The following is a 142,932-nucleotide window of genomic DNA, read 5'->3' as shown; positions in this document are numbered from 1 at the left end:
TTATTCCTTTTTTCGCTTTCTGGTATATTGTAGTGGACAGAGGGAACTACCTGAAATCTCCGAATTGTCATCCAGCTGCCTTGCTCTCTGATAATGTTTGTAAAACCTTTATCTCGACTTTCACAATGTAACTGCGTGATTGTGAAAATCTTGTGTCTGATGCTTCTTTTATCTACCTTGTCAACAGATGAGTAGAATATATGGAATAAAAATAAATAATAGGGGGAACAAATGTTAAAATAAATTTAGTTTGAAATGCTAGTGATCAGTGAAAGTGAGGGGTAAGGGGTATGGTAGGTATAATCTTTTTTTTTCTGTTTTCGTTTTATTTCTTTTTCTATTGTCTTTTTATTTCTTTTTCTGAATGGATGCAAATGTTCTAAGAAATGATGAATATGCAACGAAGTGATGATATTGTGAATTACTGATTATCTATGTTAATTTTTATTTCATTTGTTAATTTTTTAATTAATAAATAAATGTTTAAAATATCCTAAAAAAAAAAAACCTTTAGCTCGTGCCCCTGTGATTGTAAAAACCTTGTGTCTAACCTTCACGTATCCATTCATCAGTTGTTCAAGTTTAGAGTCTTATGATCACTAAAGGCAGCCCCTAATGTTTATTAATGAAGGGTCCTAGGTCAGCCGAGAACTAACCCACCCCAAATCCAAGGTCATCTTGATTACGGAGACTGGGTCTACCCAAGGTACATGCACAGTAGCTTAGACTTGAACCTTAAGTCACCTGTTCCTCATTATAATACTAAAAATCACGCCTCTCATCATATGAAGGTCGCCATGTTCTTACACACGTTCTGTGATAAGCGTGTCATCCATCTGTCCATGATCAATAATTAGATCACCTCTGATCACATCATCTGGGGCCACTGTACCTGTTATCCTAAAGCCAGCTGAGCTTTCAGAACCCCCCAAGGAAGCCATCCAGGCCTGGAGTTTACTTTTGGAGAAGGATTTTTTTTTCCTTTAGTATTTTATTTTTTAATTATTTTAAACCATGACAACACACAAACACGAACATTCTTATCATATGATCATACTATTCTTGGTATACAATCAATAATTCACAATATCATCACCTAGTTGTATATTCATCATCATGATCATTTCTTAGAACATTTGCATCAATTCAGAAAAAGAAATAGAAAGAAGAAACTCACACGTACCATACCCCTTACCCCTCCTTCTCATTGATTGCTACTGTTTCCATCTAGCCAACATATTTTAGCCTTTTTCCCCCTATTTTTTTCTATACCCCTTATCACTCCTTTCATTGATCACCAGCATTTCAAAAAATCTACTAAATTTATTTTAACATTTGTTCCCCCATTATTTATTTATTTTAATCCACATGTTTTACTCATCTATCCATACCATAGACAAAAGAAGCATCAGACACAAGGTTTTCACAATCACACAGTCACATTGCGAAAGTTTTATCATTATACAATCAACTTCAAGAGACATGGTTGCTGGAACACAGCTCTACAGTTTCAGGCACTTCTCTCCAGCTTCTATTTTTGGAGAAGGATTTTAAACTAAAAATTAAATTTCTTTCACTGATATAGGGCTATTCAGGTTATCTATTTCTTCTTGGGTGAGTCTTGTAGTTTGTGTCTTTCAAGATTTGTTCATTTCACCAGGATTGTCAAATTTGCTGACACAGAGTTCATAATATTCCATTATCTCTGTAGTATCTATAGTTTATCTATAATATCTGTAATATATTATCCGCATATACAGATATCTCTGTAATATCTATAGTGATGGCACCTTTCTCATTCCTGATATTGGTCATTTGTATCTTCTTTTTTTTTGCCTTGTTAGTTTGGGTAGAGGTTTATCAATGCTATCAGTCTTCTCAAAAAAAAAAGTGTTTTGGATTTCATTGATTTGCTAAGTTATTTTCCTGTTTTCTATTTCACTGATTCCAGCTCGGATCATTGTTATCTCCAGTCTTCTTACTTTGGGTTTCATTCACTCTTCTGTATCTATTCTCTTGAGGTGGTAGCTGAGGCCACTGCTGTGAGACCTTTCTTCTTTACTGCACAGGTGTTAATGCTGTAAGTTTCCCTCAGAATATTGTGTTAGCCACATGACTTTGACATGTTGTGTTTTAATTTCATCCAGTTTGAAATACTTTCTAACTTATCTTTTGATTTTCAATAATTGTTTAGAATTATTTGCACCATAAGTACATGGAATCTTGAGTAGGGCATGAGATTTCGTTGGTTTGTCCAGGTTAGCATGATGCCAGGATATATTCCAGAGTAATTTGGCAGTGAATAAAGAAGTATTTGTAAAGTCCCCTTGGGGGACTGGGGAGAAAGGAGGATATATGCTCAACTTCCCCATTTGGAGAATTTCTGATATTCTCCCAAGCAGTGGGGACAACCAAATCAATAGGACGAGCCCTCAATCTTGGGAGTCTCCCCTGTGATACTTATCCCTGCAAAGGATAGGCTGAGACTACTTAAAACTAGGCTTAAGAGTCACCCCCAGAGAACCTCTTTTGTTGCTCAGATGTGGCCTCTCTCTCTAAACCAACTCAGCAGGTGAAATCACTGCCCTCCCCACTACATGGGACATGACTCTCAGGGATGTAAATCTCCCTGGCAATGTGGGACAGAACTCTCAGGATAAGCTGGGACTTGGCATCAAAGGATTGAGAAAGCCTTCTTGACCAAAAGAGGGAAGAGAGAAATGAGACAAAATAAAGTGTCAGTGGCTGAGAGATTTCAAACAGATCGAGATGTTATCCTTATGCATTTTATATATATATATATATATAATGCATTATATATATAAGGTTATTCTTATACATTATATAGATATCCCTTTTTAGTTTATGGTGTATTGGAGTGGCTGGAGGGATGTACCTAAAACTGTTGAGCTGTGTTCCAGTAGCCTTGATTCTTAAAGATGATTGTATAAAGACATAACTTTTACAATATGACTGTGTAATTGTGAAAACCTTGTGTCTGATGATTTTATCTCGGGTATGGACAGGTGAGTAAAAAAATACATGGATAAAAATAAATAAATAAATAAATAATAGGGAAAATAAGGGGTAAAATGAATTGGGTAGATGAAAATACTAGTGGTCAATGAGAGGAAGGAGTAAGGGGTATGGGATGTATGAGCTTTTTCATTTGATTTCTTTTTTCTAGAGTGATGCAAATGTTCAAAAAAATGATCATGGTGATGAATATACAACTATATGATGATATTGTGAGCCACTGATTGTACGACATGTATGGAACATATGTGTGTGAAGATTTGTCAATAAAAATATTTAAAAAAAAGAAGCATGTTGGGTGATGCAGTGGTGGCTCAGTGGCAAGAATTCTTGTCTGCTGAGCCAGAGACCGAGGTTTGATTCTCAGAGACTGCTCATGTCAAAATAAATAAATAAAGGATAGTAAAAAAAAAAATGAAAAATAAAAAAAGAAGTATGTCATTTGGTTTCAAATATTTGGTGATTTTTCAGATGTCTTTCTGTTAGTGATTTCTAATTTAATTCCACTGGCTAGCCAAGGCATTGTTTATGATCTGAATGCTTTTAAAGTTATTAAGACTTATTTATGGTCCAGAAAAATGGTCTAGGTTAGTAAATGCTCTGTGTGCACTTGAAAAGAATGCATTCTGCTGCTGTTGATTGGAGTATCCTATAAATGTCAGTGAGCTCAAGCTGGTTGCAATGCTGTTCAATCTTCTATATCTTTATTGATTTATGTCCATTCGTCCTATCAATTATTGAGAGAAAAATATTGTAATATTTGAGTATAATTGTGGATTTGTCTATTTCCCATCACAGTTCTTTACTTTTGGCTTTGTGGGTTTTGAAGCTTTGTTATTAGGAGCATAAACATTTAAGGTTGCTATAGTTACGTTTGTGCAAGTCTTGGAGGCAAACTGACCACAGGCTAAGGAATTTATTCAGGCACTAGCATGGTGGGGGTCTGAAGTCAGACTTCAGCCCATTTGGGAGGACAAAGGAAGATCCTTTATAGCGGAGGGGCTGGGGGTTTGGGGCAGGTGCAGGAAATTGGGGGATTTTCACTGGTTGGGTCAGAAATGGAGGGTCAGGTGGGAAGTTGTGAGCCCTTCATTGGTCGGGATTAAAATTTAAAGGTTGCTCTAGTATGGCAGTTTTGTAACTGCTGGAGTTTTGGTGGCCACTGAAGGAGGGGGTTTATCACAGGAATGCAATTGCCAGAGGGTGGGTTAAAAGTTTATCGCAGGAATGCGGTCTGCAGCTGCTGTGTAGAGAAAGGTGATGTGCTAGCTACATCATGGGAGTGGGGTGGGGTGGGGTCCTGGGGAATTCTCACCGTTATGGCCTCTTGTTGAACTGATCCCTTCGTGATTATGAAATAACCTTCTTTATCCCTTTATTTAAAATCTACTTTGTCTGCTCCTAATACTCCATCTTCCTTACGATTAGAATCAGTCTATTATCTCTCTTTCTACCCCTTTACTTTTAACTTATCTGGGCCTTTATATTTAAAGAGTGTTTCTTTTAGGGAGTGTATAGCTGTGTTTCACTTTTTCATAGCATCTGAAAATCTTTGCCTTTTAATAGAGGCATTTAGAACATTTCCATTTAATATGACTGTTGATATGTTTGAATATAAATCTGCCATCCTGCTATTTGTTTTGTTTGTCCCACCTGTTCTTTGTTCCTCTTTTTCCTCCATCTTTAGTATTGAGATTCCTTTTTTTTTTTTTTGGCTTATTAGCTATAACTCTTGGTTATGTTATTTTGGTGGTTGCTTTACTGTTTGTAGTATACATCTTAAATTTATCACAGACCACCTTCAAATGATAGGATACGCCCTCACATATAAGAACCTTACAATAATATACTTCCATTTCTCTCTTCCTGGCCTTTGTGCTGTTGCTGATGTAGATTTTCCTTAATATTTGTTATGGCACACACATTACATTATTTTTATTTTTGCTTTAAACAGTTGATTATCTTTTGAAGAAATTTAAATAATAATTTAAATTCTTTGTATTTACCCCTTCGTTACCATTCCCAACGTAGACCCAGATTTCCATATGGTGTCGTTTTCCTTCTGCTTGAAGAACTTCTCCATTTCTCATAGTGCAAATCTACTGGTAATTAATCCTTTTCAACGTTTGTGTGTCTGAAAGTTTTTATTTCACCTTTACTTTTTTTAATTGTATAATATGACACATATACAAAGCAAAGAAAGAAAAAAGCAATAGTTCTCAAAGCACTCTTCAACAAGTAGTTCCAGGACAGATTCCAGAGTTTGTTATGGGCTGCCATACCATTCTTCCAGATTTTTCCTTTTTGTTCCTCCAGAATTTAGGTGGCTAGAAGGAATAAATACATATACTTTTTATCATCACAATTGACTTTTTAATTCTTTTTTGTGAAAAATAAACTATATATAAGAAAGCAATAAATTTCAAAGCACAGCACGACGATTAGTTGTCGAACAGATTTCAGAGTTTGGAATGGGTTATAATTCTACAATTTTAAGCTTTTACTTCTAACTGCTCTAAGATACTGGAGATTAAAAGAAATATCAATTTAATAATTCAGCAATCATATTCGTATGTCAAACCCGACCTTCTCTGTATAACTCCACCATCACCTTTGATCTTTCTATCCTTCTCTTTAGGGGTATTTGGGCTATGGCCAATTTAACTTTTTCATGTTTGAAGGGGCTGTCAATAATATGGGGTAGGAGGGATGGGACTATCTGATGTTCTGGAGAGGCTGGGCCCTTTAGGTTTCAGGACTTATCTGTCCAGGGACCCATCTGGAGGTTGCAGGTTTCTGGAAAGTTACTCTAGAGCATGGAATCTTTGTATCACTTTTACTTTTGATATAGTTTCAATGGTGTTCTAGTTTGCTAGCTGCTGGAATGCAATATACCAGAAACAGAATGGCTTTTAACAAGGGGAATTTAATGAGTTACTAATTTACAGTTCAAAGGCCCAGAAAATGTCCCAATTAAAACAAGTCTATAGGCGTGTCCAATCCAAGGCATCTAGGAAATGATACTTTGGTTCAGGAAGGCCAAAGACATACAACGTTTCTCTCTCAGCTGAAGGGCACACGGGGAACATGGCGGTGTCTGCTGGCTTTCATGTGGCTCCACCAAAAATAAAGAACTCTCTCCAAAATGTCTCCTGTTTTAAAGGACTCCAGCAAGCAACTCCACCTTCAGTGGGTGGAGACACATCTCCACGGAAATCATCCAACCAAAAGTTACCACCCACAATTGGGTGGGTCACATCTTCATGGAAACAATCAAAAATGCTCCCACCCAGCAATACTGAATGAGGATCAAAGGGCATGGCTTTTCTGGGGTCCACCACGGATTCAGACCGGCACAAATGGGTAGAGAATGTTAGGTTGGCAGAAGTCTTTTTTTTTATTATTCTTGTGGTCTAATAGCAATCTTTTAGCTTGCACTGTTTCTGATAAGAATCTGCTGTTATCTTTATTTTTGTTCCTCTGCGCGTAAAGCATATTTTTTATCTACTTACTTTTTTTTTTTGCACGGTCAGTCTCCGGAAATTGAACCTGGATCTCAGGCATGGCAGGCGAGAGCCCTGCCACTGAGCCACCATGGCCCACCCTATTTAATTACTTTTAATATTTTCTCTTCATCACTGGTTTTCAGCAATGTGACTATGATGTGCCTTATTGTGGTTTTTTCATGTTTCTTGTGTTTGGAGTTTGTTGAGAGTTTTGGATAGGTGGATTTATAGTGTTCATCAAATTTGGAAAGTTTTAAGTCAATATTTATTTAAAATTTTTTTAAAATAAACATTGAAATAACCCCCCATTTTGGGGGAATCAAATCACATGCACATTAGCTGCTTGAAGTTGTCCACACTTCACTGATGTTTTTTCATTAGCTTTTTTTTCAATCTTTCTCTCTGTTTCATTTGAGATAATTTCCACTGCAATATCTTTAAATGCACTACTTTTTTGCTCTGCAATGCCTAATCTACTGTTACTCCACCCAATGTATTTTTCATCTCATATATTACACTTTTCACCTCTTGAAGTTCCATTTGGTTCTTTTAAAATATATTTTCCAGGTCTCTACTTGGTCAATCTTTCTTCAAGTTTCATGAACCTATGGAATGCAGATGTAATAATTCTTTTAATATCCTTGCCTACTAATTCTATCATCTGTGTTGTTTTGACTGATTGACTGCTTTTTCTGTCCATTATGGGTTATATATTCTTCCTTCTTTTCATGCCTGGTCATTTTTTATTGGATACCAGACACTGAGTGTTTTGCTATGTTAGGTGTTGGATATTTTTGTCTTTCTATACATATTTTTGAGCTTTGTCTTGGGATGAAGTTACTTGGTGAAAGTGCAATTCTTTCTGATCTTGCTTTTAAGCTTTGTTAGGCAAGACCAGAGAAGTTTTAGTATATAATTAACTTTTTCCCCACTGCTATACCAAGACCCTCTGGGGACTCTCTCAGATGCTTTTTATGAATGATAAGGCTTCCCACTCTGTCTGGTGTGTGACCTCCTGGGATTGCCTCCTCAAATCCTTTCAGCTGTTCTTTCTCCTGCATCTGACACATGCCTTGTACCCATGCACTGATCAGTCCTCAGCTGAAAACTCCAGTGGGACTCCATGTATGGTCTGCTACGTCCCAGTCCCCTCCTGTGCCAGTTTGAATCTATTGTGCACCCTAGAAAAGCCATGCTTTCATCCTGATTCCATCTAGTGGAGGCAGCAGTTTCTCCTAATCCTTATTGAGTACTGTGATCACAGACTTGAGATCTCTGAAAACCAGACACAGCTTCATTGTACAAGTAGCAGATTTATAATGTAAACTAAAATCTCCTGAAATTTGGGATGGGGACATATGGCTTATGTTCTGGTTTGCTAGCTGCTGGAATGCAATATACCAGAAGCAGAGTGGCTTTTAACAAGGGGAATTTAATAAGTTGCAAGTTTACAGTTCTAAAGCCAAGAAAATGTCCCAATTAAAACATGTCTAAAGAAATGTCCAATCAAAGGCATCTAGGGAAAGATACCTTGGTTCAAGAAGGCCGATGAAGTTCAGGGTTTCTCTTTCAAGTGAGAAGGCACATGGCGAACACAGTCAGGGCTTCTCTCTCAGCTGGAAGGGCACATGGCGAACACGGCGTCATCTGCTAGATTTCTCTCCTGGCTTCCTGTTTCATGAAGCTCCCCGGGAGGCATCTTTCTTTTTCATCTCCAAAGATCGCTGGCTGAAGGACTCTCTGCTTTGTAGTGTCACTCTCTCTGAATCTCTCTGAATCTCTCATTCTCCTCTTTTATAGGACTCCAGTAAACCAATCAATACCCACCCAAATGGGTGGAGACATGTTGTCCCTTAATCCAATTTAACAACCACTCTTGACTAAACCACATCAACCAGGGAGATGATCTCATTACAGTTTCAAATATACAGTATTGAATAGGGATGATTCTACCTTTTAGAAATGGGATTTATATCAAAACATGGCTTTTCTTAGGGGGCATACTTCCTTTCAAACCAGCACAGCTTAACAATGGCAATGGGGACGTGGAAACCCTAGATTCTGCTGAGCCTTTGCTAGATGGACCTATGATGGTCTATCCTGAAGAAACAGCTGACCCACCACAAGCCTGTCCTTGAGGAAACACTTTCCAGGTCTTTAGTCTGCCCTTAGGAATATGCTATTCAACCTCCACCTGAAGAGATGAACCCTTCAGTGCCTGCTAAACCTGTAGCCACCTGCACTGGGGAAATAGCCCTCACTCCCATGTCTGGAGCAATTAATCCTGTTTCACCGGATGAAATTGCAACAGAATGCCCTAGCTAATTGGTTTGAAAGACATATCTAATTCTCTTCACGTCCCAACTCCACCACCCCTCTTTACTTAAGACCTATAACTCGACTAAAGCCCCTAAAGGTCCCGAAAAGTAAAGTACAATATGTGACCCATGAGGAAGTATGCTATACTCCAAAAGAACTGCCTAAGTTTTCCAATCTATACAGACAGAAATCAGGGGACTATATGTGGGAATGGACATTAAGGCTGTGGGATAATGAGGGAAGGAATACAACATTGCATCAGGCTGAAGTTATTGATATGGGCCCACCAGCAGAGATTCTGCATGCAATATTGTAGCTGGAGGGGTTAGAGGGAGCATTAGCAGTTTTTTTTTGGGGGGGGAGGGGGGTGGAACTGCTTTGGTATAATGTAGATGAGGGGATCCAGAAGCTTAGAGAGATTGGAATGTTAGGGTGGGTTTATCACAGAAGACCTGATCACACACCCCAGAAATATCCAGAGGACACATCTTTCACCAGGACTTTGAGGAATAAATTTGTGAAATGAGCTCCCTTACCCCTGAAGAGCTCTGTAGTTGCACTTCTCTGTAGGTCAGCTATTACTGTGGAAATTGCTGTCACTAAGCTGGAATTCTTAAACACAATGGGGATGAGTGGATCCAGAGTTGGAAGAAGCCAGGTGGCAGCAGTTAATGACCACAGACAAGATGGGTGTGGCCACCATATTGGACAGCAGACTCAAAACAGCACTCAAAATAATCTGACTCGTAGAGACTTGTGGCATTGGCTAGGAGATCATGGGGCATCTAGAAGTAAAACAAATTCTTGTTTGAGCTATATAAGCAGAAGAATTCTAGGTCAAGTGAGCATATGTCCATCTTGAATTACAAAAACAGAGAGTCATGGCCCCTGTGCTGATTTGAAATGATGTCTGTACCCTAGAAAAGCCATGTTTTAATCCTAATCCCATTTTGTAAAGGCAGCCATTTCTTCTAATCCCTATTCAGTATTGAATGTTTGAAACTGTAATTAGATCATCTCCCTGGAGATGTGGTTTAATCAAGAGTGGTTGTTAAACTGGATTAGCTGAAGGCATGCCTCCACCCATTTGGGTGGGTTTTGATTGTTTTTCTGGAGTCCTATCAAAGAGGAAACATTTTGGAGAAAGAGAGATCTCTAGAGAGCAGAACGACATAGCCACAAGAAGCAAAGTCCACCAGCCAGTGACCTTTGGAGATGAAGAAGGAAAGGGTCTCCTGGGGAGCTTCATGAAACAGGAAGCCAGGAGAAGAAGCCAGCCGATGATGCTGTGTTCACCATGTGTCCTTCCAGAGTAGAGAGGAACCCTGACCATGTTTACCATGTGCCTTTCCAGATAAGAGAGAAACTCTGACTGTTCGCCATGTGCCTTCTCACTTGAGACAGAAACCCTGACCTTCATTGGCCTTCTTGAACCAAGATGTCTTTCTTTGGATGCCTTAGATTGGACATTTCTATAGACTTGTTTTAATTGGGACATTTTTTCAACCTTGGAACTGTAAATTAGCAACTGATTAAATTCTCCTTTTTAAAAGCCATTCGTTTCTGGTATATTGCATTCTGGCAGCTAGCAAACTAGAACAGCCCCTTAGTCAATTTCCAGACTTGAGACAATTTCCAGATCCAGAGACCCTTAACTGAGGGGAAGGCAGGCCACCCTTGGGGAAGGACTCACAGCCTTCCCCAAGGAGACATACAGCCTTTACCAGGGTAACTGTACATTGGGGAAAAGGAAATGATCAGATATTTCATGTATTACTAGACACTGGCTCAGAAGTGACACTAATTCCAGTAGACCCAAATGTCACTCTGGACCACCAGTCAGAGTAGGGGCTTATGGAGGTCAGGTGATTGATGGAGTTTTAGCTCAGCTCTATCTCACAGTGGGTCCAGTGGGCCCCTGGACCCATTCTGTGCTTATTTCCCCACTCCTAAATGCTGAATTGGAATCAAGATGCTCAGCAACTGGCAGAATTTCCACTTGATTCTCTGACTCATGGAGTGAGGGCTATTATGGTAGGAAAGGCCAAGTGGAAACCACTAGAACTGCCCCTACCTAGTAAAATAGTAAATCAGAAGCAATACCACATTCCTGGAGGGATTGCAGAGATTACTGCCACTTGTAAGGACATGAAGGATATAGAGGTGGAGATTCCCACCACATCCCCATTCAACACTTCCATTTGGCCTGTGCAGAAACAGACGGGTCTTGGAGGATGGCAGTGGGTTATCATAAACTTAGCCAGGTGGTGACTCCAAATGTAACTGTGTTCCTAGGTGTGGTATCATTACTTGAGCAAATCAACACATCGCCTGGTACTTTGTATGCACTACCAATCAAGCAAATGCTTTTCTCTCAACAGCTGTTAGTAGAGACCATGAGAAACAGTGTGCATTCAGCTGGCCAGGCCAGCAGTATACCTTCACTGTCCCACCTCAGGACTATACTTTCCAACACTATGTCATAATCTTGACTGGAATTTGATTGTTTCTCCCTCCTACAAGACATCACAATGATCCATTATATTGATGATATGTTGATTGGACCTAGTGAGCAAGAAGTAGCAACTACTCTAGACTTATTGGTAAGGCATTTGTGTGCCAGGGGATGGGAGATAAATCCACCAAAAATTCCAGGGGCCTTCTACTTCAGTGAAATTTCTAAGTGTCTAGTGGTATGGAGTATTTCAAGATATCCCATCTAAGATGAAAGATAAGCTGTTACACTGGGTCTCTCCTATGACTAAAAGAGAGGCACCAGCCTATTTGGCCTCTTTGAATTTTGGAGACAACATATTCCTCATTTGGTTGTGATGCTGCAGCCCATTTACCGAGTGACTAGAAAAGCTGTTAGTTTTGAATGGTGACCAGAAAAACAAGAGGCTCTGTGACAGGTCCAGGCTGCTGTGCAAGCCACTCTGCCATTTGGGCAATATGATCCAGCAGATCCAATGGTGCTGAAAGTGTCTGTGGCAAATAGAGATGCTGTCTGGAGTTTTTGGCAGATCCCTGGAGGAGAATCACAACACAGACCCTTTGGATTTTGGAGTAAAGCCCTGCCATCTTCTGCAGATAACTACTCTCCTTTTGAGAAACAGCTTTTGGCCTGCTATTGGACTTAAGTAGAGATTGAACACTTAAACTATGGGCCACCAAGTTACGATGAGACTTGTGTTCCCTATCATGAGCTGCGTGTTGTCTGCCCCACCAAGCCATAAAATTGGGCGTGCACAGCAGCACTCCATCATAACATGCAAATATCATACATGAGATAGGGCTTGAGCAGGTCCTGAAGGCACAAGTAAGTTACATGAGGAAGTGGCACATATGCCTATGGCCCCCACTCCTGTCACATTACCTTCTCTTTCCAAAACCAGAGCTATGGCCTCTTGGGGAGTTCCTTACAATCAGTTGACTGAGGAAGAGAAAACTCAGGCCTGGTTACAGATGGTCTGTCTACACGATATGCAGGTACCACCCGAAAGTGGAGAGCTGCAGCACTAAAGCCCCTTTCTGGGATATCCCTGAAGGACAGTGGTGAGGGGAAATCTTCCCAGTGGGCAGAACTTTGAGCAGTGCACCTGGTTGTTCATTTTAATTAGAATGAGATCTGGCCAGAGGTGCATTTGTGTACTGACTCATGGGCTTTGGCTAATGGTTTGCCGGTTGCTCAGGGACTTGGAAGGAGCATGACCGGAAATTTGGCAGCAAAGAGGTCAGAGGAAGAGGTATGTAGATAGACATTTGTGAATGGGCAAAAAACATGAAGATATTTGTGTCTCATGTTAATGTTCACCAGAGGGTGTCTTCAGCCTTGAAAGGTTTTAATAATCAAGTGGATAAGATGACCCTTTCTAAGGATTCAAGTCATCCTCTTTGCCCAGCCACTCCTGCCTTTGCCCGTGGGCTCATGAACAAAGTGAGCATGGTTCAGGGATCGAGGTTATGCATGAGCTCAGCCACATGGACGTCCACTCACCAAGGCTGACTGTGGACATAATACATGATGCCAAATGAATGCAGGTGACTGAAGGATGCACTGACTGAGAAGTAGATTGGCAAATGGCGGTATATACATATGATCGAATATTGTGCTGTACAAATAGAAATGAAGTTGTGAGGCATGCAACATTGTGAATGAAACTGGGCCATTTGGTAAGGTAAAATAAGCCAGAAACAAAAGACCAATTATTGTATGGGCTCATTTAGAAAATGCTTATAAGAAAACAGGGATAGGGGCCTAGATTCTAAGCTCTTGTAGCAGTTACATTTTGTCCAGAGTGGTAATTATTATTTCTGGATTTTAAGAGGCTGTTTTATATATGCATCCTGATATTCAGAGATAAGATCGGAGATGCTCAGGTTGGGGTTAAGATAATTCAGAACACAGGGGTAATGAAGACATTGTCTATATTTTAGAACCTCACCTACTCTTTGAGAACAAAGGAAGAAAGGTTTATTTTGTCCAGAACCTAAATTTTCTGCAGCACATAATCTAACTCAACCTGTCTAGATAGTTCATTTAAACAATGGAAACACAGGTTACGCAGAAAAGAATGAGGGCCTTTAATCTTGCATAGCTTAATGTAATGCCTGGATACATCCCAGAATATAGTAAGCAGATAATCAAAAAGTATTATGCCAGAGATTCAGGTTCGATTCCCAGTGCCTGCCCATGCCCAAAAAAAAAAAAAAAAAAAGTATTGGCAAAGTTCCTTGAGGGATAGGAGAAAAAATATGGAACTGTTAAACTTCATCACCAGGAAGACCCCTGATACTGTGTCAAACATTAGGGACACCCAAATCACGAGGCCAAGCTCTTGATCTTGAGGCTTGCTCTTGTGAAGCTTATGTATGTAGTGGAGAAGCTTAAGCTGCCTATAGGCATGCCTAAGAGTTACTGCTGGAGGACCTCTGTTGTTGCTCAGATGTGGCCTCATTCTCTCTAAGCCCAACTCTGCAAGTGAAATCATTGCCATGCCCCCTATGTGGGACACGACATCCAGAGGTGAAAGTCTCCCTGGTGGCGTGTCCCTGGTGGCATGGGAGATGATTCCCAGGGAGAAGTCTGGCCCTGGCACCGTGGGATCAACAATGCCCTCCTGACCAAAAAAAAGGGGGAAACAAGTGTAACAAATAAGATATGCAGGTCTTAGAGAGATCAAATAGAGTCAAGAGGTTACTCTGGAGGTCACTCTTATGCAAACTTCAGTTAGACATTGCTACCTACCATAACTTGCCAAATCCCAACCAAAACCATTCCAGCAATATAAGATTCCACAAGGGTTCCATGTACTAGAGTAACTTTCCAGAAACCTACAACCTCTGAATGATCCAGATAAGTCCTGAAACCTAGAGGGCTCAGTCTTTCCAGAATATCAGAGAGTTCCATCTCCCTACCTCATATTAGTGACAGATGTTTCACCTAACAATACTCAACTCTCTTGCATACAACCAGAAATGCACTTCATCTCTCCAGGACAGGGTGTAAGTCCTTAGTGACATTCACTCTTAAACTTGATATCCTATAACTTAAATACTGTAACATGAACAATACAACTTATGTCATATGATAAGAAGAAAACAAAATATTTGCTTAATGTAAAAATACAAACATATTCATAACAAAACAAGGAGGAAATATCCATACCATCACAGTCTTTGTTTCTGCAACTGGTCACATGGTCATGGTTCATAGTTATCACTACCTAAGTCCACTATCCATTCCATGTTTCTTTTATCTCCAGCAAGCACTTCAGCTGGCCATAGTTCTTTGCCTTCTGGGGTGACCCAGACCTTCATGCTTGAAGTTTCTGGGCCATTGATAGTCCTTCCTGGATTGTGTTGTTGCTGTTTTCCGCTGACATTTATCACAGGGCATAGTAGTACTAAGAAACACCCTGGGGGATCTCCTGTGTTCTAGAAGCGCTCTTCTTGACCTCCATTGTGTAGATGCAGTTCTATTTCCCCTTGATAGTCAGGATCAGTCACCCCAGTCAGTACAGTAATCCCCATTTTGGCTTGTTGATTCAGAAGGCATGAGAAGGCCAAAGTGGCCAGATGGAATTACTTAACCTCCAGGTCAATGGAATCATTGTTGTCTCTCCTGGCAGGAGCACTCCATCTTTTGGAACTAAGACCTGTTGACCAGCAGAGATGGAGGTTGCATGGACAGGAAGCAAACTTTTCTAGTGGATCACTAGAGTTGAGAGGTGCCACTCCCCTTTCCTCTCCTTGATTCCTCAACGAATGAATCCTACCGAAGAGAGAAAGCACCATAGGGTGAACGCTGATTCAGAGCAGACACAGCCTCCCGGAGAACACTGCCCCAGCCCTGCCAGGAGTTGCCACCTGGTTGGCACCATAATTGGGTCTTCGAAAGACCATTCCAGAAGCGCAGCAGTTCTCCCGGGGACAGGGTTGAGAGCCAGACTGGGGCAGCCAGCTGGGCTCGGAGTTGAATGGGTCAGGATGGATGAGGATGTGCTGACCATATTAAAGATACTCACCATCAGTGAAAGTGGGGTACACAAGTCCAGCCTGCTCTTGAGGTTCACAGATGATACTTTTTATCCAGAACCTGCAGCAACAACAGGAGACGGCCAGTCAAGAGCGGTTCAGAACATTAACTCTCAGCTATTGTACAGGAGCACAGGGTGTTATATGAGTTTATGATGTCACAGCAAGAGACACCTTTCTTAAGCTGGATAATTGGTTAGATGAATTGGAAACATATTGCACAAGAAATGACATCATAAACTTGCTAGTTGCAAATAAAATTGATAAGAGGCAAGTGCAAAAACCTGTGATGGTGTCCTATGCGCCTTTACCCCTGGACTGTGGAAAAGTGAGAACCAGAATAAAGCAGTGAAACTGTCACACAGGAAAGAAGGCCAAGGAGGAGATGACTGTGGTGGTTATTGATCCACGTTATAAACTCTGGGAAATTCTCTCTTTCATATTTGATCAGATAGTGACATCTTTCTGTATATAAACTCTAACTGCTCTTTTAGGGACCTTGCAGTTTGCACATACTTGTTTTGTATCATAGCAGTAAATATTTGCAAGAAATCCCACTCACCAGCTTTCCCAGGTAAAACATTATAGTAAGCATGCATAAATTTGCAGTCCACAGTTTTTTATGTAACATGAAAATCAAATTGAGTATATTTGATTTTATGAATTATATTTATCATGGAATTTAAAAAAATCTATCCATCCAGTATATGTTGATACAAGTCTGATTTTGATCTCCTCATTACTTATATCCTCCTATAATTTACTGAATTACTTGGTCCATAGAGTTCCTGGAAACACTGGAAGTTGTACATGTAGTGTCAAACTGAGGTATTCCTTCAGGAATACTAAAGAGCATGATTCAACAGCTTTTCTAGGATGTGATTGGGCAGATTCTCTTTTAATACTATGCAAAATTCTTATTAAACAATGTAGCCCAGGCCACTTATAGTCAAATCTTTTTGTTTTGATGATACTTCTAAACTAGCATTGATACATGTGGTAGTTAGATTCAGTTGTCAACTTGGCCAGGTGAACGCACCTAGTTTTGTTGCTGCGGACATGAGCCAATGGTACATGAACCTCATCTGTTGCTCATTACATCTGCAGTTGGCTAGGAGGCGTGCCTGCTGCAATGAATGATGTTTGACTTAACTGGCTGGTGCTTATATGAGAGAGCGCAACATAGCACAGCCCAAGCAGCTCAGCATACCTCATCTCAGCGCTCGCAGCTCCCAGGCCTTTGGAGATGCAGAAAGAAATTACCCCACGGAAAGTTGTTGGAACTCAGAGGCCTGGAGAGAAGGCCAGCAGAGATCACTCTGTGACATCCCACATAAGAGAGAACCCCAGTGGAAAGTTAGCTGCCTTTCCTCTGAAGAACTAACAAAATAAATCCCCTTTTATTAAAAGCCAATCTGTCTATGGTGTGTTGTATTCCGGCAGCTAGCAGACTAGAACAATACATTAAAGCAGTGAGTAACTTGGTTGCTTACCCAGAGATTTTAATTTGTGGTACGTTCATTGGATGAGTGAACCCTTTGCACAGCCTGTTGGGTTTTGCTGTGTTTGACAGGATGGCGAGATGATTTCCCCCCACCTTTGGTTTCACAAGAACATGAGCAGCATGTTTATTGTAATTCATATATACTTACCACTTTGCAATCCAATACTTTTTTTTTTTCATGAATGTTGGTAGTGTTTGTCCAAGTACCTCAATTATAGCTTGTTTAATGTTTATGAAGACCTGTATCTTATGACTTTCTAAATGGCTAGCATTATTAAAAACCTATTTCTGTGTTTTGAGGGGTGGGATAGAGACCCTAAATGACAATTTGAGAAAGGCGTATTGCTTCTAAATTCTGATATGTGTGAGAGAATACTGTTGCAATGCTAATCTTGATCATTTACTATAACAAGTAACGAATAGTTTATCAAAACCACTTGTACAGACTAATAAATCTTTTCCACAGTATTTAGTTTTCTAACCTTTTGCTCTTGCGAATTGTATGTTTTTTCACTCATGCTATTTAATTTACAGTGATCTCTGATATTGTAACTCCCCACATAAGTAGTTTTCCTTCAATATGGACATTATGAAAATCCCCAGTAAGAATTCTATATGTAAAGTTGCAACAGATAAGCATTTTTGTGGGTCACTTTGTAATAGCGTGTTAATGCATTTCAGGTTGGATTCTTTCTGAAATGTACATTTTCACAGATTTCTCACATTCCCCTTGGCTTACACTTGTTAAGACTATATTACACGAATTAAAGATTTCATACATTCTGTATATTTGTAGTATAAAACACTAATGTTGGAAAAACATAGCTAACAGGTTTACTTAAAGTTTGTTCATGTAGCATTAAAACTTTAGATTTGTATGTTTATGTGACACCCTTATTGGCAAGTCTTTTCTGTTCATTATTTCTTGCTCTTTGAGTTGCAATAGCCTTTCTATGCATTGTATTTTTATCTTAATTTGGTCAGAATTTGGATACACATGAGTTTCTGGAATATAACTTTTAAAAACTAATTTTGTTTTATTTATATTGCAACCTTTTATAGTGTTTGAATAAATATAACAGCCTGCTTTCCCTAAAGAAAAGAAAAGGCCATTCTACCCTCTTATGCACCCAGGTGCCTCTGGAAAATGGGAACATGGTAAGACAGGAGAATTCCATGAGCATCTGCCTATTCCCACACTTCATTTGCTGTGAAGTGGGTTCCTTGATTAGAAGCAATGCTGTGTGGAATACCATGAGGGTGGATAAGACATTCCATAAGTCCATGGATGATAGCTTTAGGAGAAACATTGGGTTCAGGGAAGGCAAACCCATCTCCAGAGAGTGTGTCTATTCTAGTTAGAACAAATCACTCACCCTTTCATGATGAAAGACGTCCAATGTAATCAAACTGCCACCACATAGCAGGCTGATCACCTCAGGGAACACTGCCATATCTGAGACTAGATGTGGGTCTCTGCTACTGGCAGATTGGGCACTCAGCAGTGGCCATAGCCTTGGTGAGTGGAAGTCCATGTGGCTGAGCCCATGCATAACCTCCATCCCTACCACCATAACCACTTCGTTCATGAATCCATGGGCAAAGGCAGGAGTGGCTGGGGAAAGAGGCTGACTTGAATCCTTAGAAAGGGTCATCTTATCCACTTGATTATTAAAACCTTCTGCTGAAGTCACCCTCCGGTGAGCATTCACATGGGAAACAAATATCTTCATGTTTTTTGCCCATTCAAAAAGTCTATCTACATGCCTTTTCCTCAGACCTCTTTGTTGCCAAGTTTCCAATCACGCTCCTTCCAAGTCCCTGAGCAATGGTCAAACCGTTAGCCACAGCCCATGAGTCAGTATACAAATCCATCTCTGGCCAGATCTAATTCTAAGTAAAATGAACAACCAGGTGCACTGCTCAAAGTTCTACTCACTGGGAAGATTTCCGCTCACTACTGTCCTTCAAGGATATCCCAGAAAGGGGCTTTAGTGCTGCAGCTCTCCACTTTTGGGTGGTACCTGCATATCGTGTAGACAGACCATCTGTAACCAGGCCTGAGTTTTCTCTTCCTCAGTCAACTGATTGTAAGGAACTCCCCAAGAGGCCATAGCTCTGGTTTTGGAAAGGGAAGGTAATGTGGCAGAAGTGGGGGCCATAGACATATGTGCCACTTCCTCATGTAACTTACTTGTGCCTTCAGGACCTGCTCAAGCCCTATCTCGTGTATAATATTTGCATGTTATGATGGACTGCTGCTGTGCACACCCAACTTTATGACTTGGTGGTTCAGACAACACCTAGCTCATGATAGGCAACTCAGGTCTCATGGTAACTTGGTGGCCCACAGTTCAGTCTCTAACAAGGCACAGTAGCAGGTCAAAAGATGTTTTTCAAAAGGAGAATAGTTATCTGCAGAAGATGGCAAGGCTTTGCTCCAAAATCCTAAGGATCAGCCTTGTGAGTCTCCTCTGGGGCCTTGCCGAAGTCTCCAGACAGCATCTTTATTTGCCACAGACACTTTGGGCACCACTGGATCTGCTGGATCATATGGTCTAAGTGGCAAAACAGCTTGCACAGCAGCCTCAACTTGTTACAGAGCCTCCTCTTATTTAGGTCCTCACTCAAAACTAGTAGTTTTCTGGTCACTTGGTAAATGGGCCAGAGTAGCACACCCAAATGGGGAATATGTTGTCTCCAAAATCCAAAGAGGCCAAATAGGCATTATGCCTCTTTTTTGGTCATAGGAGGGGCCCGATACAACAGTTTATCTTACATTGTAGAAGGGATAACTCAACATGTCACACACCACTGGAATCTAGAAACTTCACTGAAGTGGAAGGCCCCTGTAATTTTGTTGAATTTATCTCCCATTCCCTGACAAGCAAATGCATTACCAATAAGTTTAGAGCAGTTGCTACTTCTTGCTCCCTAGGTCCACTCAACATGATATCATCAATATAATGGACCAGTGTGGTATCTTGTGGGAGGGAGAAACAGTCGAGTTCCCTATGGACAAGATTATTTAGGGATGGAAAGTAGATATAATCTTGATGTGGGACAGTGAAGATATATTGCTGGCCTGGCCAGCTGAATGCAAACTGTTTCTAATTGTCTTTACTAACAGCTCTTGAGAGAAAAGCATTTGCCAGATCAATAGCTGCATACCAGGTACCAGGGGATGTATTGATTTGCTCAAGCAATGATACCGTATCTGGAACAGCAGCTGCAACTGTAGTTACCACCTGGCTAAGTTTATGATAATCCACCGTCACCCCAGGGCCCATATGTTTTCCACACAGGCCAAATAGGAAAGTTGAATGGCGATGTGGTGGGAATCACCACCTCTGCGTCCTTTAAGTCCTTAAGGGTGGCACTAATCTCTGCATTCCCCTCCAAGAAACTGGTATTGCTTTTGATTTACTATTTTGCTAGGTGAAGGCAGTTCTAGTGGCTTCTACTTGGCCTTTCCTACTTTAATAGCCCTCAGTCTGTGAGTCAGGGAACCAATGTGGGGATTCTGCCAGTTGCTGAGTATGTCAATTCCAATTATGCATTCCTGAACTGGTGAAATAACTACAGAGTGGGTCCAGGGACCTGCTGGACCCACTGTGAGATGGACCTGAGCTAAAATTCCACTGAGCACCTGACTTCCATAAGCTCCCACTCTGACTAGTGAACCAGAGTTATGTTTTGGGTCTTCTGGAATTAGTGCCATTTCTGAGGCAGTGTCTAGTAATACATGAAATATCTGATCGTTTCCTTTTCCCCAATGCAATTACCCTAGTAAAATGCCTTAGGTCTCTTTGGAGAAGGCGGGAAGGAAATTTAACAGTATAAATTTTGGGCAGTGTACAGGGTCCTTCCCCAAGGGTACCTGGTCTTTCCTCATTCAAGGGGCTCTGGGTCTGTAAAGTGTCTTAAGTCTGAGAATCGATTAAGATGCCGTGATTCTCTATTTTTGCAATTTAATTTAGCCTCCTGTTCACATGACCTAGAACTCTTCTGCTTATACTCAAATAAGAATTTAGCAGACTGCCCATCTACTCATCTAGGTAAATTTCACTAGAAGTAAAATATCTACTAGCCAATGCCACAAGTCTCTGTGAGTCAGATTATTTTGACTCCTGCTTTGAGTCTGCTATTATGGTGGCCACACCCACCTTGTCTATGGTGATTAATTGTTGCCACCTGGCTTCTGCCAACTCAGGATCCACTCATCCCCATTGTGTTTAAGAACTCCAGCTTAGTGACAACAGTTCCCACGGTAATATCTGGCCTACAGGGTAAGGTAACTACAGCGCTTTTCAGGAACAATGGAGCTCATCTCAAACTTATTCTTCAATTTTCACCTTCCTAGTGAAAGGTGTGTCCTCTTAAAATGTCTGGGGTGTGTGAGCAGGTTTCCATGATAAATCCACTCTAACCTTCCAATCTCTCTAAGCCTTTGGATCCCCTCATTTACATTATACCAGGGTAGTTCTGGAATTCTGCCCTCCATTCTGTCAGCCCCCTTTAAATCCATGTTTCAACCAACCCCACGCAAACAAGATGTCATTGCCCTTTCTAACCCCTCGAGCTATAGCACGGACTGAATGCAGACTCTGCTTAATGGGCCCATATCAATAAATTCAGCTTGATCCAACTTTATATTCCTTCCATTTTTATCTCACATCCTTAATATCCATTCCCACACATATTCCCCTGATTTCTGTCTATATAAATTGGAAAACTCAGGCAGTTCTTTTGGAGTATAGCTTATGTCCTCCCGGGTCAAACTTTGTACCTCACCTTTCCAGGTCTGTTGGGACTTCAGTCTAGTTCTAAGTCTTGAAGAAATGACAGTGAGGGTGCAACATGAAAAGAATTAAGTGTGTCTTTCAAGCCGGTTACCCCTCAGGGCATATCATTGCAGTTTCTTCTGGTGAAACAGAATTAATCGTTCCAGAGAGAGGAGTGAAAGCTGTTTCCCCGAGGAAGTGGATGCAGGTTTAGCAGGCACTAAGGTTAATCTCTTTAGGTGGAGATTGGATGGCAGATACCTCAGTGGAATGGAGGCCAGAAAGCTGTTTGGTCAAGGCAGGGTGGAGGTTGGGTAGCCACCGCCTCAGGGCAGACCATTACAGGTGTATCTAGCAGAATCTAGGGTCTCCATGTCTCATTGCCACCGTTATCAACCCACATGTCCCCATTCCAAGTTTTAGGATCCAATTCTTCTCTTTCTTTTTAAGATATTTTTTGTAAAACCTTGATAAACAAACATACAAACATTCTTGACCTACAAACATGGTATACAATCAATGGCTCCAATTCTTTTCTTATCAAAGCCCTTCCTTTAACAGCAGACACCCTGCAAGGCTGAGATTTTAGTTTATGTTTGAATTTGCTACTCCCACAATGAGAGTCTTGGTCTGGTTTTCAGAGATCTCACGTCTGTGACCACAAGAAATAAAGTTTTTTCTCAGGGCACACATGGAAACTTTTACACCCTTTATACCACCTTTAAGTTGCAAATGTGAAGCCTTCAGCTCATTTCTTTCTCTTACAACTATATCCAGTGGATCTAAGAAGAACCAGCCAACATCATTTTACCTCTTAAACTCCACAAAACTCTAAGATGTCAAAAACATTCTCACCCAGAGTCCTGCTTCGTATAAGCACACAATTAGCAGAATCAAATGATATTTGCGAGTCTCAGTTGCCAACTCATGCCATGGATGGTCAGTGCCATCTTGATTATTGGAAACAGAGTCATTAGTGCCTTGGAATGTAGTCAGGGTAGAAAACCAATTGTAAAAACCCATTTTTGAGATTCTGTTTCTCAAGAACTACTCCTGGTACCATGCTGTATTAGGGCTTTCTAGAGGAATGGCGTCAACAGAAGATATCTGTAATTATGAGATTTATATAAGTGTCTCTTGCAAACATGGGATGCAAGAGTCCAAATTCTACAGGGCAGTCTGTGAGGCTGGTGACAACAGTGAAGGTCCTTGGCAAACTCCACAGGAGAGGGTGGCTAACTTAAAATGAAGTGAAAATTCTCTCTTCTTCTTTAAGTCTTCAACAGATTGGATCAAATCCAACTGATTGGATTCTCTCCTCACAGAAGACAAGTTAGTTGATTGTAGATGTAATCAATCATGAATGCAATCAATGTACTGATGATTTAATAAGCCAGCCTTCTGATTTATTACCAGCCATGAAATTTCCTTACAGTGATGGTTAAGCTAGTGCCTACCTGACCAGACAACTGGGCACCATCACCTGGCCAATTGGGCATCTGAACCCAACCATCACAACTGGCCTTATTTAAGGGAATGCTAAAGAAAACATTAGTTAAATCTAAAACAAAGTGATAATGATGTCCTTGAGTGCTAATTCCTTGTAGTAAAGAGGCAACCATTGGAACTGCTGCATGCAAACATGATGTTCCCTTATCCTTTGCTTTCCAAGCCTCTTTCAAGCAGCACAAAGTGGCTTTTGCCACTTGTTTTGCCTCAGTAGCCTTTTGCAGGGCTCCTAACAGGAGCCATGCTATGGCCACCACTATTTGTCCTGATATCTGTTGCAAAACCATCAGCAACCCTGCTGGAATTTTTAGGGCATCCCCATAATCTCATGGCAGTTCCCACTCATCAAGGAGGGCAACCATCCCTCCCCACATGGATAATAGAGGTTAATTTGGGATATTCCCTATGAATAGTTGTCCTGTTTTCTGTTGCAAAGCAGTTAGCAAACTTTCTGGAGTTTTCAGGATGTCCCCATGCTCTCACAATGGTCCCTATTCATCTGGCAGGGCAGCCACCTGGACGATAGAGGCCAATTTGAAGTTTTCCCCATGGATTCTCCCTCCCCAAGGCAGCCTACTAACAGCTGGCAACTCCTTGATCTCCTGGCTGGCTCACCAATTATTCCAATCCAACTAGGGTTTGGGTTGGAGCAGCCGAAATATGAAAGGACACATTAGGCCGAGTTAGATGTGAATTTTACTAGGACTTATAAACAGGAGAAGATCTCCCATGGTGGTAGCAGGCTGTGGAAAATGAAGGTTAGTGCTCCGCCAGGTTTATTTTTAAATTCCTTCTTTTAATTTCTAATATGATAAATATTGATAGACATAATACATATAAATCAAAGCCCTTTGGGATTCTAAGTAACCTTAAAACCATAAAATACCCTAAATTCAAAGATTTGAAAACCACTAGCTTAGACAAGCACACATATTTTCATTGATTCATTCACTATTCCTTCTTGCATATCAGACATTTCTTCTAAGGTTATTTTCTTTTTCCCTGAAGTAAACTTTTAGAAGTGTCCTTAGTGAGAATCTCTTAGTATTATATCATTATAAATTTTGTCTGGAAAATGTCTTATTTCACCTTACTTTTTAAAATCTTGTTCTTATTATGGTAAAATACATAATATAAGATTTTCCATGTTAGCCATTTAAAATGTACAATTCAGTGGCATTATGTACATTCACACTTTTGCAGCCATTACCATTATCTAGTTCCGGAACTTTTTCATTACCCCAAATGCAAACACCATACTCATTAGTCGGTGACTCCCCATCTGCTCCTCCTCCCAGCCTCTGAAAGGTCTCTTTTTTAAAACAACAACTTTACTGAAAAGTAATTTACATGCTATATCATCCACCCATTTGAAGTGTATAATACTGTAGTTTTTTTTTAGTATATTCAGAGTTGTGAATCTATCATCACAATAAACTTTAGAACAGTTTCACCCTCACCCTTCCAGAAAAAAACCTGCACCTTAAGCAGTCACATTCTGTTCCCCCCAACCATTACCCCCCACACTAGAGAGCCACTAATCTACTCTATCTCTATGGATTTAGCTATTTTGGACATTTCACATAAATGGGGTCATACAATATGTGATGAATTTCAAGTGGTTTCTTTTGCTTGGTACGTTTTCAACACATTGTAGCATATGTCAGTACTCCATTCTTTTTTATGCCCAAAATATCCCATTGAATTGATATACCACATTTTTTATTCATTCATCAATTGAGGAACATTTGGGTTGTTTACACCTTTTGGTTATTATGAATATTACCTCCATGAACATTGGTGTGCAAGTTTTTATGCAGATATGTTTTCATTTCTCTTGGGTATATACTTGGGAAAGGAATTGCTGGATCATATGTTATAACTCTATATTTTACCTCTTGTGGCACTTTCAGGCAGTTTTTCAAAGCATCTTCAGCATTTTCCGTTTTCATAAGCAATGTGTAAGGGACAAAATTTCTCCACATCTTTGCCAATATCTGTCTTTATTTTATAGCCATCCCAGTGGGTGTGAAGTGTTATCTAATTGTGGTTTTGTTTTGGATTTCCCTGATGGCAAATGATGTTGAGCATCTTTTCATGTGCTTATTGGCCATTTGTATATTTTATTTGAATAAATGATTCAGATTCTTTGTCCCTTTTTAAATTAGGGTGTTAGTGCTTTTATTATTGAGCTAAGTCCTTTATGCATTTTAGATATAAGTCCCTTTTCAGGTATACAATTTGCAAATATGTGCTCTCATTTTTTTTTAACTGAATTTTTTTTAATTTATTAATTAAAAAAATAAAGAAACAAAATAAAACAACATAATGTAATTATGTTAAAACACTGAATGAAGCTGCATCTGAGCTATAGTTTTTTTGTTTGTGTTTTTTGTTTTTTTCCTTTTTTGTATATTTTTTATTTTTTATTTTTATTATTATTTTTATTTTTTTCTCTATATTATCATTCTATATCTTTTTATGTTGTTTTGCTAGTTCTTTTCCTAAATCTATGCAAATGTACTAAGAAATGATGATCACACATCTATGTGATGATACTAAGAATTACTGATTGCATATGTAGAATGGAATGATTTCTAAATGTTTTGTTAATTTTTTTAATTAATAAAAAAAATCAAAGGAACTTGGGAAATTGTAACCTATGTCAAAGTCTGAAATATGTTTTACAACTAATTGTGGTGCTGTGCTTGGAAATTTATAGCTTTTTTTGTATATATGTTATTGTTCACCAAAAAAAGAAGGAAAAAAATCGATTGTGATGATAAAAAAGTATTTAAGCCCTCTAGCCTCCTATATTCTGGAGCAGCTAGAAGGAAAAATACGAGAGAATCATATGGCAGCCCATGACAAACTCTGGGATCTATCCTGTAACTGTTTGTTGATGCTTTAAAAACTATTACTTCTTTATTTCTTTGCTTTGTATATATGTTATACTATACAATAAAAAAGTTAAAGAAAATAGTTTAAAAAATAAAATAAAAATCTTTAAAAAAAAACAACATACATAATCAGTGATTCACAATATCATCACTTAGTTGCATATTCATCATTTCTTAGAACATTTGCATCGATTTAGAAAAAGAAATAAAAAGATAAAAGAAAAAGAAATAAAACGATAACAGAGAAAAAAAAGTTATACATACCATACCCCTTACCCCTTGCTGTCATTAATCACTAGCATTCAAACTAAATTTATTTTAGCATTTATTCCCCCTATTATTTATTTTTATTCCATATGTTCTACTTCTTTGTTGACAAGGTAGATAAAAGGAGCATCAGACACAAGGTTTTCACAATCACACAGTCACATTGTGACAGCTGTATCATTACACAATCATCATCAAGAAACATGGCTACTGGAACACAGCTCTACATTTTCAGGCAGTTCCCTCCAGCCTCTCGATTACATCTTGAATAACAAGATGATATCTACTCGATACATAAGAATAACCTCCAGGATAACCTCTGGACTCTGTTTGGAATCTCTCAGCCATTGACACTTTGTCTCATTTCCCTCTTGCCCCTTTTGGTCGAGAAGGTTTTCTCAATCCCTTGATGCTGAGTCTCGTTCATTCCAAGATCTCTGTCCCATGTTGCTAGGAAGGTCCACACCCCTGGGAATCATGTCCCACGTAGAGAGAGGTAGGGTGGTGAGATTGCTCGTCATGTTGGCTGGAGAGAGAGGCCACATCTGAGCAACAAAAGAGGTTCTCTTGGGGGTGACTCTTAGGCCTAAATTTTAAGTAGGCTTGACCTATCCTTTGCGGGGTTATGTTTCATACGAACAAACCCCAAGACTGGGGGCTCAGCCTATAGCTTTGGTTGTCCACACTGCTTGTGAGAATATCAAGAATTCAACCTGGGGAAGTTGAATTTCTCCCCATTCTCACCATTCCCCGAAGGGGGCTTTGCAGATACTTTTCCAGTCACTGATCAAATCACTCTGGGATTCATCGGGGCACCACTCTGGACAAATCAGCAAAATCTCATGTCTTACCTGAGATTCCAAGTACTTATGGCGTTCAATCAAGCTATCTATATAAGTTATATTAGGAAATGCACTAGTCAAAATATAAATTTTGTAACAAACATTTTTTGCTTTAGTCTCACACAGAAGGTGACATTTTAAAATATTAATTACCATCTATTTTCAGTACCCTGCAATAATGACATTCCTTTGTTCTTCCTCATGCAAAAACATTTTTAAAATTGTACCTTGTACATTTCACTATTATTATACACTCTAGGCATTCCTAGATTATACCATCTCAATCTTTAACATCTATCTTTTTTCTGATTTCATTTATGTCCCCAGCCCTCCTCCCTCTATCATTCTCACATGCAGCTTCATTCAGTGTTTTAACATAATTATATTACAGTTAGGTAGTATTGTGCTGTCCATTTCTGAGTTTTTGTATCCAGTCCTGTTGAACAGTCTGCATCCCTTCAGCTCCAATTACCCAATATCTTACCCTATTTCTATCTCCTGATGGTCTCTGTTATGAACAAAATATTCCAAGTTTATTCACTAATCTCGGTTCATATCAATGAGACCATATAGTATTTGTCCTTTCGTTTTTGGCTAGTCTCACTCAGCATAATGTTCTCTAGGTCCATCCATGTTATTACATGCTTCATAACCTTATTGTGTCTTAAACCTGCATAATATTCCATCGTATGTATATACCACATTTTGTTTAGCAACTCGTCTGTTGATGGACATTTTGGCTGTTTCCATCTCCTTGCAATTGTAAATAATGCTGTTATAAACATTGGTGTACAAATTTCCATTTGTATTTTTGCCCTTATGTCCTCTGAGTAGATACCTAGCAACGGTATTGCTGGGTCATATGGCAATTCTATATTCAGCTTTTTGAGGAACCACCAAACTGCCCTCCACAGTGGTTGCACCATTTGACATTCCCACCAACAGTGAATAAGTGTGCCTCTTTCTCCACATCCTCTCCAGCACTTGTCATTTTCTGTTTTGTTGATAATGGCCATTCTGGTGGGTGTGAGATGATATCTCATTGTGGTTTTGATTTGCATTTCTCTAATGGCCAGGGACTTTGAACATCTCTTCATGTGCCTTTTGGCCATTTGTATTTCCTCTTCTGAGAGGTGTCTGTTCAAGTATTTTTCCCATTTTGTAATTGGATTGACTGTCTTTTTGTTGTTGAGTTGAACAATCTCTTTATAAATTCTGGATACTAGACCTTTATCTGATATGTCGTTTCCAAATATTGTCTCCCATTGTGTAGGCTGTCTTTTTACTTTCTTGATGAAGTTCTTTGATGCACAAAAGTGTTTAATTTTGAGGAGTTCCCATTTCTTTCTTTCTTTCTTCAGTGCTCTTGCTTTGGGTGTAAGGTCTATAAAACCGCCTCCAATTATAAGATTTATAAGATATTTCCCTACATTTTCCTCTAACTGTCTTATGGTCTTAGACCTGATATTTAGATCTTTAATCCATTTTGAGTTAACTTTTGTATAGGGTGTGAGATACGGGTACTCTCTCATTCTTTTGCATATGGATATCCAGTTCTCTAGGCACCATTTATTGAAGAGACTGTTCTGTCTCAGGTGAGTTGGCTTGACTGCCTTATCAAAGATCAAATGTCCATAGATGAGAGGGTCTATATCTGAACACTCTATTTGATTCCATTGGTCAATGTATCTATCTTTATGCCAGTGCCATGCTGTTTTGACCACTGTGGCTTCATAATATGCCTTAAAGTCAGGCAGCGTGAGACCTCCAGCTTCGTTTTTTTTCCTCAAGATGCTTTTAGCAATTCGGGGCACCCTGCCCTTCCAGATAAATTTGCTTATTGGTTTTTCTATTTTGGAAAAGTAAGTTGTTGGGATTTTGACTGGTATTGCATTGAATCTGTAAATCAATTTAGGTAGAATTGACATCTTAACTATATTTAGTCTTCCAATCCCTTCTATCTATTTAGGTCTTCTGTGATTTCTTTTAACAGTTTCTTGTAGTTTTCTTTGTATAGGTCTTTTGTCTCTTTAGTTAAATTTATTCCTAAGTATTTTATTCTTTTAGTTGCAATTGTAAATGGAATTCGTATCTTGATTTCCCCCTCAGATTGTTCATTACTAGTGTATAGAAACACTACAGATTTTTTGAATGTTGCTCTTGTAACCTGACACTTTGCTGTACTCATTTATTAGCTCTAGTAGTCTTGCTGTGGTTTTTGACATATAGTATCATATCATCTGCAAACAGTGATAGTTTTACTTCTTCCTTTCCAATTTTGATGCCTTGTATTTCTTTTCCTTTTCTAATTGCTCTGGCTAGAACTTCCAACACAATGTTGAATAGCAGTGGTGATAGTGAACATCCTTGTCTTGTTCCTGATCTTAGGGGAAAGTTTTCAGTTTTTCCCCATTGAGAACGATATTAGCTGTGGGTTTTTCATATATTCCCTTTATCATTTTAAGGAAATTCCCTTGTATTCTTATCCTTTGAAGTGTTTTCAACAGGAAAGGATGTTGAATCTTGTCAAATGCCTTCTCTGCATCAATCGAGATGATCATGTGATTTTTCTGCTTTGATTTGTTGATATGGTGTATTACATTAATTGATTTTCTTATGTTGAACCATCCTTGCATACCTGGGATGAATCCTACTTGGTCATGATGTATAATTCTTTTAATGTGTTGCTGGATTCAATTTGCTAGAATTTTGTTGACATTTTTGCATCTATATTCATTAAAGATATTGGTCTGTAATTTTCTTTTTGTGTAATATCTTTGTCTGGTTTTGATATGAGGGTGATGTTGGCCCCATAGAATGAATTAGGTAGCTTTCCCTCCACTTCAATTTTTTTGAAGAGTTTGAGCAAGATTGGTACTAATTCTTTCTGGAATGTTTGGTAGAATTCACATGTGAAGCCGTCTGGTCCTGGACTTTTCTTTTTGGGAGGCTTTTTAATGACTGATTCAATTTCTTTACTTGTGATTGGTTTGTTTAGGTCATCTATTTCATCTTGAGTCAAAGTTGGTTGTTCATGCCTTTTTGGGAAGTTGTCCATTTCATCTACATTGTTGTATTTATTGGCATAAAGTTGTTCATAGTATCCTGTTATTACCTCCTTTATTTCTGTGGGGTCAGTGGTTATGTCTCCTCTTCCATTTCTGATCTAATTTATTTGCATCCTCTCTCTTCTTCTTTTTGTCAATCTTGCTAAGGGCCCATCAATCTTATTGATTTTCTCATAGAACCAACTTCTGGTTTTATTGATTTTCTCAATTGTTTTCATGTTCTCAATTTCATTTATTTCTGCTCTAATCTTTGTTATTTCTTTCCTTTTGCTTGCTTTGGGGTTAGTTTGCTGTTCTTTCTCCAGTTCTTCCAAGTGGACAGTTAATTCCTGTATTTTTGCCCTTTCCTCTTTTTTGATATAGGCATTTAGGGCAATAAATTTCCCTCTTAGCACTGCCTTTGCTGCATCCCATAAGTTTTGATATGTTGTATTTTCATTTTCATTTGCCTCAAGATATTTACTGATTTCTCTTGTAATTTCTTCCTTGACCCACTGGTTGTTTAAGAGTGTGTTGTTGAGCCTCCACATATTTGTGAATTTTCTGGCGCTCTGCCTATTATTGATTTCCAACTTCATTCCCTTACGATCTGAGAAAATGTTTTGTATGATTTCAATCTTTTTAAATTTGTTGAGACTTGCTTTGTGACCCAGCATATGGTCTATCTTTGAGAATGATCCATGAGCACATGAGAAAAATGTGTATCCTGCTGTTGTGGGGTGTAATGTCCTATAAATGTCTGTTAAGTCTAGCTCATTTATTGTAATATTCAAATTCTCTGTTTCTTTATTGATCCTCTGTCTATATGTTCTGTCCATTGATGAGAGTGGGGAATTGAAGTCTCCAACTATTATGGTAGATGTGTCTATTTCCCTTTTCAGTGTTTGCAGTGTTTGCCTCATGTATTTTGGGGCATTCTGGTTCGGTGCATAAATATTTATGATTGTTATGTCTTCATGTTCAATTGTTCCTTTTATTAGTACATAGTATCCTTCTTTGTCTCTTTTAACTGTTTTACACTTGAAGTCTAATTTGTTGGATATTCGTATAGCTACTCCTGCTCTTTTCTGGTTGTTATTTGCATGAAATATCTTCTCCGAACCTTTCAGCCTATGTTTATCTTTGGGTCTAAGATGTGTTTCCTGTAGACAGCATATAGAAGGATCCTGTTTTTTAATCCATTCTGCCAGTCTGTTTTTTGATTGGGGAGTTCAATCCATTAACATTGAGTGTTATTACTGTTTGGGTGGTACTTTCCTCTACCATTTTGCCTTTTGGATTTTATATGTCATATCTAATTTTCCTTCTTTCTACACTCTTCTCCACACCTCTCCCTTCTGTCTTTTCATATCTGTCTCTAGTGCTCCCTTTAGTATTTCTTGCAGAGCTGGTCTCTTGGTCACAAATTCTCTCAGTGATTTTTTGTCTGAAAATGTTTTAATATCTCCCTCATTTTTGAAGGAAAATTTTGCTGGGTACAGAATTCTTGGTTGGCAGTTTTTCTCTTTTAGTAATTTAAATATATCATCCCACTGTCTTCTCACCTCCATGGTTTCTGCTGAGAAATCTACACATAGTCTTATTGGGTTTCCCTTGTATGTGATGGATTGCTTTTCTCTTGCTGCTTTCAAGATCCTCTCTTTCTCCTTGACCTCTGACATTCTGACTAGTAAGTGTCTTGGAGAACGTCTATTTGGATCTATTCTCTTTGGGGTTCGCTGCACTTCTTGGATCTATAATTTTAGGTCTTTCATAAGAGTTGGGAAATTTTCAGTGATAATTTCTTCCATTAGTTTTTCTCCTCCTTTTCCCTTCTCTTCTCCTTCTGGGACACCCACAACATGTATATTTGTGCGCTTCCTATTATCATTCAGTTCCCTGAGTTCCTGCTCATATTTTTCCTTTTTTTTTTCCTATCGTTTCTGCATCTTGTCAAATTTCAGATGTTCTGTCCTCCAATTCACCAATCCTGAACTCTGTCTCTTGAAATCTACCATTGTAGGTTTACATTGTTTTTTTCATCTCTTCTACTGTACCTTTCATCCCCATAAGTTCCGTGATTTGTTTTTCCAGCCTTTCCATTTCTTCTTTTTGTTCATTCCTTGCCTTCTTCATATCCTCCCTCAATTAATTGATTTGGTTTTTGATGAGGTGTTCCATGTCTGTTCGTACATTCTGAATTAGTTGTTTCAGCTCTTTTGTCTCATTTGAACTATTGGTTTGTTCCTTTGACTGGGCCATATCTTCAATTTTCCTGGTGTGATTTGTTATTTTTTGCTGGGGTCTAGACATTTAATTACCTTAATTAGTTTATTCTGGAGATTGCTTTCACTTCTCTTACCTAGGGTTTTCTTGCTAGATGATTTTGTTGTCTATCTGTTCTTTGACCTTCAGTTCAGCTTTTTCTGGACCTCTAGCTTAAGTTTTGTTTAACAGAGGATAATTTTTCAGTTCTGGTTTTCTTGTTTCTTGCCCTGCTTGTATGGTGACTTTTCCCTCCCCACCCTTAGGAGGGTCTACATAGGTAGTATAGACTCCAGCCAGGTTTTCCCGGACTAAACTGGCCTCCTATCAGGAGGAAGGAGTCACCTGCATCAGTTTTCCCTGAGGGTGAGACCCAGCAGGTTAAAAGACTTTCCTGTGAAGTCTCTGGGCTCTGTTTTTCTTATCCTGCCCAGTATGTGGCGCGTCTGCCTGCTGGTCGCACCAATAAAAGATGTTGCGGCACTTTTAACTTTGGAAGACTCTCCCTGCTGGGAGCATGGTGGAGACGGAGGAGAGGTTGTAGGCTGCTTTTAATGGCTTCAAATTGCCCAGCCCTGGGGTCTGAATTCCTTGAGAGAGGGATTCCACCTGATTTGTGCTTCACCCCTCCCCTGGGGAAGGCACAGGTGGGAGACAGCCCTGAAAGCAGCCCATTTCTGCTTATGCCTGGGGCAGTTGCAGCCCGAGAAGTCCCGCCACTGAATCCAGAGGCTGCCAAGTCTCTGTAGAAACACAGCCACTAAAACCTCTGTTTCCTCCCCCTTTCCTCTTTTTCCGTGAGTCCAATGAGCGAACTCCGCTTGACCAGGTTTGGAGTCTCTTTCCTTTCCCTCTGGGAAGCTGCCTGTTGGGGAGGGGTGCTGGGCGCTGGCCACGGCAGCTTGGGGAACTCACGGTTTTGGGGAGACTTGCAGCCGGTCCAGCTGGTCCAGACTGGGGTATGCTGTGTGTCTGGTCACTGACGTGGCTCCGAGAGCTGTTCTGTACTGTTTCTGGTTATTTAGTAGTTGTTCTGGAGGACGAACTAAAACACACACATTACTAAGCCGCCATCTTGACTCATGTGCTCTCATTTTACGAATTTTTTTTACTTTTTTACAGTGTCCTGTAATGCACAAAATTTTTTAATTTTGATGAAGTCCAATTGATTTATTTTTATTTTGTTTGTGCTTTTGGTGTCATACCCAAGAAATTATGAGGCAATCTAAGTTCACATGGATTTATGCCTAAATTTTCTTTTAAAATCTTAAAATTTTAGCTTTATATTTTGGTCTTTGATCCAGTTTGAGTAATTTTTTTTGTATATGGTGTGAGGTAGGGGTCCAAATTCATTCTTTTGCATATGGCTCTCCAGTTGTCCCTGCACCACATGTTGGCAAGATTATTCTTTATCCATTGAATGACCACAGTATCCTTTTCCAAAATCAATTGACCATAGATGTGTGAGTTAATTCCTGGACTCTCAGTTCTGTTCCACTGATCTATATGTTTATCCTTATGCCAGTGCCACACTGTTTTTTTATTAGAGAAGTTGAAGGCTTACAGAAAAATCATGCATAAAATACAGAGTTCCTATATACTGCCCTATTATTTACACCTTGCACTACTGTGGTACATTTGTTACAATTCATGAAACTCTATTTTAATAATTATGCTATTACCTATAGTCCATAGTTTACAATAGAGTTTGCTGTTTGTGTTTACAGGCCTATTTTTTTTAAATTTTTATTCTATTAACATATGTATAGGCTAAAATTTCCCCTTTTAACCACATTCAAATATATAATTCAGTGCTGTTAATTACATTCACAATATGCTACCATCACCACCACCCACTACCAAAATTTCTCCACCCAAATAGAAACTCTGTACAATGTAAACATTAAGTTCCCATTCCCTACCCTCAACCTAGCCTCTGGTAACCTATATTCTAGTTTCTGACTCTATGAATTTTTGCTTATTCTAATTATTTCATATCACTAAGATCATAGAATATCTTTCATTTGTGTCTGGCTTACTTCATTCAACATGTTGTCTTCAAGTTTCATCCAAGTTGTAGCATGTATCAGAACTTCATTCCAGTTTTAGTTTGCTAAAGCTGATGACATGCAAAATCCCTTCTACAATGAGGATTTGTTAACTTACAATTTACAACTCTGAGGCTATAAAAATGCCAAATCAAGGTATGATACATTCAATAGTATGATACATTCTTCCCGAAGAAAGGCTGCTGGTATCCAGGACTCCTCTGCCACCTGGGAAGGCATATAGTGACATCTGCTGGTCTCTCCCTTATCTCCTGGGTTTCATTGCTTCCAGCTTCTGGCCTCAGTGGCTTCCTCTCTGAGCTGCCACATCCTTCTCTCTTTTAGCCTCTGTCTCTATTAGCTTCTGTGGGGCATTTTTCTCTGAGCTTCTCTCTGTCTTTTATTGTCTTATAAAGGACTCCAGTATGAAGATTAAGATCCACCCTGGGGTAGGCTTCAACTGAAAAACCTAATCAAAAGGTACCACCCACAATAGACCTACACCCACAGAAATGGATTAAAAGAACATGATCTTTTCTGGGGTACAACCAGCTTCAAACCATCACAATTTCTTTTCACAGCTAAGTAATTGTCCATTGTATGAATGGACCACATTTTGTTTAGCCATTCATCTCTTGATGGAAACTTAGGTTGCTTCCACCATTTGGCAATTGTCTATAATGCTGCCATGAATATTAGTGTAAGATATCTGCTTGACCTTGTGTCTGATGCTCCTTTTATCTATGGTATGGACAGATGAGTAAAACATATGGATTAAAAATAAATAATAGGGGGAACAAATGTTAAAGTAAATTGAGCAGATTGAAATATTAGTGATCAATGAAAGGGAGTGGTAGGGGTATAGAAAAAAATTAGGGGAACAAAGGTTAAAATATATTGGGTAGATGGAAATACTAGCAGCCAGTGAGAGGGAGGGGTAAGAGGCATGGTATGTATGAGTTTTTTCTTTTTATTTCTTTTTCTGGAGTGATGCAAATGTTCTAGGAAATGATCATGGTGATGAAAATACAACTATGTGACGATATTGTGAGTCACTGATTTATATTCCAAGAATGGAATGTTCATATGTTAAGAATGTTCATGTTTGTATGTTGTTAAGCTTTGTCAAAAAATATTTATATATATATTGGGTAGAGGAAAATACCAGTGGTCAATGAGAGGGAAGGGTAAGGGGTATGGTATGTGTGAGTTTTTTTCTTTTTTCTTTTTATTTCTTTTTCTGAAGTGATGCAAACACTCTAAGAAATGATCATGATGATGAATACTATGTGATGATATTGTCAGCCATTGATTGTACATTATGTATGGAATGTTTGTATGTTAAGAAGGTTTGTGTTTGTATGTTGTTTATCAATAAAAATATTTTAAAAACATATCTGTTTTAGTCCCTGTTTTCAATTCATTTGGATATACACCTAGAAGTAGGATTGCTGGGTGGTGTGGTAATTTTAGTTTAACTTTCTGAGAAACTGCCTAACTATTTTCCATAGTGACTGCACTATTTCGTATTTCCACCAATAATGAATGAGGGCTAATATTTCTTCACATCTTCACCAACATTGATTTTCCTTAAAAGTAGCCATCCTAGTTGGTATGAAGTAGTATCTCATTGTAGTTTTGATTTATCTATATTTATATTTTTATGGTTTTCATTTCTCTAATGGCTAATGATGTTGAGCATGTTTTCATGTGCCTATCAGCCACATCTTCTTTGGAGAAATGTGTATTCAAATCCTTTGCCCATTTTTAAGTTAGGCTGTTTGTCTTTTTTGTTGCTGAGTGGTAGGAGTTCTTTAAATATTCTAGATATCAAGTCTTTATCAGAAATATGATTCCAAATATTTCTTCCATTTTGTAGGTTATATTTTTACGTTCTTGATAATGGCTCTTGATGAACAAAAGTTTTAAATTTTATAAGTCTATCTTATCTATTTTGTCGCTGTTGCTCATGGTTTTGGTGTTAAAATCTAAGAATTCATTGCCTAGTCCAAGGCCCTGAAGCTGTTTCCCTAAGTTTCCTTCTAAGATTTTTATAATATTGCTCTTATATTTACATTGTCTATCCATTTGGAGTTAATTTTTTATAGGGTGAGAGGTAAGGGTCCAGATTTGTTCTTTCGCATGTGGTTAGCCTGATGTTATACCACCATTTGTTGAAGAGATTATTTCTACCCCATTGCATGTACTTAACGCCCTTATAAAAAATCATCTGGCCATTAGATTTGTGGGTTTATTCTTCATTTCTATTTCACTGATGTATATGTCTATCTTTAAACCAGTACATACTGTTTTAATTACTGTTGCTTTGTAATAAGTTTTGAAAATAGGAAGTTTTTTCTTTTTTCAAGATTATTTTGGCTATTCAGGTCCTGTTGTGATTCCATATGAATTTGAGGATCAGCTTTTTCATTTCTGCAAAAAAGCCTGTTGGCATTGTGCTAGGGATTGCATTGAATCTATAGATCACTTTGGGTTTTATGGTAGATTCAATCATGTATCTAAGTTCGGATATGTTCTTGGTCTTGGTCTGCATTCTGGTGCACGTGGACCCATTGTATAGGATCTTCAGTTAAAATGTGGCCCAATCGAATCAGGTTGAACTTTAATCCAGATTACTGAAGTTCTTTAAGAAAGAATCATCGCCCTATCCCCTACATGGGACATGACATCCAGGGGTGAATGTCTCCCTGGCGACATGGAAGAGGACTCCCAGGAATGAATCCAGACCTGACACCGTGGGATCAACAATTATATTCTGATCAAAAGGGGGAAAAGAAGTGCAATTAATAAAGTATCAGTGGTAGAGAGAGTTCATATAGAGTCGAGAGGCTCCTCTGGAGGTTGCTCTTACACAAGCTTCAGGTAGACCTTGCTACGTGTCATAAACTGCCCACCCCCAACCAGGACCATCCCAGCCAATCCTAAAGAACACCTAGGGCAATATATAAGATTCCTCAAGGGTTCCAGGCACTGGAGTAACTTTCTGGAATCCTACAAACTCCAGATGGATCCCTGGTCCAGATAAGTCCTGAAACCTAAAGGGCCCAGCCTCTCCAGAACATCAGATAGTTCCATCTCCCCACCCCATATTAGTGAAGACCCTTTCAATAGCAAAAATTTAGAATTGCCATGCCCAAACAACCCCAAAGAAAGGTATGGAAAGATCAAAGGTGATGGTGGAATTATATATAGAAGATAGGACTTAACAAATGAATATGAATGCTGAATCATTAAGTTGATATCTCTTTTAGCATCCAGTATTTTAAAGCAGCTAGAAGTAAAAACCTGAAATTGTGAAATTGTAACCCATATCAATGTTTGAACTAATTGTGGTGCTGTGCTCTGAAATTTAGGGTTTTTTTTTTTGTGTGTGTATATGTTATTGTTCACAAAAAAAGAAGGAAAAAAAGTTGATTGCGATGATAAAAAAGTATTTAAGCCCTCTAGCCTCCTATATTCTGGAGCAGTTAGAAGGAAAAATATGAGAGTACTGAATAGTAGCCCATGACAAACTCTGGGATCTATCCTGTAACCAGTTTTTGAAGAGTGCTTTGAAAACTATTGCTCTTTTTATTTCTTTGTTTTGCATGCATGTTATACTATACAATAAAAAAAAGTTTAAAAAAATGAATGAATTTCAGATACAGAGTGAGAAAGCCATAATAAGAAACCAGAAGTCAACAGAACCCTGAGGAGAAGGAGAAAGCATTGCCAGGTGCATTGCCATGACAGAAAAGCCAAGGACCAAGGATCACCAGCAGTCAGCCCCAGAACACCACAGTATTTGGGGAGAAAGTATTACCTGGCTGACACCTTGATTTGAGGTTCATCCTAGCCTCAAAACCCTGAGCCAATAAATTCCTGTTATTTAAGTCAACCTATTGTATGGTATTTGCTTTAGCAGTTGGGACACTAGTACAGGTAGTATTGGCATCTTAACAGTATTTAATATTTCAGTCCATGAACATCAGATATCTTGCCATTTATTTAGCTGTTAATTTCTTTCAGCAATATTGTATAGTTTTATTATACACCTTCCATATTACTATATATTTTTATTCTTTTAGATGTTATTGTAGGTGGAATTGTTTTCTTTCAGATTGTTCATTACTGGTGTATAGAAACATGACTGATTTTTGTGGATTGACCTTGCACCCTGCAACTTTGCTGAATTTTTATTTCTAGTAGCTTTCTTGTGGATTCCTTAGGATTTTTAATATATAGGATTCTATTTTCAAAAAGAGATAGTTTTACTTCTTTCTTTACAATTAGGATGCCTTTTATTTCTTTTTCTTGCCTAATTGCTCTGGTTAGAACTTTCAGTACAATGTTGAATAACAGTGCTGATAGTAGTGCTGACTTATTTCTGATCTTAGGGGGAAAGCTTTGTCTTTCACCATTGAGTGTGATGCTTCCTGTGGGTTTTTCATAAACAGCCTTTATCATGTTGAGAAAAGTCCTTTCTATTCCTAGTTTTTTGAGTGTTTATTTCCTGAAAGGATGTTTGATTTTTGTGTAATGCCTTTTCTGCATCAACTGAGATGAATATGTGGATTTTCCATTCATTCTATTAATATGGTTTATCACATTGATTGGTTTTCTTATGTTAAACCACACTTGCATTGTAGGAACAAAAGCCCATTTGGTCATGGTGTAAAATCATTTTCACATACTTTTGGGTTTAATTAGTGTGTATGGAGGATTTTTGCAATGATATTCATAAGGGAAACTGGTCTATAATTTCATTTTCTCATGTTACTTTTATATGGCTTTAGTATCAAGTAGTGTTGGCTTCATAGTATGAGTTACACAGCAATCCCTCCTCTTCTATCTTTCGGAAGAATTTCAGAAGGACTGTGTTAATTCTTTTTTAATGTTTAGTAGAATTCAGCAGTGAAGCCATACAAACCTGGATTTTTCTTTGTTGTGTGATTTTTGATCACTGATACAATCACTTACTTGTTTTAGCATATTGAGACTTTGTATTTCTTCTTGAGACAGTTTAGGTAATGTGTATGCTTCTTGGAATTCATCCATTTCATCTAGATTGTCAAATTTTTTAGGATACAATTGATCCTAGTACTCTTTTATAATCCTTTTTGTTTCTATAAATTCATCAGGAATATTCCCAGTTTCATTCCTGATTATTTGTGACCTCTTTTTTGTCAGTCTAGCCAGAGGTTTGTTAATTTTATTGATCCTTTTAAAGAACCAACTTTTAGCTTTGATTTTCTCTACTGTTTTTCCATTCAGTTTCATTCATCTTTGCTCTAATCTTTATTATTTCTTTCCTTCTGCTAATTTTGGGTTTAGTTTGCCCTTATTTCTCTAGTTCCTCTAGGTATAATGAAAGTTATTGATTTGAGATATTTAAATATAGGCACATATAACTATAGATTTCCTTATTAGCACTGCTTTCACTGCATCCTGTAAGTTTTGGTATATGTTTCATTTTCGTTAGTCTCTAAGTATTTTCTAATTCCCCTTGTGATATATCCTTTGACTGTGCTGGTTTGAAATGATGCATGTACCCTAGAAAAGTCATGTTTTAATCCTAATCCCATTTTGTGAAGGCAGCCATTTCTTCTAATCTCTATTCAGTATTGTATGTTTGGAAGTGTAGTTAGATCATCATCCTGGAGATGTGATTTAATCAAGAATGGTTGTTAAAATGGATTGAGTTGAGGCATGTCTCCACCCATTTGGGTGGGTCTTGATTAGTTACCGGGGAATCCTATAAAAGAGGTAACATTTTGGAGAAAGCTAAAGATTCAGAGAGATCAGAGAAGAATGACATAGCCACGAGAAGAAGAGAGTCCATCAGCCAGCACTTTGGAGATGAAGAAGGAAAATGCCTCCTGAGGAGCTTCATGAAACAGGAAGCCAGGAGAGAAAGCTAGCAGATGACGCCATGTTTGCCATGGGTCCTTCCAGCTGAGAGAGAAACTGTGACTGTGTTCACTTCACCATGTGCTTTCTCACTTGAGAGAGAGACCCTGAACTTCATTGACCTTCTTAAACCAAGGTATCTTTCCCTGGATGCCTTTGATTGGACATTTCTATAGACTTTTTAAAATTGGGACATTTTCTTGGCCTTAGAACTGTAAACTAGCAACTCATTAAATTCCCCTTTTTAAAAACCATTCCATTTCTGGTATATTGCATTCCAGCAGCTAGCAAGTTAGAACATGACCCATTGGTTATTTAAGAGTGTGTTGTTTAATTTCCACATATTTGCAAAATTTCCCATTTTCCTTGTTATTGATTTCTAGCTTCATTCAATTGTGGTCAGAGAAAATACTTTGTATGGTTTCCATCTTTTTAGATTTATCAAGATTTGATTTGTGACCAAATATATGGTGTACCCTGGAGAATGATACATGGAACACTTGAGAACGGTGTGTATTATGCTATGGTTGAGTGGAGTGTTCTATATATACCCATTAGGTGTAGTTGGATTATACTGTTCTCCAAGTTCTCTATTTCCTTACTGATCTTTTGTCTGGATGGGCTATCCATTTCTGAAATTGGAGTACTGTAGTCCCTAAGTATTTTTCCCTTCGGTTCTAGTAATTTTTGCTTCGTGTATTTTACTGCTTTGTTGTTAGGAGTGCATACGTTTATTATCGTTAAGTTGAAAGGGTAACTAAGTTTGTAGAGTTTGTTCTGCTCAACTGATGTTGCCATTGCGTGACCTTGGTAAGAAATTGTTGAAATGTGCACTCGAATTGGGAGGACTGCTATCCCCTCAGAAGGATATGTACTTGGATAAAGCTATCTAGGTCCCAGGAAGCTCCTCTCGGTCCCTAGCCAGTTCCCAGCTGACCACCTGGGCCCAGGCACATAAGCTAATTGGAATTCAGCCACTATTGTGTACAGACACCATATAAACTGCATGTAAATAGACAGGAACAGGGAATCTTATCCAAGAAGAGAGGAGGATGGTTTGCTCAGGACTTTTCCAGTCGGACCCTGAAAATGCTGTCTCCAGATTCCCCAGCACTCCTCTTTGGGTGTTGGTGCTGTCCCACCTGGTGATGTAACTATGTCTCATTTCTAACAAGCTTTTGATTATTTTCCTAATAAATTCTGTTTTTATATCACTCAAGTCTGTGTTGTCCACAAATCCGAGCCTCAAAATTAAATGGCGACAAATATCACGTTGCCTTTTGTGCAACATAAGTTAAATCCTTTATCAATATATAATGTCATTCTTTGTCTCTTGCATATTTTTTTACTGTCTTCTTTTCTAACATCTATTTTGTTTGGTTATTATTTCTTTAGAATATTATTTTTTTGTTCTCTTACTTTCAACTTTGTTGTGCCTTCATATCTAAAATGAGTCTCTTATAGATAGTAAATAGATGGATCATGTTTTTAAATCCAATCTTTCTATCTCTGCCTTTTAATTGGACAGTTTAATCTATGTAGTTTGAAGGTAATAACTGATAAGGATTTACTTCTGCCATCCAGCTACTTGTTTGCTGTATGTCTTGCATGTTTTTGTTTGTTTCAATTACCATTATTGCCTTTTTTTTTGTATTTTCATTTTTTTTGTACTATGCCATTTTGATTTCCTTGTTTGTTTTTTCTATATTTTTCAGTTATCTGAAGACTTTTAGTGGTAGCTTTTGTGGTTACAATTAACATTTTAAACATTCAAACCTAGTTTGAATACTGTGCTGGTTTGAAAGGAAGTATGCCCCCTAAGAAAAGCCATGTTTTAATATAAATCCCATTTCATAAAGGTAGAATAATTTCTACGCAATGCCATATGTTTGAAACTAATGAGATCATCTCCCTGGTTGATGTGATTTAGTCAAGAATGGTTTTTAAACTGGATGAGGGGATGACATGTCTCCACCCATTTGGGTGGATCTTGATTGGTTTATTGGAGTCCTATAAAAGAGGAAATATTTTGGAGAATGAGATTCAGGGAGATTCAGAGAGAGCAACACTACAAAGCAGAGAGTCCACCAGTCAGCGACTTTTGGAGATGAAGAAGGAAGACGCCTCCCGGGGAGCTTCATGAAATAGGAAGCCAGGAGAGAAAGCTAGCAGATGATGCCATGTTCGCCATGTGCCCTTCCAGCTGAGAGAGAAGCCCTGACTGTGTTCGCCGTGTGCCTTCTCACTTGAGAGAGAAACCCTGAACTTCATCGGCCTTCTTAAACCAAGGTATCTTTCCCTGGATGCCTTTGATTGGACATATCTATAGATTTGTTTTAATTGGGACATTTCCTCGGCCTTAGAACTGTAAACTAGCAACTCATTAAATTCCCCTTGTTAAAAGCCATTCCGTTTTTGGTATATTGCATTCCGGCAGCTAGCAAACTAGAACAAATACCAACTTAAGTTTCAATAGTACACAAACGCTCTACTCTCATACATTTCCATCGCTCCTTCTTTGTACCATTATCTCAGATTACATCTTTATACATAATATGACAACTAACAGAGATTTTAGTTATTGTTTCACACATTTGCCTTTTAGATCCTATAAGGGTAAGGTTGAGCCAGTGCCTATCACTGCAGAATGTCCAGCTTTACAGTGTTAAGAACCACCTGAGGCTACTGATGCACTACCAAAGAGATCAGTTGTTGGTTCAGAGGCAAATTGATTACTTCAGACCTTCATCTTTGGAAAGGGCAAGGATTCACGTATTTGTCATTGGCTTGTTTCTCTAGTCTACCAATGCCTCCAACTATATATGATCAACTAACTATGGGTTTCTGTGTAATATTCCCTTGGGCCATGGAACCCACTTTACAGCAAAGGGGTTGCAGCGGTGGGTGCAGGGCCATGGTGTGCACTGGTCTTTCCACACACCACCTGGAAGGGACCAGCCTGACAAGTGTGTTGAAACAACCTCTCAGAAGTGCAGCTGACACTATCTTGAAGGTAATGCTCTACAGGAATGGAGCACTATCCTTTAGGATGGTGTTACGCTTGGGTTCAGGTCAACTTGGCCAAATGGTGCCCGGTTGTCTGCTGAGGCAAGCACTGGCCTAACCATTATTGCAGGGACATTTCATGGCTGGTTAATAAACCAGAAGACTTGTTTATTAAATCATCAGTACACTGATTGCATCCATGGCTGATTTCATCTGTAGTTGGCCAAGGGGAATGTCTTCTGCAATTAGTGGCATTTAATCTAATCAGCTGAAGGCTTTAAAAGAGAAGTCAGGAGAGACTCTCCGCTTCAGACAGCCAGCCTCTCCTGGGAGACTCATTGAAGACCTTCAGCAGAGCTGGTCTGCCCAATGGATTTGGACTTGTGCTTTCCCAGTTGTGTGACACTTTTAAAAACCCTCCTATTCAGAGATATCTCCTGCTGGTTGTTTTCCTAGGGAACCCTAATACATATGGTGTCTCTTTACCTTAAGCCAATGGCTATCATGCGCTGTGTCCCCAACATGTGTAGCATCAGGGCTTGGGAACCAAGGAGAAGCCCTGCCCACCATCACTCCCACTAACCAACTAGGGGTTGCTATACTTCCTTTCTCTGCCACCTTAAGCTGTGAGAGTTCAGAGGTCCTGGTCCCCAGAGGGAAAACACTTGCAGCTGAGGACACAATAAGAGTCCCACTCAATTTAAAGCCAAGCTGCCATCTGGTCACTGCAGGCTCATTTTAGACTAGCAAGCCAAGGCGAGTCCTGGCAGAGATGAGCCCAATCATTATAAGAAGACAAGAGTTGCTGCTACCTAGTCGGGGCAGGGGCATTTGCCTCTGACAATCCACTGGAGCATTCTCTGCATTTCCATCCGGTTTTTAACCATAAATGGGCAAGGACAGCAAACAGCCTGGGCATAGCCTCTAGGATAAGAGTATGTATCCCCCCAAAGAATCATCATAGCCTCGGAGCCAGTGGCAACAGTGGGGGCTATGTTTTGTCCCACTCACCTTCCTCTTGTAAATTTTCCCAGAAATTGCAACAAATCAGAATCCTGGAGTAGCTGTGTCTGGATGGAATAAACCTCATGTGAGAAGCAAGTGGCTCTCACAGGGCCAAGAGGTGGATGCAGCAGTGCTGCTGGCGCTTCGCTCATCAGCTGTCTGCTACCAGGGTGGCTGCTAGGCTCATGCCGTGTCCTTTTCTGAAGGAATGCCCATGACTGGCAGGAGCCAACTTACTCAGGGAGATGACACTTCCCCTTCTCTACCACTGGGGCTTGGGGGACACAGCCAATGCCTTCTGTGGGGTATGTAAGACCCCCACCTCATAAGAAAAAATATTGAGTGCTAAACACATGTCCAGCCTGAGAGGCTGAGCCAGGTGGCAGGTAATCACCTGGGGTGGGGGTAGGGGTATCATCTCTCTGGCCTAACCTCAGCTCTGTCCTGATGGCTGCCCTCCTCACCATCACATCCTTCAGCCAGCTGCTGATGGTTTCTCTGGCTTGCAGATGTCCAGCTTTGGGCCAGCGTCTTCACAGAGGCACTGCGTCTGTCCTGCCAGGATGCAGTGGCCCAGCTCAGAGCCAAAGGCCTCAAGCTGCAGCAGTCGCCCACACACACCTGACCCCAGGGCAAAAGACAAAGCAGGACCCATAGGAAGGTTGGAATTGCTTTATTTGGGGGCAGAAGCCGCAGGGCCCCTGCCCATGGTCAGGTTAGTGTTCTGCCCTCACCTACGCAACTGGCAGCCTGGGCCCTCCACCTGCTGCCTGCCGCCTGCCTGGGTTAGTGGAACATGCAAAGCTCAGTCAGAGGGTGGAGACAGGGATAGGAGCCACCAAGGCTACGACTGGAGGCTGGGTGGGTGGGACACGAGGGTTAAGTGCCACAGGCTTGAGTGCCTGTGCCAGTAGACAGCCAAGCTGGCACTCCTTGGCTGAGCAAAGGGGCTGAGGCCTCTTGTAGACTGGCATTCCCTGGGACAGACAGGCAGGCAGCAGCCCTTGGTCTTTGGAACACCCCAGGGTGGGGTCCTAGGAGCGAGAGGGGCCCTGGGCCCAAGGGAGAGTGGGCAGTCCTGCAGACCCTCCTGCTATGCCCAGCCTGGCCCCACTCCTGAGGGCTGAGCTAGGAACGAGCCTTTCCCCAGGAACGTCTGTCTCCCACCCCAGGTCTGGGGCCTTGGGGCCTGGAGTACGAGGGAAGAACACAGAAGGCACTTACTAGGGGGAGCTGAGACCGGAAGGCTGAAGCCAGAAGCCCGGGGTCTTGGGTGTGTGTCAGGGACATGGGAGGGCTACAAGCTACAAAGCAGAGCTGAGAACGGAGCCCACAGCTCAGACAGCAGCTGCAGAAGCTGTTCCAGGCTGGTGGCCTGGCCCAGCTGGCTGCTTCTCTGACAGACTGGAAAAGATGGCTAACTCGGGACCCTCCCCTCCGTCACTCCCCAACACGGCCCACCGAGTTAGCAGGCCAGCCCCGGAAACACACTGAGGGAAAAATGCCGGGTCCAGGGGAGCCCTAGAGGACTGAGGGCCCTGCTAGGGAGGGGCGCTGGTAACCACGTATCCAGTGGGGTGAGCCTAAGACTGAACCACTCCCTGGGGAAATGGGGAGTGGGGAGGGCTGGGGGCCTGGCTCAGGGCCCTCCAAGGCACCTGGCTGTGGTGACTGGCAGGTAGAGGCATGTGGGGAGACCCGAGGGAGGTGAGGTGGTCGACGGGGCCGAGCCACCCCGGTCCCCAAGTTCCAAACTGTCTGAACAGCAGGTATCTGCTAATGTATTAGTCTGGGCTTTCGGGCTAGGATTTAGGCACTGCTTTGGAGGAAGACACCTTCAAACATCAGAGAAAAGACCCCAGCGCCTTGGAGAGGAGCTGCATGCAGAGCAGGGTGGGGTGCGGGCATGGGGCTCAGGCCACGGCGGACTCAGAGCCGCCCAGCGAGGTGGAGGGCCCGGAGGCGTAGCGGCGGCCATAGCCTGAGGAGGAGTACGAAGAAGAAGAGAAGGTCATGGAGAAACCAGAGCCGGTGGCGTCAAAGCTGCCACGTCGGGAGCCAGACCTGGAACCGGTACGCGAGCCCGTGCGCGAGCCGGTGGTGGAGCCCGAGCCGCTGACGCTGTAGGGGCTGTAGTAGCCCTTGGTGGACTGAGCAGCGGCCTCCAGCAGCCGCAGCCCCGTGCCCTCCTCCACCATGCTGCGGTCTAGCGCGTCCTTGTAAGAGATCTTGAGCTTGGTCTTGGGGCAGGTAAGGTACTTGGAGTAGGCGCTGATGTCGCGCAGCTTCTGGGCAGTGCGGGTGTCCACCGTGCCCTTCTGCAGGGCCTCCTCAAGGGGCACACGGCCCGGCGTGTCGGGCTCCACCAGCCCGCCCGTCAGATACTGCACCTCCAGGAAGCGCTGGCCCGCCTCGTAGTACAACCACCCCTTCTTCAGCGCCTGCGCGGCCGACATCTTGGTCTTGGTGCGCGGATCCTCGAAGCCGCTGAAGGCCTTCTGGGCCAGGTTGATACGGTCCACCATGATCTTGTCCACTAGGCCCTTGCTGACGGCGTCCGCCACAGGGAAGCGCTCACCGGTGCTGGGGTCAATGATGCCACCCGTGCAGGCCTGTGCCTCCAGCAGCCGCTGCCCTGTGATATTGTCCACCAGGCCGCGGTGCATGGCCTCCGTGATGGACACCTTCTCCAGCGTCTCTGTGTCGAGGATGCCGGCCACAGGGCCCGTCTCCTCTGTGGGGTCAGACCAGGAGGACAGCTGGGTCCTGGCAGGTGCAGGGCTGATGGGGTAGGAGGAGGAGGAGCCCACCGAGGAGGAGCGGGAGCGAAAGCCGCTTGCATTGCCCGAGAGCATGTCGGCAAACTCTGTGATGGAGAGAGTGCCGGCGCGGTACTGGTCCAGCGCCGAGCGGTCAATGAGGTTTTTGGCGATGGCCTCGTCGATGTCGTACTGGCGGCCGGAGCGCCGGTCGATGATCATGGACTTGACAACACCGTCTGAGGAGGAGGTGGTGATCTCCTCCCACTCGCACTCCTGCTCGGACAGCTCCAGGTACGTCTGGTGATCGATGAGGCCCTTGCGGTAGGCCTCATACACCGACATCTCCTTGCCCGTCTCAGGGTCCACGATGACTACGCGGCGCTTGCGCACCGAGGACTTGGAAGACGTCTTCCGTTCCCGCTTCTTCTCCTTGAGCGGCAGGAGGCACAGCCCCGTCTGGGGGTCGGTGATGCAGCGCTCCATCAGCTGCAGGTAGGTGAGGTTCTCCTCCGTGTTGGGATCAAAGAAGCCCTTGGTGTCATCCGAGGGGTCGACCAAGATCTGGTTCATGTCCTCGTCGAAGAGGCCGCGCTGGTAGGCCACCTGCACGGGCAGACGGTGGCTCTCCTCGGGGTCAATGACGCCACCGGTGGCGATCTGCGCCTCCAGCAGGCGGATGCCATGGTCCTTGAGGATCAGGCCCTTCTTCATGGCCTGGAACAGCGAGATGAGCTTCCCGGTGTAGGGGTCCTTGTAGCCGGTGACGGCGCGCTCGGCTGCCAGCAGCTTGTCCTTGAACTCGGGGCCCACGATGCCCATACGCACGGCCTCCTCCACTGTCAGCTTGAGTCCCTTGATGGGGTCGATGACGTAGCCGGTGGCCGCCTGCGCCTCGAGGAGCTCGAAGGCCGTGCCAGGCCGGATGATACCTTTCTTCATGGCCTGGTAGACGGAGAGCCGCTCCTTGGTGGCGTCCACGATGACGCCGGCAATGCAGCTGGTGCCCTCGAGGAACTTCTGCAGGTTCTTGGTGACCTCCTCGACCGAGGTCAGGCCCTCCTGCAGCTGCAGCGCGGTAGCCTCATCCAGGACCTGCGAACGCACCAGCTCCTCCACGGTGATCTGCTTGCGCAGCCCGCGGAAGGTCAGCCTGCGGGCATCGGAGAGCGGCAGGAGGAACGGGGCCCGGGGCCCGTCGCGGCGGCACCGCTTGAGCAGCTGCGTGTAGCTGAGGCGCTCATCCGTGGAGGGGTCCACATAGCTGCGGACCTCACTGGGCTCCGACAGCTGGTCGTGCGTGTCCTTGTTTAGGTAGCCGCGCTGGTAGGCCACATCTAGCGGGAGGTGGAAGCCCAGGTGTGGGTCGATGACACCGCCCGTGGCCAGCTGGGCGTCCAGCAGCCGCAAGGCCTCCTCCGCGGGGATCAGGTCCTTCTTCATGGCCTGAAAGAGCGAGATGGTCTGCTCGGTGTAGGGGTCGCGGTAGCCGGTGACCGCGCGCTCGGCCGACAGCAGCCGGTCGTGCAGCTCGGGGCCCACCAGGCCCTTGCGCACGGCCTCATCCACGGTCAGCCGCTCATTCTTCACGGGGTCCAGCAGGAAGCCCGTGGCCGCCTGCGCCTCGAGCAGCAGCCGGGCCACCTCGGCGCTGATGAGCCCCTTCTTGAGGGCCTGGTAGACGGTGAGTACCTGCCGGGAGCCGGGCAGCAAGAGGCCGGCCACGCAGCCCGTGCCATAGAGGTAGCGCCAGGCAGACTCCGCCTCCAGCACCTCGCGCAGCGTCTGGGTGCCCTCCCGGAGCAGGTTGTAGGTTTCCAAGGAAATGATCCGGGCCCCGTAGAGGTCCTCGGCCGTGAGGCGGCGGCGCACGTAGTCGTAGGAGGCCAGGTTCTGCTGGCGAATGATTTCTGTCTTCTCGATGATCTCGATGATGATGATGATCATGCGCTCCTTGGTCACGCGACCGGCCCGGAAGTCCTCCATCAGCCGGGCCCGCTGCTCCTCAGGGATCAGGTCCGACTGCATCACCTCCCACAGGGACATGGTGCCGCCTGCGCTGCCGCTGGGTATGTCGATCTGCGTCTCCTCGAAGGCCCTGCGGGTCTCCTCCTCCGTGTACATGTGCGTGGTCTCCACCACCTCGGGCTTCTCGGCCTCCTTGAGTGGCAGGAGGCGCAATCCCGTGTCAGGGTCGCGCACGCAGCGCTCCAACAGCTGCAGGTAGGTGAGGTTCTCGTGTGTGTTGGGGTCGAAGAAGCCTTTACTGTCGTCGCTGGGGTCCGACAGCACGCGGTTCATGTCCTCGTCGAAGTAGCCACGCTGGTAAGCCACCTCCACGGGTAGCCGGTGGCTGTGCACGGGGTCGATGATGCCACCTGTGGCGATCTGAGCCTCCAGCAGGCGGACACCGTGGTCCTTGAGGATCAGACCCTTCTTCATGGCCTGGAACAGGGAGATCTGCTCCCCGGTGTAGGGGTCAGTGTAGCCCGTGACGGCCTTCTCAGCGGACAGCAGCTTCTCGTGCAGCTCAGGCCCCACGACGCCGGCCTTGACGGCCTCGTGGACGTAAAGGCGCTGGTTGCGCACAGGGTCCACCAAGAAGCCAGTGGCTGCCTGGGCCTCCAGCAGGAGCGTGGCTGTGCTTGGCCTGAGCAGCCCCCGCTTCATGGCCTCATAGATGCTCACCTTCTCCTTGGAGTCCTCTAGATAGATGCCAGCAACGCAGCCGCTGCCCTGGAGGAGCGTCCTCACGGAGCCCACCTCCGAGAGCTCCTTGACCGATGTCTTGCCGTCCCTGAGCTGCTCAAACTGGGCCTTGCTGAGGACCCTGGCTTCCAGGAGCTTGCTGGCTGGGACCGGGGCCCGGAGGCCACTGAAGGAGAGCTGCTGCTGCCGCCGTGTCTCCACCTCCTCGATGATGGTGATGAGGATCTTGATGATCTTCTCCACAGTGACCCGGCCCGTGCGGAACTGCCGCAGCAGCTCCTGCCTCTGCTCCTCTGAGAAGTATTCGGAGCTGATCAGCTCCCAGACGGTCACCGTCCTGCCCTGGAAGCTGCCGCTGGGGACCTCAACGGTGGCCTTCTCAAAGGCCTCGCGGGCCTGCAGGTCAGAGTAGAGCTCCTCCCGCCGGGCCCGGGCGGCCTTCTCTGAGAGGGGCAGCAGGCTCAGCCCCGTGAGCGGGTCAGGCCGGGACCGCTGCTGGAGCTGGCGGTACGTGGCTGGCTCCCGCGTGCTGGGGTCGTAGTAGGTCTTGGCGTCGTCCATGGGTGCAGTCAGGATCCGGTTTGTCTCCTCGTCCAAGTAGCCCCGGGTGTAGGCCACGTCCAGGGGCACGCGGTGGCTCTTACTGGGGTCCACAATGCCACCCGTGGAGAGCTGGGCGTCCAGCAAGCGCAGGCCCTGCTCCCGGGGGAGGAGGCCCTTCTTCAGCGCCTGGAACAGGGAGACGCTCTGCCCCGAATAGGGGTCCCTGTAGCCCGTGACGGCCTTCTCGGCCGATAGCAGCTTCTCGTGCAGCTCAGGCCCCACCAGGCCGGCCTTCACGGCCTCGTCCACGGTCAGCCGGGTGCTGGTGGTGGGGTCGATGACGTGTCCAGTGCCCGCCTGAGCCTCCAGCAGGGCCAGGGCTGCCTCCGGCGTCAGCAGGTCTCGCCTCAGGGCCTCATAGATGCTGAGCCTTTGGCCCGTCTCCTCCAGCCACATGCCCGCGATGACATTGGCCCCCCGCAGGGCCTGCCGCACGGCGTCCACCTCGGCCACTTCCCGCACAGAGCGCTCGCCCCGCTGCAGCTGGTGGTACAGGTCGTGGTCGATGACCCTGCTGTCGAGCAGCTCGGCGGCGGGCACCAGGGCGCGCAGGCCCTCAAAGCAGAGCCGGCCCTTCTGCTCGTGCTCCTCAACCACGGTGATGACAATCTTGATGATCTTCTCCACTGTGATCTTGCCTGTGCGGAACTGCCGCAGGAGGTCCCGCCGCTGCTCGGCCGTGAAGTACTCGGAGTTGATGATCTCCCAGATGGTCACCGTCCTACCCTGGAACTTTCCGAACGGTGCAGACACGGTGGCCTTCTCGAACACGTCGCGGGCCTCTGAGTCGGTGTAGACCAGCTCGCCGCCCCTGGCGGCCTTGTCTGTGAGTGGCAGGAGGCACAGCCCCGTGTCGGGGTCGCGCACGCAGCGCTCTAGCAGCTGCAGGTAGGTGAGGTTCTCATGCGTGTTGGGGTCGAAGAAGCCCTTGGTGTCGTCACTGGGGTCCGACAGCACGCGGTTCATGTCCTCATCAAAGTAGCCACGCTGGTACGCCACCTCCACAGGCAGGCGGTGGCTATGCACAGGGTCGATGATGCCGCCCGTGGCAATCTGAGCCTCCAGCAGGCGGACGCCGTGGTCCTTGAGGATCAGGTCCTTCTTCATGGCCTGGAACAGGGAGATCTGCTCCCCAGTGTAAGGGTCAGTGTAGCCGGTGACCGCGCGCTCGGCTGCCAGCAGCTTGTGGTGTAGCTCAGGCCCCACAACTCCCTCCTTCACGGCCTCATTGACAGTCAGCCGCCGGTTGTGCACGGGGTCCAGCAGGAAGCCTGAGGCCGCCTGGGCCTCCAGCAGGGTGAGGGCAGTGCCAGGCCTCAGTAGCTGCCTTTGCAGAGCCTCATAGATGCTCAGCTTCTCGCTGGTTGGCTTCAGCAGCAGCCCGGCAATGCCACTGCGGCCCTGCAGATAGTGGCGCACGTCCTCCCGCTGTGCAAGCTCAGCCACCGTGGTGTGGCCCTGTGCCAGCCGCTGCAGCTCCTCTGCACTCAGGATGCCTGCCTCCTGCAGCCACTGGGCTGGTACCTTCTGCCGCAGGCCATCGAAAGCGTGCTGGGGCTCTGCCTCCGCGACTGGGCCATCAAGTGCATCCCGGCCGTTGGGCAGGGCCGCAGTGGTGGCAGCAACCTCCTCTGTGTGAGCCAGCGTGATGCGGTGCTCCTCCTCTAGCCGCTGCAGCTGCTCCCGCAGCCGCCGGTTCTCCTCGGCTAGCAGTTCCTCCTGCTGCCGCCGCTGCTGCTCCAGACTCTGCAACTCCTCCTGCTTGCGCCTCACGCCCTCCTCAGCCTCACGCTGTCGCCGCCGCGCCTCCTCCATGCTGGCCACCAGCTGTTGCTTCTCCTGCTCCATCTGCTGCTGCTGCCGCTGCTGCTCCTCACGCAACTTCTGCGCCTTGGCCACCTCGTCCTGGAAGAGCTGCTCCAGCTTGGCTTTCTCCTCCTCGATGAAGCGCTCTCGCTGCAGCAGGCTGTCCTTCTCGGAAAGGAAGCTCTGCTGTAACGCCTGCGTCTCCTGCATCAGCTGCTCCTGCTGTACTGTCTGCATCTGTTGGGGGGTGGGGGGGCAATGCAGGGGAGGAAGGTCAACATCCAGCCAGGCACCCCTGCCCACCCCAGAAGGACCCCCACCCTGGGCCCGGCCTCCCGCCTATGTGTGAAGAGAGAGCTGGTACCTCCTCAGACTTGAGCTGCAGCAGCCTGGCCTCCTGCTTTAGCTTCTCCTTCTCCCGCTCCAGCTCGGCAATGGCCTCCCGCAGGCGCCCAGCATCCTTGTCACTCTGCTGCCGCTGTACCTCGAGCGTCTGCACCAGCGTCACCTTCTCCTGCGTGGCCAGCTCGGTGAGGTGCAGCTTCTCACTGATCTCCTCGGCCTGCTTCCGGAAGCGCTGGGCGTCCTCTTCGGCACGGGCCTGGGCCCGGCTCATTTCAGCCACGCGCAACTTGAGCCGCTCGGCCTCAGCGCTCATTTCCAGCTGCCGCTGCCGCTCAGTCTCCAGGGTCCGCTGGAAACCCTGCGTTTCCTGTGCCAGCTGCTGCGCCATCTTCTCCTTGTCTTCCTGCAGCCTCCGGGCCTGCTCCTGCGCAAGCTCCTTCTGCTGCTGTAGCAGCTCAGCCTCGGCCTTGAGCCGTGTGGCCTCCTGCACGGCCTGCATCTTCTCCTTGAGCATCTTCTCTGCCAGGGATCTCTGTTGCGCCAGGTCCTCCTCGGCCAGTTGGCGCAGCCGTGCCGCCTCCTGGGCCGCCACACTCAGCCGTGCTGCCTCCTCAGCCACCTGTTTCATCTTCTCGGCCTCTTCCTGCAGGAAGCGCTGCGTGTTGTCCTTGTCCTTTAGAATGAGTGCGCGGTTCTCTGCTTCGATGCGTGCCTTGAGCTTGCCCAGCTCCTCCATCTGCACCCGCACAGAAAAGAGCTCCTCCTCCACCTGGCTGCGCTGACGGGTAGCCTCCGTCACCTCCGCCTTCAGCCGCTGCAGCTCCTCATCCAGGATGCTTTTCTGGTGGTCCGTCTCCTCCAGCTGTAGCCGCAGTGTTGTCAGCTCCTGCTCCACCTGCGCCTTCTGCCGCAGCGTCTGTTCTGCGAACTTCTTGTGCTTCTCCATCTCCGTGTCAGCCGCCTGTTTCTGACGCAGGGCTGCCTGCTCTGCCTGAGCCCGCCGCGCTGCCTCCTGCTCAGCATCTTTGCGCAGCTTCTCTGCGGCAGCCTGGGCCTGCGCCCGGGCCTGAGCCTGTTCCTCTGCAGCCTGCTTCAGCCGCTCCGCCTCCTCCACCTGCTGCCGGGACTGGGCTGCCTCACGCTCGGCCCGCTCCCGTGCTGCCTCTGCCTCATCGGCTGCCCGCCGTGCTGCCTCTGCCTCACCACGCAGCCGCTCCAGCATGTTCTGCTCTTGCTGCAGTGTATGCTGCAGCTCCTGCTCCTTCTGCTGCACGGCAAACGCGTGTGCTTTCTCCTCTGCCTGCAGCCGCTTCTGGGCAGCCTCCTGGGCCACCTGCAGCTGCCGGGCCGATTCCTGCTCAGCCCGCTCCCGCAGGCGCCGTGCTTCCTCCACCTTGGCCTTGAGCCGCTCCACCTCCTCCAGCGCGGCCTTGCGCTGCCGGGCAGCCTCCTCCTCGGCTGCCAGGCTCTTCTGCACGCGCTCCTCAGCCTCCCGGCGTCGCTGCTCCTCTTCGGCTGCCAGTTGTCTCTGCCGCTGCGCCTCTAGCTCCGCCTGCTCTTTGCTGCGCAGTGTGTCCTCAGCATTGCTGCGGATACGGCCCAGCTCCAGTTCTAGCTCCGCCTTGCCTGCGGCCGCCTTCTCAAAGCTCATCTTGAGCGCGAGGATCTCCTCCTCTACCTGCCGCCGCTGCCGCAGCGTGTCTTCCACCAGCCCTTTCTGCCGATCCATCTCGGTCTCCGAGGCCTTGCGCAGCTGCGCCAGGCGCTCTTCGATGTCAGCCTTGTGCTGGGCTGCCTGCTCCTCCAGCCGCCGCCGCTGAAAGGCCTCGTCTTCAGCCAGCCGCCGCAGCCGCTCGTTCTCCGCCTCCTTCTCCTTGAGCGCAATCTCCGCCTCCGTCTTAAGTCGCGTAGCCTCGCTGATGGCAGCCAGTTTCTCAGCCAGCACACGCTCTGCCTCTGCCCGCTGCTGCGCTGCGTCCTCCTCAGCCAGCTGCCGCTGCCGCTTGGCCTCCTCTGCCAGGGCACGCAGGCGGGCAGCCTCCTCGGCCAGCTCACGGAACCGGCCCGCTTCAGCCTCCAGCCTCTGCTTGGACTTCTCACTGGTGGAACGTGACTCCTCCTCGGCCCGTGCCTTGCTGGACAGCAGCACCTCCATCTCTGCCCGCACCTTGGCCAGCTCAGCCTCCAGCTCCTGGCGCTTCTGGGAGGCAGCAGCTGCTTCCCGCTGCAGCCGGGTGAGCTCCTCCTCCAGCAGCTGCCGCTGCTGTTCTCCCTGCTCTGTCTCAGCCCGAAGCCGGATCAGCTCCTGCTCGGCCGCAAGGCGCTGCTGTGCAGTACCCTCCGCTAACTGCCGCTGTTTCTCTAGCTCCTGCTCAGCCAGCTCACGCTGCCGCACAGCCTGCTCCTCTGCCTTGCCGCGCCGCCTCGCCTCGCGCTCTGCAGCTTCCTTCTGCTTCTCGGCCTCTGCCTGCGCCAGGCTCTTGTGCTGTGCCACCTCCTCGGCCTGCAGCCGCAACCGCAGTGCCTCATTGGCCTTGAGCTGCCAGCGCTCCAACTCACGCTCAGCCTCCTCACGGGCACGCTCCGCTTCAGCCTGCTGCTGCGCCCGCCGCTCAGCCTCCTCTCGCAGTTGTGCCACGGTGACATGCTCCTCCTGCAGCGTACGCTCCAGCTGAGCCGTCTTCTCGGCGAAGGAAGCGCGCTTGCTCTGCAGCTCTGCCTCGGCGCTGCGCTGGGCCGTCTCCAGGGCCACCTGCACCTGGCGGGCCCGTTCTGCCTCGGCCTGCCGCAGCCGCCGCTCTGCCTCCTCAGCCTGCAGCCGCAGATCTTCCAGAGCCTGCAGGGCCCGCTGCTTCTCACGGGCCGCCTCGGCCTCTGCCTGCACGCGCAGGGTCAGCTCTGCCTCCGCCTGCCGCTTGCGCTGGCTCTCATCCTGCACCTGCCGTCGAAGCCGCTCTGCCTCCTCTTGTGCCTGCCGCTTCTGGGCCTCAGCTTCTTCTGCCCGTGTGCGCAATGCATGCAGCTCGCCCTCGGCCCCGCTGCGCTGGCGCTCAGTAGTCTCCAGCTGCAGGCGCACCACGCGGATCTCCTCTTCAATGCGCAGCCGGCTACGCTCAGCCGCCTCCGCCTGCTGAGCCTTGGCCTGGATCTCGGCCTCGGAGCTCTGCCGCAAGTGCTGGAGCTCCTCCTGGATGCTGCGCTTCTGCTGCTGTGCATCCACCGCCGCCTCCTCCCGCCGCACCACCTCCTCCTGCATGCGCCGCTGCAGCTCCTGAGCCTCCCGCTCTGCTTGCGCCTTTGCCTGGGCGTGGGCCTCAGCCAGCTGCCGCTGTTTCTCCAGTGCAGCCTCCACCTGAGCCAGCCGCTCCCGCTCCTCTGCCCGCTGCTGCTCAGCCAGCCTCTGCGGCCGCGGCAGAGAGAGGAAGAGAACCAGAGAGACCAGTGAGCAGGGGACAGGCGGCGGGTGCTCACCGGACATGGCACCACCACAGGTCACTTAGTGCAGCGCCGTGCAGGGAAGGGGTTGGGGAAAGACAGGTCACAGCCCGGCCGCAGGGACAGCGTGCACCCACCAGGGCACTCGGTGTGAGCGCAGCCTGGCCCCACACTGTGCTCACCAGCCTGGGGAAGGAGACCCAGGCGTTCTCCCCTCTTCCCGCAGACGGGCGACGGAGACAGACAGACGGACAGGGAGAAAAAGAGAGAGAGAGCAAAGCAGCAGTTTTGCAGGACCCATGAGCCGAGTTCACACAGCCCTCCTGGAGCAACGGTGGGTGTGTCTGCGGGCCTAGCTCCCTCCAGGGGCTCCTGCCCTGACCCGGCGCTGCTCCCAGCAGCCCATGGTTCAGGGCAGGAAGGGGAGGGGCAGGGCAGCCAGCCAGCCTGGGGACAGCAGTGCAGACCTGAACCATCAGAAGAGGCACCCATGAAGAGAAGAGGCAGGCTACACGCAAAGTACACGGGGGTGGGGAGCGCAGGGACTGGGGAGGGGCAGTACAATGGGCACCTGACCCACAGAGCACGCCTGGACACACCTTCCCAATCCCCACGACCTCACGCATCCCTACTCTTCCCAAAGCAAGTGGCCGAGTCAGTGAGAAACCATTGCCAAGTCCCCAGAGAGAGAGAAGAGCGCAGCCAGCCAGGTAGGACCACTGGGTGGAGCATGCCGCAGGCACAGATGAGAAAGAGAGGGCCAGCCAAGCTCCACTGTGGTAGGGGGCGGTGCAGGGCCACGGGGATATAACTGTGGGAAACGGGGGCCACGGGAGTGGAGTCGCTGTGAAGAGGCAGGGGCTGGGCCAGACCGAGCCAGGCCCTAGGGTGTGGGTAGGAGGGACACGGGGGCAGGAGGGGAGGGTGGAGCTGAACCACGTGGTCTGGCACAGGCTTCCCTGGGGCCGCATCTGGAATGGGGCAGCTTTACCCGCCCCCACATCTGGCCAGCCATACCTCTTCCTCCTCCATGCGCCGCAGGGTCTCACTGATAAACTTGATATACTGGCTGGTGAGTGTGGTCAGCTCGCTGTAGCGTGTGCGCAGGTCCACGTACTAGATGTCGGGGGAAGCAGGGTCAGCCTGTGCCAAGCTGTGGTCCCAACGGTGCCCCAGCCCCTTCTCCCTCCATCTCAGCCTGGGCCTGCCCTGCCCGAGGAGCAGTGGTCCCCACCCCGCCAGCCTTACCTCCTGGATGACGCTCTCCGACCCAGACTGGACTTTGGCCTTCTTGGCTGGGGAGGCCACCGGCTCAAGCTGTGCTTTATATGTGACCAGCTGCAGCTCATAATCCTGGAGGGACACACAGGGATCAGCTGCAGCTCTGTCTCCTGCAGCCCACACCCACCCAGGGGCTGTCCCCTCTAACCCCCCACCGAGGCAGCGGGACCTGGTGCTGACTCACCTTGATGGCATTGATGTACTGCTTGGCGAACCTCTGGCACTCCTCCACCTTCTCCCCGTGACGCTCAATCTCCTCCAGCAGTGCCTGGGGGAAAGGTCGTCAGCACGGCCATGGGCTGCACCCCTGCCCCGCCCCCTGTCCAGCCCTGGGCCCAGACCCACCTTCTCCTGTCGCAGCTGTTCCCGCACAGCCCGACTGTCGGCCAGTGGCATGGCCTGGACCTGCTCCTGTCGCTGCTTGGCGTCCTGCAGCCAGGCACCCAGGGGGTCTGCACTCTCACGGTAGTAGCGCAGCTGGCGGCCCAGCTGCTCGAGCTCACGCTGCCTCATGTCTGTCTGGGCCAGCACGGCCTGCCAGCGCTCCAGCAGCTGGGACACGCGCTCACGCCAGCGCTCCACCTCGATGTCCCGCTCGCCGTGCCGCTGCTGCAATCGCTCCCCCACCTCCTGGGCCACCCGCAGCTCATCCTGCAGGGCGTCGAACACGGGCTGCTGCGCCTCAGCCTGGGCCCGCAGCTTCTGTAGAGGGTGGAGAGGCAGAAATGTCAGCCCACGAGGCCCCAAGCAACACTACCCAGCCCCAGACACTCCAGAAACGGACAGGGCCAGTGCCCAGGAGAATAGTACCTTCAGAGCGGCCTTGGTGGCCTCAAGCTCAGGGAGAGTGGCAGGTACGGCCTGTGCCTCCTTGAGCTGCTCCTCGTGGGTTCGGAGCACCTCCTCGGCCCCCTGTGTGCTCCGAATCACCAGGCTGATGGTCTTGAGCCTGGGGACAGAGCACGGCTCAGAGCCGGGGCTGGGGACTGGCAGGGGGAGGCTCATGATTGCAGCAAGCCCACCACGGTGGGACCATACCCCCAGAATCCACCAGCCCTGGTGGCCAGTGACCCCTGGGGTGACGTGCTTCAGGGCAAAGAACAGAGGGCGTGGGCAAGGGGGTGGCCAGGGAGAGGCCTCTCCAACCCAGGGTCGCTTCACCTTAGCCTGGAGCGCCCAATAGGGGAACAGCAGGCTAAGGGCCTGAAGGCAGGCAGGCCCCCAAAGGTTCATGGAGGCTGGACATTTGCCTTTCAGCCTTCCGGCTGCAAGGCCAGGCAAGGAAGTGTGGAATGGACACTGAGTAAAGCATATAAGGAAGGAGAAGGACATAAAGGTCTGTCTGTTTACAACACAGCAAAAGACCACGACGTCGCACGCCAGGAACGAACGCCAGCCATTACCTCTGAGAGGTGGGCTAGGAAGGGGATGGGCAAGACATGGGCACGGGGGCACTGCACACTAGGCCTTCGAGAGTCAGCCTTGGACCCCACAAAGGTAGTCTCTTCTATGTTTCTAAGCTAAACCCACAGAAATAGAATGAAAGGAGGATCAGAAGAGGCCCCTGTGGCTAGGAAGAGGGGTTATGGGACGTGGGGCTATGGGGGAGCTCTGGTATGGACCCTGCATCTCCATGGGTGCCTTGGGGAGAGAAGAGGGACTACGGGGACAGGCGGAGATGGCCCCGGCCCACCACTCTGCTGTCCTCACCCACTGTCTTCACTGCTACTCAGTCCTGTCAGGTGCTCACTCCCTCTCCATCAAGAAGCTGCTCTCTTAGGTCACCAGGGGCCTCCCTTCTCCAAACCCCATAGGCCCTGGGCCACCTCCCTCCCGGTTTCCTGGTCCCCTTCTGATTTCTTCACTGCTGAGGGACCCAAGGCTTCCCCCTCAGCCCCCTTTCCCCTCTCTCGCCACACTTTCTACTCCAGACTTTAAATGCCTCCTACCACCCCAGCCCTGACCTGTCTCCCACCTCTGGCCTGGACAGCCAGCTCCTCGCCGGGCATCTCCCTGAGCACCCCCCTCAAACCCCACAGGCAGCACCATCTTCAGAACATACATAGGAACCAAACCGTCCGGACCACCTCTCCGTGGCCCCCAGTCAGAGTCCTCAACAGTCCCACTCATCCGTCGGCCCCCAGCCCACTATCTGCTCTCTGCCAGCAGCCTGCCAGGTCCCTCCATGGCTCCAGGGCCCACTGGGTCGAGGACCCCAGTCAGGGCTGCAAAGGTGCACTCACTTCTCCAGGTAAATGGCAGATAGGCTGCGGACTTGCTCCAGCTTGCCCAGGGTCAGCTCCAGCTCTGATCGCAGTAAGGGGACGGCGGGTGAGGGCTCAGGCAGGGCAAGGACTTTCTTGGCCTCAGCAGAGAGCCGGGCGACCCCCTTGCCCAGCCCTTCCACTTCCGCCTGCGCTTTCTGGGAGAGATGGAGAGGGGGCTGCTGATCACCAGAGCCTGACCTGCAGCTCCCGTGGGAGCTGGGACGGGGGTGCTGGGGGAAGGCAGAAGGAAGGAGACGGACTGTGGGGACAGGAGGGTGGGGAGATGGGGGTGTGGGTGTGCCTGCCTGCTGTTCCGCGATGCGCTGGGCACACTCCCGCGCTGGCTCTTTGTCCAGTGGCAGCCGCAGGCGGTGCACAGTACGTGTCTCACAGGCCTCCAGCTGGAGCCGGATGTCCTTCAGCTCCGAGATGCACCGCTGGCAGCGGGACTCCTCCTGCTCTCCTGGAGGACTCGTCCCGGTTACTTGGCTGCCCGTCCCCCGCTCAGCCCCTGCCCCGCACCCTGCCCACCGGTCCTGCTTGCCGCATACCCTGCTCCAGGCTCTGCAGCAGCTGCTGGTAGTGGCGGCTGCAAGAGCCATAATCGCGCTCGGCCTGCAACCGATCCTCGGGCCCGAAGCCGCCGGCATCCTGACTGTCCCGCAGAAAGGCCTGGTAGTGCTGCTCCAGGCTGCGCAGGGCTTGGCGCTGCTCCTCTGGCTTCAGCGTGCGGAACTGGGGGGTAGGAGGGGCTCTGAGCTGGGGTGGGGTGGGGTGGGACCAGATCTGCACAGACCCCTAGCTCAGGACAGAGCAGCCCATTTTCCTGCCCCCGGCCCTTTGTGCCCGGTCCAGGGGCAGCCCTACCGTGACCAGGGACCAGGAGCGGATGAGCTGTACATCGCGACTGAGGTTCTGCCAGGCCAGGAAGCTCTTCATGTCCACGTGCAGCTGGTGCCAGAGTGCTACCAGGGCCTGGTGCTGGGCCTCCAGCCTGGGGGTGGGGGGCACCGTCAGGGCACGCCGAGCCCTATCACCGGCCCCTCCAGCGGCCAGACCCCAGGCACCCACCTGGTGAGGGCATCCTGGGCCTCCTGGTTGGGTGGGGGCACGAGGAAGCAGACCGATGGCACGGCGGCCTCCTGACCACAGCTGCTGAGCACCTTCCAGTGGGACGGCGGCGCAGCGCCTGTCAGCTGGAGCTCGTCGCCCTTGTGCACTGTCACCTGGGGAGGCGGTGGGGTGAGGCGCGGCCCTGTTCCCACTGGCTCGGCCCATGCCCAACCCAGCCCTACCCCAGCCTCACCTCCACCTGCTTGTAGTCGCACACGGCCAGCAGCGGCAGGTGGCCTCGCACCAGGTAGGAGGGGTTGCGGGGCTTCAGCTGGACAATGGCCTTGGCCCGCTTGGCCAGACCTAGGAGGTGCCCCTTATACTCATTCAGCTGCTCCTTTTCATCCTGCGGAGAGATGGCGGCGGAGGGGCCACTGTCCAGACACACCTTAGACCTGGCTGAGGGCCCTGGCGGTCCCCACACCTGCTCCAGCAGGAAACACACACCCCAAACCCCTCCCAAGACCGGAGCAGCCATGTCTGTTGGTCCTTCCTGATATGCCCCAGGGCAGGCAGGGCCAGGGGGGTGGGGGGCAAGGGATAAGGGCAGGGGTGAGGGGAGGGGCTGGAACCGGGGCTGGGGCTTGGGCAGGGGCTGGAAATGGGGTGGGGGCTGGGAAGCAGGGTGGGGGGCTCCTTTCACTTTCCTTTCCTCAGAGGAGGAGGCAGCTGAGAAGGTCTCCCGTCCCTGCCATCCAGCCCCTCCTGGGGGGAAAGCCCCTACCCAGGACCATCCAAGGAGCTCCACCCTGGAGCTGACATGCCCTCTCCTGGACTGATGCACCCTGACCCTACTCCCCTCCCTGACCCCTGTTTTCACTGGCTCCTGCCATTAAGTCCCCAGGCCAGCAGCTCTTCATAGAAGCCTCATCTCCTCTCCTGGCCCCCAGCACTTCCCACCAGCATATCCCCGAAGGCCTGGGAGCCACGGGTTCGTCTGTCAGCCATGCCTCCCCACCCCACGGGCCCCTCTAGCCCTGACCCCCGACTACGTCCAGAGGGGCATCTTAAAGGGCCGAGGCAGCAGATCAGGGCTACCAGCCACCTCCTCTCCCTTAGCCCCAGCCCTTGGTCCACCACCCGCCACGCTGCTCCCTCCCTGAGTCTGGTGAGTGCCAGGGCTGCCATACCCCTCTCCTTCCCGAGGGCAGAGCCCTGGCCTGGGCAGGCAGCTCACCTGGGCATCCTGCAGCAAGTCCTCGAGGCGGGTGACAGTGGTCGAACGGTCGCAGGTGTACTTCCTGCGCAGAGTCTCCTGCAGCTTCTGCAGCTGCTCCTCGGCCTCCCGCACATCTGCAAAGAACTGGGGCAGCAGGAAGGGGTCACATGGGCCCAATGGGGCCGAAATACCAGCCCCCAGACAGGGTTGCCTGGGGGCCCAGAGGGTCGGACCTGAAGCGAGGGGTGACAAACATCCCTCGAGAGGCCTGGGGAGGGTTCTGAGACCACCACAAACCCACGGACACATGGCCGGGATCACTAAGCAAGGCCTGCACGGGCCCTGGGCCTGAGCAGCAGGTACAGGAGGCCCCAGCTCTCACCTGGAAGTAGGCAGTGTTCTCCTTCAGGTGCGCCTCGATACAGCAACACAGCTGCAGCATCCAGCTCCACTGGGTCTGCAGAGCCGCCTGGAAGGACTGCAGGAGAGCAGACGTCAGGCCCCACAGCACCAGCTCCGCTGCGGGGGTCCAGCCACATCCAGCCCTGCCCTCTCCCAGCTCTACTATGGGGGGACTAGGGAGGTCCTGCCCCCACCCAGGGGACACACACCCTGCCCCAGGCCCCACCTCCACAGTGGGCCGTGCAGGGTGGTCGTCTCGCAGCAGGCGGTCCCCCGTGTTCTGGATCTCCTTGATTTTCTTTTCTTTCAGCTCTAGCTCATGCATCAAGGCCTGATACGGAGGCAGAGGGTCTCAGAGATGGTGCTGAGACCAGCTCCGGGCCTGCCCGTCTCTCAGCAAATGCAATCCCAGAGCCTGCACCACCAGTCAGTAGCAGGGGTTGGGCTGGTCATGGAAGGTTCTAGCAAGACGGCCTCCCACCTTACCGAGTAGCTCTCCTTCTTAGCTGCCATGTTGGCGTTGCGCTCACTCCAGTCGAAGCCCACCTCTTCCTCTTCTTTCTCGTTCAGCCACATAAGCTCCTTGGTAGCAGCCGTCACGAAGCCATGCAGGCTCTCCAGGGCCCGGAGACGGGCCTTGGAGGAGTTCTGTGGGTGGGCAGGGTGTGTGTGGGCAGGTGAGAGCCCGGGGGAAGCACAGTCCCTGTACACCTGCCCCCTGACCCTACCGCTGCCCACTCACCAGCAGCTTGGCATACTGCAGGTCCAGCCTGCCCAGGCAGTCACGGTAGGCGCCCCGGGCAGCTGGGGAGAGCTGGCCCTGGGGAGATGAGGAGGGATGAGGCCCTGCGGTGGCCACGGCCCTGCCTGCCACCCTGTCACCCCATTGGTACCCGCCCACCTCGTCAGTGCGTGCCCGCTCGATCTTAGCGCGGAATTCCTCGATGGACTGGTGCAAGCCGCGGTGGCTGCCCAGCTGTGCCTCCACACTGGGCTGGTCCACACCCCACTCAGCACTGTCCACCCGCCGCTGGTTCTCTTCCACCCAGGCCAGCAGGTCCTGCAGGTAGCGCAGGGTAGAGTCTTCGAGCTCTGGCCTCCTCTGTGTGCTCTGCAGTGTCACCTGGGTCACCTGGGTTGCAGGGGCACCCACACCCGCCTTCAGCCGGAGGTTGTATTCAGTGCGGATGGCCACCAGGCGTTCGTGTAGGCGGTAGACCCTGGGGATGGGGCATCAGGGTCAGCAGGGGTCAGTGGGGCCAGCTGCCCTCCCGGGAATGGGGCAGGGCCCACCTGCGGTACATCTGCTCGCCCTGCGGGTGCCGCCCATCCTTGAGGGTCTGCACGTCATTAAACAGCACTCGGATCAGGCCGTCTGCCTTGTCCAGGTCCCGCTCCACCTCGCTGGCTCGCTGGGGCGCCTTGCCAGCAGCAAGCAGCCGGATGTCCTGCAAAGCGACCCACGACTCAGAGCCCTCATCAGCTCCCACTTCCTGGGCATGCAGGGCTGCAGGCCCAGAGGCCCACCTTACACACTCATTCAGCTGCTGACCCAGTGGACTCCCAGGTTCCCCACACCCTGTGGTGCTCACACCTTCCTAATACATCCCGCCAGATCCCCGCCCCCTGGCCCTTGGCCGGGACCCCATCCAGATCCAGATGGGCTCCAAGGCCTTGGATAAACTTTCCTTCCTCTCAACAAGCTTCTGCCCACAGAACCCGCTCCTGGGGCCCCGCGGGCACGCAACCAGCATGGATCTGAGACCCCACCCCGTCCAAATACACTGAGTCCCTCGGGTAATGGCTGGTGCTGAGCAGTCAGCTTGGCACTCAACAGGCGGACAGGGCTGGCTGTGTTCCATGAGGGAGGAGCCCCAGGCCTGGGCCCCGCCCGCCACAAGCCAGGGCTGCCTGCCCCCACTTCCAGCTCACAGCTGTAGGGCGGGACAGGGCAGGGCAGGACAGGGCAATGCTCTTCCGCTCCCCCTCCCTCCTCCCTGTCCCACCCTACCCAGCCACGTGGCTCCACCCCCTCACCGACTGCAGCAGGGCGTCAGCCTGGTTCAGCTGCTCCTCACACAGCCCGGCCTCCATCTGCAGTTTGCTCACGATGCGCTGGAGACACTCCAGCCTGCAGCCCAGAGCACCCAGAGGACAGCGCTGTGAGAGGGTCTTGCCAGGTACCCCCAGCTCACAGCGCACTGACCCGCTTCTGCCACTCGCCTGCCTGCGGCGGCCCACTGGGCCCGAGTGAGGCTTTCCCAGCCTGGGGGGGGGATTTCCTCCCTCAAGAGTGACTCATGCTCGGCTGGCTCCCCAGTCGCCACAGGGCCCCTCCCGCCACCGCAGGGCTGTTCCTGCCACTGCAGGACCTCTCCCACCACAGGCAGCGCCCCCTGCACCCAATCTACTGCGTCCCCACCTCTCAAACTCGCTCCGGAGCTGCTTCTCCCGCTCCAGGATGCTCACGTGCAGTCTGCCCCACTCCTTCTCCACGTCCAGCGGATGGTAGCCGGGGGGCACCTTGAGCTGGCCAGCTTGCACTGCACCCTGTGGGCAGGGGCTGAGCTCAGCCCTGGCTCCCAGGAGCTCCTCAGGCAAGCCAGGCCCCAGCCCCAGGATGAAGTCCTCCAGGCTTCCAGCAGCTGCCTCACCTCCAGGGACTGGTAGATGCCCTTGGCCCGGTTTTTGTCAGCCTCCTTGGCTGGGAGCTCGGTCTCCTTAAACTTCAAGAACTGGCACCACAGGATCTGAGAAGGAGAGGGTGTCAGCAGCCACACCTAGCCCCCCAGGGTGGGTGCAGGACCCTGCCGAGTGGGGTGGCCCACCTCAATCTCCTCGAAGCTGGATGGGAACTTGCGCTCCTCGAAGGCAGCCGTGTGGTGCCGGATCCACTGCAGCAGCAGCAGCAGCAGCTCACGATACTCCTGCCAGCGCAGCTGCAGCTCCTGCGGGAGCACCGCCGGAGGTCAGCGCCGGGGGCTGCCCTGCACTCACGCCCACCTGGCCTGCCGCCCACCACTCACATTGGCCTGCACGCCGTCCTGCACATCAGGCACCCGGGGCATGGCATCGTACAGGGACGAGACGTACGTGATGATGGATTTCTCGTCAGGCTGTGGGACATCCACGTCTGTGGGGGAGCAGGTCGGAGCAGGTCAGGGGGGCCCTGGGGTGGGGGGGGGTGGGGGCAGGGGCTGGGGTGGCGGCACACACCCTCAGGGTCCAGGAGGCGCGTCACTCCCAAGTCCCGCTCTGCCACAGAGAAGGCGTGGTCCAGGTTCTCCAGGCTGGTCTGCCGGTACACCTTGTTCATGTCAATGAGCGTGGGCCTGCAGACAAAGGGAACTGTGGGTGCGCAGGGGAGGCGGGGTGGGGGCGATGGTGGCAGCAGGGGCAGGGGCCGTGAGGATGGGGGGGACAAAAGGGATTGGGGAGTAGCACCTAGGAAAATACCCTGCATGCCCCACAATCACCCTAATTCCTGCCCACACAGGCTGCCCTGGAAAAGCCTGCTTGCTGCCACACACACATTCACTCAGATGCTACACAGCTGAGAACCCTATTCCAAGGAGCACACTGGACCTAGAGCAGGCACAGGGCTACGAGGAGTGTTCCAAAAGGGTGCCAGCCGCCCCCACCAGCCTGCGTTCCCTACACTGCCCAGCCCAGGGGCCCAGGAGTAGCTGAAGTTTCAGGGATCCTGGAGGGCCATCTCCACCATAGCCTGGCCGACAGACCCCTCTTGTGGGCTCCAAACAGGACAGGCACCCAGGGCACACAAGTTTCTGGCCTCGAGGAAACCATGGTGCTTCTGGAAGGGCCCAGGAGGAGGCAGACAGCACGTGGGTGTGGGTGCTGGGCCCTGCACTCTCCTCCCAGAGGCGGGCCACTGGCACGGTGCTCCTACCCATGGGGGCAGATGCCCCTCCCACTCCACCTTTCCAGCTCTGACTTGTTTGAAGTCGCCCAGGCTGACGTGCCCTCCCGCCCGGGGCTGCATACTTGTGCCGGTGGATGATGGCGTTGAAGAGCCGGCCGTCACGCCAGCTGGAGGTAAAGTTGTCGCAGCGCAGGCCCTGGTAACCCTCCACCATGCGCTGGGACCACAGCAGTAGCTTCTCCTTGGCGGTCATGTCCTCCGACTGCCCGCTCACCTGGATGTCTGAGATCTGTGGGGCCCCCGCAGTGGCCAGGAGACGGGGCTCAGTCACGGGGCCTGCCTGCCTGCCCCCACCCTGCACCCATGCCCACCTGCACAAGGGCAGGGCCGGCTGAGCACTGGCAAGGAGGGGCACAACAGGACTCCCAGCCCATTCCCTACATTGTGCAGCCACTGGGATCTGCTACAACCATCAGGGCTACAGACCCCAGTCACTCTAGACAATAGCCACCAGACAAACCCACAGTCCCCAGCCCCCACTTGTTGGGTGCCCTGGGCTCCCCTCAGCTGGGGCAGGGCCTGTACCCCCTGGGGTTGGCATGGAGTAGTGGAGGGTGGGTTTAGGGAGGGCAACTGCAGGCAGCTCACTGAGAACCCTAGGCCTAGATGAGTGGGGACAGTCAAGTTCCCCTCTCCATCTGTAGGGCAGGGGGCTATCGCAGGCTTTCTGGGGAATGGGCACCATCTGTGTGCAGGCAGCCCGTCCTGGGCCTAAACACAGTCCGCCAATCAGGCCTGAGTCTGTCAGCCTATCTGCCCACCATATACCCACCTGCCTGTCCCTAGCTATCTGTCCATTGGCCTGCCAGCCTGTGACTCAGCTGCCATGCCAGCCAGGCTCTGCCTGCCCAGCTCTCAGATTTGTGGCTTCCTGTACAGCACCGAATGAGTCAGCTAGTCAGGCCCGTGCTTCCCCAGAACACCCTCCAGCACAGAACACATTCCTCCGTGGGGAGGCTCTGCCTGCCCTGCCCACCCAGGGCCAGAGGGCACGAGACAGGCAGGACGTGGGGAGAGGCTTCTGCCTGCAGGTCACGGGGCCAGCAAGTGGCTGGGGCTGCAACTGGTGGGAGGATCTGGGGTGCCAGGATGCCAGGGATGCCCCCTCCAGGGGTCACACAGCCAACTCGAGGCACTTCTGCCATTTAGAGAGCTGTGGGAGTTGCAGGGGGTGGTAGGCAGCCACCCCACCTGGAAGTGCAGGATGATGGTCCAGATGAGGCCCAGAGTCAGCTTGGGATTGCCGTCCGCAATGTCGTCATTCCTGATGTTCACCAACTTCACCTGCAAGGAAGCTGCCCTCAGCTGCAGCCACCGGGCCGGGCAGGGTGGAGGCTTGGGCAAGGCGGGGGCCTCACCTGGCGGTGCCGGAGGTAGTCCAGGGCGATCTGGACGTTCTGCAGCTTGTGGAAGCGCATCCTCCCCTTCTCCCGGGGCTATGAGAGGAGGCACGGCCAGGTCAGCATCCGCAGAGCAGAAGATGCAGCTTGGGAGCTCAGCAGCAGCCCTAGGCCCACCCCTGGCACCACCAAGGTAGCTGCAGACATCAGGCCAAGGGCTTTTCCCAGTGGGTTGCAGCCCTGCCTGCATTCAGGTCCACCCTCCCCAGCTAGGAAACGGGGGCCCCAGCACCAGGGGCAGGGCCAGGAGGGGCTTGGGAAGTCCAGACGTCAGGCCGCAGGGAGGAAGGAAGGGGCTGGGGAGGAGACAATAGCCAGGAAGCTGCGGGTGGAGGGCGGTGGCACGGGGGGGGGGGCGGGGCACTGCCTTGGCTCCTGGAGGGTCCCAGGCCCTGCATAGGTAGAGGTGCCAGCAGGACGCACAGCCGTCTGGCCCCAGGTGCTGGCCAAGCCACATGGGCGTCGGCCCTGGGTGAGTTGGGGTGCAGCGGCCAGTGGGGCACGACCACTCACCAGGCGCAAGCTCCTGATTACATCCCGCTCTCTCGGCTGCCCAGCCGGAGCAGGTAAAGGGTAAAGGGCAGAGGTCAAGAGTCAGAGTCCAAGCAGCAGAGAAACCAAAGCAGAGCAGAGCATGAGGTTATGCACCAGGCCCCAGCATGGGGTCAGCACAGGCTGCGGCACCCGCAGCAGGGGATGGTGCCCACTTGCTAGCCGGGCCCTCAGTCCAAGTCCCTGCACGGAGGTACAGGGAGGGGGAGAGGCCTGGCTGCTCCCAGGGAGAAGGTAGGGTGAGCTGAGCCGGTCACAGAGGGGCAGGTGGGTAAGGCACCCAGGAAGGGGGAAAGACAAGAGTCCAGGGGGAGCAAGCAGGCCCGAGGACAGTAGGCGGCAGCACACGTACCAGGCTGTCCCCCGAGAGCACCTCCAGCAGAGAGATGAGATTGTGCCCATCACGGAGGTCTTCGTACAGGTCGCTGATGTGCCTGTGGGCCTGTGGGATAAAGACGGCCGGATGGCCACATATCCCCAGAGCCATCAGAGACCCCGGTACGGTCTACCCAAAAGAGCTAGGTACCAACCCCAGAGAGAAAGGGGCAGGGTGCCCCGAAGTTCCACGGGAGCCCAGAAACTGTGCCCCTCCCTACCCCGCCGAGGCACCTACCTCTGCCCTCCAGTGCTACAATGGGCCACCAGGAGAGACGGAGGAGGAGCAGGAGAAGGAGGAAAGACCGGAGCGAGGAGGGGAGGAGAGGACAGAAAATAACAGGCTTCAGAGAGAGGAAAGGAGAGCACAGGGGGCCAGAGTGAGCACAGCCTGGGGGAGGGGGGCACCTCGGCTTCTCAACCCCTCCTTTACCCCCACTCACAATCTCCTCCATCCTGTGACACCCCCCACACACGTGCCCCCCCCCACACCTACCTTGATAAGGTGCTTATTGACCCACTTGGTGAAGGTTTTCTTCTGTACACGATCCCGCTCATCTGGCAGAAACAATGGGGTGGGATCAGCGTGGAGCTGAAGAGTGGCTGCAGGAGATGCCTCTGCCAGACACATCAGCCCACCCAAGGATGGGGGGGGATCCCTAGCACCCCCAGCTTCAGAACCGCACTCCAAGCCCCAGTACTGCCAACAGAGGAGACTAAGGCACCCAGCCCCCAGCCAGCTGCCCAAGGCTCAATTCCCCCAAGGAAGGCAGAGCCTGGGCCCCACAGAACACAAGTCTGGGCCTGCCCCGCCCCCGCGTGCCTGCCTCTGCCTCAGGATCCCAGTCCGCGGCAGACGGGCAGTGGATCCAGCTCAGGGCTGGCCCGGGGGTGGGGGGTGGCGAGGGGAAGCCCTGAACAGCAACCCTCCACCACACGAGGTGCCTGTCTTGTCCTTGACTCCCGCCCCGCCACAGCCCCTCGTTCTAGATCTAGCCGGTACAGGACAGCCCCTCCACTCTAGGTGGGCGCGGGTGGCCGCCCCCAGCAATCCCAGGCTCAGCCCCAGCCTCCACGCAGGGTCCGTGGCCCCAGCCCTTCATCTGAGAGTCCATCCCACTCTGGGACCCTCAAGGCTGTGTCCCCGCCCAATGCCAAGGCTTCCTGCCGCAGGAGCGCCTTCCTGTCTGCTGCCCGCCAAGGGAGCACCACTACCTTTTTTGCCTTCGGAGGCCCTGAGCACAGCCAGGTAGAGGTTGTCCTCCGAGCTGGTTCTCTTGTGGCCCAGGCCCTCAGGCTCAGGGACGCGGAGCCTATGTTGGGACATGGCGCACCCGACCCGCCTGGCTTGTCTGTGGCCCTCAGGTACTGTGCTGCGGCGGCCCGTGGCACTCAAGCAGCTGGAAGGCAGCGACGGTCCAGGACGCGGCACGGGCTCAACTCAGAGCCGGAGTCCCTGTGGCCGCACCCTGTGGCCGCTCCTTGCAACTGCCCCGCCCCTGGCCCCACCCACCCTGCCCACCCCCAAAGAGGGGAGAGCCTGGCTGGCTGCAGGGCGGGAAGGAGGAAGGCAGCCCCTCCCCCATAGCCACACCCTGGCAGGCTAGAAACAGGAAACGCTGGAGTTTCCTTACCCACCCAGCTTATGCAGCCTACAGTAGTGGGCCCTGGTGGTGGGGGGGGGGGGGGGGAAATGCCACTAACTACCACCTGGCGCCACGACCTTGTCTTGAAGCACCAAACACTGCAGCCCTGCCTATAGCAACCAGAAGGGTGCCCATGCTGCAGAAAGGGTAGGGAGTGTGGCTGGGGCCACTCCCTTCAGAGAGCATACTACTGGCCCCGGGGCTGCCCCTGCTGCCAGCCCATCCCCCCGGATCCAGTCTGATCTAGGAGGGACTCCCCAACCTGTGTAGCACCTGCCTGGGGGAGGGTCAAACATCCATCTGTATGTTGCAGCACCCTGAAATCACACCTGACAGACCTACACCTGTGTTCCCCCCAACCCCAGGCTCCCACTGCATCCCTGCTGGAACCTTTCCAGCTCAGCCCAGCCCCTCCCAAGCCACCTGCCACCCACATCCAGACCACTGTGAAGTCCGTGTGCCCCTCAGGCACCCCCAGCCGGACCAGGCAGGGCTGTGCACAGCGGGCAGGCGCCCCGTACATAGCCAAGTGGTGACTCACAGCTGCAGCACTGAGTTGCAAGACTGCTCCCCACGTGGGGGAGGGGGTACAGGGGGCAGTGGGGAACACCAGGAGGGGCCCTCACAAGGCCGCAGTGAGTCAGGGCTGGGGAGGGGGTAGCCCAATTCTGGTGACTCACTGGGGAGGAAGCCACACCTGGGGGCAGGGCAGGGGGTGGGGGGCTGTTTGCCATGTGGGTGGGGCTCAGAGATGGCGTCTGTGGCTCAGAGTCGGTGGCTGTCCAGGGTTGTAAAAGATAGAAGATAGGGGCAAAGGGTGCTGGGGCCCGCCCCAGCCAGTCCACCCTGCTCCTTTGGGTCAGTGAAACCGCCCATGGCCGGCATCCGGGGCTGTCCAGCCCACCGGACCACCTCGGGATGGAATGCACTACCCCAAACCACAAGAATTTTCCAGTCCAGGCACATCTGGCTTGATGCAATCCAGCTGTGGGCACAGTGCACCCGCCTCTCCGACAGCACCTCGGGGGGCCTCTGTTCCTGGAAAAGCTCACCCCGCCTCCATGGCGCTTGCTCCTTGGTGGCCGCAGGAGGGCACCAAAACCCACAGTAGGATGTGTCCAAACCCACACAACTGGCTGATGGCTAGTGCCCACTCCCCGACCCCCTTTCAAGCACAGGAATCCTCCCAGAGCTCTGCCAAATGTCCTACGCCCCGACCCCCCCACCCGCCCCCACCCCCAACAAATACAGCCTCTGGAGAGAGATCCTCGGGCTCCAAATCCGAACTCAGGGCCAAGAACATGCTCCTGTTCCATCCTATCTGGCTGGGATGCCCAAGGCACCACCAGATACCAGCTCTTCACCCACCAGCCCTCCATAATCTTAAACCACGAATCTGACCCAAGCTGGTCAGTCCTCCCAGAATTCTCTGCCAAACACCCTACATGCACTCCTCTCACCAAGTGTGGAGCCCTTAGATGCTGTCCAAACCCCAGATGACTAATTTCCCTGAGCAGCCACCCTGCATCAAAGAGCCCATGTTGAGCACCGGCTGTATGCAGGCTCTGAGCCTGTCCTGGGGGTCAGCAGTGGACACGGGTGGGGACATCATCCTTGTGAGCACAAGCCCCTGCCCGGGCCTTCTGTCTGCAGCTAACTGCCTGCAAGGATGCCTGCCACCTCCACCTCCCCAGTCCGGCCCCAGCACAGCCACCTACGTCTGAGCTCCTCTTCCTAACCACCCCAAGTCCCTAACACTGGCTCCTCCCCCACATCACCCCCTCCCTTAGCCCCTAGCTGTACCTGACCCCAGTTCCATACTATTCAGCCCCTCAGGCAAACCAACAGGCTAGCCCTCCCAGGGTGGGGGGTGGGAGGTGGGCATTGACCACATCCTTCCTCAAACACTGCTCCCACCCTCGGTGGGTTCTCCTGCCTTCTGCCTGACCCCCAGCACCTACACTCCTCCACATCTATCTGAACTCTGTACTGTCCAGGACAGCTCACCCCCAACTGCCAGCCCAGAGGTCCCCAAGAAACAGGGGCTGCCCTAGTCCTCTGAGGAGTATCACTGCCCCCTTGTACAAGAGAAGGAACTAAGGTTGGCAGGCCCAAAGGTAATAAAGGAGATCCTGGGATGGAAACGCCATATAGGAGACTGGCAGGGTGCCCTGCTGGCCAAAGGCGAGCCTCCTCTGCACCCCCACCTCAGGCATCCTGATTGCCAGTGCCCGCACCTAGAAACCAAGGCCAAGGCCAAGCAAAGCCAAGCCCAGCAGTTGAGGGCGATAGCCCCGCCTACCCCCATCACCCTTACCCCTCCTACCTCCCAACCTCCTTCCTCGCTGCCCTCCCTAGGTGTTTCCGGAGCAGAACCCGGAGGCGGGACCTCGGCACCTGCACAGACCACGCCCCCACCCGGGCGGCAGCTCGGGACGGAAACCCGCCCCCAGACAACAGCTACCACCGCCCTGTCCAGCGCCCCGACCCGCGGAGGCCGCACCCACCTACGCAGCACAGTTGCCGGTAGAGGTAGCCCCTGCGGGCTCGCTCGCAGCCCCCATCCAGCCAGCACTGCCGTTCCAGAAGCACCGCGCTCGGTGAGGCGAAGGCACCCTCCGCCCCCCAAGTCCCGGCTGCAGACATGACCCCCTGCTAGGTGGGGAGCTGCACCGGGACGGCGCCTTTGCCCTTTCTACGAGCTGCGCGGCCCCGCCGGCTCCGCTCACCACATCTTCTCCCGCCCCGCCCTGGCTAGCGCCGCGGCGCGCTGCCCTAACCAGAAGAACCTGCCCCAGCTGGGCGGCCCGTCCAGAGCGCCCCGCCCCTCCCCGCCGCGGGCCTGAGGCCGCGCCCCGCCCAGGCCCCTAGGGAGAGGACCCGGCTTGGCCCGGGGAAACACGACCAGCCTGGGAGCCGGCAGAAGCTCCGCCCAAGGGAGGCCCGGGGGACGCCGCGCCGCCGGGAAACTCCGCTGGATTGATGTCCGCAGGATGCACTCGGGGCGGGAGAGGGGGGTCGACCCCGACCGAGGAGGGAAGAACAGGGGTGGAGGCCAACCACGCGGACATGGTGGGCCGGGAACAACTAAGAACTGGGGCGCAGACGCCACGTCTGGCATCGCAGGCAGATGGGGGCAGGGAACAGCCAGGGCAGTGTGGCCCGAAGGGGAACCCCCGCCCCTCGAGAAGTCAGGGTCCGAAGGCTGGTGGGTTGAGGAAGGCGGGCCAGCGTTTCCCTCCAAACCAGCGGGGGTTATCCCTTGGGTATGCATTTACAGAACATCCGGCAATTGAGTCACCGGCCGCCTCCTTACGCCGTCCCCAAAGGCAGCGCCCAAAAGCCCCAGTGCTCCGGCGGATCTGGCACCTGGGCAGAAGCCAAGCAGGCCCGCTAGGAGGCGGCCCTGAGTCGACCGAGTGAGGCGCCGCACAGCCTCCTACGCCTTAAGTCAGTCCCTCTGGCCAGGACCCCACGCACGGTACCAGTCCCGCCAGTCCCACCGGCTTCCTTCGTTTCAGCGGCGCCTCCCCCGCAGTCAATAACCCCCGCCCCTTCTGTGCTGGAATCAAGCTGCCCCTCCCCCCGGAGTGGCGCATGGCTGCACCACGGGCTGCCGCCCAGGAGCGTGGTGACTTTGAACAAGGAGAGGGCAGAGAGCAGCTTGGCTGCCCGCCCGTCGTCCTGAGCCCAGGCCGCAGGCACTCAGAAAACTGCGGCTCGGCCGGTCACCGCGGAGGCCCGCCCACGTCCCCATCCCACCCCACCCCCATCCTGGAAGGGCGGGAACCTTCCCTCAGGCCGGCTCTGAGACACTGCCCTGCACCTGCCAGCTGCGGTTTCTGTGTTGACATTCACCTGTGCTCACCCTGCTCCTGCCTAGGCAGCTGGGGAAGGACCTTGGCAGGGGTAGGTCGCGGAGCGCTTCTGCACTGCCCCTGCCCCCCAATCCAGAGCCCACCCAGTCTCTCCTTCCACCCATCCTGCCCAGTATGGGGCTCCAGACAGATGCAGCCCCAGAGCCCCAGCCAGGTCCCAGGCACGAGAGCAGGGTCTTCAGCGTAGGGTAGGAAGCAGGGTGGGTCACCGCGCACCGTCTGGAAAGCACGTGCTGCTGTGTAACTCAGGAACGAAAAAGGGAGGGCACAGGCGGGAGGAAAGGAGGAGGACGGCCCCTCCTCCACTGCTCCGCCCCCAGGCAGAGGCGGCGGCCGCCCCTAGAGCTTACCTTGCTCATCCTGGGCCCGCCGGCGCCCCTTGCGCCAGTGCCACACGGCGGCCAGGGTGACAACGTGGCCCACGACCACCAGGGAGGGGAAGAGTTTGCCTGAGGGCTCCATGGCGTGCTGTTAGAGCGCACACACAGCAGCCGGGCGGCAGGCAGGAGCCGCCCTGCGGGCGCCAGGAACCCGTTGCGTTGAGGCCGGGCAGCCCCCTCCCTGCGTGGAGGACTGACGAGGGGGGGAGCCTGGGGGAACAGAGCCCGCCCGGCCTGCAGGACCGCCCTGCGGCACTCTCGGCCCCGGGATGCCGGCTGGGCCCGCCCTCCTCCCTCCGGCGGCTGGAGCCGGAGCCGCTCCCCACCCACGCTCCCCTCCGCGGCCCAGCTCAGCTGTCCCTGCGCAGAGCAAGCAAAGCTCAAGGTTAGCTGGAGCCTTAACCCCTGCCTACCCACGGCCACACCCGCCGGGAAGGAGGGGCCTGCGTAGTGATCGGATCGCAGCACCCCCCCCCCCCCCAGCAGGACCCTGCTGGGTCCTCCCTCCCAAGGAAAGCCCAGCCTGTCCCCAAGGCTTCTGTCACCAGGAGGGTGACCAGAGTGCCTGACCCCCCCCTTTGGCTCCAAGGGTGCCCTCTGGTGTCGGCTGCCAGGCGCCGAGGGTGGAGAAGTGCCCAGGCCATCCACTGCCCTGGCCATCGACTGCCCCCACCCCCACCCTACAGTTGCAGCTGCCCCAACCACACTCAAAGACAGGCACCCTCCCCATAGGATCCCAATGCCCATGCAATGGGATCACAGACAGGGTCCGACGAGGCGGAGGGGAAGGCCGCACCGAGGGAGCAGGACTTCTGCTGGGCAGAGCCAAGGGGCCCTTATGAGGCTCCCAAGGCTGCCCCCTACCTGGCACAATCTTCATTGGGGATGGCAACAGGCACCCACGGGCAGACAAGGAGTGGGCGAGGGGCGTGGGGCGTGTGGGGAGGGTCACAGGCCCCTCAGAAGTGGCAGACGAGCCCAGGCGTGGCAGCCGCGGCAGTGGGAGGAGGGCACGGCCGTGCCGCTGTCAGCAGCAAAGCCTGTCCGTGGGGGGAGGGGGTGGGCAGGGGGCCCGGTGGGATATAAATACCCCATCAGGGCAGGCGAGGCTGTCATTTGTCCAGACTTAGAACATGACGTCCATAGCAAGGGCGCCGAGGCCCGGGCCTGCGCCCCAGTAGGGCCTGTCTGGGTGACGCCACTCAATGCTTGGCCCCTCCCCCAGGCTCCCAACAAGGGTCCTAATAATAAGCTACTCCGCCTGGAGACAAGACCTAAGACTCGCATGTCAGGGTGCTCAGGAGCATACTAGGCACACCTTCCCACTAAGAAGGGACAGCACCCACCCTGCCCACCTCACAGGATGCAACCAGGGAAGCCGGCGGGCTGTACTCTGGAAACCCCACACCAGCCCAGGGGCTGGCCATTCCCCTTCCTCCCAGAAGGCCCCGCGCAAGTCACTCATCAAGACACCTGGCTCCAGGATGGACAGGACAGCCGCCCCAAGGTCAGGCTGCCGGCCATAGACCCGGGCAGTTGGGAATCGAGGCCCAGGCCACATGAGGACCCACCCACAGGATGGGGAAGGCCCCTCCTGGCTGGCAAGATCCTGCCCTAGTCCCACCCAGGCCCTTTCTGGCCACTGGCCTGTGGAAGGCTGGGGTCAGAGGCCCCTGTCAACAGGTCCAGGGAATGTGGACCCAGGGTGTGTGGGGTTGGGTGTCCCCCTTTCTCTGGGGGAGCTGCACCCACTGGGCCGGGTGGGGCCTATGAGACCTGACAGATGAGGGTCAAGGAAGAGATGCGATAATTCACACCCCATTTTGTCTCACTTCCTGTGTGCCAAGCCCCATTCTATTTTAACCCTAAGAAAACCCTCTGAAGTCAGTCCTACATTACTCATTGTACAGATGAGGAAACTGAGGCCCAGAAAGGGAGAGGGGTATGCACAGCCACACAAGGCCACAATCTGAACCCAGGCATGCAGGGTTTCAACCTGCAGCATGACAAAACAAAACATTCTAGGCCTCGGATGCCCTACCCTACCCTGGTCCCTACTGGGGAGCCTGTGGGCACCAAGGGGAGGGCCCAGACCCCACCATGCCATCCTGGGTAGCTGGGGGTGGGCTGGCCCCAAGGGTCAGGGACACTGGCTGCCCCAAAGCAGACCCAAGCTCAGGACCTATCCCCGCCCCCTACCGCACTTCAAGGGACCCCTCAGAGGAGCCCAGAGTCAACAGCCAGAGAGCCCTTGGCAGGCAACAGGCAGCCCCTCTGCTACCCTGCAGAGGCCTAGGGAAGATCACCACCCCAAGGCATCTCTGAGGGGAGGACCGAGTTCATGCAGGGTCCCTGAAATCCCACATCTAAGGATTTGGGGACTGTGAGCAGGGGGGCAGCCCCAGCCTGCCCCAGGCTCCTACAGCACAGAACAGCTGAGCCAGCAGCTGGGAAACCCAGCCCCAGCACCCCTCCTACCCACGGCTGAAGGCCTGGGTCCCTCCCTACCTCCCTCCCACAGCTCTCACCCCTGCCCTGCTCTACCTTGGCCCAGCTGAATGAGCTCCTCCATGCTGTACCTGTCCATGGCTGCAAGGCCCAGCTGGGCTGCTCTGAGGGCCCAGTGAGAGGAAGGGAAGGCAGGAAGGAGGGAAGGGTGGGAGCCGGAGGGAGGGCTCACTCATACCCTGGTCTCTCCACCCAGCTCTGGGATCGCTGGCTCCTCCTCACAGCCACCCCTTCATCAGAGAGCCCAGTGGACCAGAGGGACAGACCAGCCCAGGCAGAGCAGCAGACACCCCCCGGCCAAAGCCCCTGACCCCCAGCCCCAACCTCCCCTACTGAGCCTGTCCCGACCCCACACCCAGACCCCCAGGCAGCCTCCTTTCCTGCTAGCCCACCATCCGCATTCCAAGCACAAATGCATCAGGCAGCCCAGCCACAGGGCCACGTGGAAACAGCGCCCTGCGCTTCCCTCTCCTCCTCGACACCCCCACTCCCTCCCTGCCACAGCCAGCCTGCCTGCCCAGCCACCTACCTCTACTCTTCCCAGGACCCCCACCCCAAGCTCAGTCTCAGCCACTGCCATCCAGTCTCCGAACTCCCTCCCAGCTGCACTGCCCTCTTTCCACCCTACTGCCACAGATCTCAGAAAACACACAGCTCATCTGCCACAACCCTACTTAAAAGCCCACCAGAGCCATCCGACGAATATCCCCAAATATGCATAAAGCTCGTGACTGCCCCAAACAGCTGGCCAGCCGGCAGGTCCACCTCCGCAGGGGACACTATGCAGCCATGCAAAAAGAACAAGGCAGCTCTGTGGCTAAGACTGAGCATCCAGTGAAAACACGAGTTGCACGAAAAGAGGGAAAGAAACACACAGACATCTGTGCATTGTGTATATCTCAGGAAGAACAATCCTAATAGGATCTTTCGTTACATGCTCCTTGGTTCACTCTGAATGTTGAACCATATGAAGCATTATGATTTAAAACACAAATAATGTTCATATTTAACAAAATCCACTCCACCAGCTTTCTACCATGCCTGACATAGAACTCCATGCCCCAGACTGGGGCCTTCTTTGCATCTTCAGCCTGGCCCCCACATCTCCTCTTCTGGGGGGCTCTGGGCAGGGCAGGCCCATACCTCATGGGTCAAGTCCTCTCCTTGTTAAAGCCAACCCCCAGGACTCCTACGCTCACCCACTGTCCAGGTGTGTGGTCCATGAGTGGCTGAGTGAGCGGGTGATGCATTCTCACATGGATGTGCTACCCTGGGGCACCAAAAAGCAGCCTTCTCATGTCCTCTCTGCAGGTAGGGGGGTGGGGGCTGACAGGGTGGGGGTGACACAGCTGTCAGCCTCCGTGCCCTCACCTCCCAGCAAGATGCAGAAGGGTGGTGCTGTCTGCTTGGCTTGGTGATTTGCAAAACTCTACAGAGGTTATGATTTGCATGTCCTCAGAGTGGCCCCAGCCTGTGTGTGGTGGTCTCAACCCTCGACCCACATGGACAGGAGCCTGGGGACCCAGCTCTGACCACACCCAGCCCTCGAAGTCACTAGGGTCTTCTCAGCAGGAGCCAAGGGAGAGTCCTCCAGACAGGACGGTCTACAGGCCGCCCTGCAGGGTTGAGGAGAGGGGGCCCCTGCAGTAGCAGGAGGGGGAGCCCGCCTGCCTGACTCAGCCTGGAGCTGGAGCTCATTTCCTGTTGGAAACTCTGAGCTGCCCTCCACAGCTATGGCTGGGAAGGGAAGACTGAGTCACCCCCTTGGGGGCTGGGGGAGTGCCCTCCAGCTCTGCCCGCGGCGACCACACCCAGCCCCCTCCCAGTCCCCACCCCCCATCAATTGCCCCCGCCCAGCTGGCCGAGCCTGGCCACGGAGCAGGAAGAAGCGAGAGAAGAGGAAGGGAAGAGCTCAGCTTACCACACCCATGACCTATGAAGGGGAGAGGGCTGGTCAGTAAGGCTTAAGGGTGGGCAGGAGCGATGGGCAGGCCACGCAGGCTGCAGAGGGAAGACCATGGCCCTGGCCACAGCATGCTGACTGGAGCTAACAGCTCTCGCTCAGCACCAGCCAAGCGCTCTCTGTCCCATGGAGTCCCTCCCCCCACCACATACCACACACACACCTCAGCAGGGAGCCACTGCCACCCATTCCCAGAGGAGTTGGAGGCTGTGCAACCTACCCGGGCCACCCTTCAGCCCCAGGTCACTCCCAGCTAGCCTCTGGCCTCAGCCTCCCGGATTAGGTCTACCCCAGATGGGCCCATGCTGTACCAGAACTGGGACACCCGCAAGCACCCTACATAGGGGCTGCACCCCAGCCTAGGGCCTGTACTGTATCCCTTCCCCCTGCCTGTCCTGTGGGCCTCAGTCCAGGCCCCCTTCCCCGGCCTTCAGAGAGCAAGTTTCTCCCCAGTGGATGTGCCTGCCTTGTGCTGAGGGAGCCAGGCTGCCCAGAGCCAGCCCAGTATGCTCTGGGGAGAGTAAGCAAGCCTCAGGGTCTACGGGACACGTCTGCCACCTATGACCTGCACGTGCTGGCACCTGTGGGGATGCCACTCAGAAAGGTCAGGACCAAGTGTCTCTGGCAGTTCCTGAGAGGGCAGGATTGCCCCCTCCTCTCGGAGCTGGATCCCACCTGGATAGGGTGACCCATGCCCACTACCAGCCATGTCCTGGTCTCTGCCTTTCAACAGGACACTATCACCTAGGTCTCCTCCTCTCCCAGTCCTATGCCGGCTGCTCCACTAGGCCACTGCCAACGCTGAGCCAGCAGGCGCCCGCACGAACAGTTGTGCTGTGCCCTGGGCATGACCACACTCCTGGGGCAGTACAGCGGCACACTCACCCCAGACGCTTTGTTGCCCCACTGCACAGATGAGGAAACCAGGTTCAGATAGAAGGCAATCAGCCAGGCCCATGCTACTGGCCACATGGTCACAGCACAGCACCCATTCTGTGTGCCCCCCACTCTACTGCAACAGGGGACCAGAAGCACCTTTGGGGCAAAAGGTCCTGAACAGGAGACTGTGTGGCCACAGCAGACCCCAGCCCTAGCCTGTGCCTGGGGATGAGCCAGGGGCACCCCAAAGTCCCCACCAGAGGAGGAGCCTCGTGGGCCCACTGGCAGGGGCAGCAGCACCCTCAGTTAGAGGGCTGCCACCTGCAGGCGAAAGTAGGCCCCACATTGGGCTGCGGCACTGCCTACCAGAACGAGGCCCCGCCTACCAAAGCGCCCCTCCCCACCCTCCACCGCCGGGCCTGGATGCAGCTGACCTGTGGCTGGGGCAGGCTCCAGGCTGGACCGCGCCAGGGTCCCCGGAGTGGTGGCGGGCACCACAGGGGGCTCGGGCATCCCATTCTCAGACTCCTTCCGGCGGTAGCCCCTCCGCTCCTCACGGGCAGGGTCCTCGGTCAGAGGCAACCCCTTCTTCGGGGGGCAGCCTGGGGGGGCCTGCACTGTCTGCACGCGGGGGCTGTGACGCGCAGGCATCACCGTGGCGACAGGGCGGCGCACACGCTGCAGGGAGGCGGGCACAATCTCCGGCGGCAGGTGCAGGTACTGGCGCAGGTGGGCGATACCCTCGTTGGTGAGGTACCAGTAGAAGTGGCGCCAGGCAAAGGTCTCCCGCACCAGGCCCCGTGCCCGGAGCGAGGCCATGGCCCGCATGACCTGAAGGTTGGTGACGCCCGGCACGTGGGGATGCAGGCTGCGGGGCTGCCGGTCTTTCTTGGCCACCATCACGCCTTCACGAAAGAGCACCTCGTAGATGGCTCGCAGCTGGTTCAGGGGCATGAGCATGCCGGCCACCATGGCTGCCGGCGGGCGGGGGGGTGCGGGTGCAGACCAACGAGGCTCCCTGCGTGTGGACGGCGCACGGACGGACAGACAGACGGCGGGCGCTGGGCACGAGGCACGGACTCCAGTCTGCGGTTCGGCCGGCGCCTGGCTCCCTGTGATTCCTGCCGGCTCTGCCGCCGCACAGCCTCCCGCCCGCCCTCCTCCCGCCCGCCCTGGCCGGCCTCCTCTGACTCAGCAGCGCACGCGGCCCCTCCCACCACAGCCAGCGGGACGCAGAGTGGGGGGCACCTCGCGGCCGCCCCCACGGCCCACCCTCCAGGGCCCCACGACTCCAACGTCAGAAGTGACATCATTTCCCAGACGCCTCCTCCAAGGCTCCTAGGCCAGGGAAGGGAGGCCGGTTATGGGCCAAGAATCTAAAGGGGCCAGAATCGGCAGAGGGGACGGGTGGGGAGTTCAACTGAGGGTTGGGGTCTTCAGAATTGGTGGCTTCTTCAGGATCTGAAAGGAGGGTATGCAGTTCCAAGCCTGGGGGCCCATTCGGAGGTAAGGGGGAGGAACTGGGGTCTCCAGGGCCTGAGATCTAGGTGGGGGGAGCAGAGATCTTATGGGGGAACAGAAGGGGACAGCTGTCAGAGCACATGGGCAGGGGACACCCCTGGTAGTTGTCCATCAGGTGGGGAAAAGGATAGAGCCCCCACTTCCAAATGCCTGGGCTGGAGGCAGGGGCCACCCTCCTTAACACTTGGGATGCCAGACCAGATCAAGGGTGGCCCAAGAACACAGCATCTTCTCTGAGCCCAGCAGTCCCCTGGAAGGTCAAAGGGTGGGGGGCTCCAAGCAGGGCCTCCATCCAACCCCACCCCCAAGCCAGCTGTTGGAGGCCAGACACCCTCAGCTGCTACAGGGAATCAAAGTCGCCCAGCCCTGGCCCCTGCAGACACCCAGCGGTCGACAGGAATGCAGAAGAAGAGGAGCGCCACCCTGCCAGGAGAGGAGCAGAGCACCGAGCAGAAGGAAGACTCAGCAGCTGGGGAAGGGGTCGCAGCCAACTGTGCATATCCAGTGTCTCCCCACCACACCCAACACCCCAACTCCCTCTCCCCACCCGGATCTGCTCCTCACCCCCAGCTGACACACCCATTCCCACCAAGCCCTGCTAGCCTGGGAACTGCTTATAAATAGGGCAGCAGGGGGGTTCCCTAGGCAGGAGGTGCTGGGCAGCAGGCAGGCAGGCAGCCAGCATGCAGGAGTGGGGGCGGGTTTATGAGCCCTTGCCAAGGACCCGCCCAAGCAGGCTCTAGATACGGCCCTATCCCCACCCCAGCACACACACATGCAAACACATGCACACACAGACACACACACACACACTCTGTGCAGCAGTGAAAACCCTGGAGCCACCAACTGTTCCCACAGCCTCCTACCCTGCCAGTTCCCTGCGGCACTCCACTCCTGGCCTCTGCCCCACCCCACCAGCCACAGGCTGGGAGGGAGGCCAACTCAGGAGGGTCTAGAAAACCACAGGGCCAGCACCATGAGGAGACCAGCTCAGGCCAGCTGCAGGAAGAGCAGGGCCAACGTGCCACCACGGCAGGGTCTTTAGGAACTAACGCCAGCTGTGGTCCAGGCAGGCCTCAGGGTAGGAGTCTGGCCCAGCTCTGTGCCCACAGGAAGCCCTACACTCCTGGCCAGTCCCCGGACTGACCCCTGGACTCCCCTATGCCCACTCCATATATCCTTGCCATTTTCCTAACATAACTGTCCAAACTTCCCCAGCCTCCCACCAGATGAACCCATGCTCTGGACCCCAGTGCTCCAAATGATCTCAAGGCACCCCAAGCACCAGGACCCAAGGTCTCCTCCTGCAAGCCCTGCCTCTGGAGCCCACTCACAGAGCCCTCTCCCTCCCCACAGTATCCTGGGCAGAAGAGGGCAGCAGCTCTGGGCTCAGAACACAGGGGGCGGGGCTCAGTAGGGAAACCCCCCTCCCTCCCACCAGTCCAAGCGCAGGAGTTGGAGCAGGGAGGAGCTGGGCCAGGACGTTCCCTGCCGCCCAGCTTGCTCCTCCACGCCTCCCGTCTCGTCTGGGTCGGGGCGCCCCCCAGGGCCCTTGTCTCCGGAACGCCCCCGGCCCCGCCCCCGCCCTGCGGGTGCCGCAGTCGCCGCAGCTGACTCAGCTCGGGAAGGCTGGGCAGCCCCCTCTCCCCCTACTCCAGGCCTCTCTGGGTTTCCAGGGCAACCAGTCGGGGCCTTTGGGCAGCCCCCTTCCCCCCCCCCAACACCCCCTGCCCCAGGACAAAGAACCGCAGTGTGGACTTGCCCGGGACCAGCCTGCCCGGCGCCTCGGTACATCCATCCCCACAACCCTACCTCGCCCCCTCGGACTAACTCCCGAGGGCGCCTGGCAAGGTCTCCTTCTTCTGGCCAATCCCAGAGGAGGGAAGCGGCCAAACACGCTTCAAAGAGCAAGCGCCTACCTCCGTCCCTGCCCAGCAGCCCCGCCCCCGACACCCACTGCAGGGCCGCAGGGCCGCAGAGCCGACCCCAGCCAGCCTCCCGCAGTACCCGGGGCCAGGGAGACCCCGGTGCGCCCCAGGCTGGGACCACCACCCCCGCAGATCCAGCCCCTGGCCCCCACTGCTGCTCCCGGAGTGGCAGACCCCAGACTGCTGCTCCGCAGGGGGCTGCACCCAGCCAGAGGTCACTGCAGGGTCCATGCCCCACACCCGGTTCGCACCTTTGAGAGAACTGATCTCGTGCTGGATGGCTCGCGAGGGGTCCATGTCTCCGCCGGGGGCTGACGGCGGCGCCGCGGCCACCACCACGCAGTGTCCGGTCCTGCACCGCACTGCCCAGGCCGGCGCGCCGCAGCCCGGGGGAGGGGCCGGAGGGGCGGGCGGGACTTGCCCGGCCGGGGCGGGACTTCGGCTGATCGATGCGGACACTGGCAGCCCTGGCGCATGCTCCAGGCTGTGCACTGCCTCGGGGGTACCGAAACCCCAACTCCAGCCAGACAAAGGCGCGCCCTCCTGCCCCACGCATGCTCTTCTGGGTTACCTCAAAAGTCCCATGGCTCAGGATACGCTCTCCACACTGACGCCCCCCAAAGTTACCCCCTCCCCTTGGGGCTTCCCGCTGAGCCCCAGTCTCTGCAGCAACTGCCAGCCTCTCAACACCCTGCGGTGGGGGGGGGGGGGGGCATCACCATCAGCAACCAATGGCTCAGGTCATTCTTCAGCCCCCCAAAGACACCCAGCCAGCCCCCACGGCCATTTGGCACTGCACACTCGTCACCATTCCCACTGCCATTGCCTTTCCAGGTTCCAAGCACGCCCAAGGACCTTGACGGCCAGGGCAGCTGTTCTGAGGTGCCCACTCTGTGGCTCAGGTATTGACCTCCTATGCCTTCCCTCTGGGTGTCAGCGTTGGGGGGAATGGCAGTTTGGTTGAATTGGGTCCCAAAAAATGAACGGTTCAGCTCCTCATCCACTACCCCTGTGAATGTGGCCTTATCTGCAAAGAGTCTTTGCAGAAGGAATAGTTAAGAGGAGGTCATAGTGGATTGGAGTGGATCCTAATGCAATAGGGCTGGTGATCTTATATTTAAAAAAGGGAAAATTGGACACAGACTCAGTGGAGAAGGTAGAGGCCAGAACATCCTCAAGTCGGGGAATGCCAGCATTGCCAGCAAACCCCAGAAGCTGGAAGTGTCCAAAAGGCTCCTCCCCAACAGGTTCCAGAGGAGCGCAGCGCTGCCCAAATTGGAAGAGAATAAATTCCAGTTCTATACCCCCGTATGTGGTACCTTGCTGTGGTGGCCCCAGAACTCTGTGATGGGGGATCAGCTCCGCCCTCTCTCTGGACTGCAGGAGTCACACATGCACGTGCGGCCAAGCCACACCTCAAGTGCACACTCCTGGGCCTGCACTCCTGGGTTCTCCCTGGCCAGCTGCACTGGACAGTATTGAATGGGGCTGCCCCCACGAGTCCCTTCCAGACCAGCATCCTCCGTCTGGGACCCTCAGGACTCACTTCCTGCCCGGCCACACCCCCTCATTCAGAAACAGCCCTGCTGCAGGCCAGCTCAGTGTGCGGCAGGCTCGGGGCTGGGGCGGAGGACAGGACGGCAGCACCTGAGGTGCAAGCTGATGGCAAAGAAGAAGCCGACCCATCTTCAAGTTCGTGGTCCCTCGCTCCTTGCCTTCCTGGGACTCAGCCAGTCTAGGGTAGAGCAGGGGATGGATATGAGGGTAGATGAGTTAGCACACTCAGGGTAACGCGAGAAATCAAAACAGTATTTTGTGATTCCTTATGCCAACATTCCTTATTTCTTTTTTACTAAGTTATTTTCTAAAGAAATCTCCCTATTTGGGAGGTTTTGACCTATGATTGAATACTACTTTATGAAGCTCAAATGAAACTGACGGAGTAATTAAATAGAGATCTAAAAATTATGGAAAAGCTCATCAAAAAAAAATCAGTGCTGGTTCTAATTTTAAAATTCAGAACTTGAATTGTACAAGGACCTGATTAACAAAAAGGTGAACACAGAAAGCAGGATATGAGCAGGAGTAATACACAGAGATGAGGTACAATTAAGTGGTTTCCTCAATCACGTGGACAACCATTTAGAAAAGTCCCAGTCCTGTGTATGCAGACTCTGCCCTTAATGGCCGCTTGAGCCAGGGTGGTCACCTTTAAGTGGCCACTGCAGAAGCCGTGGCAGCTCGAAGGCCTAGCAAGGAAGCCCCTTAGCCTGCCCTGAAACCTCTCTGAAGCAGTGGCCATGTGGAAAAGTTTGAGCAGGACACAAGGAAAGACTGAGCCCATTCCTCAGTTCCTTCTCAGAGACTTCCTGGAAGAAAGGTAGCTAAATAGATGTGGAAGAGAGGGGGCACCAGACAGCTGAAGGAAGGGGGCAGCATGAAGGCTGGACAACCAACCCCAGAGAATGTTGGGTGGCTGAGCAGGGTGCAGGTGCAGAGGGGGGCCTGGGGCTGGAGACAGAGTTGTGGTAAGTTCACTGGACCAGTGAGGTCAGGCGGGCACTAGGGGAGCAGGCTCTGGGGGCAAGGAGCCACTGCTACGTCTGGAGGCAACATGGACAGTGGGGAGGAAAGGCTGACGCCTTCAGCTCTGATGCAAGCACCCTGCTGAGAGTTCAGGGTGAGACACAGTCCCCCCTGGCCCCATCCTCAGCTTTGACCAGCCTCCCCACCTAGACCTCATTGCCCTGGGCCCTGCAGAATAATCTGTGGACCAGAAACGTGTTTTAGGGAAGAAGCACGTGGGTCTGAGAGTCCGGCTCCTGGGTCAGAGGGAACACCCTTGGCAGCAGCTGGACCCCTTGCCAGTGGCCAGCAGGAAGACCCCAGCCTCTCTTGGTCCTGCTTTGACCTCTCCTTGGGTTCTCCAGAGGGTGGGCAGATGGACCCAGCACAGTTCCTCACACCCAGCTAAGGTCCTATCAGGCCACATGGGCCAGGGACTCTGGCAGATGAAGCCAAACCTTGAAACTTCCTTCAAATTCCCGGGGGCAGCTTACACCCACAGAGACCCAGAACCCTAGCCTAACGCCTTCCCCACAGCCCAGCCCTCCCTCCTGCCCAGGTCCAAAGCAACCTCCTCACAAATCGCTGAGATCCTGGCAGGCTCTGCCATGACCAGGGACCAAGGAGGCTGCATTGGGCTGAAGCTATATGTGCCCCAGAAAAGCATGTTCTTAAATCTAATTCATCTTTGTGGGTGTATAACCCATTGTATTAGGATACTGTGTTGAGGCTACTTCAGTTAAGGTTGACCCATCTGAATCAAGATGGGTCTTTATCCTATTACTGGAGTCCTTTATAAAAGAGAGTGAAGATAAATGTAGAAATAAAAAGTCACAGAAGCAAGAAGCTGAAATCAAGGAAACCCAGAAGAGAAGGGAGAGATCAGCAGATGCCACCGTGCACCCTGTCATGTGACAGAGGAGCCACGAATGCCGGCAGCTGGTCTTCTGGAAGAAAGCATCACCTTGACGATGCCTTGATTTGGACATTTTCTAAGCCTCAAAACTGTAAGTTAATGGGGACTTCCAGGCCAAGATGGCAGCTTAACAACGTGCGCATTTTAGTTCGTCCTCCAGAATAATTACTAAATGACCAGACACAATACAGAACAGCTCCTGGGGCCACGTCAGTGACTGGACACACAGCATACCCTAATCTGGACCAGCTGCAGCAGCCAGTGCCCCTCCCCCAGAGGCTGCTTCCCAGAGGGGAAAGGAAAGAGACTTTACCAGCAGCAGGGGCTGAGCCCAACCAAACGCCAATTGTGGAATTAATTAACAAATTCTGACTACTAAAAGTAGGCCCTCAGCGCAGGTGAACCTGGTCAAAGCAGAGGTTGCTCATTTTTGCCCCATCTCTAAGGGGGCAGGGCTGACGGAAAAAGGGAAAAAAAAAAGAAGGAAACAGAGGTTTTTGTGGCTGTGTTTCTACAAAGGCTTCACTGCCTTTGGATACAGCCACAGGGCTCCTCAGGCTGCAACGGCCCCAGGCATAGGCAGAAACAAACTCATTTTCGGGCTTGTCTGGAGTCTGTGCCTTCCCGAGGAGAGGGGTGAAGCCCAACTCAGGTGGAATCCCTCCCTCAAGGAATTCAGACCCCAGGGCTTGGTAATTTGAAGCCATTAAAACCAGCCTACAACCTCTCTTCTGTCTCCACCACGCCCCCAGCAGGAAGAGTCTGCCAAAGTTAAAGGAACTGCATCATCTTATGCTGGTGGGACCTGCAGGCAGACAAGCACCACATATTAGGCAGGATAAGAAAAACAGAGTCCAGAGACTTCACAGGAAAGTCTTTCAACCTGCTGGGTCTCACCCTCGGGGAAAACTGACACAGGTGACTCTTTCCTCTGACAGGAGGCCAGTTTGGTCTGGGAAAATCCAGCTGGGGTCTATAATACCTATGTAGACCCTCCTAAGGGTGGGGGGGGGGAAAAGCACCATACAAGCAGGGCAAGAAACAAGAAAAAAAGAACTGAAAAATTCTCCTCTGTTAAACAAAACTTAAGCTAGAGGTCCAGATAAAGCTGAACTGAATGTCAAAGAACAGATAGACAACAAATTCATCCAGCAAGAAAACCCTAGGTAAAAAAAGTGCAAGCAATCTCCAGAATAAACTAATTAAGGTAATTAAATGCCTAGACACCAGCAAAAAAATAATAAATCACACTAGGAAAATTGAAATATGGGCCCAGTCAAAGGAACAAACCAACAATTCAAATGACATACAGGAGCTGAAACAATTAATTCAGAATATACGAACAGACATGGAAAACCTCATCAAAAACCAAATCAGTGAATTGAGGGAGGATATAAAGAAGGCAAGAAATGAACAAAAAGAAGAAATCAAAAGTCTGAAAAAACAAATCACAGAACTTATGGGAATGAAAGGCAAGGTAGAAGAGATGAAAAAAACAATGGAAACCTACAATGGTAGATTTCGAGAGACAGAACATAGGATTTCTGAACTGGAGGATAGAACATCTGAAATCCGGCAAGAAAAAGAAACTATAGGGGAAAAAATGGAAAAATATGAGCAGGGACTCAGGAAACTGAAAGACAATATGAACTGCATGAATATACGTGTTGTGGATGTCCCAGAGGAGAAGAGAAGGGAAAAGGAGGAGAAAAACTAATGGAGGAAATTATCACTAAAAATTTCCCAACTCTTATGAAAGACTTAAAAGTACAGGTCCAAGAAGTGCAGCATACCCCAAAGAGAATAGATCCAAATAGACATACTCCAAGACACTTACTAATCAGAATGTCAGAGGTCAAAGAGAAAGAGAGAATCTTGAAAGCAGCAAGAGAAAAGCAAACCATCACGTACAAGGGAAGTCCAATAAGACTATGCATAGATCTCTCAGCAGAAACAATGGAGGCGAAAAGACAGTGGGGTGATATATTTAAATTATTGAAAGAAAAAAACTGCCAACCAAGAATTCTATACCCAACAAAATTGTCCTTCAAAAATGAGGGAGAAATTAAAACATTTTCAGACAAAAAATCACTGAGAGAATTTGTGACCAAGAGACCAGCTCTGCAAGAAATACTAAAGGGAGCACTAGAGACAGATACGAAAAGACAGAAGAGAGAGGAGTGGAGAAGAGTGTAGAAAGGATGACTATGAGTAAAGGTAAAAAGAAGGAAAATTAGATATGACATATAAAATCCAGAAGGCAAAACAGTAGAAGAAAGTACTTACCTGTGCAGTAATAACACTAATTGTTAATGGATTAAACTCCCCAATCAAAAGACATAGACTGGCAGAATGGATTAAAAAACAAGACCCCTCTATATGCTGTCTCTACTCACAGGACGTAAGAGCAAGGACACAAATGGACATTTGCAAACTAATGTTTATAGCAGCATTATTTACAATTACCAAGAGATGGAAGCAGCCAAAATGCCCAACAACAGACAGTTGGCTAAACAAACTGTGGCATATACATAAGATGGAATATTATGCAGCTGTAAGACAGAATAAAGTTATGAAGTATGTAACAATATGGATGGACCTTAAGGACTTTATGCTGAGTGTGATTAGCCAAAAACAAAAGGACAAATACTGTATGGTCTCACTGATATGAACTGACATTAGTGAATAAACTTGGAATATTTCGTTGGTAACAGAGACCATCAGGACATAGAAACAGGGTAAGATATTGGATAACTGGAGGAATACAGATTGTGCAACAGGACTGAATATAAAAACTCAGAAATGGAGCACAACACTACCTAACTGTAATACAATTATGTTAAAACACTGAATGAAGCTGAATGTGAGAATGATAGAGGGAGGACGGCTGGGGCATAAATGAAATCACAAAGAAAGACGATAAAGATTGAGATGGTATAATCTAGGAATGCCAAAAATCTATAATGATAATGACTAAATGTGCAAATCTAAAAATGTTTTTGCATGATGAAGAACAAAGGAATGTCATTACTGCAGGGTGCTGAAAATAGATGGTAATTAATATTTTAAAATTTCAACTTAGGTGTGAGACTAAATCAAAAAATGTTTATTTGGTACAAAATTTATATTTTGACTAGTGCATCTCCTAATATAACTTATGTAGATAGTTGGTTGAACAACATAAGTACATGGAACCTTGGGTAGGACATTAGATTTTAGGGGTTTGTCCACAGTGATGCCCCGTTGAATCCCAGAGTGATTTATCAGTGAGTGGAGACGTATTTGCAAAGTCCCCTTCGGGGAATGGTGAGAACCGGGCAAAATTCAACCTACCCAAGTTGAATTATTGATATTCTCACAAGCAGTGTGGACAACCAAAGCTATAGGCTGAGCCCCCAGTCTTGGAGTTTGTTCACATGAAACATAACCCCACAAAGGATAGGTCAAGTCTACTTAAAATTAGGCCTAAGAGTGACCCCCAAGAGAACCTCTTTTGTGGCTCAGATGTGGCCTCTGTCTCCAGCCAATACAACAAGCAAACTCACCACTCTCCCCCTGTCTACATGGGACATGACTCCCAGGGATGTGGGCCTTCCTGGCAACCTGGGACAGAAATCCTAGAATGAGCTGAGACTCAGCATCAAGGCATTGAGAAAAACTCTAGAATGAGCTGAGACCCAGCATTAAGGGATTGAGAAAACCTTCTCGACCAAAAGGGGGAAGAGTGAAATGAGACAAAATAAAGTGTCAATGGCTGAGAGATTCCAGAGTTGAGAGGTTATCCTGGAGGTTATTCTTATGTATTAAATAGATATCACCTTGTTAGTCAAGATGTAATGGAGAGGCTGGAGGGAATTGCCTGAAAATGTAGAGCTGTGTTCCAGTAGCCATGTTTCTTGATGGTGATTGTATAATGATATAGCTTTCACAATGTGACTGTGTGATTGTGAAAACCTTGTGTCCGATGCTCCTTTTATCTTCCTTGTCAACAGACGAGTAGAACATATGGAATAAAAATAAATAATAGGGGGAACGAATGTTAAAATAAATTCAGTTTGAAATGCTAGTGATCAATGAAAGGGAGGGGTAAGGGGTATGGTATGTAAAATTTTTTTTCTTTTTCTGCTTTTGTTTCATTTTTCTGTTGTCATTTTATTTCCTTTTCTGAATTGATGCAAATATTCTAAGAAATGATCATGATGATGAATATGAAATTATGTGATGATATTGTGAATTACTGATTATATATGTAGAACGGAATGAGCATATTATTACAGATGTTTGCGTTTGTTTCTTGTAATTTCTTTTTAATTAATAAAAAATTACATTAAAAAAAGTAAGTTAATAAATTCCCATTGTTCAAACTAACACATTTCATGGTATGTGCTTTAAGCAGCCTAGGAACCTAAAACAGAGTGGGGCTCTGACTCTGCCACCCCCACCCCACCCCCAGAGCCCACACATGCAACTGCGCATGGGATGCCCAGACCAGATCCACGCGGAGTCGGCTGCAATGCCAAGGGGCTACCCCACGACACTCTGACTGCCTCCCTCCTAATGCAGCCCAGCAGAAGAGCTCCATCACGAGGCCTCAGTTCAACTTTCAGGGTCCTGCATCCCACCCCCGCACCCCACCATCATGAGGTCCCACCATGCTGACCCCCAAATATCTCTCAAACCCATACTCTTCTCAGTATCTCCACTGTACTCTGGCTGGAGCCACCAGCATTTCTCACCTTGAGGAAACAGGACCTCCTCCCCACCCCCAGCCTTCCCATCTCCAGGCATTCTGCTCACTGCAGTTAGAGGACTTCCAAAACGCAAATCAGGTCTTGCTGCTGCCCTATCTCCCGAGGGCCGAGGGCCCACCCTCTATCCCAGACACCCTCCTACCACAGGCCTCAGGGCCCCGTTCCCCAGCTCCCCATAGGCCCTGAGCCAAGCCACACCACAGGCCCACTTGTCCCACACCGGCCCACGGGCCTCCTCAGAGACCTGCCGATTCCACTGCACCCAACCCCACTGTGGTCCCCCCTCTGACCCACACACTCTCTAGACTACGCAGGGGTGTTTTCTGAGAAAGCTGTAACATCAGAAACACTGCCAGCTCAGCCTGAAGGGGACAGAGACAGGATGAAAGGAAAGCAGGCTGTCAGACTTCTGGGATTTAACTGGCGGAAAACAGACAGATGGCGTACTTGGCTGCAGACAAGTGCCATCCTTCAAGGAGAGGGCAAAATGAATGAGAGCAGACCCTGGCCACAGGGAGAAGCCAGGGGTGGAGCAGAGGGCAGAGCAAGGAGGCCAGAGATTATTCTCAGGCCCTGAGATTTAATGGGGTATGCCCTGCTGGGTTTCAGACTTCTATGGGTCCCTAGATGCCTTTATTTCTTCCACTTTCTCCTTTTTTGAATAGGAATGCCTATCCCACAGTGGTATTTGGGGAATGGAGAACTTGTTTTTAAATTTCACAGATCCACAGATGAGAAGGTATTTTGCCCCGGGTTGGGCCACTCCTAGAGTTTCTCCCATATCTGATCTGAGTTAGGTAAAGAGATTTGGGGCTTTTGAGTTGACGGCATTTAGATTAGATTTTAAAAATATTTTTATTGACAAATCTTCACACACACACAGTCCTTACATGGCATACAATCAGTGGCTCACAATATCATCACATAGTTGTGTATGCATCACCACGATCATTTTTTTAGAACATTTTGCATCACTCCAGAAAAAATAAAAAGAGAAAAGAAAAAATTCATGCATGCCATACCCCTTACCCCTACCTCTCATTGACCACTAGTAGTTCCAGCTACCCAATTTATTAGATTAGATTTTGGTGCTCTAATGGGTTCAGATTTTTTAGGATGTTGGGATGGGATGACCATATTTGCAATGTAAGATGGATGGGAATTTTGGGAGAGTAGAGGACAGACAATAGGAGGTTGAACAGTGACCCCCAAAAGATATGCCCACAGCCAAAACCCCAGAGCCTGTGGAAAAAGATGTAGTTAACTTATAAACAGATATAATTAAGTTAAAGATCTAGAGATGATTTTGTCCTGGACTACCAGGGGAGGGGATGGGGAGGGAAGGGACTAAATACAAAGTTCTTATGAAGGACAGAGGAAGTGGAAACACAGGGAGGCGGCCCTGTGAAGATGAAGGTGAGGCTAGAGTGACACAGCCAGGAGCCAAGGAGCACCCAGAGCCACGAGAAGCTAGAAAGGCAAGGAACAATCTGCCCTAGAGCCTCTGGAGGGAGGAGGGCCTGCCCATACTCCACTTCAGACTTGTGGCCTGCAGAACCTGGAGAGTGTGTGCTGGTTTATACAGCAGCCCCAGGACACAGCAGCAGGACATGCTCTCAGGGGCTGTCTGCTCGCTGTAAATGAGCAGGAACTCTTGTAGCAAAGGTCAGTGTGTCGCTCGGGGCTGGTCCTGGGCCCGACCTGCAAGCTCCCCCTGTAGGCATTCACTGAATACAAAAAGAAAAAGTTCAAAATACCCACTCATTTGAAGCACAAAAGAACAGAAGAAAGATCAAGAAAGTGCCACACCCAGGTACACCTGCTGCAGGCATCTCCTGCTTGCCTCGGCCAGCTCCCAGTGTCTGTGCCCTGGAGCCCCCACCCCACTCTGCTGCTCCCAGCCTGCCTGACCCTCCAGCCTGCATAAGACTCCACACCAGCCACACCAGACACTCTGCTAGGGCTCTCCTTTACTGCCACAGGGTCCACCCAGCCTTGTTTCAGGGCAGAAGCACTACTGGTCCCGGCCAAGAGATGACCACCCAGCTGGGAGGACACTCCCACGGCTATACCATGACCTGAGTCCCCACCGAAGAGAGAAAGAGAGGTGAGGAAGAAGAGAGCAGACCCTCTAGGCTTCTCCCAGCTCACAAGGGGACCACACAGCCTCAGGAGGGCAACTTCCTTCTACCATCCGAGAACCAGTTCTGGATGGCCCTTCCTCCCTTCACCACTACCCTGGGCTGTCACCAGCCCTGCAGATGTCCAAGCCCATACATCCACTCGGGCCCCCGTCCTCACCCCCATGCCCCAGCAGGCACCTACGGACCCAGCTCTCCCAACCTGTACCCTCCCTGTCCACTGTGGATGTCCCCCCTAAGCATCACCCTTGGTTCCCAGCCATGCTGGGTCAGGGCACCCGGCCCCCCACAGCATCTTCACGCCCCTCCAGCCTCTCCAGCCTCCTCACCCGCTGTTTCAAGGTGCCTGGTCCTGGCCCCTCTGCCACCAGCTACCCTCGGGCTTCTCCAGGGAAACTGAAGCCAGGGAAGCCATCACCTGTCTCTTCCCCTCCCCCTGGGGCCTGACAGCCCCAACCCTGGGGAAAGCCCCCATGTCCTCCAAACCACAAGCCCCTCACTCGCAAGGGGCACTCACAACTTGGCTCCTGCTGGGTGGGGGTGGGGATATACGAGACAGGACTCCCAGCACTCGTTCTAGGCCAGGCAATGCCCGGGTCCCCAATGTCAGGACAGTCCTCCAGTGCACCACTGTTAACACTGTTCATCCTCGCACCAAGGTAAAACAGTCAGACAGCCCATCTCCATTCTGGAGGGTGTCCTCCCTCCCACTCCTCACACCAAGGTAGCCTAGGGGAGCACCTTCCATGCACCCTCAACCACTCTAATCTGACTGTGCCCCCAGGCAGGCCTCATCAAGGGTCCTGATGTCTCTTATCACTATATCCCAGAGCATGCTTAGGGCCTTGTCCAATTCTGGAGACCCCTCACCCCAGCAACCCTCTCCTGGTTCATCAGCTGTGTCCCCTACCCTGCATCCCAGCCCTAGGCCTCCAGGACTCTGCACTCTGGCTCTGGCTCTACCTGCAGCTGTCCCTAAGTTTCCCCAGCTGCTCTTCACACTGGGCTCGAGCCTCCTTACCCCACTGACATGCCCCACAGCACTGTCTCAGCCTGGTGTCCCAGCTCACTTAGGCATTTTTCAGCTCAACATCTCATTAGGCCTCATGGTCACCTCCAATTTTATATGCCCAAAGCCAAACTCTTCTTCTTCCACCTCTGTCTCCAAAAACTCCCCTCTCCCAAGGCAACCCTGTCTCTCCTCTACCATCCAGCCCACCACCATCACTGGGGTCTCTACAGGGCACCTTAAGAATTCTCATCCCATCCCGGGGGCTCCTGTACTTGTGACTCCCAGCTCAGGGGTCCACTTATCACTCCCATCCATTCACTCAATTTTCAAGCCATGTTTGCCACATACAGAACAGGCCTTGGTGCTGGGGCACTAGACGTGAGGCAAGACACAGACCCTGCCCTCAAGAAGCTGGGTCTGCAGACACTTCACATATTTATGTGACACTTGAGACTCAGAGTTAGAGCTCTGAAACTATGAAAATCAGCAGTACCCCTTACAGGAACTTTTAAAAAATTGGAAAAGTGATCAGACTTCAAGTAGACATATGAATGACACTGATCTGGATAGGACTAAGGTACATCCGAATATAGGGTATTACGCATTAAGTAGATATCACCTTGTTATTCAAGATGTAGTGAAGAGGCTGGAGGGAACTGCCTGAAAATGTAGAGCTGTGTTCCAGTAGCCATGTTTCTTGAGGATGATTGAATAATGATATAGCTTTCACAATGTCACTGTGTGACTGTGAAAACCTTGTGTCTGATGCTCCTTTTATCTACCTTGTCAACAGACGAGTAGAACATATGGAATAAAAATAAGGAATGGGGGAACAAATGTTAAAATAAATTTAGTTTGAAATGCTAGTGATAAATGAAAGTGAGGGGTAAGGGGTATGGTATGTATAATCTTTTTTTTCTGTTATTGTTTTATTTCTTTTTTGATTATCTTTTTAGTCCTTTTTCTGAATTGATGTAAATGTTCTAAGAAATGATGCATATGCAACTATGTGATGATATTGAGAATTACTGATTATATATGTAGAATGGAATGATACATTAATGTTTTTATCTGTCTGTTCTTAATTTTTTAATTAATAAATAAATTTTAAAAAGAATAGGGTACAGCATGATATGTCTATATTTTAAAACTTCAACTTCTGTGTGAGACTAAAGGGAGAGATGTCATTCTGGAGCAAAATTGAGATTTGGGTAGTGTATTTCCTAATTTAACTTGTATGGTCAGTTTAGTTGAATACCATAAGTACATGGAATCTTGAATAGGAGTGAGATTTTGTTGCTTTGTCCAGGTTAGTGTGATGCCCTCGATAAATCCCAGAGTGATTTGGGCAGTGAATAAAGAAATATTTGCAAAGTCCCCTTGGGGAGAGAAAGGAGGAAATATTCAGTTTTCCCATTTGGAGAATTTCTGATATTCCTGCAAGCAGAGGGGACAACCAAATCAATAGGATGAGCCCTTGATCTTGGGGTTCATCCCTATGAAACTTACTCCTGCAAAGGATAGGCTAAGCCTACTTAAAATTAGGCCTAAGAGTCACCTCACCCCCAGAGAACCTCTTTTGTTGCTCAGATGTGGCCTCTCTCTCTAAGCCAAGTTGGCAGATGAACTCACTTCCCTCCCCCCTACGTGGGCCATGACTCCCAGGGGTGTAAATCTCCCCGGCAATGTGGGACAGAAATCCTGGGATAAGCTGGGACCTGGCATCAAGGGATTGAGAAAGCCTTCTTGACCAAAAGGGAGAAGAGAAAAATGAGACAAAGTTTCAATGACTGTGAGATTTCAAACAGAGTCCAGAGGTTATCCTGGAGGTTATTTTTACGCATTATATAGATATCCCTTTTTAGTTTATGGTACATTGGAGTGGCTAGAGGTCGTACCTGAAACTATTGTAAGCTGTATTCCATAGCCTAGATTCTTGATGATGATTGTATAAAGATATAACGTTTACAATGTGACTGTGTGATTCTGAAAAATAAATAAATAAATAATAATGGGGACAAAGGGTAAAATAAATTGGATAGATGGAAATACTAGTGGTCAATAGGAGGGAAGGGTAAAGTATACAGTATGTGTGAGTTTTTTCTTTTTATTTCTTTTTCTAGAATGATGCAAATGTTCTAAAAAATGATCATGGTGATGAATATACAACTATGTAATGATATTGTGAGCCACTGATTGTACACCATGTATAGAATATATGTGTGTGAAGATGTTTCAATTTAAAAAAAAGAAGATGGAGCCGGGTTTGCGGGGCGATGTTTAAAAATCCACCACCCATGCCCAGGCCCTCAGCATGACACCCAGAGGCCCCTACACCCCTCGCACCCAAAGCACACAGCACATGGAGCTAAAACGGTCAAACTCTTCAAAGCAGACATAAATCTTTGTGACCTTAGATTAGAGAATGGTTTCTTAGCTATGACACTAAAAGCACAAGAAACCAAAGAAAAAAATAGGTAAATTGGACCTCATCAATATTAAAAACTTTTGTGCTTCAAAGGTCACACTCAAGAAAGGGAAAAGACAACCCATACAATAGGAAAAAAATTTTGTGAATCATGTATCTCATAAAGGGCTTGCATCTAGAATATACAAAGAATGCTTACAGCTCAATAATAAAAAGACAAATAACCCACTTTAAAAATGGGCAAAGCATATGAAAAGACATTTCTCCGAAGATACACAAATGGCCAATGAGCACATGAAAAGATGCTCAACATTATTAGCCTTCGGGGAGATGCAAATCAAAATCATGAGATACCACTTCACACCTAGGAAGACAGCCAAATCAAAAAGACAAATAACAGATGTCAGTGAGGAAGGAGAGAAATCTGAACCCTCATTCACTGATGTTGCAAATGGAAAATGGTGCAACCACTTTGGAAAACAATCTGGCGGTTGCTCAAAAAGCTAAACATAGAGTTACCATATGACCTAGTGTGGAGGTTTAAACCTGTATACACCCCATAAAAACATGTTTTTTAATCTATTCCAGTGGATATGAACTCACTGTAAAGGAGGACCTTTGAATGAGGTTACTCCAGTGAATCTCATTCAGGATGGGTCTTACTTCTAGTAGTGAAGTCCTATATAAAAGAAGGAAATTCAGACAAAGAGAGAAAGCCACGGAAGCAAGAAGCAGAAATCAATGAAAGCTGGAAGAGAAGGGAGAGACCAGCAGATGCTGCCATATGTGCCTTGCCATGTGGCAGAGGAGCCAGGTATCACGGGCAACCAGTCTTTAAGAAGAAAACATCACCTTGATATGGATATTTTCTGGGCCTCGAACTATAAACTAATAAATTTCCATGTTTAAGCCAACCCATTTCATGGTACATATTTTAAACAGTCTAGGAAACTAAAACACCTAGTAATCCCACTTACAGGTAACTACTCGAGATACAAAACATGCCTACACAAAAACTTGTACACAAACGTTCCTAACAGAAATATTCATAATAGCCAAAAATGTGGAAACAACCCAAATATCCACTAAATTATCCACCATTTGGTAAGGACTTTTTTTTTTTCTTTTTCTTTTGGCGGGGGGAGGGGATTCATTGTCTGGGAATCGAACCCGGGTCTCCCACATGAAAGGCGAGCATTCTACCACTGAACCACCCGTGCACCCTAAATTCCCGTGCACCCTAAATTATCTACCATTCGGAAAACAAACGTAGCATATTTACACAATGGAATATTATTCAGCCTTGAAAAATAATGAAGTACTGATATATGCTACAACACAGATACACCTTGAAAACATTATGCTGAATGAAATAAACCAGATACAAAGGACCATGGACGGTATGATTCCATTTCTATGGAATGCCCAGAGTAGGCAAATCCATAGAGAGAGAAAGTCGATTAGTAGCTGAATAAGGGGGGGGAGGTCGGGCATAGAGGTGGGGTGGGGAGCGACTGCCAAGGGTTTCTTTCTGAGGTGATTAAAACGAGCTGAAACTCACTGTAGTTGTACAACTCTGAACATACTAAAAACCATTGTATGCTTTAAATGGGGGAATTGCATGACATATAAATTATATCTCAATAAAGCGGCTATTAAAAAAAAAAAAAAAAGAAGCCTAAGGTCAACACAGCCCGGGCTGACATGGAGAGCCACTGCTGCAGGGGGTCACAGCCTGGGTTCAGGACAAAGGGAAGTCACACGGCCCCTCCACCATCTTACCTCTTCCTCTGTCTTCATCTCTCTCTCCCTCTCCCTCTCTCTCCTTCCTCTGTCTCTCCGTCTCTGCCCCCCTTCCCCAGCCACACAAAGAGTATGAGCCTCGAACATGTCTAGAAGGATCCATTCCATGCATAACAGTGAGCACCCCAGCCAGAGAGACTGTGGTTTGATTTAACTGGTCTTCTTTATACAGTTTCCAAAATACCTGATTTATCTTACAAAGAGCACATTTTACCTTTAACAGCTTATTCAGACCAAAGGCCCTCTCCAAAGAGCCCCAAATAACTGCCAAGCTGTGTTCCAGAGAGCTAAGCTCGGCTACCAGAGATGAGGCCATGCTATTGCCCGCTCACCCATGAAAGCCACCCTGCAAAGCCTGGCCAAGGGCCTTGGGCTGGTGCCAGGGGCACAGATAACGGAGTTCAGAGCCCAGGATGGGAGACAGGTGGGGACATGGGGTGGGGGGGGAGGGGTGGTGTGCGGAGGGTGAGGCCAGAGACCCCTCCAGCTAGGTCTTGAAGGAAGCTCACACAGGACGCTTGCTCCTTCCCATCGTCCACCCGGGATCTCTCTAGCCATACCTGCCCAGATACCAGTTTGGGTCTCCCAGACCAGACATCCTAAGGGTCCCAACCCCAGCCCCCTGCCCAGAAGGCCTGCCACACCTTCAACCTACTTCCCCCTCACCTCATCAGGGTCTCATCATGCCTGTCCTCTCTCCTTTCCACAGCACTGCCTCCTCCAGTGCTCATCACAACAGCCTCTTCACACACCCCTACCGCATCCTCAGACCTACTGTGGCTGTCCTGCTCCCGACAGGACAGCCGTGAAATCTCCGTTCCTGGCTTGCCAGGCCCTCCTGAACAGCCCCTGCTCCACCTTCCTGGTCCCTTATGCCTGACGCCATGGGAGGGTTCCTGCTTCCTGGAGATAGTTTTTGGGGCTCAGTTGTTCCCTCTGCACCAAATACCCTTATCCCTATTTGATTGTGTCAACTCAGTTCCCAGTCCCCAGTCCTTTCCCTGGCCTTTACATCTGACCCCAGGCTCTCCAGGGCCCCTGGCCTAGCATGGTTCCAGGGGCTCATGATGTAAGCCCCGATGGGCCCCAGACTGGGAGAGTTCTGGCCACCAGGGAATCTGCCCTGGACAGAAGGCAGAGAGGACAGGGAGGGGTTGAGGGGCTGCAGGCAAACAGGAAGCAGACAGCCTTCTGGGAAGAGTGGGGACTTCCAGGGGACAGTTCTGGGGATGACGTGTTCGGGAAAGGGCTGTGGCCTGAGATGCTGGGGGGAGGAAGGCCAACAGGCTGGACTTTGGAGAGGCAGGCAGGAAAGGTGGCATGTCCAAGAGTGAGGGCAGGGCAAGGGTGGGGCAGGGGGCAAGTGCCAGTGTGGGGAGGAGGTTGGGGGAAGAAGGCAGAGTCCTTGGGTAGGGTTGGAGAGGAACAGGGATGCAGGGCCAGGATCTTTGAGGGCAGGAGTGGGGTTCAGAGCCAGCTAGTGTGGGCCACCCTCAACCCCAAAGGGGTGGGGAATGCTCCTGTCTGCCCCTACCCCCTACCCCCAGCTGCTTACAATGTGGGTGACTCAGGCTCTGTCTCCCTTCTACTCGCCCACAGTGGTAACTCACTGGCTAATGTTAGGTGGTGTCATGCCCTCCCTCCATTGCTCACTTTGGGGCCAGTTTTCCCCACCTACAGGGAGAGCATGGCCAGGGCCTCAGGCCTCTTGCAGGTCCAAGGGATTCACACAGGACAGGTCTGAAACAGGTGTGGAGCAGGTGTGGGACAGGTATAGGCAAGAGAGCTGCCGCTGATGCCCCACAGGTTTGACTGCCTCTGGCCTCCTTCTCTAAGACACCCTGGGCTTTGGGCAGTGAGCCTGACCTATACAGCAACCCACCCAGCTCCTCATTAGTCCCCTTGGCACAAGCCAGGAGCCAAGGAGACACAGGGGCCCTAGCGTACCTTGGAAGCTTCCTTTCCTCCTGGTCTTGCACAGGGTACTCCCCCAGTACCTGCCATTCCGCTTGGCAACTCTCAAGCTGCCCCTTAGGCTAGCACCACCCATGTGGCCTGCTGAACCATCACCTAGGGTTCCACCCCAAGGCATGTGCCAGGTCAAGAGGCGCCCACTGCCTGTCATCAACATCCACTGCCAGGTCCAAAGGGAGATGGGGCTAAGGTGGCCCAGTTGGACCCAACACCAACCCCAGCCTCCAGGAATCTACCAGGTCCCCTCCTGTCTGGTTTTGTTCCTGGATATGCAGGAAGTAGCCCTGCCACATAGTAGGGGTCATAGTAGGTAACTAGCAAGACAGGCCAGGACAGACTCGGGCCCCCACAGCCCCATGACCTGGCCACACCAAGGAGGATTACTACATGAAGTGCTGGCCTGGGGGGCTGTCCCAGCTTCACCATGAGAAGCCAGCTCATAAATGGTCCTATCCTGGGGCTTGTCAGGAGGGCTGTGGCCCAAGCAGCCCTATGTTCCTGCCCTGCACCCCACCAAGCAGATGCCCTCGGGCAGCAGGCTAGCTCTCCCTGGCATGTCCACTCCCTGCTGTGCAGGGCTCAGGCCGAGGAGTCCATTTCCACAGGGCGCCTCCACCTGGTCCCCTGAGCTGTTCAGAGGCAGGCAGGCAGGCAGCCCACAGAGCTGGCAAGGACTTGCGGAGAAGCACAACAGCACATTGGCCCTACCAGGACCTACCACAAGCTTCTAGTGGAGGACCACCCAGCAGAAATGAACCTGAGCACCATGATACCTGCCCAGACAAAGAAAGTGTGTAGCAAGCAGCTCCATGGGGCACCAGGCATGGCCCCAGTGGAACCTGTCTCCCTGAGCTGTCCTTGGGGGCAGAGCCAGCAAAACCAGCCGCAGGAAGTTGGAACCCACTTGGGCAGGCTCTACTCCCGCTCACCCCTTGACCCTCTCCAGCGGTTCACTCCAGACCTCTCCAGGTCAAAGTCGGGACCTATGTCCTCGCCGTCTTGGTGCCAGTGACCAGAACCAACCCAGAGCCAAGAAGCTGGGCAGGTGGGCTGCAGGTGGCTGACAGCCACAACGACCCAGGCGTAGCGGCCCCAGCAGTCTGGGAAGCAGTGCAAAAAGGGGCCTGCCACAGCCATAGCAGATGGAAACCTGTGATGATGCGGCCATGGGGAAGTTGCTCTGAATTTCCCAGCCACAGCCAGGGGGCAGAGAAGGAGCACAGCAGGGACCCCTGCAGTGACAGGCACAGGCCAGTTTAGGGAGTGAGGAGAGACAGCAACTATGAGACCCACTGCCAGACAGCTGCCCCGCCCTACTGGGGAGGCCAGGCTAGGGGCAGCGGACAGAATGGCCTTGATCCACGTGTCTGTCGGACACAGACACTGGACACTGGCCCAGCCGCTGGGACCCTGTCAAGTCCCGCGCGACCTCGCCCGCCCCTCGGCCCACCCCACCCCACCCAGCCGCGACGCCGTGATGTCCTATTAAGGGCATGTCCACGGGGGCTCGGTGAGACAGCCTGCCCTTCCTGGGACGCGGCGGCGGGGGGCGTACCGGCCGAGCAAGCAGAACAGGCCTGCCTGGGGTGGGGTCTCGACGGCACCGCAGACCCAGGGGGCAGCGGTCCGGCTGCCGGCTGGCCGAGGCGCGGGGCTCAGGGCCCGGGGGCCGGGGGCCGGCGCGGGGGGCGGCGTACCTTTGTACTTCTCCCGCACCTCTTCGTAAGCCTGAATGAAGTCCTGCTCGTCGGGCGGCGGGCCCGGGGGACCGTACGGCCCGAGGGCGGCCATGACCTGCGCGCGCGGAGCTTCCAGCCCGGCGGGTGCACCGGCCGGCGAGCGATCTGTCCCTACGGCCGCGCGCGCCGCCTAAAGGGGCCGCCGCAGCCCCGCCCCCGCACCCAGGATGCCCTACGGGCGGGCGGGGCCGGACCAGGGCGGCCAGGGCCGCCAGGACGCCGGGAGCTGCGGCCGCGGGAAGGGCGGACCTACCCCGCGCCGCTCTCCGCGCCTCGGTTCCTGGCCAGGTGAGCAGCGGCCTCGGCCCACGCGCTGCCCGCCCCTGCCCGGCTCCCGACGAATCGCTGGGGGTGCCGACAGCGCGAATCCTGGTTGGGAGTCGCGGCTCCAGCAGGTCAACCCTATCCGCTACCCACCCCCCGGCCCTCCCCCTGGCCGCCCCAGGTGCACCCCTCCTTTGCTCCCTCCCAGGGACAGCTACAGCCCTCCTCCCTCTGCCACCATTTAGGATCTTTCCCCTCCAACGCTGAAGGTAGTAACATCAACATACAAAGAGGTCTCAAAGCACTAGAAAAAAGTGACCAAACGGCACCACCGTCCCCACCCGTCCCCAGCCCCCACCCCGCCATTAGAACAACGGAAAAAGGGACTAAAACCGGCGATTTGTGGAAGAAAATACAGGTGTCTAATAGCAAATACAAGGACCTTCCTTTTTTCCATTCACTAGGCTGGCAACGCCGTCTACCCTCTGCCCTCACCTGCACTGACAAAGGTTCTTCTTTTTGGGCCACCCCTGGCAATTCCTCTCTCTAACCTTAAACGCTACATGCCCTGCAACCAGGTAATCCTGCTTCTGGGACCCATCCTCAGGAGGTGGAAGGTTCTGTCACGGGGCCCTGGCAGCCGTCCAGTCATGGTCAGCACAAAACTGAGCAGTGCCAGCTGCCCCACCGCCCCGATGAGGATGCATGTTCAGGACTCGCTTTCAAGTGGAGAAAAACGACCCCGTCCTTTACAATCTGTGTGCGACAGGCAGAAAGGACAAAAGGTCCCAAAGGTATCCACACCAGTCCTGTCGGGCGGGCAGTAAAAGACTTTCATTTACTCTCTCTTGCTCTCCTGCATTTCTCCAAGCTTCCACCAATGAAGTACAGTGGGTGCCTTGTCAGCAACACGCCCCCTCAGGGCCGTCTATTCCAGGCGTCTCCTGGCAGCCTCAGGCTACCTTCCCACTCTTCCCCAGCCCCGCACCCCCAGGGCTCCTCATCAGCCCATCGGGGTCCTCAGCACTGGGGACAACTCTCCTGCATGTCCTGTCCACTGCCTCCCAGCCACAGGCCACACTCTCTCCAGAACCTGATGTGCCCCTCCTCCTCCCCCAGCAGCTACGGGGGAGGAGCCCACTGGTCTTTGTTCCCAAGGGGAGCACAGGCCCTCCCCAACCAGGCACCTCCTCCTGTCCTGCTCCTCTGGACTCATGTCCCACCCACAACACCAGGGCGCCCAGAGTGTCAGCTGCCCACACTGGAGCTAGTAGGGGGCCAGTGGGTGGCGCTGTGCCATTGCCTGGGACGGGAGAGGCCACCCTGATCGGCCGGAGGGCCTCAGGCCTCTCAGCCTAATGCACAGGAGGAGCTCAGTCTACAAGCCTGTGCCCTCCTTACCTGCAATGCGGATAACAGCCCTTTCCGCAGGGTCCAAGACGCTCCCGTTGCCCCCGGAACTACTCCCGCTTCTCCGGCTCCGCTGCGTTTTCTCCAGGTTCCAGGGCAGTGTGTCCCCAGGGCTGAGGGAGCTGCTGCTTCCGTTGGAGCCATCCTCAGCCACTGCCCGCACCTCTGGGCCCTCACCCGACATGGCCTCCTAGGAAGAGCGGAAAAGGGGTCACGTCTCTGTGAGGGGAGCAGATACCGCACACTGACACCCCACCCTCCATCTTCCTGACCTAGACACTGACCCCACTCCCTCCACCTTATTATGTGGACAGACCCCCACAACCCCTCCTTCTGATGGCCTCCTCCACATAGCAACACCCCCCCCCCTCCACCTTCTCAGCCAGGACACTGACTCCCTCCATCCACAGTGGGCCTCCCCCTGGAGCCTAGGCCTGACATTCACATTCACAGGCAGACTGCCCTCCCAGACTGGACCCCAGACCCTCTGGTCACTGCCAAGACACTGACCCTGCTCCTTGCCCCCTGGCTCCCTTCTCTCACCACTCAGACTGACATCCCCTATTCGGGAGCTCACCCCTGACTCCATCTTCCATCCTCGGTCCTGTCAAGTGGGGGAGGGGTCACTCTTCACTCCCCGCATTCCAACCCGGGACTGCCTCCTCTAGCCAGCAAGCTAGCAAACCATCAGCCAACGCTGGCCAGCTCCCTCCCCTGCTTGTCCACAGAGAAAGCACCCAACCCCTAGCGCTCCGCTTCTCTGGTACCCACTACTGGTGCCCTCCCGCCCAGCGCAGTCCCACCTCAGCCTCCGCAGTGAACGCCTATAAATAGCTGGAGCTGCAGCAGCCACCGCAGTGGCGTGGGACGCGGGAGCCCCGCTGCGGCGCTGCAGCGAAGGAGCCGGAACCGCCACTCCGACAGCCCACCCTGCGTGGTCCGCACTGGCACCTCGGCCCAGCCCGAGTGCACGCACACGCACGCGTGCACGCTCCCCAGTGCCCCCGACCCAGAGCGCTGGCGTGCGGAGGTGAATGGGGCTCTGTCCGGGCGGGGGTGGGATGGCGCAGGGGCACAATGTGGTCTCTGTGCCTCCGCCTTCAGGCCGAGCGCGGGCAAAGGACAGCGGACCCCGGGCGGGGTGTTGCCCCGCCCCGGGTCTCTGCAGCCCCTGTCCCGCCGCCTGCCGTACCGCCCCGGCAAGCTTCCTGCCCAGGTCCCGGCCACCGCCCGGCCAGCTTCGCAGTCACCGGCCAGCAGGGAGGTGCTTCTTGCCCGGGGATCGGGGTCCCGGGGCGAGTTCCGGGACGTCTGCGGCCGGCGGGGCGCCCCTCTCCGCAGCTCCCGCGCTCCGGCCGCCCCAGCCGGAGCCCAGATCCTACGTGCCTGGTGGCTCCGCTCCGCTCCGCCGCTCCACCACGGCTACCAGAACGCTCCGGCCAGGGAGTCGCGGAGGCGGCGCAGGCGGGGCGAGCTTAGAGCCCCGCCCCGAACCCCAACCGAGCGCCGCGCCGCGCGGATCCGGGGCGTCCGCGGTATGCTTGAGAGTTGGGGGGGGAGTGTCACGGGGCGCTACGCGGAAGCCCGCTGCGGTCGGCTCGGGGGGGGGGGGGGCGGGAGGGGGGAGGCGGGCAGGCGCCGTGCGCGCACCTACCGCGGGCGCGCCCCCCCCGAACGCTCCGGGCTGCGCGGTCGGCCGGGAGACGCAGTCGGGCCCAGCGCGCGTGGCACAAAAACGACGTGGGGCGCGCCCGGGAGTCCCGCAGCCCCCTGCGTCAGGTTTCACGTACACATTTATTCAAACCAGAGCCGCGCTCGGACGAGTCCCCGGGCGGTGTCCAGCCCCCACCCTCCTTCTGGGTTCTGCTGACCCCTGGTGGTTGGGCCGGCCCAGGTCCAGGCGGGGCCAGTCCCCGGGGCTGTGTGGCCACCGGTGAGTCCAGACCGAGGGAATCTCTTGGGTCAGGAGGCCGGGGAGTGGCCCGGGCTTCCGGAGAGGTCCCCGAGGGAAGACTGAAGAACGTTCTCGCAGGTGATAAGATGAGTGGGCAGCGCCTGGGTGTCGTGAAAGATGACGAAGATGCTGGGCTGGAGGAGACAGTCCACGGTGCTGTCGTAGCGCAGGGGGCTGCTGCCAGAGTCCCGCAAGGGAGGCGCCCGCAGCCCGCGGCTGCCCTGCCCGTAGTCTCCAGTCAGCACCTGAGCCACGAACACGGCCTTGTAGCCGCGGTCGTCGGGAGGCGAGTAGCGGTCCTGCACGGAGAGGGAGGCGCGCCTGGCGAAGTACACGCCTTGACCGTAGAGCGTGCCTGCGGGAAGGCCCGGGTGGAGGTTACGGTCGCCTGGAGCCGCCGAGCCCGCCGGTCCCCTTCCCCCCACCCCAGTTTGGCTGCCTGGCCCAGGCCTCACCATTGCGGCCGCAGAAGCTACGGTTGAAGCCGTGCGCGCAGATCTCGGGCACCGCAGACGCGGACGTGCCGTGGTACAGGACCTGCTCCACGCGGCGCCGGTCACAGCGCTGCTCCATCCGCTGGCGGTGCAGCTCATACTGCTGCTGCAGCAGCGGGAGCGACACGCGCTCCACCTACGGGGTGGGAGGTAGTCAGGTCCAGCCCTCACAGCCACCTGCGTTTAGGGGGCCACAACCAGGCCTCTGCAGAGGACCCCTGGCCAGGTGCCCGCAGGGCACAGCAGCTCTTCATTTCCAGCACCAAGGCAGCCCAGGGACCCCTCAGGTCAGAAAACTCAGGTAGGGGAGAAGAACCAGGTGACCAATGAACATTCTGTCCTCTAACACCAAATGCAGAGACCCAAACAGAGCCTACAAAAATAAAAGAGTATGGCAAAATGGAAAGGCATCCCCTGTTCATGAATCAAGAGTTAAGACTGCTAAACTACACAAGGCAGTCTACAGATTCAGCATCTCTGCCAAAACCCCAGCAGCTGACTGCATGGTTAGCCCAGCCTATCAGGAAGATGGAGTGAGACACCTCCATCTACCCATAGAAACTCTGAACAACCAGGAAGAACTTGCAGGAACAGTTAAAGAAAGGCAGTAACTGGGTGAGTACCTAATAAAGAAAGAGGCAATTAAGGTGGATCTCTTGGCTCTCTAACTGGTTGCTATCCACCCCACCCCCACCCCACCCCATGCCCTCCCCCTTCCAGGTCCCAGACAGACCAGAGTAACCCTCCTGCACATGCTGGAGCAGGTACATCTGGCCCAATCTGAGTGGGGGCAGCATAGACGACTGAGCCGGGACACTTTTTGTGGGCTTGCCATCCCAGAATGTGTTCTGCCTGTAGAGGCGGCTGACACAGCTCTCTCACACAACACTGGCCTGGGGCAAGGAATGGCAGGCTATGGGGCCTACAGGGCAGTGTCCACGACTATAAGGAAATGCTGTTTCCCAGAGAAGAGGGGACTTTCATATCCATGGAAATGGGGGTATTCCTAGGGCTACACATACGTGCCCAATACAAAAGGCATGTGCAGAATGGACCTGAGAGGACTCTAGGCTTTTGCTTTAAGATATTCTCTAAATGCATTGTATAGCTAAGCTCTGGAAGGAGCAGAAGTCAATCTACAAAGACCAGGAAAGGTGTTTTGTTTTTGTTTTTGTTTTTTCCTTCTTTATTTTTTGGTTAGCTCCTGGCATTCAAAGGTATCTATCATAACACTAGCTGGACACAGGCTTAAAGTGCAGACACCTCAGAGTCTAAATTCCAGCAATAACACATGAAAATATCAAAATGTCCAAGTTTCAACAAAAGTTTGCAAGACATACAAAGCAACAGGAAGCCATGGCCCAGGCAAAAAAGAAAATTAAAGCAGTAGAACCCATCAATGAGAAAACCCAGAACTGGAACATTCCAGACAAGACTTGAAAAAAATGGTCCCACACAATGCCCAAAGAGCAAAAGTACAGATAACTAAAAGATATTAGGAAAGTAAGAGATGAACACAGAGAATATTAATGAACAGATAGAAATTATAGAAAGGAACCAAGCAGAGCTGAAGACTATAGTAACAGAAATTTAAAATTCCCTAGAAGGGTTCAACAGCAGAATAGAGCTGGCAGAAGAAAGGATCGGAAAACTTCAAGATAAGACAGTTGAAATCAACCAGTCTGAGGAACAGAGGGAAGAGCAAAGAAAAGTGAATACAGCCTAAGGAACCTGTGGGACACCATCAAATGTACTAATATATGCATCATGGGAGTCCCAGAAGGAGAAAAAAGAAATGAGAATATTTAAAGAAATAATAGCTGAAAATTTCCCAAATTTACAAAGACAGAAATATATGCAAACAAGATACTCAACAAACTCCAAACAGGATAAACCCAAACTACAACATTATAATCAAACTATTGAATGCCAAAGATAAAGAGAGAATTCTGAAAGTTGTAAGAAAGAAGCAATGTGTCACATTCAAGGAAGCTGCAATAAGATTAAATGCCAATTAAATTTGAAGAAAGAATAAAATGTATAAACTAAAAAAAAAAAAGATTAAATGCCAATTTCTCATCAGAAACCATGGAGGTAGGAAGACAGCACGATGACATATCTAAAGGGCTAGAAGCAAAAAATTGCCAACCAAGAATTCTGTATCCAGCAAAGATGTCTTTCAAAACTGAGGCGAGATGAAGACATTCCCATATAAACAAGAGTTGAAGGAGTTCATCACCACCACACACAAAAAAATGCTACTTGGAGCTCTGCAGGTTGAAAGGAAAGGACACTAGACAATTGACTGAAACCACATATTTAAGCCCCATGGTAGCCACAAAGAAAATATCAGAGAATATGCAAATTCATACAGACAGAAAGTAGAGTATAATTTACCAGGGGCAGTGGGGGAGTGAATGTATAATGGGTGTAGGGTTTTTGTTTGGGGTGAAGGGAAAGTTCTAGAATGGAGGGTAGTGAGTGATTAATCCCACTGAACGGTATGCCTATGAGGGGTTAGGATGGGAAGTTTTATTCGACATATATGTTTTGCACAATTTATAATAATAATAATAATAATAATAGAACTAAAGAGACGATGTCAATTTAATGCAAAGCATGATCCTGGAAATGATCTAACAAGGGAGGTGAAAATGCTCAAAAGGTCACTATTGGGATATACGAAAAAACTGGAGTATGGACGTTATGTCAATGTTAAACTTCTTGAACTTGGTAACTGCACTTAAGGGCTACATGAATGAAAATCCTTGTTCATAGGAAATGTACATAGAAGTGTTACATGTTCTAGGAGCATGATATCTGCAACTTGCTCTCAAGTATTCAGAAAATAGATGATAGATAGCTGCTAGGAAGGGAGAGAGGGAAGGAGGGAGGACAAATGTGGCAAAATGTTAAAATGGTTGATCTCATTATCTAGGTACGTTGAGGTTCTCTGTATGGGGTTTGTATTATTTTTGCAATAGTCCTTAAGTGTGAAATTATTTCAAAATAACATTTTTAACGAAAAAAAATCCCAACAGCCTTTCTTTGCAGAAATGGAAAAGCTGATCCTCAAATTCATGTGGAATTACAGGGGCCCCAATAACCAAAGCAAAATAAGAAAAACAAAATTTGGAGGATTCCTACTTCCCTACGTAGAGACTTAAATACAAAGCTTCAGTAATTGAAACAGTGTGGTCCTGGCATGAGAGTAGACATATAGATCAATAAACTAGAATTGTGAGTCCAGAGATAAACCCACACTTATAGTCAGTTGATTTTCAACAAGGGCACCAAGTCCTTTCAATGGGGAGAGAACAGTCTCTTTAACAAGTGATGCTGGAGCAACTGGAAATCCACATGCAGAAGAATGACTACAGACCCCTACCTCTTAGCATATATGAAATTAACGCAGAAAGAATCAACAACCTAAATAAAAGAGTTAAATCCATAAAATTCTTAGAAGAAAATACAGGGGAAATCTTCAGGACCCTGTACTAGGTGATGGCTATGACACCAAAAGCGCAAGCAACAACAACAAAAATAGGTAACCTGGACTTCACCAACATTGAAAACTTTTGGGTATTAAATTCAGTGTCAAGAAAGTAAAAAGACAACCTACAGAATGGGAGCAAATATCTGGAAATCATGCCTGATTAGAGTTTAATATCGAAATGAAGAAATCCTACAAGTGAATGACAAAAAGACAACCCAATTTATAAATGGGCCAAGAACTTAAACAACCATTTCTCTAAAGAAGATACACAATAAGTACATGAAAAGAGGCCCAACATCATTAGCCATTATGGAAATGCAAATGAAAACCACAAGGAGATATTACTTCACATCCATCAGAATGGCTATTAATTAGAAAAAATGGAAAACAACAAGTGGCGATGAGGATGTTGAGGAACTGGAAACCTTGCTCATCGTGGGTGGGAATGTGAAAAGATACAGCTGCAGTGGAAACAGTTTGGAGGTTCCTCAGTAGAAAGTTAATCATAGAATTACCAAATGATCCAGCACTCCTACCTCTGGATTTATACCCAAAAGAATTGAAAGCAGATACTTCTACAGCAATATTCATCAAAGCATTATTCACAATAGCAAAAAGGTGGAAACAACCCAAAGGTCCATCAGCAAATGAGATAAACAGAATATGGTATATACATTCATTATTATTCAGTCATTAAAAGGAAAGAGGTTCTGATGCATGCTACATGGATGGACCTTTGAAAGCATAATGCTGAATGTAATAAGCCACTGTAATAATACAGAAGGAAAATATTGTATGATTCCTCTTATATGAGTTATCTAGAATAGGCAAATTCATACAGATAGAGAACAGAATAGTGGTTACCAGGGGCTGGGGGGAGGGAAGAATGGGGAGCTTATTGCTTAATGGGTACAGAGTTTCTGTTTGGGATGATGAAAATGTTCCGGAAATAGACAGTGGTGAAAGTTACACAACATTGTCAATGTATTTAATATCACTGAGTTGTCCAGTTAAATATGGTTCAAATGGTTTTATGTTATGTATATTTTACAATAAAAACTGTAAACACTGGGGGGAGAAAAGACTATTAGAACCATAAAATAAGACTAGTTGCCATGGAAAAGAAATCACCTGAAAATAAGAAAAGGCTTCTTACATTAAGAATTAGTTGCTGCACTAAATTCAGGGGATGAATTCAGATTAATCAAATGGTTAAAGCTCAAGGCCCAGCTAGTGCTGGCTACAAAGTCGAGGAACTACGTCAGAATGCAGAGCTAAAGAAAAAGAGATGGGAAATGTGAGAGAAACGAGAAGAGAGGAAGGAAGCAGACTGAGCAAGTGTGAGCGCTGTGTAACAGGAACACCACGAGAAGGAAGGAGACAGCGGAGAAGAGAAAGCGGGGCCTAAAGGGAGAAGGTCACCCAGAGCAGAAGGTGGCGTCTCCAGGTGAAAGGATCCACAGGGTGCCAAGAAAACCAGATTAAAGACACCCCCCAGCACCTGTGTGCTGGGGAAATCTCACACCTTCAAAGCAAAAGAGAAGTCTGCAGGATCCAGACACATACACACATGCACACACACACCATCACCACCACAACCGAGTCAATATGTAAATGGAAAAAAATTTCACACTGGGCTTCTCACCACCAATACTGGGTGATAAGGTCCACAGAGGGAAGGAAGGGGAAAGACAGCAGAGTCGATCTCTAGGCATCAGTCTGCCCTCCAGAACATCTACTGAACTGGCAGGAATCGTCTGGACCAACTATATAAAACTTCAGAGTCTAGTGAATCTAGCTTCTTCCTCCCCCTTCTTTGAATTTCACCTAGAGCTGAAAACCACAATAACCAGGATTTAAAATTCCCTAGAGGGTTTCAACAACAGATTGGAGCTGGCAGAAGAAACAATCAGTGAACTTGAAGAGAAGTAAGTTGAAATGAGTCAGGCTGAGGAAAAGTAAGAAAAAAAAATAGAAAAAGTGAAAATAGCCCAGGACACCTGTGGGACCCTGCAAAGTGCACCAAAATACACATTATGGGAGTCTCAGAAGGAGAAGAAAGAAAGTAAAGGGCAGAAGTAATATTCAAAGAAATAATGGCAGAAAACTTCCCAAACTTAGCAAAAGATGTTAATATGCACATCCAAGAAGCCAAATGAATGCCTTACAGGTAAACGTGAAGAGAAGTAACCTCAGACACATATGGTCAAACTGTCAAAAGCCAAGGACGAGGAGAGAGGTCTGAAATACGACGTCCTTCATACAAGGGAGTCCCAATAAGATTCAGGGTCAATTTCTCATTCAAAACCATGGAGGCATGAAGGCAATGGGATAAAATACTGAAAGTGCTGAAAGAAAACAATTTCCAACTACGAATTTTTCATCCAGCGAGCCTGACTTTCAAAAATCAGGGAGAGATTAAAACATTCTCAAATAAACAAAAAAGCTGGGGGAGTCTTACACCAGACCTACCCTACAGGTAATGCTAAAGGTACTCCTTCACACTGAAAGGAAAGGACACTAGAGAGGGGATTAAAGAGAGTGGCATAAAGAAATAAAGACTTCTGGTAAAGGTGATCATATGGGCAATTATAAATGCCAGTACCATTGTACTTTTTTGGTGTGTAACTCCACTTTTTACTTCTTACAGTTTCGGAAATGCAAATGCATAAATAGAAATGATAAATGCATAAATAGAAATGATAAATGCATATTTGGGAAATACAATGTATAAAGATATATTCTACAATAAGTACAACAAAGAGAGGGAACACAGGGGTATAAGAACAGGGTAAGTGTATGGTACTAAAGTTAAGTGGGTATCAAATAACATAATTGTTATAGATTCAGGATGTTATATTTTAGTTCCATGTTAACCATAAAAAATGTATATATGAAAAATATATACATAAAGAAATGAAAAGGGACTCAAAATGATACAATTTAAAAAATAAATATGAAAGTAGGCAGTAATGAAAAAATTGAGGGACAAAAAAGGTTTAAGACTTAAAAACAGCAAATAGCAAAATGGCAGAAGAAAGTCCTGCATTATCAGCAGTTGCCTTAAATGTAATTGATTAAACTCTCCAGTGAAAAGGCAGAGCTTAGCAGAATGGATAAAAAAGCCTTACCCAACTATATGCTGCTTCAGAGAGCTCACTGTAATCAAAGACACAGGTGGGATGAAAGTAAAAGGATGGGAAAATATATACTGTACAAATAATAACCAAAAGAGATTGGAGTTGCTATACTAACATCAGATTAAAAACACTTTAAGTGGGCAGGCAACAGTGGCTCAGTGGCAGCGTTCTCGCCTGCCACGTGGGAGACACGGGTTCGGCTGCCCATACCTGCCCACGTTAAAAAAAAAAACAACTTTAAGTAAAAACTGTTACAAGGAACTATTACTGAGAAAGGGGTCAATTCAACAAGAATACATGACAATTATAAATATATAAGGACCTAATGGTTGAGCCCCAAAATATATGAAGCAAATATTCACAAATTTGAAGGGAGAGGTAGGCAGTTCTACATCAAAAGTAGGAAACTTAAATACAGTACTTTCCATAATGGATAGAACATCTACACAGAAGATCAATAAGGAAATAGAAGACTGAATGATACTCTAAACCAACTAGACCTAACAGACTTTACCCAACAACAGCAAAACACATTCTTCCCTAGAGCACGTGGCTCACTCTCTAGGATAGACCATTTGTTAGGTCACAAAACAAGTCTCAATAATTTTAAATACGTTGAAATCATATCATGTATCTTCACCAACCAAAATGGAATGAAGTTAGAAATCAATAACAGGAAAACTGGAAAATTCACAAATATATGGAAATTAAACAAAACATTCTTAAACAACCAGTGGGCCAAAAAAAATCATAAGGGAAAAATCTTGAGATGAATGAAAAGGAAAAAAACATAACAAAATTTATAAGATATATATTTTGAGATATATATCAAATATATACATATATATATCAAAATTTATGAGATATATATATATATATATATAAAGGCAGTGCTGAGACAGAAATTTACAGCTCTGCAAAATTTACACCTCTTAAAAAAGAAGAAAGATCTGAAATTAGAAACCTAACCTCACAACAGGAGGATCTAGATATAATAGTACAAACTAAACGCAAACTGAGCAGTGGGAAGGAAATAACAAAGATTAGAGTAGAGATAAATGAAAAAGATGACTCCCAGGGATGAGTCCGGCACTGGCACCATGGGATCAACAATTCTATCCTGATCAAAAGGGGGAAAATAAGTGTAACTAATAAAGTATCAGTGGCAGAGAGAGTGCAAATAGAGTTGAAAGGCTACTCTGGAGGTTGCTCTTATGCAAGCTTCAGTTAGACCTTGCTACCTATCATAACCTGCCAAACCCCAACCAGGACCATTCCAGCCAGTCCTAAAGAATACCTAGGGCAATATATAAAATTCCACACAGATTCCATGCACTAGAATAACTTTCCAGAAACCTACAGCACCCAGATGGGTTCCTGGACCAGTTAAGTCCTGAGACCTAGAGGGGACAGCCTCTCCAGAACATCAGATAGTTCCATCTCCCTACCCCATATCAGTGACAGGCCTCTGTACCTGTAATCTTAAGTCTTTCATATGAGAAATTTAGAATGCCATAGCCCAAACACCCCTAAAGAGAGGGACAGAAAGATCAAAGGTGATGGTGGAGTCATTCAGAGAGGATAGGATTTAACAAATGAATATGATTGCTCAATCATTAAATTGATATCTCTTTTAGTCTCCAGTATCTTAAAGCAGCTAGAAGTAAAAACCTGAAATTGTGGAACTGTAATCCATGCCAAACTCTGAAATTTATTCTATAACTAATTGTGGTGCTGTGCTTTGAAATGTATTGCCTTTTTAGTATATAGTTATTTTTCACAAAAAAAGTCGATTATGATAAAAAAATTTATGTCTTCTAGCCTCCTATATTCTGGAGCAGCTAGAAGGAAAAATATGAGAGGATGGCATCCCATGACAAACTCTGGGATCTGTCCTGTAACTACTTGTTTAAGAGTGCTTTGAAAATGATTGCTTTTTTCTTTCTTTGCTTTGTACATATGTTATATTATACAATAAAAAAGTTAAAAAAAACAGTAGTGAGACTCAATGAAACAAAAAAACTGGTTTTAAAAAAGGATCGATAAAATCAACAAACCTTTAGCTAGACTGACAAAGAAAAAGAGACAACACAAATAACTAGATTAGAAATGAAAGGGGAGGCATTACTACTGGCCCCACAGAAATAAAAAAGATTATGAGGATATAATGAACAGTAATATACCAAAAATTAAATAACTTAGACAAAATAGACAAATAGAAACATAAACTATCTGCACTGACTCAAGATGAAATAAAAGATTGAAACAAACCAATAACAAGTTAAAAAATGGAAAACAAACATTCTGAACATTCTAAGAAGAATTAATACCAACCCTGCTCAACTCTTCCAAAACATTGAAGAGGAGGGGACACTTCCCAATTCATTCTATGAGGCCAGCATCACCCTAATATCCTAAGCCAAATAAAGATACCACAAGAAAAGAAAATTACAGACCAATATGCCTTATGAGTAGAAATGTAAAAACCCTCATCAAAATACGAGCACATAAAAAGAATTGTAACACCAAGATCAAGCAGGATTTAACCTAGCATGTAAGGATGATTCAACATAAGAAAACCAATTAATGTAATAACATCACATAATGTAATACACCATATTAATAGAATAAAGGAGAAACTCACATGACCATCTCAGTTGACGCAGAAAAGACATTTGACAAAATCAGCATTCCTTCTTGATTAAAATACCATAAAACCAAGAACAGAAGGGAAGTTCCTTAATCTGATAAAGGATATTTATGAACAATCCACCAATAATATCATATTCACTGGTAAGAGACTGAAATCTTTCCCTCTAAGATTGGGAACAAACAAGGATGCCGACTGTCACCATTGTTATTCAACATTGTGCTGGAAGTTCTAGCCAAAACAAGAAGGCAAGAAAAAGAACCTAAGGGCTTGAAAACTGGAAACGAAGAAGTAAATATTTTCCATATTCGCAGACAATATGATCCTATATATATATATATATCTTTATAAAGAAAATCCCAAAATTTTTGCCACAAAGCTACTAGAGCTGATAAACAAAGTCAGCATCAAGCAAAAACTAGTAGTGTTTCTAGACACTAGTAATGAACAATCTGAAGAGTAAATTGAAAAAAAATTCCATTTATAATAGCAAATACAAGAATCAACACTCAAAGAATAAATTTAACCCAGGATGTAAAGTACTTACACATGGATAACTACAAACCACTGCTAACAGAAATCAAAGAAGCCTGAATAAATGGAACGACATTCTGTGTTCATGGACTGGAATATTAAATATTGTCAAGATGTCAATTCCACCCAATAATTTACAGATTCAATGTGATCCAAATCAAAATTCTAAAAACCTACTTTGCAGAAATGAAAAAGCCAATCATCATATTTATTTGGAAAAGTAAGGAGCCCCAAACAGCAAACCATCTTGAAAAAGAACGAAAATTAAAGGACTCAACCTTCCTGGCTTTAAAGCATATTACAAAGCCGCAGTGGCCAAAACAGCATGGTACTCATCCTGAAAGTAGAAAGACAACTTAGAGAATGGGAGAAAATATTTGGAAACCATCTATCTGATAAGGGTTCAATGTTTAGGATTGATAAAGAAATCCTACAACTCAACAACAAAAAGACAAATATCTTAATTTAAAAATGAGCAAAAGATTTGAAAAGACATTTCTCTGAAGATATACAAATGGCCTATAAATGCATGAAAAGATGCTCAGCTCTAGTCATTAGAGGAAGGCAAATGAAAACCGCAATGAGATGTCACACCACTAGAATGGCTACTATTTTTTAAAAAGTGAAAAATAAGATTTGGAGATGTGGAGAAATGGAAACATGTGTTCATTGTCGGTGGTGAGATAAAATGGTTCAGCCACTGTGGAAGACTGTTTGGCAGTTCCTCAGAAAGCTAAGTATAGACCTACCATAAGACTCAGCCATCCCAATTCTAAATATATACCAAAAGAATTGAAAGCAGGGACTAAGATACTTGCACACCAATGTTCATAGCGACATTATTCACAATTGCCAAAAGATGGAAGCAACCCAAGTGTCTATCAGCAATGCTTGGTAAGCAAAATATGGCATATACATACAATTGAATATTATTCATCTGCAAAAGGAACGAAGTTCTGATACGTGTGACATGGATGAACCCTGAAGACATCATGTTGAGTAAAATAAGGCAGACCCAAAAGGAAAAATATTTTATGATCGCACTGATAAGAAATAATTAGAATAAGCAAAGTCATAGAGTCTGAAACTAGAGTACTATTTACCAGGGTTGGGGTGAGGGTAGAGAATGGGGAATTAATTCTTAATTAGTGCAGAGTTTCTGTTTGAGGTGATGGAAAACTGTTGGTAATGTATAGTGGTGATGGTAACCAAACTTTGTGAATGTAATTAACACCACTGAATTATGTATTTGAATGTGGTTAAAAGAGGAAATTTTAGATTGTATATATGTTGCTAGAATAAAAATACAAAAATACCCATAGGACTGTAAAACACAAACAGTGAGCCCTAAGATAAGCTATGAACTATAGTTAATAGTACAATTACAATAATATTTTCTTAATTGTAATAAAAGTACCATACTAATGCAACTTTTAAAAAACGGGGGTGGGCATATGGGAACTTTGTATTTTCCGCATGATCTTTCTGTAAACCTGTAACTTCTCTAAAAATAAAATGTAAGAAAACCAGAGACAGTTAAATTGCTCTGCTCAAAAAAATAAATAAAGAGCGAATGATTTGGGGCAGGGTACCTTTATTAATAGTGTTCTGTGTTGTTGCTTTTTGAAGCTGAATGTATTTATGTATCACTTGTGTAATTAAAAATTAGTAAAAATGAGCTCCATCAGAAAATAAGTAAGGGTAAAGAACACATTAAACAGAAAAAAAACTGAATGTCAGTGATCTTTAAAGCTGTTTGATGGGTTCTGTGTTTGAAAATTTCCATAATAAAAAGCTTAAAAACTGTTCTGCTTAAAAAAAAAAAAAGCGAATAACCCATGGAGGGAATTTTTTTTTTAATGAATGGTAAAGAAAAAAAACAATGTTTTCAAGTTTTGAAGGAAAAAGTATTTTGAACCTGAGCACTAAAACCAGCCAAACTATTGTCAAGGAGTAGACAAGATAAGAGCATATTAGGACATGAAAGAACGTGGGACTTTTACACCAGTCTCAAAATTATAGTTGCAAAATAGCTCTCACTGTAAAAGAGGAAATGCATTAAAAAAGTCAACGATGCTTGGTACCCACTCAAGGAGAGACACTCCTACTAAACAGTAAAAGCCTCTATGCAAGAGCAACCCGGCAGCCAAGAGTGACCCAGGAGAACAAGCACATCCCAAAAAAGCCAGAGGATCTCTTCGGCCTGGCTCCGGGAACACTGTCTCAAGCTGCAAGGTTTTAATAATGAGGGTTTCATATTCTATAGCCAAAATATTTCCATCATTGAAATTCGTCTATAGGCCAAAGCAGGAAAGTTTCACGGTAGTTACAGGATAGAATACAAAGCCTGAAAACCTTGACCCTGTAATAAAAGTAATGTAACTGACCAAAGTGAGCCTGGAGGGAGTGGAGGCAGTAAAGGAGGGCAGAACCAAGTGGAAGAGGGGGGCAAAGCCTGGGGATCAAGGCAGGGGGGTGGGGGGTGAAGGGTGGCGAGTACTACCATTCTCCTCGCCTTTCCCACAGGAAAGCAGGAGGCGGCCTCTAAAGGTGTTAAATGAGAAGGGAGACTCTGGTGCACCACCTAGAGTCTTCAAGGTGCAGGCTGGAAATACCAAGTGCATCTGATTAGCAAAACCAGAAAGGGGAGAATGGTGGAGTGGCCTTGTGACAGGCAGTGGAGGTGGGGTCGAAGAGATGTGGGGTGGTATGCTTGGTGGGAGGTGGTGGCCCAGAGAGAGAGGGACGGGGCGTGAGGATGGCAGGGGCCAGGCTGCCTGCCTCGAGTTCAGCATTGAGGCCTTGGTGGGGCAGCCCTGAGGCTCTTCCTCTCACAGATGTATACCCATCCCCAACCTCTACCCGCGCGTCTAATACTACAGCTCCCAGTATCCCCAGACCGTGCATCAGCTCCGGGATAGTGGAAGGTCAGAACGTAGGAAAAGATGCTGCCACCTCCCATAGAGCCTGGGCTCATGCCCCTGCAATGAGGGCTCAGGCGGCTCCCCGGGGAAGAGGGAGTCCGGTGCCCTGTTCCCAAGCGGGAGTTCAGCACCCCTTCCTCCCCTCCTGGCCGAGGCCAGCCTAAATCTGGGGAGCAACTCTGGAGCCCACCGAGGCCCCTGTGCAGGGTTTCGAGGGAGACTTGGCTTGGTCCGTCCTACTCGCGGGGCTCTTCACCCACCACAGGAAACTTCTGGTATTGGCCTCAGCCTGTCCTTTATCCTTGGCTAACCTTGTCATTACCCTTCAGATGGGCTGTGCACACCTGCTCTGCAGGGTCCACCAGAGGATTCAGGGACAATCAGACCTGCTGTCCTCAGCCCACCACACTTCTACCCTGCAGCGAGTGGGGCTAGGTTCCCGCCTCCCTTCCTCCCCCGTTCTCCTCCGCAGCCCCATACCCGTCATGCCCCAAGTTGTATTCTTAATTAGTTAATCCAGATCCTGCAGCAGTAGGTCTGGGAGGTCTCCCAGAGCTCCGGGTGGACCCCAGCCACAGCCCTGAGCAGACTGCCCCACAGTGCCCCACACTGACCCGGCTCCCTTTCTCACCTGGGTGCAGCTAGGAGACTGTCCCTCTCCTGCCCTCCTTGCATCACCAGCTTATTGTCTACATTTGCAGAGCCCTGCCCTCACCCTCACTGGCTCTTGACCCTCATACTCACTTGCCACTTCGCAGCCCCACCAGCCCCTCAGGCCTGCACCCCCCACAGAGGCCACCCCACCTCTTCCTCACCTACTTGCACTCACTGGGCTTCCTTGTGTCCACTCGGGCCCCCCCAACCTCTATGCCCTTCTGTCCCTCCATCCAGGTATTGTAATTCATCTGGCAGGAACGAGGCTAGGACACCTCGGTACCCCCATCCCTGTTAGCTTCCACGAGCCCCGGGCAGGCAGCTCCTGGCAATGAAAAGAGTGGACAGAGGGCAAGCAGCAGCTGACAGGGACTGGGGGCCCTGGGCTAGCAAGAGCAACAGCCCATTCTTGGCCAGGCATGGACGGTGCCTAGAGCCCAGGAGGCTGCAGCGCAGGTGTGCCAGGCGTGGACTCACCTGGACAATACGGATCCTGCCATAGGCAGCATCCAGGCTGTCAGAGAAGGCTCGCACCACCTCCTGGAACTCGCTGGTGCTCTCAGCCAGACGCTCCAGCCCGCTCAAGGGCCCTGTAGGCCTCGGCTGTGGGCCTGACACACGGGGAGGAAGGGGTCAGGGCCACACCTGTGGGGCAGTCCCTGATAGCTGCCCCCCAACAGAGCCAGAACCAACTCACAGGTGGAGGCTGAAGCTGCCAGAGGCCAGACCAAGCTCTGGTCCTGGGGATCGGTCAGCAGCGCTGCAAGGTGGCGGGCCGCACGGGCAGGCTGGGCCCCAAAGCCACGGAGCACAGCACAGTCATCACACAGGGTCACACTCACGCCGTGGCACCGCTCCAGCTGGACCTGGAGCCTGGCGGGCAGCACGCGACCCTGGGTGCCTACTGTCTCCTCCCGGAGCTGGCCCTCCAAGGCAGCCCCCAGTGCCTGGTCCAACTCCCCCAGGTCCTGCTCGAAGGCTGCGTGCACCACCAGCTGCTGCCCGCTGCCTGGGGGCTCCTCTACCTCCATCAGGGGCCGCTCCAGCAGTGACAGGGCCAAGGCTCGTTGCAGCGCAGCTACTTCCTCCTGCTCAGCTTCCGGGCCTCGGGGCTCCAGTGACCGGTGGAGGGCCAGTTGCAATGCAGCCTCCTCCTCCAGCCGGGTCACTCCAGTGCTGGGGACCACGGGCTCCTCCTCCAATGCCTGCTCTCTGGCCTCCTCCAAACCATCCGCACTCACCCCCTCCTCAGGCTCCTCTTCCAACGTCGGGAGTAGCCGCTCCTCCCTGTCCAGGCCCTCCAGGGTGGCAAGCAGCTCTCGGACCTCTTCTGGGGACAAGAGAGGCTACCGAGTCAGGGATTGGGGCCCAAGGCAGGGTAAAGCTGAAGGAAAGATGGAAAGCAGGTTTTGGGGGCCTGGGGGGTTAGCAAGGGTCATGAGACAGTTGTGAGTGAGAAGGATGGAATGAGCAGCAGCCTTAACCTTACCTAGGCTTGCAGCTTCCTGGTCACTGCCAGAACTGTTTGGGGGCCATGGGGTGTGGTTTTGGCCAGCCAGGGCCTGGAGGGCCTCGATGGGGTCCACCTGTAGGGAGGGGAGGTCAGGGCCTGAGGGGCTCATACCCTGTTCCTGCCTTGGGCAAGAGCACAGGAGGCACGTGGGGCTGGAGTGGAAAAAGATGGAGATGTGGGGCAGCACTCCATTGTACCTCTCCGGGGTCTGTCTCCAGGGCTGCCCTCGTCAGCCGCTCTGTTCCAAAGACACACTGGAACTGAGCCTCCAGCCCCTGCAGGAGGTGCTGCCCTTCCGGGCTCAGCAGGAAGCCGGCACTGCCAGGCAGCTTCAGGTTCAGCACGTGGCAGCTGATGCTGCCCAGCAGACTCCGCAGGAATTCCTCGGCAGCCTGGCATGGGGCCAGGGCTCCACAGAGCTGCAGGGCCACAAAGAAATTAGGGTTAGGCCCACTGTGCAGATTTAGGGCACAGGGAAGGAGGGGAGCCAAAGGGGGCACTCAAGGGTCACTTACCTGAAAACCAGTCACATCTGCTCCTTCCAGTGGGAAGAGGTCAATGTCTCCCAGGCTGGCAAGGAGGTCCTCGTGGTAGAGCTGCATGAAGCGCAGAGCCCCTGGCTCCATGGACAGCACTATCTCCACTGGCCCTGTCTGCATCATGGACACCACAGGCTCCTGGATCACAGGCCTCACATGCTCCCGTGACGCCACAGATTCTAGGCTCACGGACGCTGTCTGCACAGACGCCACCTGCTCCGGGAAACCCACAGGCTCCTGGCTCACAGACCCCACCAGCCCTGATGACCCCACAGACCCCACCTGCTCTGGTAACCCCATAGGCTCTAGCATCACAGGCCCCACCTGCCCTGGTGACCCCACAGGCTTCAGGACCACAGACTCCCCCTGTTCTGGTGACCTCATAGACCCCACCTGCTCCCGTGACCCCACAGGCTCCAGGATAACAGGCCCCACCTGCACCGGTGACCCCACAGACCCCGCCTGCACCGGTGACACCACAGGCTCCAGGATCACAGGCCCCACCTGCACCGGTGACCCCACAGACCCCGCCTGCACCGGTGACACCACAGGCTCCAGGATCACAGGCCCCACCTGCACCGGTGACCCCACAGACCCCGCCTGCACCGGTGACACCACAGGCTCCAGGATCACAGGCCCCACCTGCACTGGTGACCCCACAGACCCCACCTGCACCGGTGACCCCACAGACCCTGCCTGCACCGGTGACACCACAGGCTCCAGGATCACAGACTCAACCTGCTCTGGCGACCCCACAGACCCCGCCTGCTCTGTTGACCTCACAGGCTCCAGGATCACAGGCCCCACCTGCCCCGGCAACCCCACAGGCTGGGCCCACGCCAGGCCCTCCTGTCCCAGAGTTCCCCCAGGTCTCAAGCTCGCTGTCTCCTCCGGCTCCAGCAACCCCATGGGGCCTGTCCTCAGAGTGGTTCCTGATTGACTCTGGGCCACCACAGAGTCCACTGTCCCTGTGCCCTTCCATGCCCTCGTCGGCCCTCTAGCCTCCAGGAAAGCATCCTCGGTGGTTCTGGGCCCCTGCTGGGCTAGGCAGTCCCCTCCACTGGTATCGGCAGCAAGTTCCTCAGGGTCCAGGGCTTCGTAGTGAGGGACGAGACTCAGCTTTGAGTCCTGCAGCAAGTGATCCCGCTGTAGCACCCGCTCTGCCACTGGAAGGGAAAGGACCAGAGCCTGTCAGGGCCCACAGGAGGGGGAACCCAGACCATCTGGTCCACAGCCCCACTCACCCTGCCACTGCTGGAAGGAGAAGACGGTCCCCAGGTCCCCAGGCAGGCTGCACAGGCTTTCCAGGGCCCCCCCACCACTGCGGCGCTCATTCTCCAGGTACAGCTCCAGCAGCAGCAGGTCTGCAGGGGGGATGTCCCCCACCACACGCACGGCTCGTGCCTGGGGCACCCGGGCCAGGGACACTGCTGCCCCATCCAGGCCCAGAGTTCTGGCCTGCTGACCCAGGGCGCCAACATCTGCAGAGAGGGAGGGGTCAGTCCAGGGCCAGCCCCTCACCCGCACCTCCACCCCAGGCCCACCTCTCACCTGCCTCAGACAAGGGTTCTGACAGCTGGACCAGGGTCCGGTCCTGCCGCGGACTGGCCAGGACCCGGCAGGGCATCTCCGGATGTCCCACTGCCCGCAGCAGGGCCTGCATGTGCTGCTCCAGGCGTTGAGGCGCCAGTCCAAGGGGCAGCCCCTGGAACAGCAGACGGTCGGGGGCCCAAGGCGGAGCCGGCCGCAGGCTCAGCCGCACTTGCTGCAGGACGTGGGGCCCCCGGGCCAGGACCCTCTCAGCGTCTGCGGACGGGGGTGGGGTCAGCGCTGTGGGAGTCAGCGCTGTGGGAACGGCGGTCCGGGCACCCAGGCCACCCCGTCTGCCGGTCCCCTCACCTGCGGGCTCCCGGAAGGTGAGGATGCCCCCGCGGCCAAGTCTCTGCCAGCTCGACACCGGGCCACCCCCAGAGCGCCGGCGGTTCTCGAAGTAGAGCGTGAGCAGCTCGTCGGGCACGTCGGGGGGCAGCCCACCGAGCTCCACTGCTGCGCCCCCCTCCGCCTCTGCCATGGAGACCCTGGGGGGCACCGAGTGGGTGGGGAATGCTCCCTCCGCGGACCCCTAGTCCCGCACCTTAAAACGCACCCCAGTCCCGCGGATACACATACCCCAGTCCCGCAATTACACACACCCCAGTCCCGCGCTTACACACAGCACACACCACCGGCCTGGCGGCTCAGCACTTAGGCACTCGGCCCACCGGCTCCAGTCCGTCAGCCGCCCGCCTGCTCCCCCGCGCCTCGCTCGCACCAAAGGCTGCGGCCTGGCCGGGAAAACAAAAGTGAAACTGCCTGAGGGAAGGCGGGCCGGAGGGGCCGGCCCAGGTGCTGCCCCTCCCTCTCCTGGCCGCGCCCAGCTCCTCAGCCGCGCCTCCAGGCCGCCCCGTCCTCGCCCAGGCTGGTTTGCACGCCTCCTCGGCTCCCCGGCCCTGGCCCTTGCTGGCCTTTGCGCCCTCTCCAGCCGCCACCTCTCCTAACACGTCAACACTCAGCCCAGGCCGAGGGCTGCGCGGAGGAGGCGGGCGCTGTGGGGCCAGGCCGGCTCTAGAATCCCCTTTACTGCCCCCCACTGCCCCCCACCCCCAGTGCCCTCCATCTGCTCCCAGCCTCTCAGAGTTGAGCTCCCCACTAGCCTCGCGCCCCCACCCCCACCCCCACTCCAGCGCACCCCTGGCTGTCCTTCAGGGCCCTGAGGAATCTGTCCAGCCTGCAGACCCCCTTCCAGAGCCCTGGCGCTTGCAGGGCCTTGGTGGCTCTGTGCCCCCCCAGGTCTTCTCCACCCACTCTGTCAGACCACGGTACCCTCTTCCAGCCTAGCTCGGCTGTTGTCATCTTTGCCCCCACACCTCCACCCCACCCCACCCCCATTTCCCCGCCTCACCCCTGCTCCCGCTCACCATCTCCAGTGCAAACCACTCCAGGCCTCCCACACAGTCACACGTGGGCCCCAGCCTTGAGCCTTGGGCCTTGGACTTATCTTTGCTCGCCCTTCCATGTCCTCCCTCAGACCATGCCACTGCCACCATCAAACACCAATGACTCCCACGCTGGAATTGCTAGGTCCCACCTTCCCCTGAATATGCACTCAACTGCTGTGACATCCCCACCTAGAATATTCCTTAGACACCTCAGAGGGCGTACAGCTGACACTGACCTCCTGGGACATCCCCCAAACCTGGGCCACGATGGTCTGCAGGGGCTCAGGTCAGGACCCTTGGAGTCACCTCCCCATCCAGCCCACCTGCAAGTACATTAAGTGTCCAACATGTCCTGCCACTATGTCCTACCATCACAGCTGCCCCACCTGGCCTGAGCTTTGGGTCCCTCTCATTTGAACCACCACAACAACCTCCTAACAAATCTCCAGTTTCCAAACCCCCAGCCTCATGCATGCTGTCCATCCTCTTGACAGGTGGGCAGGGGCCTTCTGAAGTTGTAGCAGGGGCTTTACCAGCTCCCCACATCACTGAGTAGAGACTCCTGTGGCAGCTCCCCCTCGACGCCTAGCACCAGCCTGTCCGGCCGGCTGCACCCATAACCCCAGACCAGTCCCCACACACCCCTTCCACAATCTCACTCAATGACACCTGCCCTGACCACCCTTTTAAAAATAAAACCCAGTGCCCCACCCCCAATCCCAACCATAATCTCTCTTACCCAATTCCTAGTGGTAGATTTTAACACGACCCTTGAAGTTCTTAAGGAAATAAACGGCATCAAATTGGAAAGGAAGAAGTACAACTTTCATTATTTGCAGACAACATGATCTTGTATTTGGAAAATTCCGAGAAGTCTACAACAAAGTTACTTGAGCTAATAAACAAATTCAGCGAAGTGGTGGGATAGCAAAACTCAGCAGTGTTTCTATACCCCAGTAATGAGCTAACTAAACAGGCGAATTTAAAAATTCCATTCACAATAGCAACTAAAATAATAAAGTACCTGGAATAAAGTTAATCAAGGATGTCAAGCTTTCTGTGTTCAGAAAACTACAAAACACTGCTAAAAGAAATCGAAGAAGACCTAAATAGGTGGAAAGACATTCCATGTTCATGGATAGGTAAGGTTAAATGTTAAGATGTCAATTCTACCCAAATAGATCTACAGATTCAATGCAATACCCATCAAAATTCCAACAACCTATTTTGCAGACATGAAAAGTTAATTTTCAAATTTACTTGGAAGAGAAAGGGACCTCAAATAGCCAAAAACATCCTGAAAAAGAAGAATGAAATGGAAAGACACACTTCCTGAGTTCAGAGCTTATTATAAAGTCACAGTGGTCAAAACAGCATGGTTTTGGCACAAAGATAGACATATCAATCAAAGGAATAAAATTGAGAGTTCAGAAATAGACCCTCAGATCTATCATTATTTGATTTTTGACAAAGCCCCTAAGTTCACTGAACTGGGGCACAATAGCCTCTTCAATAAATGGACATGGAAGAATTGGACATCCATATCCAAAGGAATGAAAAAGGACACCTACTTTACACCCTAAACAAAATTTAACTCAAAATGGATCAGATATAGCTTTCACAATGTGACTGTGTGATTATGAAAACCTTGTGTCTGATGCTCCTTTTATCTACCTTATCAACAGACGTGTAAAACATAGGAATAAAAATAAATAATAGGGGGCACAAATGTTAAAATAAATTTAGTAGATTGAAATGCTAGTGATCAATGAAAGGGAGGGATAAGGGGTATGGTATGTATGAATTTTTTTCTGTTGTCTTTTTATTTCTTTTTCTGAATTGATGCAAATGTTCTAAGAAATGATCATGATGATGAATATGCAACTATGTGATGATATTGTGAATTACTGATTATATATGTAGAGTGAAATTATCATATGTTAAGAATGTTTTTGTTTGTTGTTATTTTTTTTTAAATCAAAAGAAAAACAGTTGGTATGGAAAAAAATGGATCAAAGATTACATGTATAAGAAATCAGTATTATAAAACTCCTAGAAGAAAATATAGGAAAACATATTCAAGATCTAGTGATAGGAGGTAGCTTCTTAGACCTTATACCCAAAGGCAAACAAAGAAAGAAAAAATAGATAAATGGGAGCTCCTCAAGATCGAACATTTCTGTGCTTCAAAGGACTTTGTCAAAAGGGTAAAAGGCAGCCAATTCAATGGGAGAGTAACCATATATCTGAGAAGTGTTGATATCCAGTATATATAAAGGAATCCTACAATTCTACAATAAAAGGACAAACAACCCAATTATAAAATGGGCGAACGATATGAATAGACATTTTTCCAAAGAGGAAATACAAATGGCCAAAAAGCACATAAAAAGATGTTAATCTTCATTAGCCATTAGGGAAATGTGAATCAAAACCACAATGAGATACCATCTTACACCTATTTAATAGGGCACTATTAACCAGGAAACTACAAATGTTGGAAAGCATGTGTAGACATAGGAACACTTACTCGCTTGCTGGTGGGAGTGTACAGCTGCTGTGGAAGACAGTTTAGCGGCTCCTTAAAAAACTAAATATTGAGTTTCCATATGACCCGACAATTCCACGACTCACTACATGCCCAGAAGAACTAAAAGTAGGGACATGGACAACATTTGCATTCTGATGTTCATAGCGGCATTATTCACAATTGTCAAATGATGGAAACAGTCCAAATACCCATCAACAGATTAGTGGATAAAGAAAATGTGGTATATACATATGTTCTAGTTTGCCAGCTGCCAGAATGCAACATACCAGAAACAGAATGGCTTTTAAAAAGAGGAATTTAATAAGTTTCTAGTTTACAGTTCTAAGGCTGAGAAAATGTCCCAATTACAACAAGTCTATAGAAATGTCCAATCAAAGGCATCCAGGGAAAGATACCTTGGTTCAATAAGGCCAATGAAGTTCAGGGTTTCTTTCTCATCTGGAAAGGCACATGGTGAACACGTTCAGGGTTATTCTCTCATGTGGAAGGGCACATGGCGGACACGGCATCATCTGCTAGCTTCTTCTCCTGGCTTTCTGTTTCATGAAGATCGCTGGGAGACATCTTCCTTCTTTATCTCCAAAGGTTGCTGGCTGGTGGACTCTGCTTCTCCTAGTTATGTTGTTCTGCTCTGCTCTCTCCGAATCTCCTTCATTCTTCAAAATGTTTTCTCTTTTATAGGACTCCAGAAACTTCTCAAGACCCACCCAAATGGGTGGAGGCATGTCGTCACCTAATCCAGTTTAACAACCACTCTTGATTGTGTTATATCTCCAGGGAGATGATCTAATTACAGATTCAAACATACAGCATTGAATAGGGATTATTCTGCCTTTATGAAATGGGATTTAGATTAAAACATGGCCTTTCTAGGGGACATACATCCTTTCAAACCAGCACAACATATGATGGAATATTATGCAGCAGTAAGAATAAATGAGTCCCTGAAGCATGTGACAACATGGATGAAACTTGAGGACATAATGTTGACTGAAATAAGCCAGAATTTTGTTGAGAGGGGTTGTTTAAAGTCATGTATGCCACCAGTCAACACTACAAATTTAAATAAGTTCTTGAATGAATTAGTATAAATGTACAATACTGGTACAAAGAGTTAATAATAGAGTGGTATATGGGGGAAAATACCTATTGAAAGCTACAAACTATAGTTGAAAGTAATAACTTAAGATTCTTTCGTTAATAGTAACTACTGTACCACACCAATACTAGGGGTCAGTAATAGAGGGTGTGGTAGTTAGGGTCAGGTGTCAACTTGGCCAGGTGAAGGTGCTTAGTTCTGTTGCTGTGGACATGAGCCAGTGGTACATGAACCTCATCTGTTGCTCACTGCATCTGCAGTCCGCTAGGAGGCGTGCCTGCTGCAATGAATGATGTTTGATTTAATTGACTGGTGCTTAAATGAGAGAGGTCAACGTAGCACAGCCCAAGCAGCTCAGCATACCTCATCTCAGCACTTGCAGCTCAGCCCAGGCCTTTGGAGATGCAGAAAGAAGTCACCCCAGGGAAAGTTGTTGGAAGCCAGAGACCTGGAGAGAAGGCCAGCAGAGATCACCCTATGCCTTCCCACATAAGAAAAAACCTCAGTTGAGAGTTAGCTGCCTTTCCTCTGAAGAACTAAGGAAACAAATTCCCTTTTATTAAAAGCTAATCCATCTCTGGTGTGTTGCATTCCGGCAGCTAGCAAACTAGAACAGGGGGAGATAAGAGATATGGGGTGTTTTGGGTTTTATTTTTTTGTTTATCTGATAATTTTCTTTTTGGAGCAATGAAAATGGTCTAATTTGAGTGTGATGATGATTGCCAAACTAGGTGATGATACTGTGAGACACTGACTGTATACTTTGGATGGAATATATCTTAATAAAATCTGCACACACTCAAAAAAATCCATAAAGTCCTCTGACTTGCAAGGGCCCTGCACTGGTTTGAATCTATTATGTACCCCAGAAAAGCCATGTTTTAATCCTGACCCAATCTTGTGGGGTCAGCCATTTCTTTTAATCCTGATTCAACACTGTAAGTCAGAAATTTTTATTAGATTATCTCCACAGAGATGTGGCACACCCAATTGTAGGTGTGACCTTTTGATTACATGGAGATGTAACTATCCATCCCAGGTGGGTTTTGATTAGTTTACTAGAGGGGAAACATTCTGGAGAAACCTCAGAAACAACAGCAACAGATAAAACTTAAACAGATGCCGCCTCTTGGAAAACAGAGACATGGATGTTTGGAGATGCTTGGAGCCCAGCAGATGCCACCATGAGATGTTAAGCAAGCCAGAACCTGGAGAGAGCCAAGGGAAGCCAAGAGATGAAAGCCAGCCCTGGAGAAAAAAAGTAAGGAATCCCCAAAGGAACAGAGGCTGAAAACAATGGAGCCCAGGAGCATGGGATCAGTAGATCCCAACCACGTGATTTCCCAGCTGACATAGGTGTTCCAGACCCATTAGCTTTCTTGAGTGAGGTAACCTCTTGTTGGTGCCTTAATTTGGACATTTTGCCTCCTTATAACTTTAAGCTTGTAACTTATTAAATTCTCTTTTTTTTCTTTTCTTTTTTTTTTATTTGCACGGGCAGGCACTGGGAATCGAACCTGGGTCTCTGGCATGGCAGGCAAGAACTCTGCCTGCTGAGCCACCATGGCCCACCCTAAGTTCCTTTTTTAAAAACCATTCCATTTCTGGTATATTGCATTCTGGCAGCTTTGAAACTAAAACAGCGCCCTTCCAAGCCCCTATACAGGTAAATCTCAGAGAGGTTGTGAGTTGGGTTCCAGACCACCACAATAAAGTGTGTATCACAATAAAGCAAGTCACAGAAGTTTTTGGTTTCCCAGTGCACATACCAGTTGTGTTTTCACTATTCTGCTATTAAGTGTGCAATAGCATTGTGTCTAGAAAACAATGTACATAACAACTTAATTTAAAAATACTTTCTTGCTAAAACTGCCAATGATTTGTGCCAATTTGAAAGTATTATGCACCTAAGAAAAGTCATGTTTTAACCCCAATTCAATCTTGTGGGGGAAGCCATTTCTTTTCATCCTAATTCAATATTGTATGGCAGAAATTTTGATTAGATTATCTCCACAGAGATGTGGCATGCCCAATTATGGGATTAAATGGAGATGTGACTCCACCCATTCCAGATGGGTCTTGATTACTTTACTAGAGTCTTTAAAAGGGGAAACATTTTGGAGAAACCTCCGAACACAATAGAAACAGAGAAAACTGAAATAGATGCTGACACTTGGAGAACAAAGACACAGATGTTTGGAACGCTTAGGGCCCAGCAGATGTTGCCATGAGATATTAAGCCAGAACATAGAGAGGGAAGCCAAGAGATGAAAGCCAGTCTGGGAGAAGCTGTAAGGAACCCCCACATGAACAGAGGCTGGAACCTGTTTGAAACCAGAAGTCAAAGACTCCAGCAGATGCCAGCCATGGGCCTTCCTAGCTGACAGAGGTGTCCTAGACCCATCAGCCTTTCTTGAATTAAGGTATATTTCCCTGGATGCCTTAGTTTGGACATTTTTTGTAGGCTCAGAACTGTAAACTTATAACTTTTTAATTTCCCCTTTTAAAAGCCGTTCCATTCCTGGTACATTGCATTCCAGGAGTTTAACAAACTAATACACCATCATCTGAGCCTGCAGCAAGTTGTACGCATCTTACCTCCCTGTGATGGTGGCAGGTTGACCAGGGTGGTGGCTGCTGAAGGTTAGAGTGGCTGTGGTATTTTCTTAAAATAAGACAACAATGACGTTTTCTGTATCTGGTGACTCTTCCTTTCACAAAAGATTTCTCTGTAGCATACGATGCTGTTTGATAGCATTTTACCCACAGTAGAACTTCTTTCAAAATTGGAATCAATCCTCTCAAACACAGCCACTGCTTTATCAGCTAAGTTTTTGGAATATTCTAAATCCTTTGTTGTCATTTCAACAGTGTTCACAGCATCTTCACCAGGAGTATCTTCCATCTTGAGAAACCACTTTCTTTGTCGTCCATAAAGAGCAACTCCTCATCCATTTAAGTTTTATCACAAGATGGTGGCAATTCAGTCACATCTTCAGACCCTGCTTTTAATTCTAGTTCTCCTACTATCTCCACCACATCGCCACCTCTTCCATGGAGACTTGAACCCCTAAAAGTCACCTGTGAGGGTTAGAATCCACTTCTTACAAACTCCTGTGCATGTTGATATTTTGATTTTCTCCCAAGAATCATGAATGTTATTAATGACATCTAGAATGGTGACACCTTTCTATTTACTTGCCCAGATCCATCAGAGGAGATGCTATCTATTAGCTATAGCTTTATGAAATGTATTTTGTCAATACTAAGACTTGAAAGTTGAAATTACTCCTTATCCATGAGCTGCAGAATGGATGTTATGTTAGCGGGCAGGAAAACAACATTAATTTCATTGCATATCTTAATCAGAACCATTGGGTGACCAGATGTATTGTCAATGAGCAGTAATATTCTGAAAGGACTCTTTTTCTGAGCAGTAAGTCTCAATAACAGCCTTAAAAAATGTTCAATAAACAGATGTGATGTCACCCAGGCTTTGTGCTCCATTTACAGAGTACAGAGTAGATTTAGTATAATTCTTTTTTCTTTTTCTGCTTTTAAAACTATTTTTTTAAAGTGGGCTAAAACACCAAGAGCAAAAGGGCAAAACCAGACATACTTTTTCAAATGAGCTGTGTCAGCAGATCCTATATTGTTTGGAGTTATCCATCAGCTTTAAAAAAAAGGTCCTTCAAATTTGCATATAGATCAATAAGATCAATAACAGCTTGATCTAGTTTAAGAACATGAAAAGCAAGAGTACTGTTCACTAAGTATTGGTGACAAAAACATCTTTTCTGGGTAAGTGGGTGGCCACAAATGCACTCTTCTCCTCTATCTCTTCTACTTCCACCTGAACTCTGCTCCCAGCCCCAGCGTCTTGTACAGATCAATAAAAAACACATTTTCAAAGCAACTGAAAGAAAAATAAACTCTTAGCAAGGTGGGCATTCCATAGACAAGGAGACAAAAGGCAGCCCAGCTTTTGTTACAGCAAACATCTTAGTCTAAGTTGTAGGAGACGCTTGCCAAGCCCTAAAGCAAACTGGCTTTCAGGAAGCAAAAGAGAATTGTGTTAGAGAAAACTAGATTTTTTTTCTTTTTGTTTAAAACTAGAATTCTTAGTACTGCTTAGAACCTATTCTTTCTTCTACCATTGAGGAAAGCAGCCAAGACAACCTTTCTGAAATAACTGCTGAACTACTGGAACCCTGAGGCATGCCCATGGAAGAGGCAGACTCCCGTCTCCTTTGATGGGAAATAGGGGGTCCAGTCCCTTTTGAATGGCCTGTGACATGACATTCAGCCCAGTTCTGAATCTGCACACCCTTTAAGATTGTGGTATCTTCATCTGCCACAAATGTTAGCTGGAATTGTTATTTTCTTAAATTTCTTTAGACTAATTAAACTGCTTTACGGGGATTCTTCTGGAGGGTTAGTCATCATGTTCCAAAGGGAAAACCAAATGCACATTCTCCAAATATTTTTCATCTTCTCACAGAAATTCAGTTGCACTGTTGACTCTTTCCCAAAAGGGGAGGGTGGGGGAAATTTCATTTGCAGGATGCAGTATATAAAGCTAAGTAAGCAATAAACAGAAAACAGAAGTGAGGGGTTTTTGCTGTTGTTGTAGTTTTGTGGGGAGGGGAAGCAGCATGGAGGTTATAGTTGTGACATGTTGCCTCAAAATCCATAAACCACAGAACAGAAACAACTGCTTTTCCTGTTTTCCATGGCAAAGAGCCAGACTATAAGGGAAAAAACTTCATCCAGAATTGCCCATATGATAGTGCAAAGGTCTCCTCGATGCTAATCTACAAGAAACAGGTATTCCTTCAAAGAAGCTGGCAGTGGAAGACCCTTCACTGTCTCCGGCAGATACTGGAGTCCCAGGCTACAGGGCACAGCATAGCAAGAGAGTGTTTTTAGAGTTCCTGGGACCAAGGACAGAACAGTCAGTTTTTCACACAATTGCTGGTCTCTGGCTACTTCTTGTGGCATGGTGCCATTTTTCCTTAATTCAGAGTGTCCAACAGCTCTGTGGAAGAGCTCAAAGCAAGAGTTCTCTCTCTGTTCCAAGTCCCCTAACTAATAGAGCCAACAGGCAGCAGATGGATGTCTGGCCTTTTAGGTTGACGACCCTGATCTCTGCACTATAATGAAGAAGGATGCTGACACACTCAAGATTTCCCTTCATGGTGGCCCAGCTGAGTGGTGTATCGTTATTGTAATCCAGGGCATTGAGAGAGGCCCCACTTTCTAGGACAGCCTTCACATACTCAGTATTGTTCTTAAAGGCCGCCCAATGGAGTGGGTGTCTCTCTTGCCATCCAGTGCATTAGGGTTTGCACCATACTCCTATAGGACCTCCACACAAGTCTCATCTTCCTCTGCTGCATAGTGGCGAGCTCTTTGGTTATAACCATCAGGGCATTCACCTTAGCTCCTTTTCCAGGAGTAACTCCGTGCAGTTAGCATCCTACATCATACAGGCGCAGTGCAGGGGCTTCAGTGTGCCATGGATAGAGTTCACATCTGCTGCTCCACTGATGAGGTTCTCTACATGATCATGTGGGAAGGAATGGATGGCAGCAATTGTTCAGATTGAGTGCTCGGAGAGAGTATTTGCTCTGAATGCCCTGTATTATATACCCTATGCTGGAACTTATCAAGACTCAAGAGTGTGCGCACATGCTCCAAACTTCTGAACCACTGGGCCATGATTTTTAACAGTAAAAGAGCATTGGCTCCAACGTAAAGTCCATTGCTGTATTCGTCCCTAAAAAGAGAATCAGCCTGTCCTTTGAAGCTTTGAAGCCAGGCATTGACTTTTTCTCTATAGCTGTGAAAGCCCTAGATGGCATCTTCTAACGGAAGGCTGTTGTGTAATTGGAAAATTGCCAAAAGATGGAAGCAACCCAAGTGTTCATCAACCAATGAATGGATAAATAAATTGTGTCATTTCCCATTGCCTGCCCATGCAAAAATATAAAAATAAATAATAATAATAATAAAATAAATTGTGGCATATATATAACAATGTAATATTATCCAGTCATAAAAAGAAATGAAGTTCTGAAACATGCAACAAAATGAATGAACCTTGAAGACATAATGTTGAATGAAATAAGCCAGGCACAAAAGGTCAAATATTATTGATCTCACTAATATGAAGTAAGGAAGCAAACTCACAATCAGAATCTAGAATATAGGTTACCAGGGGTCAGAGTGGGGCAGGGAATAGGGACTTGTGTCAATATCAAGCCAAAGAATATTGTTTTAGATTTAGGATGTTAAATGTAAGCCCCACGGTAAGCACAAAGAAATCATTTAAAAATATGCACAGAGAAGGGACAAGATGGCGGCTTAGCAATGAGCTCATTTTAGTTCATCCTCCAGAACAACTGCTAAATAACCAGAAACAGTACAGAACAGCTCCTGGAGCCATGGCACTGACCAGATATACAGCGTACCCCAGTCTGGAACAGCTGGGCTGGCTGTGAGACCCCCCAGAACCATGAGTTCCCCAAGCCACAGCAGCCGGCGCCTTCCCCCATGGGCTGCTTCCCAGAGGGGAAAGGAAAGAGACTTTACCAGCAGCAGGGGCTGAGTTCAACCAAACAACAATTGTGGCATTAATTAACAAACTCTGACTACTAAAAATAGGCCCCCAGCTCAGGTAAACCTGGTCAAAGTGGAGGTTGCTCATTGGGCTAGCGGAAAAAGAAAACAAGTAAAGAAACAGAGGTTTTTGTGGCTGTGTTTCTACAAAGGCTTGACTGCCTTTGGATTATGCGGCAGGACTTATCAGGCTGCAAGTGCCCCAGGCATAGGCAGAAACAAGCTCCCTCCAGCCTGTGCCTTCCCCAGGGGAGGGGTGAAGCCCAACTCAGGTGGAATCCCAACCTGAAGGAAGTCAGACCCCAGGGCTTGGCAATTTGAAACCATTAAAACCAGCCTACAACCTCTCCTCTGTCTCCACCATGCCCCCAGCAGGGAGAGTCTTCCAAAGTTAAAGGTACTGCATCATCTTATGCTGGTGGGACCTGCAGGCAGACAAGCACCACATACTGGGCAGGATAAGAAAACAGAGTCCAGAGACTTCACAGGAAAGTCTTTCAACCTGCTGGGTCTCACCCTCAGGGAAAACTGATGCAGGTGACTCCTTCCCCTTGATAGGAGGCCAGTTTAGTCCTGGAAAACCCGGATGGAGTGTATAATACCTACGTAGACCCTCCTAAGGGTGGGGGGAAAAGGCACCATACAAGCAGGGCAAGAAACAAGAAAACAAGAACTGAAAAATTCTCCTCTCTTAAACAAAACCTAAGCTAGAGGTCCAGAAAAAGCTAAACTGAATGTCAAGGAACAGAGAGACAACAAATTCATCCAGCAAGAAAACCCTAGGTAAAAGAAGTGAAAGCAATTTCCAGAATAAACTAATTAAGATAATTAAATGTCTAGACACGAGCAAAAAATAATAGATCGCACTAGGAAAATTGAAGATATGGCCCAGTCAAAGGAACAAACCAACAATTCAAATGACATACAGGAACTGAAACAATTAATTCAGAATATACGAATAGACATGGAAAACCTCATCAAAAACCAAATCAATGAGTTGAGGGAGGATATGAAGAAGGCAAGGAATGAACAAAAATAAGAAATCGAAAGTCTTAAAAAACAAATCACACAACTTATGGGAATGAAAGGCAAGGTAGAAGAGATGAAAAAAACAATGGAAACCTACAATGGTAGATTTCAAGAGACAGAGGTTAGGATTAGTGAATTGGAGGATGGAACATCTGAAATCCTACAAGATACAGAAATGATAGGAAAAATATGAGCAGGGACTCAGGGAACTGAATGATAATATGAAGCGCACAAGTATACATGTTGTGGGTGTCCCAGAAGGAGAAGAGAAGGGAAAAGGAGGAGAAAAACTAATGGAGGAAATCATCACTGAAAATTTCCCAACTCTTATGAAAGACTTAAAATTACAGATCCAAGAAGTGAAGCATACCCCAAAGAGAATAGATCCAAATAGACGTACTCCAAGACACTTACTAATCAGAATGTCAGAGGTCAAAGAGAAAGAGAGGATCTTGAAAGCAGCAAGAGAAAAGCAATCCATCACATACAAGGGAAACCCAAAAAGACTATGCATAGATTTCTCAGCAGAAACCATGGAGGCAAGAAGACAGTGGGAAGATATATTTAAATTACTAAAAGAGAAAAACTGCCAACCAAGAATTCTATACCCAGCAAAATTGCCCTTCAAAAATGAGGGAGAAATTAAAACATTTTCAGACAAAAAATCACTGAGAGAATTTGTGACCAAGAGACCAGCTCTGCAAGAAATACTAAAGGGAGCACTAGAGACAGATACAAAAACACAAAATAAAGAAGTGTGGAGAAGAGTGTAGAAAGAAGGAAAATCAGATATGACATTTAAAATCCAAAAGGCAAAATAGTAGAAGAAAGTACTACCCGTACAGTAATAACACTAAATGTAAATGGATTGAACTCACCAATCAAAAGACATAGACTGGCAGAATGGATTAAAAAACAGGACCTACCTATACACTGTCTACCGGAAACACATCTTAGACCCAAAGATAAACATAGGCTGAAAGTGAAAGGTTGGGAATAGATATTTCATGCAAATAACAACCAGAAAAGAACAGGAGTAGCTATACTAATATCCAACAAATTAGACTTCAAATGTAAAACAGTTAAAAGAAACAAAGAAGGATACTATGTACTAATAAAAGGAACAATTCAGCATGAAGACATAACAATCATAAATATTTATGCACCGAACCAGAATGCTCCAAAATACATGTGCCAAACACTGAAAAGAGAAATAGACATATCTACCATTATAGTTGGGGACTTCAATTCCCCACTCTCAACAATGGACAGAATATCTAGACAGAGGATCAATAAAGAAACAGAGAATTTGAATATTACAATAAATGAGCTAGACTTAATAGACATTTATAGGACATTACACCCCACAACAGCAGGATACACCTTTTTCTCAAGTGCTCATGGATCATTCTCAAAGATAGACCATATGCTGGGTCACAAAGCAAGTCTCAACAAATTTAAAAAGACTGAAATTATACAAAACACTTTCTCAGATCATAAGGGAGTGAAGTTAGAAATCAATAATAGGCAGAGTGGGCGGACCACGGTGGCTCAGCAGGTAAGAATGCTTGCCTGCCATGCCCGAGGACCTGGGTTCGATTCCCGGTGCCTGCCCATGTAAACATAAAATAAAATAAAATAATAGGCAGAGTGCCAGAAAATTCTCAGATATGTAGAGGCTCAACAATACACTCTTAAACAACCAGTGGGTCAAGGAAGAAATTACAAGAGATATCAGTAAATATCTCGAGGTAAATGAAAATGAAAACACAACATATCAAAACTTATGGGGTGAAGCAAAGGCAGTGCTAAGAGGGAAATTTATTGCCCTAAATGCCTATATCAAAAAAGAAGAAAGGGCAAAAATTCAAGAATTAACTGTCCACATGGAAGAACTGGAGAAAGAACATCAAAGTAACCCCAGAACAAGCAAAAGGAAAGAAATAACAAAGATTAGAGCAGAAATAAATGAAATTGAGAACATGAAAACAATTGAGAAAATCAATAAAACTAGAAGCTGGTTCTATGAGAAAATCAATAAGATTGATGGGCCCTTAGCAAGACTGACAAAAAGAAGAAGAGAGAGGATGCAAATAAATAAGATCAGAAATGGAAGAGGAGACATAACCACTGACCCCACAGAAATAAAGGAGGTAATAACAGGATACTATGAACAACTTTATGCTAATAAATACAACAATGTAGATGAAATGGACAACTTCCTAGAAAGGCATGAACAACCAACTTTGACTCGAGAAGAAATAGATGATCTCAGCAAACCAATCACAAGTAAAGAAATTGAATCAGTCATTAAGAAGCTTCCCAAAAAGAAAAGTCCAGGACCAGATGGCTTCACACGTGAATTCTACCAAACATTCCAGAAAGAATCAGTACCAATCCTGCTCAAACTCTTCAAAAAAATTGAAGAGGAGGGATAGCTACATAATTCATTCTATGAAGCCAACATCACCCTCATACCAAAACCAGACAAAGATATTACAAAAAAAGAAAACTACAGACTAATCTCTCTAATGAATATAGATGTAAAAATCCTCGACAAAATTCTAGCAAATTGAATCCAGTAACACATTAAAAGAATTATACATCATGACCAAGATTCATCCCAGGTATGCAAGGATGGTTCAACATAAGAAAATCAATTTATGTAATATACCATATCAACAAATCAAAGCAGAAAAATCACATGATCATCTTGATTGATGCAGAGAAGGCATTTGACAAAATTCAACATCCTTTCCTGTTGAAAACACTTCAAAGGATAGGAATACAAGGGAACTTCCTTAAAATGATAAAGGGAATATATGAAAAACCCACAGCTAATATCATCCTCAATCGGAAAAAACTGAAAACTTTCCCCCTAAGATCAGGAACAAGACAAGGATGTCCACTATCACCACTGTTATTCAACATTGTGTTGGAAGTTCTAGCCAGAGCGATTAGACAAGAAAAAGAAAACAAGGCATCAAAATTGGAAAGGAAGAAGTAAAACTCTCACTGATTGCAGGTAAGATACTCTATGTCGAAACCCTGAAAAATCCACAACAAAACTACTAGAGCTAATAAACGAGTACTGCAAAGTGGCAGGTTACAAGATCAACACTCAAAAATCTGTAGTGTTTCTATACACTAGTAATGAACAATCTGACGGGGAAATCAAGAAACGAATTCCATTTACAATTGCAGTCAAAAGAATAAAATATTTAGGAATAAATTTAACTAAAGAGACAAAAGACCTATACAAAGAAAACTACAAGAAATTGTTAAAAGAAATCACAGAAGACCTAAATAGATGGAAGGGCATACCATGTTCATGGATTGGAAGACTAAATATAGTTAAGATGTCAATTCTACCTAAATTGATTACAGATTCAATGCAATACCAATCAAAATCCCAACAACTTACTTTTCAGAAATAGAAAAACCTATAAGCAAATTTATCTGGGAGGGCAGGGTGCCCCAAATTGCTAAAAGTATCCTGAAGAAAAAAAACAAAGCTGGAGGTCTCACGCTCCCTGACTTTAAGGCATATTATGAAGCTACAGTGGTCAAAACAGCATGGTACTGGCATAAAGATAGATATATTGACCAATAGAATCGAATAGAGTGTTCAGATATAGACCCTATCATCTGTGGACATTTGATCTTTGATAAGGCAGTCAAGCTAACTCACCTGGGACAGAACAGATTCTTCAGTAAATGGTGCCTAGAGAACTGGATATCCATATTCAAAAGAATGAAAGAGAACCCGTATCTCACACCCTATACAAAAGTTAACTCAAAATGGATCAAAGATCTAAACATTAAGTCTAAGACCATAAAGCAGTTAGAGGAAAATGTAGGAAATATCTTATAAATCTTATAATTGGAGGCAGTTTTATAGACCTTACACCCAAAGCAAGAGCACTGAAGAAAGAAAGAAGGAAGGAAGGAGGGAGGGAGGGAGGGAGGGAAGGAAAGGAAAGGAAGGGAGGGAGGGAGGGAGGGAGGGAGGGAGGGAGGGAGAGAGAGAGAGAGAGAGAGAGAGAGAGAGAGAGAGAGAGAGAGAGAGAGAGAGAGAGAGAGAGAGAAAGAAATGGGAACTCCTCAAAATTAAACACTTTTGCGCATCAAAGAACTTCATCAAGAAAGTAAAGACAGCCTACACAGTGGGAGACAATATTTGGAAATGACATATCTGATAAAGGTCTAGTATCCAGAATTTATAAAGAGATTGTTCAACTCAACAATAAAAAGACAGCTAATCCAGTTACAAAATGGGATAAAGACTTGAAGAGACACTTCTCAGAAGAGGAACTACAAATGGCAAAAAGGCACATGGAGAGACGCTCAACGTCCCTGGCCATTAGAGAAATGCAAATCAAAACCACAATGAGATATCATCTCACACCCACCAGAATGGCCATTATCAACAAAACAGAAAATGACAAGTGCTGGAGAGGATGTGGAGAAAGAGGCACACTTATTCATTGTTGGTGGGAATGTCAAATGGTGCAACTGCTGTGGAAGGCAGTTTGGCAGTTCCTCAAAAAGCTGAATATAGAATTGCCATATGACCCAGCAATAGCATTGCTAGGTATCTACTCAAAGGACATAAGGGGAAAGACACAAACGGACATTTGCACACCAATGTTTATAGCAGCATTATTTCCAGTTGCAAAGAGATGGAAACAGCCAAAATGTCCATCAACAGATGAGTGGCTAAACAAACTGTGGTATATACATACGATAGAATATTATGCAGCCATAAGACAGAATAAAGTTATGAAGTATGTAACAACATGGATGGACCTTGAGAACATTATGCTGAGTGAGACTAGCCAAAAACAAAAGGACAAATACTGTATGGTCTCACTGATATGAACTGATATTAGTGAATAAACTTGGAATATTTCGTTGGTAACAGAGACCATCAGGACATAGAAATAGGGTAAGATATTGGGTAATTGGAGCTGAAGAGATACAGATTGTGCAACAGGACTGAATATAAAATCTCAGAAATGGACAGCACAATACTACCTAACTGTAATACAATTATGTTAAAACACTGAATGAAGCTGCATGTGAGAATGATAGAGGGAGGAGGGCTGGGGGCATAAATGAAATCACAAAGAAAGATAGATGTTAAAGATTGAGATGGTATAATCTAGGAATGCCTAGAGTGTATAATAATAGTGACTAAATGCACAAATTTAAAAAATGTTTTTGCATGAGGAAGAACAAAAGAATGTCATTACTGCAGGTGCTGAAAGTAGATGGTGATTAATATTTTAAAATGTCACCTTATGTGTGAGACTAAAGCAAAAAATGTTTATTTGGTATAAAATTTATGTTTTGACTAGTACATTTCCTAATATAACTTATGTAGATAGTTTGATTGAACACCATAAGTACTTGGAATCTCAGGTAGGACATGAGATTTTGTTGGTTTGTCCAGAGTGATGCCCCGATGAATCCCAGAGTGATTCGATCAGTGAGTGGAAAAGTATTTGCAAGCCCCCTTCGGGGAATGGTGAGAATGGGGAGAAATTCAACTTCCCCAAGTTGAATTCTTGATATTCTCACAAGCAGTGTGGACAACCAAAGCTATAGGCTGAGCCCCCAGTCTTGGGGTTTGTTCATATGAAACTTAACCCCACAAAGGATAGGTCAAGTCTACTTAAAATTTAGGCCTAAGAGTCACCCCCAAGAGAGCCTCTTTTGTTGCTCAGATGTGGCCTCTCTCTCCAGCCAACACAACAAGCAATCTCACCACCCTCCCCCCTGTCTATGTGGGACATGACTCCCAGGAGTGTGGACCTTTCTGGTAATGTGGGACAGAAATCAACGTGAGACTCAACATCAAGGGATTGAGAAAAACCCTAGAATGAGCTGAAACTCAGCATGAAGGGACTGAGAAAAGCTTCTCGACCAAAAGCGGAAGAGTGAAATGAGACAAAGTGTCAATGGCTGAGAGATTCCAAACAGAGTCGAGACGTTATCCTGGAGGTTATTCTTATGCATTGAGTAAATATTCAAGAGGTAATGGAGAGGTTGGAGGGAACTGCCTGAAAATGTAGAGCTGTGTTCCAGTAGCCATGTTTCTTGAGGATGATTGAATAATGATATAGCTTTCACAATGTGAATGTGTGATTGTGAAAACCTTGTGTCTGATGCTCCTTTTATCTACCTTGTGAACAAACGAGTAGAACATATGGAATAAAAATAAATAATAGGGGGAACAAATGTTAAAATAAATTTAATTTGAAATGCTAGTGAGCAATGGGGGATAGGGGCAAGGGGAATGGTAGGTATAATCTTTTTTTTCTGTTTTTGTTTTATTCCTTTTTCTATTGTCTTTTTATTTCTTTTTCTGAATGGATGCAAGTGTTCTAAGAAATGATGAACATGCAACTAAG

At 49.3% G+C, this 142,932-nt stretch overlaps 2 protein-coding genes, 1 long non-coding RNA gene and 2 pseudogenes across 13 annotated transcripts; 2 read left to right on the top strand and 3 right to left on the bottom strand.

The window, feature by feature from the left end:
• Positions 1–15,350: 15,350 nt before the first annotated feature.
• Positions 15,351–15,853, top strand: LOC143686178 (ras-related protein Rab-18 pseudogene; annotated as a pseudogene).
• A 29,290-nt stretch (positions 15,854–45,143) lies between these two features.
• On the bottom strand, positions 45,144–105,829 carry PLEC (plectin). Of its 10 annotated transcripts, XM_077166557.1 has the most exons (33): positions 105,727–105,829; positions 104,332–104,530; positions 69,131–69,192; positions 68,612–68,701; positions 67,666–67,743; positions 67,499–67,591; positions 66,370–66,536; positions 65,581–65,696; positions 65,391–65,497; positions 65,193–65,312; positions 65,019–65,114; positions 64,787–64,914; positions 64,402–64,495; positions 63,658–63,812; positions 63,266–63,584; positions 63,107–63,184; positions 62,851–63,012; positions 62,591–62,695; positions 62,345–62,440; positions 61,981–62,106; positions 60,997–61,149; positions 60,762–60,916; positions 60,558–60,684; positions 60,242–60,425; positions 59,996–60,153; positions 59,667–59,845; positions 58,234–58,372; positions 57,769–58,125; positions 57,608–57,691; positions 57,391–57,495; positions 57,160–57,258; positions 52,727–56,107; positions 45,144–52,599 (listed from the first exon to the last, which is right to left on the bottom strand). In XM_077166557.1, the coding sequence occupies exons 2-33, from the start codon at positions 104,522–104,524 to the stop codon at positions 46,399–46,401; spliced, it is 13,707 nt and encodes a 4,568-aa protein (XP_077022672.1). In that variant the 5' UTR covers positions 104,525–104,530; positions 105,727–105,829; the 3' UTR covers positions 45,144–46,398. The 10 variants fall into 10 exon arrangements, with proteins under 10 accessions (XP_077022672.1, XP_077022676.1, XP_077022677.1 ...); XM_077166561.1 differs by lacking the exons at positions 104,332–104,530; positions 105,727–105,829 and adding an exon at positions 102,625–102,772; XM_077166562.1 differs by lacking the exons at positions 104,332–104,530; positions 105,727–105,829 and adding an exon at positions 83,589–83,703.
• On the top strand, positions 81,290–84,639 carry LOC143688523 (uncharacterized). Its single transcript, XR_013178108.1, has 3 exons — positions 81,290–81,394; positions 84,172–84,239; positions 84,464–84,639. It is a non-coding gene; the product is annotated as an uncharacterized LOC143688523 (long non-coding RNA).
• A 286-nt stretch (positions 105,830–106,115) lies between the features above and the next one.
• PARP10 (poly(ADP-ribose) polymerase family member 10) lies at positions 106,116–124,577 on the bottom strand. 2 transcript variants are annotated; one of them, XM_077166554.1, is made up of 11 exons: positions 124,448–124,577; positions 124,138–124,316; positions 123,790–124,044; positions 123,483–123,719; positions 122,215–123,404; positions 121,897–122,118; positions 121,676–121,772; positions 120,884–121,516; positions 120,664–120,797; positions 106,750–106,924; positions 106,116–106,649 (listed from the first exon to the last, which is right to left on the bottom strand). In XM_077166554.1, the coding sequence occupies exons 2-11, from the start codon at positions 124,307–124,309 to the stop codon at positions 106,303–106,305; spliced, it is 3,462 nt and encodes a 1,153-aa protein (XP_077022669.1). In that variant the 5' UTR covers positions 124,310–124,316; positions 124,448–124,577; the 3' UTR covers positions 106,116–106,302. The 2 variants fall into 2 exon arrangements, with proteins under 2 accessions (XP_077022669.1, XP_077022670.1); XM_077166555.1 differs by having other exon boundaries at positions 120,884–121,513.
• A 9,098-nt stretch (positions 124,578–133,675) lies between these two features.
• Positions 133,676–134,354, bottom strand: LOC143686176 (uncharacterized; annotated as a pseudogene).
• Between the last annotated feature and the right edge of the window lie 8,578 nt (positions 134,355–142,932).

Source organism: Tamandua tetradactyla, chromosome 6 (assembly GCF_023851605.1).
Source record: "Tamandua tetradactyla isolate mTamTet1 chromosome 6, mTamTet1.pri, whole genome shotgun sequence".
Classification (NCBI taxonomy): domain Eukaryota; kingdom Metazoa; phylum Chordata; class Mammalia; order Pilosa; family Myrmecophagidae; genus Tamandua; species Tamandua tetradactyla.
This window is presented reverse-complemented; position numbering and strand designations above follow the sequence as displayed.

Coding starts and splice junctions, on each gene's coding strand:
- PLEC (XM_077166556.1), bottom strand. CDS start 80,860: ATGGTGGCCGGCATGCTCATGCCCCTGAACCAGCTGCGAGCCATCTAC. Junction 65,498..65,580: donor GCGCCTCCTGGACCCTGAGG/GTGTGTGCCGCC, acceptor GCTCCCCCACAG/ACGTGGATGTCCCACAGCCT. Junction 60,154..60,241: donor GCTGCAGAGCCTGGAGCAGG/GTATGCGGCAAG, acceptor CGAGTCCTCCAG/GAGAGCAGGAGGAGTCCCGC.
- PARP10 (XM_077166554.1), bottom strand. CDS start 124,309: ATGGCAGAGGCGGAGGGGGGCGCAGCAGTGGAGCTCGGTGGGCTGCCC. Junction 123,405..123,482: donor CTCCTTCCAGCAGTGGCAGG/GTGAGTGGGGCT, acceptor TTTCCCTTCCAG/TGGCAGAGCGGGTGCTACAG. Junction 106,925..120,663: donor GCAGGATCCGTATTGTCCAG/GTGAGTCCACGC, acceptor CCCACCCCGTAG/GTGGAGCGCGTGTCGCTCCC.